Genomic DNA, 144,179 nt, shown 5'->3' on the forward strand with positions numbered 1-144,179 from the left:
ACTTTATCTGAATGTGTGGAGCATCTGTAATAAGATAAATGAACTAATGGCACAAATATAGAAAAATGGTTTAGATCTAATTGCCACTACAGAAGCGTGGGCCAGGAATTGTTGTGAGCAGGATGGAAAATTTGATGGACCAGCCAAAGGTCTGTTGACCTCGGGCTGGAATTTCCACCACAGGACCAGAAAATGCTGGCCATAGTTACAAGGTGACAAAGGTTGGGAAATAAATATTCCAGGGTACAAAATATTTGAACAGGTAGGCAGAGTGAAAAAAAAGATGAGGGGTAGCCCTAATAATAAAGAATGACCTAAGGACAATAGTGAGAAAGGATCTTGGCTCAGAAAATTAGGAAGTAAAATCAGTATGGGTGGAGATTAGAAAAAGCAAGGGTCAGAAAATACTAGTGGGAGTAGTTGATAGGCCCTTAAAAGTAGTTATTACTTTTTGAAAGAGCCTTAAACAAGCAATTATTGGAGCTTGTAACAAAGACAATGCAATAGCTGTAGGGGACTTTAATATTCCTATAGATTGGACAAATCAAATTGGAAAAGGTGTCTGGAAGATGAATTTGTAGAATGCTTCCATGACAGTTTCCTGGAGCAATATGTTGTGGAGCCAACTAGGGGTAAAGCTATTTTACACCTAATATTGTGCAATGAGTGAGTGTTAATTAGTATGTCATACTTAAAGATCCACTGGGAAATAGTGATCATAATATAATTGAATTCCACATTAAGTTTGAAAGTGGCTTACTCCAATTACAATCAAGAGTCTTAAACTTAAGCAAAGCCAATTGTATAGGTATGAGTGGCGAGCTGATGAAGCTTGATTGCATAAATAGATGAAAAGATGGTGGTAAATAAACAGTGGGAAACATTTAAAGAAACAATACAAAATATTCAACAAAAATACATTCCCTTGAAAAACAAAAGCTCAGTGAGAAAGATCCACCGATCTGTGGCTTACTAAGGAAGGTAAAGATTGTATTTGATTAAAAAATGAGGTTTATACTGTTGCAAAGAACAGTAGTAATTCTCAGGATTGGGAATGTTCTAGAAACCGGCAGAGAGCCACTAAAAATTGATAAAAAGGGAAAAAATAGAATATGAGAGTTAGCTAACCAGGAATATAAAAACAGATTGTAAGGGCTTTTACAAGTATCTAAGAAGTAAGAGGATAGCTAAAGTAAACATTGGCCCCTTTAAGAGGCAGAGACAGGAGAAATTATCAATTGAATGAAGAAATGACAGAGACATTGAACAAATATTTTGTGTCTGTCTTCATAGTAGAAGACACAAGTTACATATCAGAATAAAGGGTAACCTAGGAGCTAATAAGAATGAAGAAATTAAGGTAATTAATATCAGCAAACAAAAAGTACTGGAGAAGCTCCGAGGCCTGAAATCCAACAAATCCCGAGAATCTGATGACCTAAAAGGGAGCTGCAGAGATAGTGGATGCGCTGGCTATGATTTTCCAAAAATCCCTGGATTCTAATCCCCAGCAGATTAGAAGTTAGCAAATGTAATACCACTATTCAAGAAAGGAGGGAGAGGGATAACAGGAAACTATAGGCCTGTTAGCCTGATATCAGTCATTGGAAAAGTGCTGGAATCTACTGTTAAGGAAGACTTAACAATGCGCTTAGAAAAACATTGATTAGAACAAGTCAACATGGTTTTACGAAAGGAAAATCCTATTTCACAAATTTATTTGAGATTTTTGTGGATGTAATTTTTAGGGTAGATAAAGGGGAACCAGAAGGTGTAATATCCTGGGTTTCCAAAAGGCATTCAATAAGGTACCACAAGATAATGACTCATGGGGTTAGGAGTGATATATTAGCAGGGATAGAGGACTGGTTAATGGAATGGAAGTGGAAAGTAGGGAAAAAATGGGGCATTTTCAATTGGCAGGCTGGGACTGGTGGAGTGCCAGAAATATCAGTGCTGGGGCCTCAGCTATTTACAATCTATATTAATGACTTAGACAAAGACATAGGGAGTAATGTATCTAAGTTTGCTGATGACACAAAGCTAGGTAGAAATGCAAGCTGAGTTGGAGGACATAGAGAGGCTGCAAAGCGATATAGAGAGGTTAGGTGAATGGGCAACAAGGTGGCAGATGGAATATAATGTGGAGAAATGTGATGTTATTCACTTTGAGCATAAGAATAGAAAAGCAGAATATTTTTTAAGATGAGAAACTTGTAAACGTTGATGTTTAGAGAGACTTGAGTGTGCTCGAACAAGGAACTCAGAAAGTTAGCAGGCAGATAGGGCAAGCAATTGGGAATGCAAGGGGATTGGAGTACACAAGTGAAAAAAATCTTGCTAGAAATTTATGGGGCTTTGGTGAGGATACCTGGAATACTGTGAGCAATTTTGCTCTCCGTAATTAAGGAAGGATATACTTGCATTGGAGGCAATACAGTGAAGTTCACTAGATTGCTCCCCAGAACGAAAGGGTTGTCCTGCGATGAGAGGTTGAAATGACCTAATTTAGGTGTACCTCTGGCCTTGCTTGATTCATATTCCAGGATTGTCCCAGTGGTTAGAATTGGTTGCAGGACCTCCATTTCTAAAATAATGAGGGTGTATGGAAGTGTGTTGGGGGTGGGGAGAAGGGGCTTTATTAAGTGATGTATCACGTGTAACCCTGGTCTGCTGAAGCTTTCTTGATTTTCTTAGGCAGCCGTGGTGAAATTTTCCAGAATTTCAGGAATGCAAATTGTTTGTTACCACAATCATTTTTCCCCTCTTCCTGGGAGTGTGCATTACTAATGATTGAAGAGAGTGGGGCATGCGGCTTGCTTTGTCTAACAGATGTGGTAGTCTGGCAACTTCCTCCGATATGTCCCTTGAGGTTGGGAGGGGAATCATGTGGAAAATAAACCCTCTTCCAGCCACCCCCCTTCCCAGTGGAATTTTCTCACCCTCCCCACCCCCCCAGGCTGCCTCATTAGATAAAGGGTGGGTCACTTTCTGGCAGTTGTGGAGGTGAAACACTCATGCTTTGCATAGGAGGTGGTAGCATAGTGGTATTGTCACTGGACTAGTTAATCCAGAGACCCAGGGTAATGCACTGGGGATCCAGGTTTGAATCCTGCCATAGTAGATGGTGAAATTTGAATTCAATAAAAATCTGGAATTTAAAAAAAAATCTGATGATAACCATAAGATTGCTGATTGTTGTAAGAACCCATCTGATTCACTAATGTCCTCTAGAAAAGGAAATCTGCTGTCCTTACCTGGTTTGACCTACATGTGACTCAAACAGTCATGCAGTCGACTCTTAAAAAATGCCCTCTGAACAAGGGCAATGAGGGATGGGCAATAAATGCTGGCCTAGCTAGTGATGTGCACGTCCTATGAATGAATAATAAAAAAAACTCAGGCCTTAGCTGTTCAGATGCTATTCTTTCACAACGTGACTTGTGGGTTAAAGCACCTTTAATAATTCACATCCTTCAGGCTTTCCCTCATTTCTTCACTTCTTTTTACCTTAGAGGAACAGTACAGAAGTGCTTCTGTTTAAGATTGTCAACATAAGGTTATCCACGGTTCTGGAGCCATGCACTTGTAAAGACTGATTTATACCCTGCTCTGTACTTGCGCTGTTTTTGATGAAAGAACAGCATTGAAGAAGAATCACAACAAATTCAAGGTTGTATATTACCTGGAAATCACTGTAATGAAAAACTAGCCTCGCCATGCCTTCCTGACAAATGAGGAGACTGATGGACCTTATAAATCTAAATCCCATGTTTAGATTTATAAGGCCTGTAATTGTTACTCGCTATTGACGCTCAGTTCCAGATTGGCAGTTAGCCCTTAACCGGAGCTCATCCAAAATAAAACTGCTTGTGCTGCATAGTGATCACCTGCAGCCCTAACTCAGAAAGAGAAGGAAGAGGCAAAGCCCCACTAAGCTGTGCAGCATATACAGTGCATCTATCCCTGGCCTGTGCTGTCAGCTGATTTCAGATGGGGCAGTGGTGGGGAATGCTACCGTTGGTCCTTTGTGTCCCTGGACTTCGGAAAGCAGTAAAAAAGAGTGGCCAGGTTTCCCACGCCTGATAGTCATCCCATGACCCAAGTGTACGAGCAGGATCATCAGATGAGAAAAGCCATTCAATTTTCTCTGGTGTTGAATATCCTTCATAGCCTATTCATGAAGCCTGGCCATGTTCTCCCCTTAGACTCAGACAATTTGACTCCAAAAATCTCTCCTTTGATTAATCTTGGACACATACACATCCAGCTTCCCTTGCCTACTCAGGATATATCTATCACATTAAAAAAATATACATATTCCATCACACAAGCTTGTTGGACAAAAGGCCTAGCCTCACCTCTATGTTCCTATGTACCTTCGTTGCATGGACTGCAGTGGTTGAAGACACTAGCTCACCACCTTCTCAGGAGCAACTAGGGATCAGTATTAAATACTGGCCTTGCCCACATCCAAAGGATAAATAAAGATTAGATTAGATAGATGGGTGAAAGAAAGAGTAGTAAAGGAATATGGGGAAAAAATGTGACCAGGACAATGTGCTTGCATGGAGGATCAGCACCGACATAGAGTTGTTAAGTTGAATGGCCTGTTTCCATGTTCATAGAAAGTTAATGGCACAGAAAAAGGCCACTTGGTCCATCATATCTGCACTGGCCAAAAGAAAACCCCCCCCCCCACCCCCACCCACAACACACAGCCTAATCCCGCTTTCTAGCATTTGGTCCATAGCCCTGCAGATTATGGCACTTGAGGTGCATAACCAGTCACCTGGTAAATGAGTTGAGGGTTTCTGCCTCTACTACCCTTTCAGGCAGTGAGTTCTAGACCCCCATAACCTTCTGGGTGAAACCACTTTTCCTCATCTCTCCTCTAGTCCTTCTACCAATCACTTTAAATCTATGCTCCCTAGTCACTGACATCTCTGTTAAAGTGAATAGGCTCTTCCCATCTATTCTATCCAGGCCCCTCACAATTTTGTGCATCTCAATCAAATTACATCATTACAATTGACCCTGCTTGTCCACTTGGTTCCCGGGGTGATTATCAGGCATGGGAATCCTGGCTGCTTTTTTTTACCCCCTTCCATAGTCCAGGATGCTGTAGTTTCTATGCACATTCTTCAATGAAAACAGCCAAAATAGGAACATAAAAGGTTTTAATATTTGGGAAACTTAGGTATAAAGGTACCTAGGAAGATGATGGAGAACAAGATGAAATGGAAAAAAAGTATTTATGAGAACAGATTTTCAGCTGGACTGAGTTGCTATGGGGGATGTCTCACTGAAGGTCAGCTCTTTAGTTTTTGGCTTTGAAAGATTTTTTAAGTGAAGAAAGCAACTCAGAGTTAGTGGTTTTGTTCCTGGGAAGTCAAGGATTGTGCTTCTGTTTGCAATGAAATTCAATGTCTTGATTTGGGTAATATTTCCTGGACCTTTCAATTATAAATCTATAAGGGCTGTTGCCAAAAAAGTAGTTTCATTGTGTACTTTTGATAAAACATTTTTTTAGCTTATTTTGTACGATCTTTTCTAATCTTGTTTCTTTTACCTTGTGTGTTTAAGTTTTATCTCTTTTTCTAATAAACATTTTAATTCTTCAAATTTTAAAAGTTCTCACTGAAGTCTTATGCTTCTGTATTCAGTAACTATCCCCCCACATTTCTATAATACCAAAAAAACAGAGCACAATCAGCCAAGATGGATTTCAACCTGGGATCTGGCTTGCTCAGCATTAATATCAGCTGCAGTCGTAACATTAGTAACACCATTCAAAGAGATTATAGCTGATCTGTGACCTAATTCCATATACCCACCATTGCCCCATACACTTTAATACATTTGGTTAAGAAAAATCGTATCTATCTCAGATTTAAAATGAACAATTGATTGAGCATTAACTGCTTTTTGGAGAATAGAGTTCCAATCTTCTACCACCCTTAGTGTGTAGAAGTGTTTTTCAATTTCGCAACTAAATGGACTGGTTCTCATTTGACATGATCCTCCTAAGCTCTAGACTCCCCAACAAGCAGAGTAGTTTTTCTCTAGCTACTCCATCTGTTCCTCTAAGACCAAACAACCCTTCTAAATTCTAAAAAATACAACCTGAGTTTCTATAATCCCCCCTTGTAATTTAACCTACAGAATCCAGTTGTCATTGTGGTAAATCTACACCATACTCCCTCCAAACCAATATGTCCTTCCTATGGTGTGATGTCCAGAACCATTTATAGTAACCCAGATGTGCTCTAACCAGGGTTTGTATAGCTGAAGCATGATTTCTTCCACCTTGCATTATAAGTTTCTAGACATAAAGGTCAACATTCCATTAGCCTTTCTGATTATTTTCTGTATCATGACAGCTGAATGATTTATGTACCTGGCCCCTATGTATCTTTAGACTTCCACTGTCTCTCACCTCTTGCCATTTAGAACGTACCCTGTTCTATCCTACTAAGGTCTAAATTGGATGACCTCACAGTTGCCTACATTTGCGCCGGTTTACCCACTTAATCCATCAATTTCTCCTTGAAATTTTACGCATCCACCTAGATTGCTTACAATGGAGGGACTCTTCTTCTCTTTAAAGATTTTCAGGCATCTAGACCACCCTGATCCAACTGCAGTATGCCCTCTGGTGCTATGTGGTAGGCGATTGCCAATTAGGTGGCTGCTTCATAAGAACATAAGAACAAAAGAAATAGGAACAGGAGTGGACCATATGGCCCCTCAAGCCTGCTCTGCCATTCATTAAGATCATGGCTGATTTTCTTTTGTTTTGATTTCCACACTCCCATCTAACACTGACAACCTTTCATTCCCTTACCTAAAAGAATCTATTTACCCCTGCCTTAAAAATATTCAATGACCCCGTCTCCACCACTTTCTAAGGCAGAGAGTTCCAAAGTCGCACAACCCTCTGAGAGAAAGGAATTCTCCTCATCTCTGTCCTAAAAGGACAACCCCTAATTTTAAAACAGTGCCCCCTAGTTCTGGACTCACCCACAAAAGGAAACATCCTTTCGACACCCACCTTGTCAAGGTCGTTCAGGATCTAGAACACTTCAATCAAATCGCCCCTCACTCTTCTAAACTCCAGTCTGTCCAGCCTTTCCTCATAAGACAACCCACTCATTTCAGGTGTCAATCTAGTAAACCTCCTTTGAACCGCCTCCAATGCATTTACATCCTTCCTTAAATAAGGAGACCAAAACTGCACACACTATTCTCACCTATGCCCTGTCCTCATTTGCCATCCAGCTGGTGGGTTCTAGACTCTAAAGGCATCAAAGGGTTTGGACAGAGGGCTGGAACATGGCATTGAGATAGAGGATCAGCCATGATCATATGGAATGGCTGGAGCAGGCTCGAAGGGCCGAATGGTCTATTCCTGCTTCTATTTTCTATGCTTCTATGTAACAGGCAAATCAAACATCCCTGAGCACTGAAATGGCCGTCAGCCCCACTGGGAAAGGTGGGCACTGCTGAGAGCATTAAGATGCCTCAAGATGGAGACACTTTTGGTAGCCTGCTGAAAATTTTAAAAGCTGTTAGGGCCATCAATGTGGCCAAGATTGTGTCCTTTTCATCCATGCAGCTCCGTAATTGGAGGATAGACATGCAACTGTGCTCGTCTCCAACTGCCCACCCCCCAACCCTCCCAGCACACCACGGTCCCCCGGCCTGCTGTGCGATGCTGCCTTTGTGTAGCCGCCACACTCCGAACCCAGTGGCAGGGCCTGTCCAACATCGTAAAAATATTGACGGCTTCTGAAAATGGCACCCAAGTGTGGCCTTAATTGCCCTAATTAACCAAACTGGTTCATTATTGTCCTGTAGGGAAGGAAATCTGCCATCCTTACTCGGTCTGGCCTACGCATGACTCCAATATGGTTGACTCTGAACTGCCCTTTGAAATGGGCAGTCAGTTCAAGGGCAATTAGGGATAGGCAACAAATGTTGGCACCCACATCCACTGAACAAACAAATAAAAAAATTGGCTGCCCATCTCTGTGGGATGGTTTGGCAATTCCCGTGGTAACCCTCCTCTTGGAAACTCGGTTCAGCCTCGGGAAGCTGACCTGACACGCAACTATCTGAAATTCCCCCCTCCATCACCTCCAAAGTTGTCTCCGTGGGACCGATGAGATTCAGCCCAATGCACATTTGGATTTATGGCTCCCTTTGCCATCATCAGAGTCATTAATAAACTATCAGGAATAGTTGAGACCTCAGCACAGATCCTTGCAGGACAGCACTAGTCATATCCTGCCAATTAGAGTAACTGCCCAATTATCCCTACGCTCTTTCTTCTGCCACTCAGCCAATTACCTAGCCAGATCAATAATTTGCCTTCTATCCCGTGGACTTCAAACTATCTTAACAATCTCTTGAAAGGGACTTTATCACATACCTTCTGGAAATCCACATAATTAACATCCACTGACAGTCCCCTGTTCACTTGTCTAGTCAACGCTTCAAAAAAAATTTAACCAGATTCACCAGGCACAGCATACTCTTTACAAGTCCACGTCAAAGGTCAACTGAAAAAATTCAAAGTCAGCCTATCCTTAGTTATAGACTCCAGCAATTTCCCAACTGGTTGAGAATTCCCCGATTTCCCACATTGTATGCATTGTTGCATTGTAACTTTCCACTTCCATCTACACAGCTTATAATACCACCTATCTTTGTGTCATTGACAGATTTGGATATGTGGCTTTCTATCCTATCATCTAAGTTGTTAATAAATACAGTAGCTAACTGCACTCAGAGTTAGGTAGGGAGTTCCAGGATTTTGACCCAGCTACAATGAAAGAACAGCAATCTTAGGTGTGACTTGGGGAGTTTTCAGATTCTTGTTTGCTTGTTCCCTTATCCTTCTAGGTGGACATGGGCATCACTGAGTAGGCCAGCATTTATTGCCCATCCTTAATTGACCTTATTCAGAGTCAACCATGTTGCTGTGGATCCAGAGTCATGTACAGATAGCAGATTTCCTTCCCTGAAGGACATTCATTAACCAGATAGGTTTTTACAACAATGGCTTCATGGTCATCATTAGACTTTTAATTCTTTATTGAATTCAAATTCTACCAATTGTCATGGTGGGATTTGAACCCAGGCCCCCAGAGTATTAGCCTGGGTCCCTGGATTACTAGTCCAGTGACAATACCACTACACCACTGTGTAGATAGGCTTATAAACAGGGGGCCAGAGATTTCAAGGTAAAAGACAGCAGGCTTAGAGGAGATTTGAGGGGAAAGTTTTTCACCAAGAGGGTGGTGGGAATCTGGAACTCACTGCAAGCAGGAAATGTTCCTATGCACTCCTAACCTAAAATATCAAAGACTTTGATACAGGCATGAATATTATGCTCCCCCATCGGTAGGTTTTTAGGAAGGTGGGGGTGTATGAAATTGAAGGGATGGGATTCCCTCCAAGTTCTTGCCAGCCCCGACCTCACAGAGATTTTACACTGGGGCGAGCAAGGCCTCGGATGGGAAACTCATCTTTGCCCCAGTTGAGGCCTTTAAGTGGTCCATTATTTTCCCTCCCAGCCTCAATTTTTAGGCTGGCGGGAGGATTGAAGATGCATGGGCGAAGGCCAGAAATCAACAGAGTTACATCTCGGGCAGGAAGGGGGTGGGCGCCTCCAGCAGAAGCCCCCTTCTCAAGTCCCACACCCCACCTTAAGGTTTTCTGGCCTCCGGCCATCCCTCCCCCACCAGCCTCTCCCCAGGGGATCCTGATCACCCCCTTCATGCCCCCCTCGTAAGCCTTTCCTACCCTCCCAGCCCTCGGACCCCTGGTCCGGTGCCCAGACTTAGGCTCCGACGTCCTCCTGCATTTCTTCTTCTGCTCAAGGCAGTGCTGTCGCTGCAGGGACTGGAGGGCTGTCGGCCAGTCAGATTGGCTGGCAGCTCTCCAAGGCAGACTTCCTCCCAAATGAAGGGTGGAAGTCCCACCTGCAGCCACTTAACACTCATCTGAGCGTGAAATGGCTGTGGGGACCTTGGAGCCTGTGAGGATGTGTTTCCCCCTCCGACTCTTTGATGGCAAGACCCCACCACCTGAAAAATTCAAGCCACGTTCTGCTTAATGCGGCATAAGAATGACCTGACCTTGGACCTTTAATCAGTGTTAATTCTTCAATACAGTAACGTGGAGTAGTGTCAGCTCACCAGGAGACATAAAAGATAAAAACAAAAAAACTGCGGATGCTGGAAATCCAAAACAAAAACAGAATTACCTGGAAAAACTCAGCAGGTCTGGCAGCATCGGCGGAGAAGAAAAGAGTTGACGTTTCGAGTCCTCATGACCCTTCGACAGAACTTGAGTTCGAGTCCAAGAAAGAGTTGAAATATAAGCTGGTATAAGCTGGTTGAAATATAAGCCCCTCCACCTCTCTCTCTCTCTATCTCTCTGACCCCCACACACACACCTTAAACCAGCTTATATTTCAACTCTTTCTTGGACTCGAACTCAAGTTCTGTCGAAGGGTCATGAGGACTCGAAACGTCAACTCTTTTCTTCTCCGCCGATGCTGCCAGACCTGCTGAGTTTTTCCAGGTAATTCTGTTTTTGTTTTGCACCAGGAGACATGATGCTCCACCACCGTGAGCAGCTTCAAATAAAGGATTAGCTTCTGTCTGACAAAACGAATTGTGTTTATAGTTTAGGCAGAGAAGCTGTGATTAAGACTGGCTGGTGTGAAGCCTCAACTGACACAATGTTTGGCAGCCATTACGCTTTCAAAGACCTCCAATTCTCTGTTACTCCGTAAAGTGCTACAGCACTTTATTGGGTTTTCAGTCTGGTGGAACAGGTCAAAGCTGGTGGGAGTCCTGCATGACTTCAATAAGATATATGTGAACCAGAATAGGGCAGGTTCAGTATTAATGAGCTCCAGTCAGTTCTTTTCCATAATATCCTACAGGATGCTGCACTGAAAATTCCTGGAGAGTTTTCTTTTAAAAATTTCATAGTTATTTCCAAAGCAAAATCTGAATATCCTTTAAATCATGGAAACATTAGAATGCTAAAAGATAACCATCCTATGTCATGCTTTGGGAACAGATGCCTTCTTTTTGGTCCATTTTATGCCGAGGGTGAGGGATGTCAGCACACTGGGGACTGGGGTGTTTTTCCATCTCAAGTGCTTAATGGCAAGCATTCCCAGCGCAGCCAGTTGCAGAATAAACCTCTCAACTCTACCCATAATAAGAATTAATTATTCTTAATTCCCACCTGAGAAGTCTAACCCCTATAACCCGAGTGTGTGCCATTTCCACTCTCCTACATTAGCCAGTCTCCTGACCTCACTGACAGATAATGCTGATGATGTGCCCTGTGCTTAGATTGTTTGGACCTGGGTTAAAGTTAAAACCATTTGTGACCCTTCCACCTTCCTAAGGGCAATTATGGATGGGCAATAAATGCTGGCTTGGCTCACAGCCCAAGGATGATTAAAAAACACTCTTACAGCCATCGGTGGGGAGTTTTCATTTGCTTATACTGAACTAGATTTCAGTGCCACTCTCAAGAGTGGAAGGAGAGTGAAGACATCATTCAAATAAAAGGACTGGGATAATTCTTCTGACCCCCTTCCACACGCTCATATGTTGGACATTGTTGCTGTGAATTTCCTCAGGGATTCTTTTGAGTGGCTACCGTAACGTTAGTGGAAGCTTGCAGGACACCTTGCTTAAATGTTCCCCCTTGGGTTTCACTGTTCTTCTGCTGAAGTTACTGTGGCCAAGTGAGGAGGGACCCTCAAGGAACATGGTGGGGGGGGGAGGGGGCGGGCCCGAGCATCGTCAGTGGGGATCGGGAGAACCCTCGAGGAACATGGCGGTGGTGGTGGGGGGTGGGGGGTGGGGGTGCGTGGGTGATCCGACAGACTCTCGAGGAACATGGGGATGATCAGAGCTTAAGCGCAAGGAAAACCCCAGCCTCTATTTTTAAAACATATTCTTCACTCTTGCCAGAATTGGCAACGAGGACACGACACAAATCTATGACAAACAGATTTACAGAACGTACATCTTGTTCCTTCCCGGCCCCCACCTTAAATATCCGTTTCTTTCAGTCCAAAACAGTCAGTAACCTCATATATTTGATAAGCAGTGTGCTCTTTGAACTCCTGGCATACTCCAATGGAGATGGACTCTACTGGGACATTGTCTACCTTGCTGACAGTAGATGTGCAGGGCCTGTGCTGTCCCATCCTGATTTTGTTGGAGAGGTTGTTCATTTTCTCTCTGAGCTGGAAAGGCGATTTGGACAAAGATGGGAAGAGTCTCCAGCCATGAAGGCTGAGTGCCCGATTGGCACTGCCCCCTCCGCTGACGCCTTCGCCGCTGCTGCTGGTGCTCCCTCGGTGCCTGTGGCTCAGGGCGAAGGAGCTGTTTACCGACAATGTCCGATGGCTCACAACAGACCTGCTCAGCACGTCGCCCTCGGAGCCACGTTCCGAGCTGTGGTTGGAGGCCCTCCAATCACGATGATCATACACCCGCCAGGCTGGTCGCCGTCTCCTCCGGCACTGGCACTTGAGCAGCCTGGTGAAGGCCCGCTTGAACTCTTTGCTGGAGCAGGGGTAGATTATTGGATTTATGCAGCTGTTGAAGTAACCCAGCCAGAAGATCACCTTGAAAACCACGTCAGATGGCTTGATAGCAGGAAAGAAAGCACCTAAAATACATGTAAAAAAGATGTGAAACAGTCTGGCATCATTATATAGAATTCACAGCACAGAAATAGGCCATATGGACATCCTGTCATACGGACTCGAAACATCAACTGTATCCCTCTCTGCAGATGCTGTCAGACCTGCTGAGTTTTTCCAGGTATTTTTGTTTTCGTTACAGAAATAGGCCATTTGGCCCATCTGGTCTAGGCTGGCATTTACAATCCTCCCACTCAACTTCACCTATACCTTACAGTGTGTCCTTCTAATATTTTTTCCCTCCTGCTTGTCCAGCTTCCCCTTAAATATGTCCACGGTATTTCATCTCAATTACTCCCTGTGATCTTGGGTTCCACGTTCTCATCGCTCTTTAGATAAAAAAATCCCTTCTGAATTCCCTATTGAATTTGTTGCTGTCTACCTTATATTTATGGCACCTTATTTCAATCTCCCCAACAAGTGTAAACATATTCTCTTTGTCAACACAGATGGATCTACATCTTTTGCCAGAAGTTGATCTTAAAGATGTTGAATTAATCAACTCTGAACGATTGAGCCACAAATTTGAATCCAATTTCTAGGACCTTATTAGTTCAATTCTAAGACAGACATTTATCATGGCGCATCCCACTTAAATAAAATGAGAAAAGAAAGCCTCACATTTACTTGGTGCCCTCAGAGACACTTCAACACGCTTCTCATTTGGTTAATTACCTTCTCCTCAAAGTACATTACTGCAATTAAAATGTTTGCCATAAGATATTAATGAGAAGGAAGCCAGGAGTGTCTGAAAGTTGAACTAAAGGAGGGAGCTGGAAATGTGCGGCTGCTCACTCAGGTGGAGGTTTTAACAGTTCGCTGGGAAGCTAAGGATGTGGAATGGGGAGTTTGTGGGTGACAGGGTAAAAGTCATAGAAATTCCTGCCAGGCAGTTTGTCATGTGAGGTCTGATTGATTTTAACTGCTGGGTCACATTAATATCCAGCTGAGCAGTCAGCCAGAATTGGACTGATAGAGGTGGCTGATTAACTACTAGCAGACTTCGATCTACCACTCGGGTAAGTCACAGGAGAGAGATGCTTAACAACAAAGTGTTCCACGCAGGGCAGCTGAGACCCAAACTCACCTTGTGGGTGCAGTGAGGCACCCTTGCTCTTCCTGTCTGTAGTGTTCATTTGTTCAATTGTTTTGTGTTTGATTATGTGAGTTTAGTAACTGATCTATGCCCACTGCGCTTGATTAGTTAAGCCTGGGTGTGGACAGAATTCTTACATTTATTTTGATGAGGCCCAAGATTCTCAGGCCTCTGGGGCATCAACATATCATCAGAATTCTGTCCACTGTAGGGCATAATGAAAATTTCGACTGCTATTCATATGCTGTTTTAAATTCAAAAGGGAATTTTGAGAAGTGTACAGCACCAACCTGTTTCAATTCTAGCAGAAGGTGGACACACTGTGGGACTAACATTTCTCTAGGGGAGAGTATTCACAATCACCCTTTGTAACTTTGGCAAAAAATAACATTGAATTCCCAGAGAAACAGCATAAAGGGCTTTTACCATAAAGGGTTTTCACAGAAACCCAATCCTATGACTTAAGTGCTTCTAGAAATGATTCCTCTCAAAATTTAATTTTGTGGTCCAAACCTTAAAAGTGACACCTTATCCCCCAACCACCACCGCCCCCAGCTTCCCCAACAACCCCAATCTCCCCACAACCTGCGTTCTTACAACCCACCACCTCCCATCCTTAACCCAAACTCCAACCTCCACCCACACCCTAACCTCCCCCCAAACCTGTGTTCTCACCCCCCCATCCCCCACCTTTCCACCAACCCCTCAATGCCCCAAAACCCCCAAACTCCCTCCAACCTCTAACCTCTAACCTCCCCACAACCCCCCAATGCCCCCAACTCCCAACCTCCCCCAACTTGCTTTCCCACTCCCCACTCCCAACCTCCCCCACCTCTCCCCAATACCCCAACCCCTCCAAACTCCCCTACCCCAAAACTTCCACCACCTCCCACCTGCAAACCTCCCCCCTCTCCTCCACCGCAACCATCCCTAACTCCCCAACCCTCTAAATGCCCTCAACCTCTCCAAACCTCCCAGCAGCACCCCCCAATCTCCTCACCCAAACCAACAACCTCCCCCACACATAATCAATTGGCTCTAAAATAATGAGAGATTTCACTTGCTCTCTTACAACCAAGAACATCCTCAATTGCTGCGCTGCTGCCTCCGACTTTCAGGCAGATTTGTGGTTTCCTGGAAGGCTTTTCAAAAAAAAAAATCAGAATTGCGAAACTGCCGGAAGGTTGGAAGCAGCAGCTCAGCAACTCAGTGCAGCTGACCTGAAAGAGCAGCTTAAAAAAATCAGACAGGTCAGGCCAACAGTTCAATTTTGTCGAAAGCTGGTCTTTCAGGTCAACGAGAAATAACGTTTAAAATGCATAGCCCCAGGCCCCCACCAGCTCTAGGCCCCGGTGTTTGGCACTGTTTGCAGCCACTGCTCTCGGGGCCTAATGCTCACAATTTTTTTAATATGGGATGTGGGCATCGCTGGCTAGTCTAGCATTTATTGACCATTCCTAATTGCACTTGGTGGTGAGCAGCCTTCTTGAACCGCTACTGTGTTGTAGGTACACTCACAGTGCTCTTAGGGAGGGAGTTCCAGGATTTTGACCCAGCGACACTGAGTGAACAGCGATATATTTCCAAGTCAGGATGGCAATGACTTGGAGGGGAACTTCCAGGTGCTGCTTTTCCCATGTGTCTGCTGACCTTGTCCTTCTAGATGGTAGTAGTCGTGGGTTTGGAAGATGCTGCCTAAGGAGTCTTGGTGAGTTCCTGCAGTGCATCTTGTAGACGGTACACACTGCTGCTACTGTGCATCGGTGGTGGACGGAGTGAATGTTTGTGGATGTGGTACCAATCAAGCAGGCTTTGTCCTGGGTGGCGTTAAGCTTCTTGAGTGTTGTTGGAGCTGCACTCATCTAGGCAAGGTGAGAGTATTCCATCACAATCCTGACTTATGCCTTGTAGATGATGGACAGGCTTTGAGGAGTCAGGAGGTGAGTTATTCACTGCAGGATTCCTCGCCTTGACCTGCTCTTGTAGCCATATAATTTATATGCAAGTCCAGCTTCTGTTCAATGGTAACCCCCAGGATGGTGATAGTGTGGGATTCAGTGACATTAATGCCATTGAATGTCAATGGCTGATGGTTGGATTCTCTCTTGTTGGAGATGGCATTGCCTGGCACTTGTGTGGTGCAAATGTTACTTGCCACTTGTCAGCTCATGCCTGGTTTTCCAGGTCTTGCTGCATTTGAACATGGATTGCTTCCGTATCTGAGGAGTCACGAATGGTGCTGAACATTCTGCAATCATCAGTGAGCATTCCCAGTTCTGACCTTATGATGGAAGGAAGGTCATTGATGAAGCAGCTGAAGATGGTTACATTCGAACATACGGACAAGGAGCAGAAGTAGGCCATTCAGCCCCTTGGGTCTGCTCCTTGGGCCTGCTCCACCATTTAATAAGATCATGGATAGTAACCTGAAATCTACATCCCACCTGTCGCCAATAACCTATTGCACTTGCTTACCAAAGTCTATCCACCTCTGCCTCAAAAATATTCAAAGACTCTGCTTCCACCATTTTTTCAGGAAGAGAGTTCCAAAGGCTCATGGCCCTCTGAGTGAAAAAAATTCCACTTCATCTCTGTTTTAAATGGGCGACACCTTATTTTTAAACAGGGACCCCTAGTTCTAGATTCTTCCACTAGAGGAAATATCCTCTCCACATTCACCTTGTCAAGACCTCTCAGGATCTTAAAGGTTTCTATCAAGTCGCCTCTTCTAAATTCCAGCGGATACAAGCCTAGCCTGTCCAACCTTTCCTCATAAGCCAACGCATCTATTCCAGATACTAGTCTGGTAAACCTTCTCTGAATTACTTCCAACAGTTGGGCCTAGGGCACTACCCTGACGAACTTCTGCAGTGATGTCCTGGAGCTGAGATGATTGACCACCAAGAAACACAGCCATCTTTCTTTGTGCTACGTATGACTCCAACCAACAGAGAGCTTTTCCCTTGACTCCAGTTTTGCTAGGGCTCCTTGTTGCCACACTTGGTCAAATGCTGCTTTGACGTCAAGGGCAGTCACTCTCACCTCACCTCGGGAGTTCAGCTCTTTTGTCCATGTTTGAATCGAGGCTGTAATGAGGTCATAAGCTGAGTGATCCTGGTGGAACCCAAAATGAGTATCAGTGAGTTGGTTATATGGAGGTTAGCATATATAAATCAGGTAAATCATATGTCAAAATGGCAATGAGGCAGTACCAGAATGGAAAGAAAAGCTGCTCGATTTTAGCCTGTGCTTGGCTCAATGTCTGTTGAACGAGAGGAGTTAAAATTGCCCTTTCAGAAGGTAGGTAATAGCTGAGGTGTGTTCGTTCATCAAAGGAAATAATGAAATCAATGGATTCTCACAGCTTATGAAAGCTACCAGTGGTAATTTTGATGATAAGATTGGTTGATTATTGCCTACGGTTACAGAATTTCATAATACTTGTATTTATATAGCACCTCGTCACATAGGAGCAACTTAAAGCACCTTACACAATGAACTATTTTCAGACTGCTGTGACAGTTGGGATGTAAGCAATAACCATGCAGCTAACTATAGGTTGAGTTCTAGTGTTAAATGCTGATACTGAGATTTGATATTCACTTTTAAAACTTAAGCTTGGCACTATCTAAACCTAACCTCTTCATTATCTCATCTACACTCCTACTCTTTTAGCTTTATCCAGCACTAGGGCTTTGGCCCTTCACCAACGTTTCTCAATCGAAAGCCTAATTGATGGCCTATCCACAGATTAAGAAGTCTAATTGTGAACACTGTGAGAGGGACAGTTCCTTAGGTTGCAGTAAATTACTGGTATGAGTGCACTCACTTGGGTGATCCATGCAGTGCAATTCTGGCAATAGGAAAACCTCCATCCTACACAATAGAAAGCTCAGTGCACTCAGCGTGTGTGAAGTCTAATAGAGTTAGCAGAAGCCAACAGCAGACTCTCACTGTCTGTGACGCTCTGTAATATAACGTAGAGAAACAGCAAAAACTGAGTGGCATTAGAGTCCCTGGTTTCATTCACCACTTAAATCTAACCAAGTGGAATCATTCACTCCCTTCAACCACTGAACAGAAACCTCTGGCCAGTAGTAGGCTTTGATTTGGAGAAACAGCAAAGGGGAAAGTAAGAATGAAGGCGATCATACACCTATTAGGAATTCAAGTTTAGAGGTCCATGACTCCCAAGGGATCTCCTGTCTGAGCTTAAGTGTTTCTATTTGAATGCCACTACCCTAGGGCCTAAACTTACAACAGACAATTTAACAAATTCACTCTCCTGGTTCACAGCTTCACCTGCCTGACACATGCAAAGGGCATTTGGTCACACAGCTCAGCAGATCCTGCTGGATTTTCAATCTGTGTCTTTTGTGCTTGGTATGTGCTCCCAGAAGGTGCCACACTTGCTGTGAGTATACATTTGTGAAATGTAAAAAGGATTGTGGAAAGTTTTTAAGCAGGATTTTACTCAAACTACGGACTTGAGCATATTGTCTAGAGGGGCTGGTTAGCTCAGCTGGCTAGATAACTAGCCTGTAGCTCAGAATAGTGTTAACATGCAGTGTGGGTTCAATTCCAATGCTAGCTGAGATAGACTTGGAGTATGCATTCTCAGCCTCTGCCTAAGAGTGGGGAAAAAAATGACAAACCACTACTGCTAAAATAAAAGAGGCTCAGGATGAAGCATTTAGCAGGAATTGAACCAAGGTCCTGCCCTTTGGGCAAAGCATGCATGAATGAACTGAATATAGTCTAGGCAGGGACTGGGAGAGGGGGTTTCAGGTGGCACCTAATACTGGGGGCTAGGGAGGACCCAGGCTTAGCATTTTAAACAGAGTTTCTCATTGTCCTACAGATGAGCTTCAGACCTGCTTCAAAACAAAGATCAGAACCGTCAGCCTGACAATTTCATTTTTTTAAAAGCTGGTCGGTCAGGTCAGTTTCACTAGGATGCTGCGCTGCTGCTTCTGACCTTCGGGCAGCTTCATGATTTCGATTTTTTTTTCACAGAGCCTGCCGGAAAACCATGAAGCTGTCTGAAGGTCAGCAGCAAGAGTAACGCAGCAACTGAGAATGTCCTTGGGTTGAAAAATGGTGTGAAATCTCTAATTAATTTAAAGGCAATTTAATGCTGTGTTTGGGTGGGAGGAAAGTTTTTTTGGGGGGTTGTGGGGGAGCTTGAGCCGGTTGAGGGAGGTTGGGGAGGAGGTTTGGAAGTTGGGGTGTTGGGGGTGGAGTGGAGCCAGATTTGGGGGTTTTGGGTTGCGGGATGGGGAGGTTGGGAGGTATGTCACTTTTAAGGATTAATATCACAAAATTAGATACTGCATACTTCTCAAAACTCTTTTGAATTTAAGCCCGCATATAAATAGTCTAAATTTTCATTCTGCCTTCCAGCTGGCACAATGATGACATGCTGTGTTGATGTACCAGGGGCTTGAGAATCTTGGGCCTCATAAAAATAAACGTAAGAAAGTAAAAACTGGGAGTGATGCAAAACAGGATTTTGACTGACTACTGCCCATTTTCTTACTCATGCAAACTCTGGGAATGAAATCCCTATTTGTCACTAAGAGATTGCTTCAGGAAAGGTTGTACAAATCTCTAATATATAATATAATAATGAAAACAGAAAATGCTAGAAAAACACAGCAGGTCTGGCAGCATCTGTGGACGGAGAAACTGAGTTAATGTTTCAAGTCCGTATGACTCTTCTTCAGAGCTAAAGAGAGGTAGAATATGATGGATTTTGTACCGTTTGAGAGGGAATGGAGTAGGCAGAGTAAAATAGAAGGTCAGGGATGGGTGGGGGCTAAGGAGAAGTTGAAAAAGATGTCATGGACTCAAGGCAGAGGGAGTGTTTTGGTAATGTTAAAGACCAAAGAAGGTGCTGATAGTGGCATAAAGGTACGATAGCAGAAAGTGTGAATAGCAGAACAAGGGTCAGCTCTATGTGAAAGCAAAACCTAAGAACAAGTGACAGATGGCCCTGTGGGTGGGGTAGGAAGGGGGAGGGGTTGGGGAAGAAAACTGGACTATAAAAGGGGGCCAAGATGGAGGAGAGGGTTCATGGTCTGAAGTTGTTAAACTGAATGTTAAGTCCAGAAGGCTAAGTGACTAATCGGAAGATGAGGTGGTCTTCCCCTTTTTTCAATCAATTCTTTCCCCCAACACCACCTCCCATTATTAAAATCTAGGAAACCCAAAATAATGGGCAGGATATTATGCTTGGCGTGCAGGTGCGTACTCAATACGCCCAAGCGTAAAATGAAGTACCGTGATGAAGTGCATCCTGACGTCATCGCACAGTCTTGCGATATTTCGCTCGGCAGGCTCACGACGGAGTTGGCTGCGCACCTGCCGATGATTAAAAGGCCTATTAAGGCCATTAGCAATCTAACTAAATTCAAATTTATGCTGCCCTAATGGTTGGCGGGCAGGCGAAAAGGCCAAGCGGCCTTTCCACCAGAGGGATGAGGTTTCCTAAAGCAAATAAACGTTAAATAAAACTTTATTTTTGAATGAAAAACACGAGGGGACATGTTTAATTAAATTTTTATTCTCTTCATTCTTTTTTTACACAATGCTTCAGTCCCCCTGAGGCAGCTCCATGCCTCAGGGAGATTGAAGAGCTCGCTCTCGCGCACGTGCAAACTGCACGCTAGGCCCGGCTCTCCCTCCTCCCCCTGCCCGCACAGACAGCGCTCAGTGCTGCCGCTCGTGACCCACACAGGGTGGGCCTCAATTGGCAGGCCGGCGTGAAATTGCAGTGTGGAGCCGATCGTGGGCGGCAGTCGGCTCCCCACTTGTCCCCGCTCTCGCCAAGGGCGAAATCCTGACCAATGTGTACCTACTAATACTGGCAAAAATTAACTTCTTGGTTCAAAATAGGTTGAAGGATCTTCTTCATGAAAGGTTATATTATTAACATGAATAACCGCTAAAATGACATGCCACAGACCAATAACTGAAACAATTATATTGTGGAAATAAAATTGTTATAAAAGGTTGGAATTCCTCTGTGCACTACCTGAATCTAAAGAAGAATTTGCCTTTAACTTGCATCATTTAGGCCTTCAGGATATCCCATAAGGCTTTACAGCCAGCTAAATAACTTTAACGTGTAGCCAAGGTTGCAACGTAGACAATGTAGCCAACCCGGGGCCGCGATTTACACGCCCCAGTGCAACAACATGCCCCCACTGTGGAAGAACATGCGGATCCAGAATTGGGCTCCTCAGTCATCTTAAGTCTTGCCAAGCTTGACAGACGTCATCCTCGATTCCAAGTTGACGAGACAAAAGGCAGCAAGCATTTGGCAGAGTCTCTTGTGTCTGGTGCCCTTACAGCACATCTGTTTGTTGTTTCAGTGAATTAAAGTTACATCTTCAGTGAAAGCTTCAAATAATCACTGCCAAGGAACTGTCGTCAGATAAAGGTTAGCTGAACACATAGGTTTTGTGAGGGTATTTATATAGGAACATCAAGCTAAATATAATGCCCAAACCTCACGGGTGAGTTCAAAGGTTGGGGGACCGGGGGCTGCCATCAGATGGGAGGGTGCAAGGTGGAGATCCTGCCTCCCTCCAATCAAATCCGGGGTTGGAAGGTTTGTAGGCAGCCTTCAGGCTCGGAGGTCGATTGAGGCCACTTAAGGGCCTCATCCCATCGCTTCAACCCATGGTGGGTGGGTGGATTCGCTAGTCAGGGAGGCCACCTAGCGAACCCTGTTGGGTTTTCCAGAAACCTACTGGTGGCAGGGGGGATGTCCCTCATTCACGGGCAGTTTGTGCCTGATCAAGGGACCCAGCATTGGGGAAGGTGGGAGGGTGGAGGAATGATGGGGGAGGGGGCTGAAATCCACTTCTCTACCCATGCTTCTGACCACTCTACCCTGCCTCATTGGCAAACCCCTCCCACAACCCCATCCCACCCATACTCACCTCTATCTGAGGATCATTGATGATCTTCATGGTAGGCACCAATGTAGATTATTATCTGAATGACGATAAATTGAAAGAGGGGAATATGCAACGAGACCTGGGTGTCCTCGTACACCAGTCACTGAAGGTAAGCATGCAGGTGCAGCTGGCGGTAAAGAAGGCAAAAGGCCTTAATAGCAAGAGGATTTGAGTACAGGAGCAGGGATGTTTTGCTACAATTATACAAGCCTTGGTGAGACCACACCTGGAATATTGTGTGCAGTGTTGGTCTACTTATCTGAGGAAGGATGTTCTTGCTATAGAGGGAGTGCAGCAAAGGTTTACCTGACTGATTCCTGGGATGACGGGACTGACATATGAGGAGAGATTGAGTCGATTAGGATTATATTCACTGGAGTTCAGAAGAATGAGGGGGGATCTCATAGAAACCTATAAAATTCTAACAGGACTAGACAGGGTAGATGCAGGAAGGATGTTCCCAATAGTGGGGGAGTCTAGAACTAGGGGTCACAGTCTGAGGATATGGGGTAGACCATTTAGGACTGAGATGAGGAGAAATTTCTTCACCCAGAGGGTGGTGAGCCTGTGGAATTCACTTTCATAGAAAGTATTTGAGGCCAAAACATTGTACATTTTCAAGAAGGAGTTAGATATAGCTCTTAGGGCAAAAGGGATCAAAGGATATGGGGAGAAAGCGGGAGCAGGCTATTGAGTTGGATGATCAGCCATGATCATAATAAATGGCAGAGCAGGCTCGAAGGGCCGAATGGCCTACTCCTGCTTCTATTTTCTATGTTTCTATGTTTATTGCAAGCACTGGCCACTGCTCCTAGTGGCATTGCTGATACTGGACAACTGTCAACTTCTGATCGGCCAGTAGTTCTCGGGGGTGGTATTTTCACCCTACTGGGGGCTTAATCCAACAGGAGGTCTGAGGTTGTCCAGTGAAGTGACTGATTACCTCAGAATAGCATAGGGCCTCCTGGAGAGAAGCACGCCAGGCCCCCACCAGCTCTTCAACTGATGGTGAGACGTCCATGGCCATATTATAACCCAGCCACTGTGACGAGACCATTCAATTCTTCGAGCCTAATTTAAATAGGTCATGACTGAAATGTACCTCAACTCCATTTACCTATTTCCATTTGATATTCCTGAAATCCTAACCTAATAAAAGTCTATCAATCTCAGTCTTGCCAGTTCAGGCCTGAGCCGAGTTCTGCACTGGAACTGCACCCGTTGAGTGGGTAAGGGGCATATAAAGAGTCTTGCAATGCTCCATTGAGCAAGTGGAAATTTCTGGGGATGAGTCCTGTCTTCTTTGGAAATTGTAGCCACATGCTAGCTGCACTGGAATCCTCTTATCCAGCTCAGCTGGAAAAACTAGAATAGAGAACAGACCTACTAGCACAAAACCACAGGGAGGCTCTTTCACCAGAGATTCATTGCCAACAGCAATAGCTCCCACTGCTAGGATGGGCCTTCAATCTTTGGGACCTTGATGAAAGATTTCCAGAAGATTCAGCAACAACAACAACTTACATTTATATAGCCCTTTCAATGTGGCAAAACATCCCAAGGTGTTGCACAGCCCAAGTTGTTATCAGTCACAAGTTCATATTGAGCCAATGAAGGAGACGCAAAACCAGGCTGCCAATGGTGGGGTGAAAGAAGTAGAAGATATACAAGAGGCCAGAAGTGGAGGAGCACAGAGATCTCAGAGCAGTGTAAGGCTGGGCAACGTTACAGAGACAGGGGGCAGCAAGGCTAGAGAGGGATTTGAAGAATTTGAAAATCAAAGCGTTACTGAACAGGGTGGCACCATAGGTTAGCGAGGACAGGGTTGACAGGTGAATGAGAGCTGGTGGAGGTTAGGATGCAGGCACCAGAGTCTTGGATCAACTCAAGTTTATTGAGGGTGGTAGATGGGAAGCCAACTATGTTGGAGTCTTGAGAGGAATGTCTTTTGAATGCACGCATTTACACAGGGAGCGCTCAGCACCCACGTAAAATGGTGGCATGGCCCCAATCAGGGGCACCGATCAGGTTTGCGCCCTCCCCCACCCTCCCCCGCACAACCCCCTCTATAGAGGGAAATTTCTGCCCCCTGTGTTTACTCTATCAAAACTTTACAATACATTAAATGCCTGAAGCTGGAGGCTCAGACCCACCATTACTGATGTAAGCGAGAAAGACTTGCATTTGTATATTGCCATTCACATCCACAGTAAGTCTCAAAGCACTTTACAGCCTATGAAGCGCTTTTGAACCTTAGTAACTGTTGTAACATGGCAGCAAGTTTTTTTAGCAGTTTGATACAACTACTTCAGAGCTGACCAGGTTGTTGTGGGACTTAGTCACATATATTAATCAGATCAATAGGCTAGACTAGATGAGGATGACATATTTCTTTCCCTAAATGATAGTAGTGAACCTGATGGGGTTTAATGAAATGGTCAGCTTCATGGTCATTTTTACTGAATTCCAATTCTCAGAGCTGCCATGAATGGATTTGACCTCACAGTCTCTGAATTATTGGTCCAGTAACTTCAGCCACTACACAGCTACCTCAGAACAGCAGATTTGTATTTAAACGGCAAAAGTTTCAAAGTCTGAGCCAACAGTATGCCTAACAGGGGTGCAACAAGAGCACTCAGCTAATTAGTTCCTTCCTTTGCGCACATTGCTAATACTCAGCCAGTGTTGAGTTATTAAATGATTGGCAGCTTTAATGATAATGGAGAGGGTATACTGAGCATCAGATGAATGAAATGGTTTTTACTGTAGCTTTGGTTGCCTGCTTCAGAAGCTCTAAGTTGTTTGCCATTTCTTATCTCCCTCAGAGTGTTTTCTAGTATTGCTGAATATGAATTCTCAGGATGTTTTTGATCAGCAGCGTGGACGAGAGATAAAAAGGAAAATCACTTTGTCTTCAAAGTAGGTTAACACAATTTGACCCCTTCATTTGCAATACAATTTGAACATAGTGCCCAGATTGAATGTAAAATGTGTCTTATGTATTAACACTGAAAGAAACGTTTTCAACCAGTCTTAAATAATTAACAAGTATTGCCCAGCAGTGTTGTAATGAAGCTCAAGGGAAGCCTGAGGAACAGCATGTCATAATTTGATTCGGCATTTTAGAGTCTTCCCAATTCAACACAGCGTGAAACAATTTTAGATCAAAAGCACTGTTCCCAAGTGTTCTATTGTTATATTATTCCAATATTGTTTACGGACTATATGTTCATGTGTATACATACGCAAGTATCCAAAATGCCACATCAAACACTACAGTCTGTATTGAACTAACAATGTATCCGTTCACAGCACATGGTGTGGTCTGAGAAGTACATTCACTGAAACTCCCGCATTTCAGTCTAAGAGTGTGATTATTTTGGACCTGTGTGAATCACAAGACATAACATGGTGTCAGCAGGTGTGCGTGAATAAAGCCAAGCATTAAACAAAATACATTTGGAATTAGATTGAGAAAAATCAACCCAAATTAGTGCCAAGGAGAGAGAAAAAGACTGAATCCCATGGAAACAAAATGGTTGCTGCTGTAGTGGCAGAAATTATAGCACAGCATAGGCCCAGGATGAATTGGGAGGCCAATGACGCTGCAGAGGAATTTGAGAAGTTTAAACAAACGTGCAGATTGACATTTCTAAAAGGCATAAGTAAAAACAAAAGGGTCAGCTATGTCCTTTTGTGGGCTGTAGAGCAAGGTTTAGATTTGTTTATTAGCTGGGAGATCAGTGAGGACAACATAAAAAAAAAAACAGACAACATTTTCGAGAAATTCAGCACACATCTCCAGCCAAAGTCAAATCATTCAATCCACCGATATGAATTTCAAAGCCTGTGTCAGAAACCAGGTGAGCCTGTTGACAATTTTTTAACAAGGTTGAAAAAAATGAAGCTAACAAGTGTAACTTGAAAGAAATGGATGAAAGACTAGAAGATTAGCTCATTTGGGGCACTGCTTACCGCGATGTGCAGAAAGCTCTGATTGAAAAGGACAAATTCATAATAATGCACTGTTGACACTGCCAGAGCACATGAAGCCATGATTAGACTGAAGAAGACACTGACTACCCAAGTAGCTAGCTATCAGTTAAGCCAAGTGAAAGGCATTAGGGTTGATGCAGTGAAACAGCAACAAGAGAATGCACACTGGACAGTGAGAAGGACATGTAAGAGCTATGGATGACCACATGAGTTCACAGACAGAATGAAATGTCTCACTAACAGATAATTGCAGAGTTTGCAGAAAGCCCAATCACTGGGAAAAGATATGCAGAACAAAAAAGGAAGACAGTAAAGGAGCTAACAGAGGCAGAGCAACAAGGCAAATGAGAAGGAGAAGAAACCAAAACATCCATACCCTGAAAGAAGATGATATGTTTTGGGGATACAATAGGCATAGGAACCACACAACTGCATGAAATGTCAGTTCCCAGAAATAATAAATTTGCACCACCATTCAGATCAGGAAGAGGGTGAGAAATAAGCCCACAACCGTAAATCTTAAACTGAAATTTGATACCGGAGCACAGAGTAACATCATCCCACTCAGAAGATCTTTCCTGAAAATTTGAAAGAAAACGGGCACCCAAAGAAAAATGCTCTGAAACGAAGCAACTTCATGCATAGGGTGGAACTGAGATTCGACAGCTAGGAACAACCCAAATCAGGGGGTCATACAAAGGAAAAGTTGTTAACCATATGGTCTATGTCACTGAAACAGGTAATACTACTATCTTGGGGTTGAACAATTGTGAAGAGCTGCAGCTGATCTCAGTAAACCATGAGGTGAAGCGGTTGTAACTGATGAGTGAAGGTAGTACATTGTCACGACAGTGGACTACAACTACCAACTACCTACGGGCATATTGAACTTTTTTTAGGGAACACCTGTGTTTTTAAAAGAAATACTAGTAAAGACTGATCAAAAGATGGCTGATAATGTAAAGTTACCACTTTCTGGAAATTTCCTGTGTGGATTATACTGACAGACCTGTCCTGAGAAAACATGGAATGTCACAACAGAAAAGATAGAAAATGCAAAAGGCTGGATTTAATCTCCTGTGTTTGCGGAGATAATGGAGACTGATTCCCACATCTCAGCAGTCATTCAAAAATCACCTGCTGTTGATTTATATCTCAGAATGTGTAAAATGGTCTGAGATGAAAGAAAAACAGACTCCGGGTACAAGGCATGACTATTTCCTCTCCCAGGAATACAGATGAAAAGTGCGTCAAAAATCTGGCTGCAGACCAGTGTGTGAGTGATAGAAACAAGAAGAAACTTCAGTCAGTCACCCCTGCAAAGACAAGCAGGCAATCTCTCTCTCTCTCTCTCTTGCCGGAGGCAAGGTTTTAGCAGAAACCACAAGTAAAAGGAAACAGAACAACCTCTTCAGCTACCCTGAGGAACCAGGATTCCTCTTTCTGGGACAAGCCAACAAGCATCTCCAACAGACTGAGAATCTTCCAAAGTCTCTTCTGAAATTACCCAGCTGAATGGCCACAATGTACCAACATCTACGCTTCATGGACAAGTCAAGGACTGATTTGTATTTTATTTACTTTTATGTGTCTGTGTGTGTTGTGTCATGTTATTTTTCCTCGGGTTTTAGTAACTAATAAAAGTACTCTTTCTTTGACTCAAGAAAGCCTGGTTAAATTGGATCCTTATAAAAAAGTAAATACATTTGGACTGGGAACAGGTATCCAGGAGAAAGGATTTTTAAACTAATCTTATTGCGACCAACCAAGGGGATTGAATAAAGAGGGGAGCCAACTCATTCCTCCTCACTTGGGATCATAACAAAATTGGGGTCCTGTCCCGGTCGTAACAAATTGGGGATCTTGTCCGAGATTTTAACAAATTGGAGATCTCGTCTGGGATTGGTTGTGACAGCACCCATTGAAAAGTGCCCTCTGATCAAAGCAAGGGAGATCTAGTCCAATTGTATCCAAAGTGTTTTGCTGAGACAGTTGAATACTTTGAAGATTTTGAGTATCACATCACTGTTGATCTAGAGAAGAAACCAGTGATTCACACCACCTCCACCCCCCACCCCCCCACCCCGCCTTGCACCCCACCAGCCTCCCACATAAACTACTAATAGAACTGAAAGGAACACTTGAAAGAGAGCTCCAGAGCCGCAGAGCCTCTAGATTGGTTAAAATTCATCATTGTGAGAAAGTAGACAAATAGACGGCTATGGATTTGCCTGGATCCCAAAGATGTTAATCAAGCAATAAAGAGGAATCACTACCCCATTCCAAAACTGGAAGAGGTCATACCAGCACTGGCAATGCCAAAAGTTTCAAGAAAGCTTGATGCCAGAAATGGATACTGGAATGTGAGGTTTAATGAGGAATCTTTGCTGTTGACAAAATACAACACAACCTTTGGATGGTATAGCTTCCTTTTGGCCTAAAGTGAACAGGATGTGTTCCAGGAAAAAATAGATGAGACACCCAAGCATGTAGAGAGCAGTCATTATAGCTGATGATATCCAGATCTATAGTGTAGATGAGAAGGATCATGATTACCATCGACCTGAAGTGATGGGGAGAACCAGGAAAGCTGGGATCAAGCTAAATGCAGACAAGTACATTGTGAAGGTGACAGAATGTCAGTCCTTTGGAATAATTTACACATCTGACAGATTCAAGCCAAGTCCCGTGAAGGTCATTGCTAACTCTGAGGAGTTATCACGTGGGTTCATACTAGCAACTGTTTTTTTCCTCTTCATTATGTCCAGTTTCTTTTTCTGTTCTCTTAATAATGCCTCCTGTTGAATCTCCAGTGTATTACTACCATTTGGAGAGTTTGGGTACACTTGCCTTATTTCAGCGCGTGTTGCTAAATCTCTGTATTTCAGTTCATTGAAGTCTCTAATATTTCTTAAATTAACAGAATCTCTCCCTTTTGATGAAGGTCAGTGTACCAGGGTCTGTATACATCAGATGATCAAGAGGATGTTCATGAAATGCTGAGAGACAAAAAAAGACTCAAACCTTCCCTTCTTAACACTCTGAGCTACACTTCTCAAGGCTGACTTGAAATTCTCTGCAGAGTGCTCAATGGCAGAAAGTATAAGACAAGCAAGATACACTCTTCAATTGACCTGGAGAAAGTAAGACAACTCACTTATGCACAAGCAGAAGGAGGTCAACACTTAACAAACATGCCAAATCCCTGCCTGAGCTGTTGAAAGGCTATACACGGACAGGATCCAATCATGAAAACCAGGAACCCGGCAAAAGTTGTTGGTGAAGCTGAGACTCCAAGGTCATTGAGACCGAAACTGGTAAACAAATAAGAAGGAAGAGTCCATATTCAACCTACATCTGAACTGGAAAAGAAGAAAAGATCATCAACAACATCAGCAACATCACTAGCCAGTGAGACAACATCAGCAGCATCACTCACAAATGGTGCATCATCAACAATGTCACAAGCAAGCGACACAACATTAGCAACATCAAGTACGGCTCCTATCAACACCAAGAACAACATACACAACGTTGCCTGTGCGGGTGCCAACTCATTATTAAGAGTGATGACTATCAAATCCACAAGAGAGAGGCACAACATCGTATCACATAATTGATACCATGAATAATATTATTTGAGAAAAGGGAATAAGCAATAAGAGACTCTTAAGGTGTTCAATTTTGATTATAAAAGTCGATTACTAATCTACTTTGGCTTAGACATAACATAAAAAAGTTAATGATGCATTATATTGATACATAGGGGCATTATATATTTTTTAAAGTAAGAAGGATGTTATATTGTTATATTATTCCAATATCATTTAGGAACCATATTCATGTGCATACGTGCATAAAAAACACCAGTCACTACTGCATTACAATCTGCGTATCAAACTGACAATGTATTATTCTGCAGCAAATGTTGTGATCTAAGAAATAGCATTTGAGTCTAAAAGCATGATTATTTTGAACTTCTGGAAACCACAAGGCATAACACCATTTTTTGGACAGTAGCTGTTGGCCATTTAGACCTCCTCTAGGCACATCTTTTGTTTCTTAACTTGTTACTTTACCATCCCCTTCACCCCGCCCCATCATCCTTTAAATCTCTCCTGCTTTCCACCCTAGCACACATCTTGCTTTTTTACCTTTTTTGCCCCTCCACGCGTTCCTGCTTTTGTATTGGTTATAACCTCTTAATTTTTTACCAGTCCTGCTGAAAGGTCATTGACCTGATCCTTTAACTTTGTTTCTGTCTCCACAAATATTGCATGACCTTCTGGTTATTTCCAGCATTTCCTGTTTTTATTTCAAACAGCATGTTGTTAATTTGGTAGAAGGCTGTGCAAATGAAATAAAAAGCTTCATACCACAGCCCTGCAATCATGGCAAAGCAATCTTTAAAGCATTCCAGATTGGAACTTTTTTAATGTTTGCAGAGAGTTGGCTGTCTAGTTAACTTTTGTTTTAACATGAGATGTAACCTAGGTTCAGATTCCAGAGAGCATTACTCTCTGCACTGCAGCTTGCATTCATACACAGAGCTCCAACTTCCCTGGCCATTTACCAATGTGGAGCTGGCAGTATAACTCAGGTCCATCAGTTCTGTGAGCTGTCACTTCCAAGGAATACCTTTGGTTCGAAGAGGCCCTTAAATCAAAATGGGAAGATGTGAGATCAACCACTTTGGACCTGAGAAAAATAATATATTGCATTTTTGAAATGATGAATAGTTAGAAAAATGGAAGTCCAATGAGGTTTAGGAGTTCAGGTACATAGATTGTTAGAACATCATGAACAGGAATAGAAAATAATCAAAACGGCTAATGGAATATTGACCTTTATATGTTTTAAATCGATTAATTATGCAGGAATCTACCAAAGCTCCTCAGACAGTACCTTCCAAAACCATGGCTACTACCATCTAAAAGGACCAAGGCTGCAGATAGATGGGAACACCACCACCTGGAAGTTCCCCTCCAAGTCACTCACCATCCTGACTTGGAAATATATCACCGTTCCTTCACTGTCACTGTGTCAAAATCCTGGAACTCCCTTCCTAACAGCACTGTGGGTGTATCTACACCACATGAACTGCAGCAGTTCAAGAAGGCAGATCACCACCACCTTCTCAAGGGCAACTAGGTGTGGGCAATGAATGCTGGCCTAGCCAGTGATGCCCACATCCCCTGAATTAATAAATAAATACTCATAAAGGGGTCATATTTCAGCTATACAAAATTCTGGTTAGACCACACAGGGAGTATGGTGGGCAGTTCTGGGCACCACAACAGTAGAAGGATATATTAGCCTTGGAGGGAGTGCAGCATAGATTTACCAGAATGGTATCTAGACTCCAATGTTTAAAATATGAGAGGTGATTACACAAACTAATGTACTCCCTGGAATTTAGAAGGTTAAGGGCTTATTTGATCATAGTTTTCAAGATATTAAGAGGGTGTCCAACCAGGGCTTTGTATATCTGAAGCATAACTTCAAGGGAGGTGGTGGCATAGTGGTATTATCACTGGGCTTAGTGATCCAGGAACCTCAGAAAATACTCTGGGGACATGGGTTTAAATCCCACCATAGCAGATGGTGAAATTTGAATTCAATAACAATCTGGAGTTAACAGTCTGATGATGACTACAATTGTCATAAAAAAAACCATCTGGTTCATTAATGTCCTTTAGGGAAGGAAATCTGCTATCCTTACCCAGTCTGGCATACATGTGACTCCAGACCCACAGCAATGTGACTGACTCTTAAATGCCCTCTGGACAAGGCAATAAATGCTGGCCTAGGCCAGTGATGCCTACTTCCCATAAAAAAAATCTTTGTTTTCTTGTCCTCTAGATATAATGGCCAGTATTACACTGCCCTTTTTGATTATTTTATGTTCATGACATTTTAATGATCTCTGTGCCTGAACCCTAGGTTTGTAGACTTGGTCTAAAGATGAATTATACAGCATGCAAGATTCCCCACCCAATCCTCCCTGGCTAAAGACCAAGGGGAATCTGATAAAAGCATCAGCCTCACATCTGTTTAATGGCCAGTTGGCTGTTAGTAGACTGGAAGTGGGACTTTTGTCCTTTTGGATCAAGGAGTCTCACCTCAGAAGCCAATCAGAGGCCAGCAGCTCTCTTCAAAAAAAATCACAATAACCATCATTGCCCCTTCAACCTTCAACTTAACAAGCAGGTGGTGTTGTATTGTCTAGCACTTTGAGGTGGCAATGCATCAGGACTTCAGGATGTGTTTGGGGGTCTGAGTGTTTGAGAGGCATGGGAGTGGGACTAGCACCCCCTGCCCACCACTAGCATGAGCAGGGAAACCTGCCCGGCTGGGCACTTGGCATGAGCCTCTCTCGCTGTTGGTTAAATCCCAGCATGGCAGAATGAGGCCATTAATTGCCTCAATTGCCCACTTAAGGGCCTCAATTGGCTTACTAACAGGTGGGCCACCTGATGCCAGGCTGCCACTGATATATTTGCTCCTGGGGTCAGGAGCGGGTGCATAGGTGACAGGCAAACCGCCCATTGGATTTAACGAGCCTCTGCCACCTTCAAACCTATCAGCGGGCGAGTGTTAAATCTAATACCACATGTTTCTGGAGTGAAATTAGGAAACATTCCAACAGGCAAAGGGTAGTGGAAACTTGTAATTCCCTTCCACAAACAGCAATTGATGCTAGATCAATTATTAATTGTAAATCTGAGATTGATCACTTTATATTAAGCAAAGGCATTAATGATTTGGTGGGTATATGAGTTAGGTCACAGATCAACCATGATCTCATTAAATGGCAGAATAGACTTTAGGGGCTAAAAGACCTATTCTTGTCCTTATGTTCCTGTGATCCTCAATGAATTGTCAGAATCATGCTTCTTGTAAAAGTTTGAGTTCGTCAAACTTTATGCATAGATTAAAACAAGGAAAGCACTTGCCTTATGTTCGTAGTGCCTGACCTGTAGTCAGACTTTCCAAAGCCCTGACACAAACATCCTTTACTTAAAAAGACGCACTCGTACACAATACCTTTACAGCCTCAGAATGTCCCAAAGAGTTTTGCCACCAATGAAATACTTTTGAAGTGTAGTCACTGATGCAATGTAGTGAACAATTACACAGCAATTAAACCATAAATGATCTCAATCCATTGCTTTTTGCAATAGAATGAAAATGGAAGGCCAGGTTCACTAAAGCTCACTCTACTGGCTGAATAGCTTTCAACTCTCCCTCCTGTTGTTATGAAGCAGTGTATTTCCAAAGCAACATCATTGGAGATCTGGTAGCAATTGTAGTGAAGGGGGAACCCTCCAACATGATGATAGTAAAATGTTTTGGTCTCATTGGATTAAGGAGACTGATGATTGAGCCAATAAACTACTGAAATGTTGATCTGGTCAGAATCCATTGTGTGAATGCAGAGGCAGATAGGAATTCAAAAACTCACTGCACCCAATCCGTAGGTTATCAGATAAAGAGGTGATAACACTCCAATTTGTCCTTCCTTGTTTCATGTTGTTCTTTCTGGCTTCACTCAGCCAGCAGATTAACATTTCAGATGGAATTGCTTCCTGCGCAGGAAGTTCCTTTATTCCCACTGCAGGCCCACTTGGCACAGTTAAAACCCCATGTCCCTAATTACCAGTGACCTTATAGACAACCAGGGCTTGAGATTGGTCAGATGAGAACAATCTCAGACTTAAGGCATTGCTAGCTGCAGCATCATGAGCAGCTAGCTTGGCTTTAATAGCCAAGTGGTTATGGTACTGGGTTTATAACCCCCAGATCAAGAGTTCAAATCTCACAATGGCAAACTATGAAACAATGTAACTTCATCTGAAACAGATGGAAACAGGTTTACTCAAAAGAGTATCATGAGCAGCTAATTGGATGCCCTACATTGCAACAGTGAATACACTTCAGAAGTACTTCATTGGCTGTAAAGTGCATTAGGACAGTCTGTGGTTGCACAAACATCTGAATTAGGAGCAGGAGTAGGCTACTCAGCCCCTTGAGCCTTGCTCCGCCATTCAATAAGATCATGGCTGATCATGTAACCTCAACCCCGCATTCCTGTCTACCGCTGATAACCCTTCACCCCCTTGTTAATCAAGAATCTATTTAGCTCTGCCTTAAAAATATTCAAAGACTCTGCTTCCACTGCCTTTTGAGGAAGAGAGTTCCAAAGACTCACAGCCCTCAAAGAGAAAAAAATTCTCCTAATTTCTGTCTTAATTGAGTGGCCCCTTATTTTTAAACATGAAAGGTGCTATTTAAATACAAGTCTTCCCTTTTTTCTTTCCTTCTTCTGGAGCTAGCTAACCACTTATTGGCTCCTGCAAACTCCACACTCAGAGCAATGTGAAAAGGTGAACACAGACCATTCACCAGGTGTGATATGAAACCTGCTTATGTCTGTAAGCTATGTGCCCATCACGCTGCAGGTGAAGTTATGGTACCAGAGCAGGAGCAACTCTGAGGAAGTTCCCAGCCATACCTCTGCTTCAATCGCTAACTGTGGTAGTGCATCCCACTGTGTAACATCTCTCAGTGCAGAAACAAACTACTCAGTCCCTTAAAGCTCTTACATTTCATTTTGTCCCTCTTATATTTCATTTTGTCTCTAGAATGAGGAATCATTCTAGATTCCACAGTCACCAGAAGCAGTCCATTGTTATCAACTTTGGGCCATTCCTTCATAATTTTAAACACCTCTATCAAATCATTCTATAACCTCAACTGTTCTAATGAAAACACATTTTCAAATCTTCTTTTGATCTTTAATATTGGGCTGGGAATCCTTCACATCACCTAGATCAGAATCTCAATTTGACTTTAAATTCACAACCTCCTCTACCATGATTATGTAGTGAACAGAATGCACTTGGGTGGATTGTACGTGGACCAAGCTAGAAGTGTGTTAGATGGACGGAATGCTTTTTTCTCATCCTATGCTTTCTTATCTCCTTGTTCTTTTGTGTTCTCGGCCTATTGTAGGACCCTTTAACTTCTAAAGCAAAGAACTGCCCAAAAATGCAATTCAGCAAAATATCACTATTTGATTTTAGCTTTCACAAGAAGAGTCATGTTTGACTTAAAACGTTAACTCTGTTTCTCTCTCCACAGATATCATGAATCCGTCCCATTGTTCCTTTTCTTTGTTTCATTTTATCTCTGGTCATGCTTCAGGCTGTATGACACCTATTATTGACCACAAGTCATGAGGGCTAATTTTACAAATGCATATTCAGTGGGAAATGGATGGAAAATCATGGGATGTGCAGAAGAGATTTTCTGATTTCTTTGCCTGAGGCACACATTTAGTAAAATAGGCCGCACACTCTGCTCTGAAAAAGAGTCATATGGACTCGAAACGCTAACTCTGTCTTTCGCTCCACAGATGCTGTCAGACCTGCTGAGTTTTTCCAGCATTTTATGTTTTTGTTTCAGATTTCCAGCACCCGCAGTGTTTTACCTTTAGTATATTTTGGTAAAATAGGCCGTTGGGTTCCTATCTGCTCTCCTGAACAATTTTCTTCTGTAAAATTATCCAATTGCAGTTTACTTTCACGCCTTCTGGTTAACTCATCCATCTAAAATTCCATTGTGTTTTATTTAGGGCAGTTGTTAACATATAGTTATACAATAATAGGAAATTATTGGGCTGGATTAGATCAGCTGGTTTATCAAGTCTGTCACAGTCACCATGGTGTTGAAAGCTTCATGACTAAACCCACCTTTCCTCCCCTTCACCCTCTTCTGCTCCCCGCATCCACAGACCCTCTTCCCCAGCCATGTAATTTCCAAGGATATGAGAAAGAAAAACAGAGAGACAAATACTTAATAGCATAAGTCAATGGCTGATTCAAACTTGTAGCGTAAAGAATTAATAATAAATATGTAAATACATATGGCGGAATTTTCTGTGCCTGCTGGCATTGGGCATGCTCGGTAGTATGAGCAGACAATATGGCAAGAAGGCCAAAAATCAGTTTCACGACGATGTGAAACCAGTTTGTGATTCTCCGCCCAGCCCGTCGATGGTGAGCTGCGTTCCCCACCATCAGACATTGGGAACCTCATTATAATACATCAGCGCATCTTGTAAGGCCAGCTCACGTGTTTCACAGCAGCATGTAAAATGCGGGTACCTGGCAGGCTGCACTTTGAGGGGAACTCGGAGGTGAGTGCACAGTAACGTTGCGGAGTGCTCGCAAGGAATGCCTGTTGGACTTTAAGGTTGAGGCGTGTTGTGGGGGTGGGGATGGGGGGTGCGGGGGGGGCGCGGGGGTGGGCAAATGCTTCCCTGCAGTTGAAGTAACTTTGAGGGGGGCGGGGGAAGGCTGCCCTGCAGTTGAGGTGACTTTTTGTTGGGGGTGGGGTTATTGTGCAAAGGCTGCCCTGTGGTGGGGGGTTGTAGTGAAGGGAAGCGGCCATGCATTAGGGTCACCTTTTATAAAGTGACCATTCCTCTGCAGCTGAGACAGTTTGGGCACAGCCACATTGACATGCTTGGAGATGGGCCACTAGCTTATCTGCCCATTCAGGCAATGCAGGGGCATCGGAGTGCCACCAAGTGCTCCAGAGCTTTTCACCCCTCGGGCACAGATTGCAAACTAATGAGCATTTTAGTGGATGACAGAACAATTGGATGACTGGGTACTTTGTACAATCTCCTTGCTAAAGCTGGCAATGGAGCAGTCACTGGGGGAGGTGCTCACAGCCCCTTGCTGAAGGGGAAATCATGCCTGACATATTTGTTAGAAAACTTTGAGGAGGTAACAAGCAGGATAGATAAAGAGGAACCAGTAGACATAATATATTTGGATTTCCAAAAGGCATTCAATAACGTACCACACATAAGGCTACTTAGTAAGATAACAGTCCATGGTGTTGGGGGTAGTATATCAGCATGGATAACTGGCTAACTAACAGATGACAGAGAGTTGGGATACGGGAGGCATTTTCAGGATGGCAACCTGTAACTAGTGGATTGCCACATGGATCAGTGCTGGGGCCACAATTATTTACAATATATATAAATGACTTGGATCAAGAAAGCGAATGTACTATCACCACGTTTGCAGATGCCACAAAAATAGCCGGGAAGGCAAGTGGTAAGGATAACACAAAGAGTCTACAGAGGGATGTAGACAGGTTAAGTGGGTGGGCAAAAATGTGGCAGATGGAATATAATGTGGGAAAGTATGAGGTTATGCACTTTGGTAGGAAGAATAGAGGAGCTGAATATTATTTAAATGGAGAAAGACTGAAGAAAGCTGCAGCACAGAGGGACTTGTGGGCTCTTGGGCATGAATCACAAAAAACTAGCATACAAATTAAGAATGTAATAGGGAAGGCAAATGGAATATTGGCCTTTATTTCAAAAGGAATGGAATATAAAAATAGGAAAGTCTTGCTAAAACAATACAAGGCACTAGTTAGACCACACCTAGAAAACTGTGAACAGTTTTGGTCCCCTTATCTAAGGAAAGATATGCTGGTGTTAGAGGCAGTCAAGAGAAGCTTCACTATGCAATTCCTGGGGATGGAGAGATTTTCTTAGGTTGGGCCTGTACTCATCGGAGTTTAGAAGAATGAGAGATGACCTTACTGAAACATATAAGATTTTTAGGGGGCTTGACAGGGTAGATACTGAGAGGTCATTTCCCCTTGTGGGAGAGTCTAGGACCAGAAGGCATAATCTAAGAGTAAGGGGCCGCCCATTTAAAACAGAGATGAGGGGGAATTTCTTCTCTCAGAGGGTAGTCAATCTGTGGAATTCTTTCTGTAGAGGGCTGTAGAGGCTGGGCATTAAATATATTCAAGGCTGAGATAGATAGATTTTTAATCAGTAAAGGAATCAAGGGTTATGGGGAAAAGGCAGGAAAGTGGAGTTGAGGATTACCAGATCAGCCATGATCTCATTGAATGGCGGAGCAGGCTTGATGTGCCGAATGGCCTATTCCTGCTCCTACATCCTATGGTCTTATGGTCTCAATGGCACCGTCCTGGTTTGGACCAGTCTACCCCATGGTTTGAGCTAACAGTGCAGCCTGGCAGCGCAGGTTAGGAGAATGCCTGCACCTGAGCTGAGAACACAGCATGCAGTCCAACGGGCAGAGCTGCCGCCAAATAGTCAGCGGAGTGGGGCAGAGGACGATGGGGTCTCGGGCAACCATGCAGCACACTACACCCTGGCCAGCCAAGTGGTGGCCAGCACTCTCCGGGATGAGTTAAGGGGCCTTCAGACTTAACCAAGAGAGGTTCTTAGTACACTCATGCTAACACATGCGTCTCTCTCTTTCATCCTGCAGGAGTACATCAGGAGCATTGAGCCTGGTAAACTAGCTGTACGCCTTGTGGTGTACAGAGATCAAAGATGACCAAGAAGAGAGTGACTGAGGTGCCTGGCTGCACAGAGGGAGGAGCAGTAACCCCAGGAAGAAGGGGTGTCTGGGGCTTCTGCACACGCCACTGAAGAGCCACAGTGAGCCGGCGCTGGTCCCAGGGTCTACAGATGCTGCCTTTCATTCCTGCAGATGACTGAAAACTAGTGTTGGCGAAGACTGTGCATGTTTAGGGAACTGGTCAGTCACATGCACCAACTACTGCAGGATTTGGTGCCACGGGGCCATGGAGGGTATCCACCGCCAATGGCGATGATAGTGACTTTGACCTTCAATTTCTATGCCAGTGGCTCCTTTCAGGGCTCCACAGGTGACCTCTGTGGGATATCACAAGCTTCCACCCACAAATGGATCCACGAGGTCACAGATGCCATCTTTGCAAGGGCACACAACTTTGTGCATTTCACCCAGGACCAGGACAGCCAGGGTGCAAGAGTGATTTATCCAGATCTCAGGTTTCCCATAGGTGCAAGGTGCGATCAACTGCACTCACGTGACACTCAGATCTCCATCACAACATGCAGTCAACTATGTCAACTGCATCATTCGTTGAATGTGCAACTGGTGTGTGACCACCAAAAATGCGTCCTGCAGATGGTTTCCAGGGAGTGTGCACAACTCCTACATTCTCAGTCAGTCACAGATCCCTGATGTCTTCCAGGTCCACAGAGGCTGCAGAGATGGCTCCTTGGAGACAAGGGCTACCCACAGAGACCGTGGCTGATGACACCCATGCAGCGGTCTCAGACTGCAACAGAGAGAAGGTATAATGAGACTCTTGCTGCAACTTGCACCTTGGCCAAGCAGAGCATCGGGATGAGGTTCTGGTGCCTGGACCGGTCTGGCGGAGCCCTGAAATATAGTCTGCATCATTGTTGCTTGCTGTGCCCTTTACAATCTGGCACTGCAATGGGAAGAGGAGCTGGCTGAGGAGAAGGTGCAGGAGCTGGATCTCTCCTCTGATGAGGAGGACCTCAATTGGGATGAGGGTGAGGAGGTCCTTGAAGGTGGTGATGATGGCAATGAGGCCATCACACTGGCCAGATGAGGCAGGCGTGCTCAGGAGACCCTCATAGCTGCTAGATTTGTGCAGGACAGTGACAACACGCTGCGAGGAGAGCCCATAGATCCTCACATTGCATCTATAAATGTTTGACTCCTGTCTGGCTTATGGCAGCGCACACATCCTCTGTGATAATGTTCCTGTCAATGAGACGCAGTAGATACCCTAATAGTCACTCGTTTGCAAGAGGATGATGACGGCATGCATAAGGAAACTCCATAGATCTTCACACAGCCTCTGAGAATGTCTGACTCCTGTCTGGCTGAGGGCAGCTCACTTGCCCTCTATGATCAGGGTCATATCGTAGAGACATAGCCGTGAAACTTTAAAAGCATCTGATCTTTTGTCCGCCTTCAGCACCTGAGCCCTTCAAGAGCACAGCCTCACTGGTCACAGATGATAAAGTGATGAGGAGCCAGCCCCACCTCAAAGGTGCTGAGAGCACATAGAGAATGAACAAACTCTGTGACGCCTGCTCACTACATTCTGGCAGCAATGACAAGCACCGTCCAGGTGCAGGCATCAGTAATGTGTCCAGGGAGTGTGAAGCTGGAACATCACTTTAGTCCAGAGGTTGCACAAAGCACAGGGAAGAGGCCCTGGACTGAGACACCTGTCTTTATCATATGCAGAAAGGTTTCACATCTGAGTGACACGAGCACCACTCATCAGAACAAGGAACCATAGGCCGGGAGATATTCTTGGGAGTTTATTGACAATAGTGAACATTATTTACTTGTGATTAACAATTGTGCCCAGGCTGTGCAACTACATCTTCTTAACCTTCCTAACCCTGCTGCTACATCTTGGTGCTCCCCGGACATCCACAGCGGAGGTGGAGGCAGCCTGCTGACCGCTACACCCTGTCCGTGATGACCTTGGTGGGTGTCTTCTGGGGGGCTGAGACCTGGGAGCCCCCGGCCTGCTTTCGGGGTCCTGCTGTGCAGTGGCAGCCTCCTTGGCCTGTGGAGCTGGAGCTGCTGGGGTCAGAGGAAGAGGGGGTTCAGATGGGCCGGACACTACCGGAGTCCCTGGATGGATGGCCCCGCAGGGGGGCACCTGCTGATTCTCTTCCCTATTGTTGCCCAAGGGCCCCTAGCTGACTGCTTTAGGAGAAGGGATAGCTGGAGTGAGATTGGGCTGCCTCGCACCCCTCTCGAGTTGACATTGTTGGAGGCCAATTATGGCATCAGCGATGGAGTTCAGCCCAGGCAGCAGTGCAGGAGCGACGTCCTGGACCAAGGTCTCCATGGTGACTACATCCTACCAGTGTTGACCTCTGTGCATTGGCATGCTGGCACTATCACCTCAGCCTGAAGGCGGATGGACCCCTCCATCGTGCCTTACAATCTGATGAGTGCAGGAGACATCCCTTCCTGATGGTCCAGAGCTTTCCTTTGCAGCTCCAGCAACTGTGACATGACTGAGTCCAGAGGCTCGTCATCTGACTCAGACTCAACAAACTGCTAGCCTTCAGCAGCCCTCCGAGTGCCGGAGACCTGGGAAGTCCCTGTCTCCATCTGCTGTGGATCAGACAGTGTGATGTGCTTACCAGATTGTGCCTACCATGCCAGATGATGAGTATACCTGGCATGTGTGGGTGGTGAGTGGTCCCATGAATGGGATGAGGACAATGAGGGCATGTGTGAGAAAGTGAATGGTGGTGTCCCTTGAACTGGCAGCGAGTGAGGGCCCTGTGTGATGGGTCTGCTGAGTGTGTCTGAGAGTGACTTACCTTGGTGGAATGGAGGAGCTCATTTGTCTCACAGCACTGGGTGGCTGTCCTCTTTTGAAGGGTGTTGGCACTGACCACTGCTGCCACCACCTCCCAAGCCTGGTTAGTGAGGTTGCTGCCAATCCTGCGGCCAGGAGGTAGAGGACATCACGGCGATCCTCCACTGAGCCCAAAAGGTACTCGAGGGACGTACCCCTGAACCTGGGGGCTGCAGTCTTTTTGCCTTTCAGGGCCATGTCTTCTTTGAAGCAGTTGTGGGCTGGAAGCACTGAGAGGTGCACGTGGCTGCATTTTAAATATGGCGCCCAGCGTGAGGAAGCAGTGGGATGATGGTGTGGTGGGCGAATGAGAGCCTCCTCACCATGGAAACAGCGTGATTCCCAGGAATGCATAATTAATGTGGGGGATTTGGGACTATACGTTGTGAGAAGTTGCCATTGCATCTGCTGGGTAAGACGTTGTTTTACCCAACTGCTACCACACATAGTGCAAATCTGGGACGATTCCACCCGTGGTCTACATCATCAGTGATGTAAGATCGCATGACAACAGAGCATGTGCTGAGAGAGCTTCATGCTGAGCCCGTATTGTACATAGTTAGTATAATGTTCAATAAAAGGTAGAGTTTAAGAAGAGCCTTGCCTCCAACATTATCTGTAAGTCCCAGATCATGAATAATCCCATCCAAGATCCACAACAGATGATGACTGCGGAAAACATGACAAAAGGAGCAACAAGAGCCCAGGGACTGGAAGAAGCAGCAAGAAAAATTACTGCAGGACAAGGGCAGTGCAGGAAAACCTTCAATGGAACTCCAGAAAAGGCTACAGCGAAAGGAAGCCATGAGGAAGATCCTACCTTTACCAGAGTGTTTCGACCTGTGGATGGCCCAGATCAAGCTGAGAAGTGCATAACTCGCATTGCAGGTTTACCAGGTACAGGACAGCTTTGGGACTAGCAGAGGAGACTAGCAAGAAGCAAGGTTAGTACCTTACTCTATGCCATAGGCAGTAGTGCAGACAACGTAATGGTCAGGCAGGGCATAAACAAAGATGCAGCAACATATTAAAAAGTTATCGAAGCCATTGATACTTAATTTAGTCTTTGAAAGAACACTGCTATAGGTAGGGCAAAATTCAAAAGGCACACCCGAAGACCAGGAGAGAGCATAGATTCTTTCATTAATGGCTTATACTGATCAGCGGAGAATTGCGAATATGGAGTTTTGACGATGAATTAATTTGGGATCACATTGTTATAGGAGTCTTAGAAGAGGCTTTATCGCATTTTCCGCATTTGAGGGAAGATTTGACCCTATCGAAGGCTATGCAGTTAACAAGGCAGGCGGAAGTGAGAAAGCAGACCCAAAGAACGCCCACCAAAAATGCAGAGCCATTCCTGCAAGACTTTAAATCAGTATGCTGCAGCAAAAAGCTCCTGACACAAAAAATTAAAGGAGAAACAAATAACATCATGGACCATGCATGAAATTGAAGAACAAAGATGTAATGAAGTGCCATTCTTGGGAGAAATTACAGGATCAGATGGAAACTACTGGAGCGCAGATATTATGGTCAATGAACACAAAACAAACTTCAAATTAAGCACTGGAGCAGGGGTTTCAATTCAGAAGGCTAAGAGGAGACTTGACAGAAGTTTTCAAAGTCATGAGGGGTCTGGACAGAGTAGAGAAGGAGAAACTGTTCCCGCTCGTAAATGGATCGAGAACCAGAGAGCACAGCTTTAAAGGGTTTTGCAAAAGAAGCAAATTTTTAGAGGTGAGAAATATTTTTTTCAGTGAGTAGTTAGGGTTCAGAATGCACTGCCTGGAAGTGGGGTGGAGGCAGATTCATTTGAGGCATCCAAGATGCCATTGCATGTTTATTTAAATAGAAACAATGTGCAGGCTTATGGGGAAAAGGTAGGAGATTGGCACTCAGTTAAAATGCTCAGAGAGCCAGTGCAGACACGATGGGCTGAATGGCCTCCTCCTACACTGTAACAATTCCGTGATTCTGTAATTCTTTCAGACACAGAACAGTGGCTAAAACCAGACTTCCTCCAGCCATTGACCATAGAACCCCACTGTCCAGGAAGCAGTCAACTGAAGGTCAAGGGCTAGTTGACTGCTAAAGTCCAGTACAAAGGAAGAGAAATCACAGAAACTTGGCATGTGATCCACAAACAAGAATGTTCACTGTTAAGTCAAAAAGCTTGAACAAATCTACAGCTCATTTTTTAAGATGATGAATTGGAAAACCTTGAGGAAACCAGGCAAGAGATTTATGACCAGGGCAAACAACAAAAAACAGCATTTGCATTGTCAGGCATTCCCATTGAGAAGCCTGAACAGGGCACCATAAATTTCAGAGGATACAGAGTCAAATACCTAATTGACTGCAAAATTCCTACCAGCAACAGCACACAGCGTGAATGAAATCTGACAGGCATAAAAAAAAGATGAAGAGTGAGCTAAGATTAGAGAATACTGTAAAAATGGATGGCCAGAATATTTTCTTTTATTTGTTCATGGCACATGGGTATCGCTGGCTAGGCCAGCATTTATTGCCCATCCCTAAATGCCCTTGTTCAGAGGGCATTTTAGAGTCAACCACATTGCCATGTGTCTGGAGTCACATGTAGGCCAGACCAGGTAAGGATGTTAGTGATAAAAGCAAAATACTGCGGATGCTGGAAATCTGAAACAAAAACAGAAAATGCTGGAAAAACCCAGCAGGTCTGACAGCATCTGTGGAAAGAGCATCTGTTCTGTTAGTGAACCAAATGTTCCAAACAATCTCATCCTGAAGCAATACTTCGAGCGAGGCAGGCATCTCAGTGTCATGGATGACTTGCTAATTTATAATGAGAGTTTGGTCATACCAAGAGCCCTCAGACACGAGATCCTTCAGAGAATATACCAGGGACATCTAGGCATTACAAAGTTTCATGCTAGAGTGCAAAATTCAGTCTGGTGGCCAGGAATCTCAAAATCACTTGAGAAAATGATTTTGAGCTGCATCACCTAGCAATCCATTCCCAAGAGCAAAAAAGAGTCATTGGTGCTATCCTCATTTCCATGAATACACCTCAGAATGGATCTTTTCAAGCTCAAGCAGAAGACATTCCTCAAAGTCGTTGACTATTATTCCAGATGAATCGAGGTTAAACATCTTCATGGTACAAACTTGGAAGCAGTCACTGAAAGAAATTTATGCCACTCCTGACATCCCAGATGTTATCATTTCAATAGCCCATGGTTTGCGAATGAATGATTCAAGAAATTTACAGAAGACTACAGATTTTTCTGCACAACTAGTCAACCCAGGGACCCACAAACAAATGGATAGGCCAAAAGAGGAGTAAGAATGGTAAAAGCTTTGTTGAAAGAGAATGATAGCTTCAATTTTGCACTCTTGACCTACTATTGCACACTACCTCAGAATGGTTTGGCTCCACCAGAACTTCTGATGGGAAAAAGACTATGGACTCAACTTCAGTTCTTCCACATATGCTCATGCCATGTCTAAAAGCAACTGATATAGTAAGGATAATGGATAAAAAGAATGAGTAAGATGCAAATCAGACCAGAAACTACAATCAATGCTACAGATTGCAGGATTTACTAGAACTCCAACTGGGTAAATCAGTCTGGATTAGAGACCAGAGTCAGGAAAGCCAAGTACTGAAAAAGAAACAAAATCCGAGATCTTACCTTGTAGAGACAGAAAATGCCATAGTGAGAAGAAATAGAAGCGTACTTATATCTACAAGACTATCAATGGATGGACTAACTACCCATATGATCAGGAAGACAACATTAACAGAGAACCAATAGTCTCTGATGATTCACCTGCTTATCTACAGATTTTTGAGAGAGAACATGGAGAACTTGAACTCCATGCAATCTCTGAGAGAGATGAGAACAAAGTCGGGGAGATTGGTGAAACCACCCACAATGCTTACCTCTATGAACTAGGGATGAAGGCAGAGACTTCAGGGTTTGTTGTAGGATAATGTAAATAATGTCTTTATTGAAGTCAAAAACTTGGGGGGAAGATGTAGTATAAAGGGTGATTGTTAAATATGTAAATATATAGTCCACATCATCAGTTATATAAGATCACATGACAACAGAATATGGAGAGAGATAGCTCTATGTAGATTTGTGCTGAGCCTGTATTGTACATAGTTACTATAATGTTCAATAAGAGGTAGAGTTTACCAACAGCCTTGCCTCCAACAGTATCTGTAAGTCCAGATCTTGAACAACCCCTTCTAAGATCCACAATGATGATCACAGAAAACTCGCCAACAAAGAAGTCTTATATGAATGCGTTTGCTAATATGCTGTCAGAAGAAATTAAACTCCCTGTGGCCACACTGCAAGTTATGCATAAATCACACACACTCAGGTAATTAGTATGAGTTGCAGTTGAATGCTTTTTAATTTGAACTTGTTTGTTTATTGCAACAAATGATATCCACCATTGTGACCAAAAATGGCAGCAGAGGGTGATGCACAAGAATTCAGAATTTGCAGTCTGACTCAAGTTATTCTGGATCAGTTGCCTCTCAATAAATTGTCTAAAATTAGTGCCTTTTTGAGAAACTGACAAGAAAAATGTTAAAGACATGTCAGAAATTATAAACGAATACTAGTGTTGACATCGTCATTTCACATGTAGCATCTATAATTAAGTCAATGAGAAAAGAATCTTTTACTGCTCAGTCATTTTGACAAATGACACACAACTGTCCAGGTTGGAGGGGACAGTCATGCAACTTCCTGTTCTTATCCATGGACGGGAAGTTATATCAATACTGGTACGAGGTTTTAAACTGGTGTAACATCTACCAATAATCAGAATCACACTCCTCACAGCTAATAAAAATGACGACATATCAAAAGTATTTCATTGGCTGTGAAGCACTTTGGGTCATCCTGAAATTGTGGAAGGCACTTCATAAAAAAAAGTTATTGTTTTATTATGTAAAACATGGCATATACATTTTTATATACATATGTCACAAAAACAACTCCTTTTCACATAATGCTAAATTCAGAAGGCTGTAAGGTGCTTGGATGAAAGGTGAGCTTCCATTGAGCATCATTAGGACAGTGTACAGTAAATCCTCATGAAAAGTTGTAGTTGGGTTCCTTAGAATCACAAATTTAAGTGAAACAATTTTAGGTGAATCATAGGTTCCCATAGGAATCAATGTTAAAACTGGAGTTAGGTTCTTTCAGACATTTCTTGACCCAAAAAACCAATGTATAAGTTGAAATACTGTATCATACATATGCAGTGCTGTGCATTCCAAGCTGACAATAACATGCAGAATAAAATAAATCACTAAATATAAAATAAATACCATAGTTGGTTCAGGGCCTTTCTCATCAGAAAATAATACTATGGCCTGAATTTTACCCTTGGGGTGCACCTGAAGCTGGTGTAGTCGGAACCGGAGGTAAAACCCACTCCCGGGCGAGTTTGCGCTGTATGGCCAATTAGGGCCCACCCAGCGTGAAATGTGACTGCCAGATGTGTTTTCCGCATGAGGGGGTGGGAACGCATCCAATGGGGACCCGGCGGGGTGTTCGAAAAATGGAAGAGGCAGCTCCCTGAAGGCTGCCAAGAGTTGTGGGGTTGGCTGAGGGAGCGGCCTGGAAGCAATCCAACAAATGTCCTGGTGTACAGACACGGCCTCAGCCGCATGGAGGTCATGGGAGACTGGAGGGCAAGTCAGGTGGGCACTCTGCCCCCCCCATTTCTCAGGGGAATGCCTGGAAGTGCTGGTCGAGGAAGTCAGTGCCAGGCGGCATATCCTAATTCCCAGGGACAGCAAGAGGCCACCCCAACTGACCAAGAAGGCCTGGACAGATGTCACCGCCCAGATCAGTGGGCATGACATGGTGTGCCACACGTGAACTGCAAAAGGTTCAATGACCTGCTGCCGTCAGCAACGGTAAGTGCAGAAATGGCATGGACCTGTGCGGAGAACTTTAGTCAGGTTCCCGTTTCTCGGAATGTTCAGGGGTCTAACAGTGTGTTTGCCAACTGGCATTTAAGTCTGCCCTGCCAAGGCTGGGATGTCACCACAATTGGCCTCAGTGCATTGCAGAGTGAGATGTGCCACAGTGACACAGCCCACCTAACGCCCAGGTAGAAGGTCGGGTGGGAACCGGGAAAAGAACTTCAGGGAAACGGAGCAGTAATAAGGCTATTTTTCCCTGTCAGGAGAAGAGCAGTCAGAACGTTGTGGAGTGCTGCAGAACGGGTGGAGGTGTGCCAAATCTGTGCATCCTCACGAAGCACGAGAGCGATGCACCGGAGCTGGAATGCCACTGACCAGTTCGCTCCTCTGGTTGTGGTGAGACGAGGTTCTCGGGTGAAGGTAAGAGTGCAGGTGACAGATGCATGTGTGGTGGGTACTGGAAACATAATGGGCTTCTCTCATCAGAAACTGAACTGTTGTAGCCAGGGAGCCCACTGAAGCTCCAATGCAGATGGCTCCATGCAGCAGGTCTCCACTGTCTCCTCAGCCCGCCGAGCATGCATAGTGACTTTGATGATTGAATGTACTGATCTTTTGCTTTCCTCCCACAGATGTGCCATCCGCAGGAGCCGCTGGTGACCTGAGGACTCCCAATGAGCTCAAGGAAGACATCACACCTGCACCAGCATCACACTGTGTCTCTGAACTGCAGATACTCACACATTGCTGGGCATTAGTTATTCGGTTCCGTGGGTAATGCATAGCAGTGAGGCCACATCATACTCACTTGAGGAGCTGGCAGAGGCAGAGAGATCCCAGGGAACTGACAGCAGGAGCACAGCTGGAGACCAGGACCATGCTGCATCCGAGGCAGAAGACGAGCCTCTGGAATCATCCATCAGGTGGCAGGTGCTGATGTCCAGCAGGATGTATGGGAAGAACTGGTAGAGATCCATGTGGGTCTATGCACCATGCTCTCCATCATGGAGGAGTCCATACGGAGCATGAGTTCTGCATTGCCCTTTAACACTGAGCACACAGCCTCCTCCATTGAGAGAGTGGTGAGTCACGGAGAGGCAGCTTCAGGAGTAGATTCAGGGGCTCCTGGGTTTACACTCGGATTTGTAAGCCCTCAAATAGACACAGACCTCAGGAGGTCACTGCCAGTGTGAGAGATGGATGAGGCACCTAGTCTCCCTGCCCAGCCTCGTCCATCATTGGCGAGCTGCCTGTCGTCTCTATGGGCTTCTCTCAGGGTTCTATGGACGAGGGCACCAGCTCCTCCACCCCTCTGCCAGTGGCCGCTGCATCTGATAATGTCACAACAACTGAGCGGTGCCCAGCTCTGGCAGCCAGAGGACGACCGCCAAGGTCATCAGAGCCACCAGGACAGCAGAGTCAGCAGGCTGTCTCCAACACCACTGTCAGCGAGGGGGGTGGGGAGAGGGCACCAAGACACAGCACCCACAGATGTAAGTTGAAGACACCTTGAGTACAGCAGGGGCATGTCACAGGTGACATTTTTTGCATGAATTATTTTGAATTTGTGTGTGAAGTAACATAAACATTTATTTGAATTAAATTGGCTGAGTTGGCTGGATGGTATGAATAGGTGCAGATGCAGCACAGGCTTATAAAAGTGTGGCATTGTGTGGTGCTGGTGTACAATTTATTAATTGTTAACAAAGGAGACAGGGTCATTGGCTCGATGAGGCATCGATGCCTTGGATGTCTAACAGAAGGTTCACTGGATCAAAGCATCCCTGGTGTCCCCGCCTCCATGAGGCTTCCTGTCCTCTGCCTCGAGGTCCTCACCCTGCACCTTCCCAGCCCCTTCCTCTGAGCCATCGCTTGAGTCATCCTCTGTGGCCTGTGGAGCAGCCTCGCTTTCCTTAGGCTCCAGTGGCCCCTTCCTACAGCCAGGCTGCGTAGTGTGCAGCATGGGACGACTATGAGGGAGACACACTCTGGAGGATACTGCAATGCTCTCCCTGACCAGTCCAGGCTTCTGAAGGGTATCTTCAGCAGCCTGATGGTTCTCTCCAGAAACGCCCTTGTGGAGGCATGACCCCTCGGCCTCAGTTCTTGGGTAATGGTGTGAGGTCATCAGCCACCTCTTCAAGGGCTAGCCCTTGTCACCCAGGAGTCATCCATCCACTCGTACAGGAGTCATGAACAGCCTTGTTACCTGTGAGTGCTGCATCATGTGAGCTCCCAGGGTAACGGGCACAAACTTGGACAATCTGTGTCCTGTGGTCATAGACGATCTGAACATTCATTGAGTGGGACCCCTTTCTGTTTACAAAAACTCCAGCCTCACCTGCTGGCTCCTTCATGGCCACATGGGGGATCCCAGCCATCACAGCAAAGCCTCGTGCTCCCTCCTCTTGGCTCACCACGTCTGTCTGGAAGTGGATCAATGTGTGGATGTGTCTAAAGATAGCATCGGTCACAAGCTTGACACAACTGTGTACAGCTGATTGAGAAACGCTGCACAGATCCCCCACTGAGCCCTGGAAAGAATCAGAGGCATAGACTTTGAGGGCCACTGTGACCTTGAAAGCAACCGGCATTTGCCAACTACACTGTTGGAGAAAATTTCCAGACCTATCATGTGACATATTGCTGTCACTGTCCCTGAGTGTTGAAATCTCCTGCGGCACTGGACCTCAGACATCTGGAGGTAGTTGAGTGCTGCCTGAACACTCTAGCCACTGGGTGGTGGCATCTTCAATGTGACCTCCTGCCTTGGCCTCCCTGCTGGCCCTGCACCAACTGAGCCCGTGCCTCTCCTCATTAAAGGTCTGTCCCTGAGTCATTGCCTGCACCAACCTGGCCTACTCTCCCTCCTGCCTCTCTCTTCCTCTTCAGAAGAGGTTCCACCAGTGGAACACACTATCCCCATTAGATGGGATGCAGAGGACCTGTGCCTTGAAAGTGAAGGAGTACTGTGCTGCAGTACACAGAGGAACCTTCCAGGGAAGATGAGGACCTGAGAAGCTGAAGGGCAGGCTGGACAATCAAACGAGATGTTAAGAAACTCCAGGACAACTCTGTACTCGCACAGCAAAGGACTGGCAATGACAAAGTGCTGCTGCTCCCGGGGCCTTTAATCCCACTCGTGGATGAGGAAATGATAAAAACGTGAATTCTGCCTACCAGTTTTGCATATACAATGGGCTAAAACTCTCAGGTGTATCAGTGAGCGCTCCCTGTGCGGGCGACGGGGGGGGGGGGTGGGGTTCCCTCAGCTGGGAGTGCGCACTCACATGCATGTGCGCTAAAGAGCGCACAGATCTCCCTGAGGTAAAGTACTGCCTCAAGGAGATTGGCTCCGATGTAAAACTCTCAATAAAGGTGATTTAAAAATTTCCTTGCCATGTCCCCTCATGTGACACTGTCACATGAATTGGGACATGTTCATAACTTTTATTTAAACATTTAATAAAAGTTTAAATATCCTCATGAAACCTCATCCCACCTGTGGATGAGGTTTCATGCCTTACTCACGCGTCATTTTACACGTCGGCGAGCAGGCCCCGCCCCCACTCCCACTCGCTGACAGGAAGATTTTTGCCTACATGTAAAAGTGTTTCCTGATTTCACTCCTGAAAGGTCTGCTTCTAATTGTTAGACACTGAGGCCTAGTCCTAGACTCTCTTACCAGTGGAAATAGTTTCTATCTACTTTATTTTTATCCCCATACTAGCTTAAAAACTTCAATCAAGTCATCTCGTAATTAACCTTCTAAATTCCAGGGAATACAACCCTAGTTGGTGTAAATCCTGCAACTTTACCCTTGAAGTCCAGGAGCAAAATATTGCCATTGGTGTACAGGAGCGGGACCGACACGTCGGCGCGAGATGATGTAGGGTGTATGTCCCGACGTCATCGTGCGTCAATTTGATATTTCATTTGGCGGACGGTTGTCAGAGTCGGCCACGTGCCCACTGAACTGTCAATGGCCTATTAAGGCCAAAAAAAAAGTAATTTACCTTATTAACAACACTGCCCGTCCAACCTTAAGGTTGGCGGGCAGGCTAAGAGCCTGAGCAGCCTTCGCTTTTTTCAGGAAACCTCATCCACGAGCAGGATGAGGTTTACTGAAGGTTTTATAAAATAATTCAATAAATTTTGCTGAGTTCACAAACATGCCCTAGCTCATGTGACACTGTCACATGAGGGGACATGTTTAAATCATTTTTGACTTTATAAAAAAATTTTATTATCAACTTAATCTCCCTGAGGCAGCTCCGTGCCTCAGGGAGATTGCTGTGCTCTTTCACACGCATGCGTGAAAGAGTGCAAGCCCCGGCTCTCCCTCCTCCCCCCTCCTGCACAGGTAGCGCGCGCTACCAGCCGCACGTTACACTGAGCGGCCTTAATTGGCCCGCCCGCGTGAAATGGCTGCGCGTAGCCGATCGTGGGCAGCGATTGGCTTTATGCCCGCTGCCGAACAGCTTACCCGCCAGAGGAAAAATTCACTTCCAGGTATCATTCTGTTAAAGCTACACTGCACTCCCTCTAAGGCCAATATATCCTTCCTAAGGTGTGGTAACTGGAACTACTCAAAGTATTACAGGTGTTGTCTAACTAGGACTTGGTACAGCTGAAGTATTACTCTTACCCCCTTGTATTCTATTACTCTAGATATAAAGGACAGAATTAGTTTGCCTTTTTGATTATCTTCTATACCTGTTCATGCTGTTTTAATGATCTGCGTGCCTGGAACCACGTTTCTTTGGACTGCCACTGTTTCCAGCGTTTCACACTTTAGAAAGCACTCTATTCTTAAGTTTTTAGGTTGAAGAGGACAATCTCACATTTGGCTGTATTGAAATCCATTTGCCACAGCTTTGACCATTTAATTTGACTATCACTATCTCATTGTAATGTTGCATTTCCATCTACAATGCTTACAATGCTGCCTATCTTTGTGTCACCAGCATATTTGGATATGTGACTTTGTATCCCATTAACTAAATCATTACTAGGCAGCCAGAAACTCAGATTCATGCTTGTGGACTGAACAGAGGTGTTCAGCAAAGTGATCGCTCAATCTGCATCTAATCTCCCCAGTGTAGAGCAGACCACATCGTGAGTAGAGAATACAGTATATTGAAATGAAAGAAGTACAAATCAGTCGCTGCGTCACCTGTATGGGGTGTTTGGAGCCCTGGAGGGTGAAAAGGGAGCAGGTGAAAGGGCAGCTGTTGTACCTCCAATGCCTGTATGGGAAGGTGCTATGAAATAGATAGGGGGTGTTGGGGATGATTGAGGAGTAGAACAGGGTGTCACAGAGGGAATTGTCCAGACTCAACATTGAGTTCAACAATTTCAGGTGATAAACTTTTCCCCAATTTTTCTGACAGCAGCTGTTGGCTAATGATTCTGCTATTGCCATTTACACTTTCTCAAGATTCGTCTTTTGCCTTGTGCCATCTCCCTTTTCTTCATATGATCACTTCTACCTTATCACAGACTTTCCTTTTTGTTCTTTCCTCCCCTCCCTTCTTTCCTACCTCTGTACTTGCTTCAAACCTCTTACATCACTAACTTTTTCCCAGTTCTGATGCAAGGTCATTGAATTGAAATGTTCATACAAAAGCAACGTACCGCAGATGCTGGAAATCTGAAATAAAAACAGAAAATGCTTTAAACAGCCAGCAAGTCTGGCAGCATCTGTGGAAAGAGAAACAGAGCCAACAGAATCAAAAGAGAAGGCAGTGATGTAGTAGTATTGTCACTGGACTAGTAATCTAGAGACCCAGGGTAATTCTCTGGGGACCTGGGTTCGAACCCCACCACAGCAGATGGTGGAATATGAATCCAATAAAAATCTGGAATGAAAAGTCTAATGATGACCAAGAAACCATTGCTGATTGTTGTAAAAGTCCATCTGATTTACCAATGCTCTTTAGGGGAGGAAGTCATCTGGCCTATATATAACTCCAGACCCACAGCAATGTGGTTGATCCTTAAATGCCTTCTGCAGTCAGCTTCTCAAGGGCAATAAATGCTGGCCTAGCCAGTGATGCCCACATTCCATGAAGGTTTCCTCTTGTGGAAAAATCTAGAACTGCTTAAAAATAAGGGGTTGCCCATTTAAAATGGAGATGAGGTGAAATTTTTTTCACTCAGAGGGGCATGAGTCTTTGGAAGTCTCTTCCTGAAAAGGTGGTGAATATTTTTAAGGCAGAGGTGGATAGATTCTTGGTAAGCAAGGGGGTGATAGATTATTGGCGGTGGGTGGGATGCAGATTTCAGGTTACCATCAGATCAGTCATGATCTTGTTAAATGGCGGAGCAGGTTCGAGAGGCTGAATGGCCTACTCCTGCTCCTTGTTCGTATGTTTGTGTGAATGAAATTAAAAAAGTTTCAGGTCAGTTCTGATGAAAGGTCACAGACTTGAAACATTGAGTGGAATGGTCCCAGTTTTGCACTAGTGGGCATGAGAAAAGATGTTTTTGCCAGCCGCAGTGGCAGGTTTTCACACTGCCTCATAAATTATGTAGTCACGGGAAACACGCTGGGTCGCTGGCAGGTGGCCTCCGATTGGCTCACCATGCCATCACCTCACCACTTCCTCATGCCGGGCACCATTTTAAACCGCAGCCCCACACACACTTCTCAATGCTTGCAGCCCAGGACTGCTCCGCTGAAGACATACCCCAAAAGCCAGGAAGATTGCAGACCCCCTCCGATTCAGTCATGCATCCCTGGGATGCCTTCTGGACGCCATGGAGGCCCACCATGATGTCCTCTACCCCCACCCTGGCTGCAGGAGGCCCATCAGTCTCACCACTCCGGTTTGGGAGGTGGTGGCAAAGGTGGTCAGTGCCAACACCGCACACAAGAAGTCGGCCATCCAGTGCAGAAAACGGATGAATGATCTGCTCCGTGCTGCCAGGGTAAGTCAATCTCAATCTCAACTCCCCCACTCACAAGCCCATCACACATTCACTGGCAACTCACTCACTGCCAGTTCAAAGGTCGTCACCACTCACTCTCTCACACACACCCTCACATCTCCATCTGGCCTCATCTCCTCTGGAGACTGCCTCCTCATCCTGTCCATGGCTCCTCTCATCACACATGCACACCTGGCAGCCTTCTCATTTTGCCTGGCATGTGCCTTGCTCACACTCTTTCCATCTGTCTTTATACAGGGCAAAGTCACACACAATCGCCGGGAGAGGTCCCAGACCGGGGATGGAATGCCGGGCAATCAAGGTCCTCACTCTGTTCCAGAGTCGCACGTTGGAACTGGCCGGAGAGGACATTGACCATTCCTGTGGCGATGGTGAGGTCAGTGGTGAGCATCCACATGAGGATCCTGCACCATATCATCCCTCTCTCAGTTCTACTCTGAGTCCACTGTTCTGTGCTCAACATGGCTGCCAAGTACTAATCTCACCACCCCCCCCCCGCCTTGTAAGCCCCCATCTTGCCCACATTCACCTCTGCCAGAGATCCAAAGGCTGATTCCTCCTGCAGGGCCGTGAGTTGTATGGCCACCACTCACGCTGACACTGCCAGTACTGGAGAGCTGCTCACCTCTGATTGGCCAGGGCTTAATTGAGTAGGAGGCCCGGCAATGGCCAGTTGTGTCAGGCCTCCCCGAATGAAGTGATATGGGTCTCCCACTAGTTCTCCAACTGGTGGATGAGACCATCGTCGCAGTCATTAAAAATTCATCTACCGATGCAAAATTTCATAAAATCTGTTGGGTTTTTTTTTAGACTTCATTTCTTGCCTTCTGAGGGAAAGTGCCCCATCATAAATTGGATTGATTGCCATAAATATGGCAGAATATGGATGGTTGGAGACACAAGCAGGATTTCGACTGACCTTCTCCCAAGGTTATGGCAGCCAATCGGTGTAGAAAGAGATAATCAGTCTCATGATGTAACCAAATTCCATTCCATGCTGTGGGACAAGGAGGTGCCACTATGGAATGCCACAGTGCATAATGTAAGCTGTCCTGTTAGCATGAAATACTGGTGTCTCTGAGGTTAGGAAGAAATTTCACTAAGAGCTCTCTTCTGCTACCCATCGTTATTCATCATCCTCAAAAGATTAAAGGGATCAAAGAAGTTGGATAGAGTCCATGACATTGAACATTTCCACATCAGCTGGGAAAGAAATGGGCTCAATGAGCCAATTGAATATTCCTCATTTCATATTTTATACTGCCAGACAGATGGTGAAAAGTTCTTTAACATTGTGTGTGTTAGTGCCCTGTCTGCTTAAACTCAAACCTACAAACAAATCCGCACCAAGTGGGTTGGATAACCTTTCATCATTCCCCACATCAGAGTTAAACATTCAGCTCAGTCCCAGTTCAAAGTGTCAACATTAAAACTGAGAAAGAAATAATAATTCTCAAAAATATCACTTCCGGCACACAAATGACTTTTTTGTTTTCAAACTAATGCATCAGACACAAGCAGTGGACAGCAATGCATTTGAACAGAATAATAAGGGACAGTGCCAATATGTGTACACACAGCAAAAGGAATTATCGTGAGATTAGGACTGTAGTGTTTTGTCATTGGTCACCTGTCATAAGTGCTTAGGTGAAAGTAACTCAATTCTGGTGAGAAAACAAGCTGTTAATTTTACTTCAATCTTCAGCTATAGCTTGACCTCAATTTAAAGTAACCTTGTTCTATAAATTATACTGATGAGCAACAACAGCCTGTATTATATAGTGCCTTTAATGTAGAAAATATTGCTTCACAAGAGCCTTATCAAAGAAAATCTGACATTGAGCCACATAATGGGATACTAGGATAGGTGACCAGAATCTTGGCCAAATAGAGATTTTTTAAGCAGCATCTTAAAGGAAGACAGAGAGGTAGTGAGGCAGCGAGGTTTAAGGAGGGAATGCCAGAGCTTAGGGCCAAGCCAGCTGAAGGCATGGCTGCCAATGATGGAGAAATTGAAATTGGGAATGCAAGGGAGGCCAGAAGAGGAGGAATGCAGAGAAGCGGAGGATTGGAGAGCTAGAGTAGGGTACAGATATAGGAAGGGATCGAAAACAAGAATGAGATTGTTAATACCTGAGGGTTGCTACAGCAACATGCTCCTCATGTTTGGAGGACTATCTCTAGTACTCATAGAAACGTATACTCTACTGCTGGTTATCACTTGTTTTCCATGTTACATTTCACACATAATCTGGGTAATTACTACTGAAGAAACAGCAATGACTCCGTTGATAGTAACTTATTGTATAAGGGCTAATGCCCTTTAGGGAAGGAAATCTGCCATCCTTACCTGGTCTGGCCTATGTGTGATTCCAGACCCACAGCAATGTGGTTAACTCTTAACTGCCGTCTAAAATGGCCTAGCAAACCATTTGGTTCAGGGGCAATTAAGGATGGGCAACAAATACTGGTCTTGCCTCCGATGCCCACATCCCATCAAAGAATAAATAAACAAAAAGGGCTATTACGTTTGAATTTCCAGATGACAATCTCTAGTTTACCATGCAACCTGAACCCCTGTCCATGCCCCTGCCTTGTAATCACTCCCTTGGAAATAGAGTCTTTAAATAATGTTTTAATTAGATTTCATTGGTTGAGTTATCTTTTGTTATGCCAAGCCTTCGCTGAGGAGGCCAGTAATGTTTTTATCTGATTCAAGGAACTGATTTAAAATCCACGTATGAGACATTTGAAAGTAGTAGTTCAGTGATTTGTGATATATATTTCAATGCAAAGATTATAGTGAATAAGACAGAGTGAAAATAAGAGTCAGGGCACAGATATACACTTGGAAGTTGGATATACTGAAACATAGTTTAAAGAAAGGCAGAAATGGTTGCTCAACCTTGCCAGATACAAGCAAAAGAGTGGGGGCAGGTGTGGTGGGGGAATAAAACAGAAGGAAGGTCATAGAATTGGCTAAATAAACAATCGCAGCTATGAGGAAGAATGAGATGCTAGAGGATCATCAAATGAGAGCCCCATGAGAGGGTTGAACTGTGGAACAAAAACAGGACAATCACACTACTGGGAGTATATTATAGATTCCCAAACCGTCAGAGGAAAATCGAAGAGCAAATATATAGGCAAAGTGTTGAGAAGTGCAGTAACACTAAGGCAGGAATAGCAGGAGAATTCAATTATCCTGATATTAACTGGGATAAATTCAATGCGACAATGTATAAAGAGTGCAGAATTTTAAAAATAATTTCAGGAGACTTTTTTTTAGCCAGTACGTAGCAAGCTCAACAAGAGAAGGCACGGTTCTGGACTTGGCTTTAGGAAATGAAGTGGGCAGGTGGAAAGGGTATCTATGGGACAGCATTTTGGTTGTACTGATCATAATTAAATTAGAGTTAGTGTAACTTGGCAAAGGACAAAGATAGACCAAGAGTAAAAGTTTTAAATTGGAGAAAAGACAACTTTACTAAGCTGCGATATGGTTTGGCAAAAGTGGACTGGATTAAAGCTACTTGAAAGTTAATCAATGCCAGACCAGTGGGAGGTATCCAAGAAAGAGATAGAGAACGTTCAGAGCAAATATGTTCTGACCAAGGAAAATGGTGGAAACCCCATATCTAGACACCCCCACCCCACCCCCAAACCCCATCTCCGAGATGTCAAAGAACATAGTAGATAAGGCAGAAAAGCATAACAAAATCACCCCGTAATCTTCTATACTCAAGGAAATGCAAATATATATAAAACACACTGCATGAATGTTGTACCAAAGTGCAGTATCTGATTCTGTTTTTCAGACATTGCTTTTTTTGTACCTATGTCAATGCCCGAAACGCAATGTAAACAATCTTGTAAACTGCAGTTTAATAACTGTCAGCACAACGGAAACACTGATGTGCTGAACTGGAATCTTTGCCAATTTTTGGCAAGCAGCCAGTTAGCTACACATGTTATTTATATTATCTTATTACATGGTTGCATAAAATAACAATAATTGAATAAGACAAACTCGCATAGTGGGGCATGTCAAGAATTTTGACCTTGCAATCATCAAGTAGCATCTGACGAATTAATACCCAGATTCGTACACTTATTCTCATGGGAAGGGGCCACGTTTAATGAACTTGAAAAATAATGTGCGAGGCAGTTTGAGATGGTTCACATGATAAAGATGTTTTATATATATATGTGACTGTTATTCATAATTGTTCTTTTTTGACTTTTATTTGATGTTCATTCTGGAGATACTGGCATCCTTGGTAAGGCCAACATATAATACACATCCCTGGTTGCTCTTGAGAAGGAGATTTCAGGTCCTTTTCATGAGCCACTGCAGAATGTGTGGTTAAAGTTTTTCCATTGTGCCAATCTCTCGGGAGTTCCAGGATTTTGACCCAACAGTTATAAACGGATGGTGGTGAATTTCCAAGGGAATGGTATCACAGTGGTAATGTTACTGGACTAGTAACCCAGAGGCCCGAGCAAATGCTCTGGAGGCGGGAGTTCAAATGCTACCATGGCAACTCAGGAATTTTAAATATTTGTAATTTTAAGTATTTGTCAATAAATCCGGGATGAAATGTTAGTCTCATTAATAATGTGACTGATGTCTTTCAGTGGAGGAAATCAGTCATCCTTACCTTATCTGGCCTACAGGTGACTCCAGACCCACAGCAATATCGTTGCCTTCTGAAAAAGTCCGAGCAAGCCACTCAGTTGCAATCAGCTCACTACCATCTGCTCATGGACAATAACTGTTGACTTGCCAGTGACACTCACATTCCAAGAACAACTTAAAAAATGTGTGTGGTGTTTACTTTGGAGGTGTTGCATAGTATTCCCATGTGTCTGCTACCGTTGTCCTTCTGGGTCCATTAACAACATAAGCATATCCGAAAGTACAGCCAATTAAATACTTTTGAAATGCAGTCACTGTTGTAATGCAGCAGCCAATTTGCACAGCAAGCTCCCAAAACCGCATTGTAAAAAATTCTGTTTCTGTGATGTTGTTGTGGAATAAATATTGTCGCGGACACCGACCATAGATCAGAGGTTTGGGAGGTGGTCTCAAAGACTTACAGCTTTCAGATTAAATTCTTTTTTTCCATAGTTTTTTTCTCTTGTTCTGTCTCCTTGTTAAATGAGTGGCCAGGTGACCCATCTATTTCTCACTCTGCCTTTTTTCTTACTGTCACTCTAACCATGCTGAGGTCAGGGAGAGTGAGCGAGATGATTCACTCCAGCTTTTTCCCTCCTGCCACTCTGTGGTTATAGTGAGACTGGCATTTCGTTCATGTCATGACCAATATTGAGAACATGAACATATACACATCCCAATACTCTTTGATACACACTATTAAGTACTAACTAGCACTGTGCCCTCCTAAAAGCTTTTTTCTGTTATCACTGGCAGACTTTTGTGGTAGCCAATTTCAATGCAAGGCTGCAGTGAGATCCTGAAGGCCAAACTATTTACTAACCCATTACTTTATCAGTAATGACTAAATCACAATGTGTGTGTAAAGTACAATCAGATATAAACTAAAAATGCTGACAATCTAAACCAACAAAAAGTTGGGAATATGCACATATTTCATACGACTAAAATGCATGCAGAGGAAGTTAGCACAGGCACTTAAGTTATATGTGTTGTTTGTCAAGGACAATAATTTCATCCATACATTTGTATAGTATATACCCACTACGTCTGTTCACATAAAGGTTGTAGCTTGGAGTGCTTTGATAAAGGGATTGATTGAGGAAGAGGCCTCTGTACCTTTGAATGCAAATGTTGTTAACTATTTGAAGCAGTGGAAGATACAGACTATAAGGAGAGCAGGACATTGAGATTAGTTGTGGATTGTTCTGACAAAGAGATGTGATGGGCCAAGTGGCCTACTACTGTGCTACAAGGTAATACGTATCAATGAGAAGAAATCTCCTTCCACGTCTTTAATATCCAACAATGCTCGCCAAGGTAGATGGCAATGTCCTGTATTCCGCTTTGCAAGTACTCTACTTTATGCCAGCTGTGGATCAGTTAGTGGAACACTCCATCAGAGGTTGTGGGTTTAAGTCCCCCTGCAGGACTGCAACATAAAAATTAAGACTGACACTCCAGCATTAGTACTGAGGGAGAGCTGCACTGTCAGAGGTGCTGTATTTTGGTAAGACTTTAAACTAAGGTCCTGTTTGCCCTCTCAAGTGGATGTAAAAGATCCCATGGTATTATTTCAAAGGAGAGCTATGGTCAGTGTCTGCGACAATACTTATTCCACAACCAACATCACAGAAACAGAATACCTGGTCATTATTACAATGCTGTTTTGGGAGCTTGCTGTGCAAATTGGCTGCTGCATTACAAAAGTGACTGCATTTCAAAAGTATTTAATTGGCTGTACCTTCAGATATGCTTATGTTGTGAATGGCGTTATATAAATGTAAGTCTTTCTTTCTCTGCTATTTATACTTGGAGCTTTGTTGACCATTATGCAAAATGTAAATATCTTCTTAACTATCGCAGCTTACTTATTTGACCTGGGAAAGTCTGATAGTCTAGGATTTGACTTCTCAACAAATGCCATAAAGGTTGAACCCCTGGGAGATGACGTTGGGCGAGTGTCCCAGCGTCATCCCGTGCTCATGCAATATTTCATTCGGCAGGCGCGCGCAAAAGTCAGAAGCGCCCCCGCCGACAACTAAGAGGCCAATTAAGGTCATTAACAGCGCAATTGTCTTTAACTTTACATTGCCCGTCCAACCTTATGGTTGGCAGATGGGCGAAGCAGCCAGACGGCCTTTCATGAAACCTCATCCAAGGGCGGGATGAGGTTCCCGTGATGAAATAAGGTATAAATAAAAATCAGTGGACAGCATTTTTATCATGTATATTTTCAGGTGCCTGATTGGGATGATTGGACATTTTTTTTCTGCTTTTCAACTCTTTATCTGAGTACTTTTGGGTCTGCAGCTCCCTGAGGCAGATCTTTGCTTTCAGGGAGCTTTCTCTCAGCGCTGGCTCGTGCCCACGTTAAGGTCAATGCAAGCCCTCTTCCCGCTCCCACCCGAGCAGCGCTGAGCTTCTCAGTGCACATTTCATGCTGGCTGGCTGTTAATTGGCCAGCCAGCATGAAACCACAGTCAGGGGTCGATCGTGCTCAATGGTCCATTCACCAGCTGATCCCAAGCCCATTGATCGTGCCCACCTGCCAACCTAAAAATTCTGCCCATTGATCATCATTGGCAAGAAGGAGTGCCCTGTTGTAATGCAAATCTTCATCTAGTGCACCATTGAGGGATTGCTGCATCAACAGTGATCTTGTCTTTCGCGTAGAAATGGAAGATTTCATGAAACTATTTGAAGAAGAGTCCTTGCCAATCTTTATCTAAAGGGTGGTCAAAGTTTGAAGCTCTCTTTGGCAAATGGCAGCTGATGCTCGATTAATATAAGGTCTTGAAGGAACTTGACAAGGTGGATGCTGAAAGGATGCTTCTCCTTGTGGGAGAGACTGGATCTAGGGGACACGGTTTAAAAATAAGGGGTGTCCCATTTAGGATGGGGATGAGGAGAATTTTTTTTCTCTCAGAGTGTTGTGAGACTTTGGAACTCACTTCTCCAGAGGGCAGTGCAGGCAGGGTCATTGAATATTTTTAAGGCAGACGTATTTAGATCCTTGACTCACAAGGGAGTCAAAGGGTATTGAGGGTAGGAGGGAATGTGGATTTGAGGCCATGATCAGCCATGATCTTCTCAAATGGCGGAGCAGGCTCAAGGGGCTGAATGGCCTACTCCTGTTCCTAATTCATATGTTTGTATGTTCATAATTGTTAATTTGATACCTGAAATTGAGAAAGTTCCGTTGGCTAAAGGTATTGAGGGATATGGAGTGAAGGTGGGCATATAGAGTTAGGTCACTGATCAGACAGGATCTCATTGAATGGTGGGGGGCCGAAATGGCCTACTCCTGTCCCTATGATCCTACCCTCAAAATGCAAGCGTCATATTGGCTGGTCACCTGTGTCATTTTAATTTTTAGGACTTTGCTTTGTGCAAATTAGCTGCAGCATTTGCCTATACAATGACAGGGACAACACTCCAAACACAATTCATTGCTTGTGAGGATTCCCTGGGATGTCCTGAGAATGGTACAAGCACTGTGTTAAGGGAAGTTTTTGCTTCTTTCTCTTAGTCATCTGAGGGATGAAACATTTTTTCTGGGCATCATTCATAACAAAGTAATAGATAAAAACAAAAAAACTGCGGATGCTGGAAATCCAAAACAAAAACAGAATTACCTGGAAAAACTCAGCAGGTCTGGCAGCATCGGCGGAGAAGAAAAGAGTTGACGTTTCGAGTCCTCATGACGCTTCGACAGGGTCATGAGGACTCGAAACGTCAACTCTTTTCTTCTCCGCCGATGCTGCCAGACCTGCTGAGTTTTTCCAGGTAATTCTGTTTTTGTTTTGACAAAGTAATAGATCTGTTTATAAAGAATAACTTTGTGGGTTTTGTTAACCAAAGCAAATCAAGGGGTAGTTTCTTCCATGAGAGTTTGGGTGATGTTAATTGCTAACATTGTAGGTTTGCATGAAAGAGGGTCCTCAAACTTATCTTATACTTACCTACTGCCATTAACTGTGACATCTGCTAGAACCCAATCTCAACAAACCAGTTACATAGTAAAGATGCCTGCTCCTTTTCATTCAGTTCTCTGCAGATTTAATTTACATGGCATACTATGGCTTGGGTTTGCTAGAGTTCAAAATGCATTTTTTTTAAATGTATTTGTTAATTGCTGATTTTTTGTTGAAAACACAGTGTTTATAATTCTCTCAATGCAATTTAACTTGCAAGATAGCCAACAATAACAGCTACAGCAGCTTACATTATAGTGCCTTTGACAGAGTAAAACGTTCCAAAGTGTTTCCCAGGAACATTACCAAACAAAATCTGAACTGAGTCACTTAAGGAGGGCAGATAATGCCAAGAGGTTGATTTAAGGACTGTCCAGACCAAACCTTTGTTCTTTCACAACATCAAACTTCAAAACAACTCAGCAATAACATTTTCTATTTGCCTTAGTTGCCCAATGTCGATATCTCCTACAGATCATAGAAAGAGTTAAACTTCCTCAGATTTGTTTTAAGAAGGAGGAGGTATGAAAAGGTTATTTTTTTCCCTATGCTGTGAGTTGTTATGATCTGGAATGTACTGCCTGAAAGAGTGGTGGAAATAAATTCAGTAGTAACTTTTAAAAGACAATTGGGTGAATACTTGAAAAGGGGAAAAATATATGCAGGAAAGAGCTGGAGGAGTTTGACTAATTGGATATTTCTTTCAAAGAGCTGGCACAGGCACAATAAGCTGAATGGCCTCCTTCTCTGCTATGTGATTCTATGAAACTTTGAAGAGTTCCATTATAGCATCAATATGACTTCTCCATCTTTCTCACCAGTTATAATTTTGAATTCTCTAAGATTGCGAACTTTGTGCTGTGTCTAGGAACTTTCATGCTATGAGACTACATAGATTAGATACCAGTCTCATGCCATCCAAATTTGTTTTATATATGATCCTTACATGCAGCAGAGGTAGGACACTATAATCCTATTATTTTTATTGGTCTCACCTGAATTGGAATCCAAGTAATGAAATGTTAACTAACCCCAAAATGTACTGATGACTTCATACCAAGATGAATTAGATTCAAATTCAGATTCATCAAATAACAAGTAATTTTGGTTTGGTTCTAAATCATCTATTTTTTTTAGCTGTCTTTAATTCAATATTTACTCATTGTTGCCATTAAAAATTATAACTGAAATTTAATTTTGAAGTTGAGTCTAGATTACAAAAATATGAATGTTACTTTTAACCGCATGTCATTCTCACCACTGCACCATTTGGTTTCTGTTGTATTTCAAATAGTCTAATATGATACCAGCAATGCACAAAATATATATTAAAAGGGCCCAAAATGAATATTTAAAGAAAAAAAAGATTTGCACTTTTATAGCACCTTTTAAGATCACATGATATCTCAAAGTTCTTTACAGTCAATGACTTACCTTTGAAGTACAGTCTCTTCGTAAGGTCGGAAATGAAAATTTGTTAACGAAAGACAGCTAAAGTTTTGTGTCAACCTGCATGAATTTGTTCAGAAAGAAATTAGAATCTTTACTAAAAGGTGAAATGGAAAAACATCTAGAAACCAAAAATATAGTAGAGTAGGCAAGATGGGGGAGGTCCTCTTAATCAACTTTATTGAATTCTTCAAAAAGTAACACAAATGTTAAGCATAGGTAATGTAGTTCATGTAATATATTTGGATTTTCAAGAAATGCGCGATAAGGTACAACATAGTAGACTAAGGTCAGGACATGTTGAGTCACGGGACTAAATAGGTAGCAAGTTGGTTACAAAACAGATCACAGAGAAGGGAATAAGGATAGTTGCTCAGACAGGCAAAAGATGTGGGATCACTGCTGGAACCAGTGTTGCATTTGACGTTACTTAAAGTGACGGGTATTGGAAGAACAATTTCTAAATTTGGAATGTCACCAAATTGGGAGGTATAGTAAATACAAAGGACAAAGGTGATCAAATACATGAATCATGGAAGACATTAATAAACTTACTGAAAGGGCACATATTGCAAAATTAGTTTTGATATAGATACATATGAGGTGGTCCAGCTAGGTGGGAAGAGGGCACATACCCCCTGGATAATAAGATAAGATTCTGAATGGAGTAGAGGAAACCAGGCGCTCAGGTTCATAGATCACTAAAAGTTAAACAAACTTACAAAAACTGCTGAAACTACTAAAAGTAGTGATGCTAGTTAATGAGGCAAACCAAGCACTGAGATTCATTTGTAGAGAGACAGAACTGAAAAAAAACATTGACATTACTTTAATCTTGTCTCAAAGTTTGATGAGACAACACAAGTCCACAGTTCTGGCCTCCGTATCATAAAAAGACGCGAGAGACATTGGAGAAGGTACAAAAGAGATTCTCGACAAGAGAGGATCTATTGTCTAAAAAAAAGGAAAACTGAGGAATAATCTTCTGGAAGTTTTTAAGATAATGAAATGGTTTAATGTAGAGAAAATGTTTCCAATTGTGCGGGAGACCGAAGGTAAAGGTTATAAATGTGAAAGGGTCACTAATGAATCCGGTAGGGAATTCCGGAGAAAGTTATTGTAAGAATTGTAAGAATGTTGAATGCGCCATCACATACAATAGTTGAAGCAGATCGCAGAGCTACATTTAAGGGGAAGTAAGTTAAGCCCGTGAGGGTGCTTATAGGGTGAGAGGAGGCTCCTGTGAAGCTTAAACACCAGAATAGCCCAACTGGACTGATTGGTTTCTGTGCCGTAGACACAATATAGGCGCCATTAGACACTGAAAATAGCACAGTACAATATAATTATACAAAGACATAGCGAACATGCTAGATCAGGGGAAAAAAACGCTCACTATTGTGGCTTTATTTGAAATAAATAGGTAAATTCCTCTGTGAAAATAACATGGAATGTGTTAGCGAGGCAAAGATATTAAGAGTTACCGAACAAAGTTGGGAAGATGAAGTGAAGGTTCAGATGAGCCATGAGCTAAAGGCAGAAGAAGCTCAAGGGGCCGAACGGCATTGTCTCGTTCCTCTGTTCCTTCCTCCCTGTGTGCTAAGCCTTCATTCGGTGGTATACCCCGGTGTAAATCCCCACCCTTAGGTAACCACGAGGAGCAAGTGCTTCCCCTTAGAGCTGGAATGTAACTCGTCGATGAGATTGTTGATCCAGGATCTCATTCTAATGGATTCTGAATTGTTAATTTGCGGCACTGTGTACTCTGCGCTTATTTCAGGGAGTGGGGAATGGACTGGAACTGACAGCGGGCCATGTGCCGTCAGTACCAATCGCGCGAACCAGCATTTTTAATATAAAAAAAGCCGTTCGGATTCTTGCTTAAAGATGAGCGGATTGTATCCCTGCACTGATACTTGTCCCGTCCTTCTCCGGGTGCCGACCAGCAGTTACAACCCAACTGGACATTATGTGGGGGGGTGGGTGGGAGGGAATCCACAATGACTGAACGGTCTCCTGAAAAATGAGCCGCAACCCAACCGACCCTGACACTACTGCGAGAAGATGGCAGAGCGCCCAATGCAATTAGTCAGATAAAGTGACAGGATGTGAGGGAAAGTAGTAAGGCTTCCAAATGAGTTTTGGCATCAAAGTGAGCATTGGAACTTTGGAAGGGTGATATGCATCATTGGTCCTGTGTTTGGTACTAAGCTTTTGCTTGTGGCCCGGGTATCAGAAACAAATATCTTTCACTCAGTCAGGTAACTTAGAAGGAGCAGGTGGAGGCGGATTAGTTGATGATTTCTCTGTTGTGTCTGCTGCTGGACACTTGAATATTTAACTGCAAAAGCCAACAGTAGTGCAGAATTCAAAGTTATGGAATCAGAGACTGTTACACTAAAGAGATTCGCATCCAGCTGCCACCGGCAGAAGCAGTTGCTTTGGTGCATTGTGATCGCTAAAGGTGAATTGAATTTGAGGCTATCTCCATGTTTCTCCCTCTAATAAACCCAATTTAACATTAAGGAGAAAGCAAACCCGGATTTGTCTGTAAGAAGATTAAAACCCTGTTACAAACGCCGCACAACATCTTAGCAACGCTTCTAATGAATTGTTGGACCATTTCGCTCTACCTACCAAGCGGTAAGATGGTGAAAAAGGGAAGCCAGCAGAGAATGAAGACGCCCACCACGATGCCCAGAGTTTTCGCCGCTTTCTTCTCCCGGGAGAACTTGAGGAGCCTCATGGAGAGGGAGCTGCGGAACTGCCCTTTGCTCTTGAAGGTGGACTCCTCCATCACGCTCTTACAGTGGATCCTGAGGACAACTTCCATGGTCTTGCTCCGCTCCTTCTTCACCCCAGCCTCCAGGCTCTTGGTTGTCCTCCTGGCCACTATGTAGATCCTGAAATACATGACCAGTATGACCATGAGAGGGAGGTAGAAGGAGAAGAGCGAGGAGAACAAGGCGTAGCCCGGTTCTTCGGTGATGCTGCAAACTGTCTCATCTTCAGGAGCTGCCTCCTTCCAGCCCAGCAGAGGACCAACAGAGATGACAATGGAGGACACCCAGAGGATTATCAGGATCCACACCGCCTTCCTCTCAGTCATGATGGTCGGGTAGCGTAAAGAGTAGCGCACGCCAATGTATCGATCTATAGATATAACGCAGAGGCTCATTATTGAGGCGGTGCAGCACAGCACATCCACGGCAGCCCAGACATCACAGAAAATTCTCCCAAACGCCCAGTAGCCGAACACCTCCAGGCTGGCTGAGAAGGGCAGAATGATAGTACTCAACAGGAGGTCGGCGATGGCCAGGTTGATGATGAAGTAGTTGGTCACCGTTTGTAAATGCCGGTTACAAGCCACGGACAGGATGACCATGATGTTTCCCACGATGGCGAAGAGGATGAAGGCGCCCAGGACAACACCCACAGCCACGGCTGGGTTGGCATCTCGCTCCTCAGGCTCGCTCGACCTGTTCTGGCCATAATGCGGGACAAGGCTGGAGTTCAGCGCCGACGCGTTGCCCGTGTCATTCGAATAGTTTCCACTGAGGCTCTGGTTAGTGAACTCAGAAAAAGTCATCTTAGAAAAGCTGCCGTCTCCATGTGAGGGAGTTTAGCAACTTCAGGGCGATGAAGCTGCACTCACTGCATGTCACCCTGTGAAAAGCACCTCCAAGCAGTGCCCAGCTCGGAGAGATTCACGCAAAACCCCAGCATTGTCTGGTATCATACTTGTCCAACTTCACTTCTCCCTCTCATTTTGAGCTGCACTGAACCCCGTTAGACCTTAGCTCCGGATCCCGTGTTACATTCTCTTCCTTCATTCCATCTTGCATTCAATTTCGGCTTCAACTTTTCTCTGCCGGTCACAAATGCTCCCAGCATCTGCACAATCCCAGGTTAATAAAGCGGCACAACACACACGCATCACAGACACATCACAGAGACACACAAATCCACACACACACACATCCACACACAGGCACAGACCCGTAAGAAATATCGCTGGGGCTGACCACTAATGAAAATCTGTCCAAACAGTTGGATGCTGAAGCTTCAATATCACTTTTCAATCACTTTAAACCTCGCCTCCTCGGGACGGTCGTGACGGATTCTGGGCGACTGGAGGGAGCACTGGTAGGGGGCAGCAGAGCTCCGACTGTGGAGACAAGGTCTAGAGAATGAGCAAGTCAACAGGTTTCCAAATGACCAAATATGAAAGGTTTTTTTTAAATTATTATTTATATTCTCAACTGCCCTGTCTCATGTGAAGTATTTAACGAAACTGTCTCCAAGTTAAAAATGACCACCATGGAAATCTCGACATCTGAGCTTGGAATTTCTCCTTTGCTCTCGTTAGAGCAGCTTTTACCGCACAACCCCATCTCCTTCAGATTTTTATTGTTTAATTGAGGTTTCAAGCATTCGCCCTTTTCTTTTACTTATAATGGTTTCAGACTTTCAATAATCCTGTAATAGGATTCACGTCCCTGCTTCTCGCCGCCGAACAAGTGCAAATTCGCATCCACTCTCCGGATGTCAAATTAACTTTTCCCTGAAGTTAAACGAGCTCTTGCTCTCGGGCAAGCTTTCTATTTTAATAATACTTTAACATCTTGCTTAATAATAATATTACTATCCACTACTGTGATGACTACGAGCGCATTGCTTAAAAGCCTGGCTCCAACTGTGTTCTCCGGGCACAATGAGATTTTCAATTCAGAAGGAAATGTCTAATTCTCAATGTTCCCTGTTTTAATAGTCTGAATCCGACTGAAACCGGGAGCTTTTTTTTCATTTGGAGAAATGACACCTAAATATCGCAGGTGCGATGTCACCCATTACTAATAAATAAAACCATTAACGCAAGTTTTGAGGGCCGAATGGTTTCCACAGTGACAGACATTAATGTGAAATAATCCAGCCATGGCATTAAGCAGAGACAGGATCTCAATCAGACTATTAACACTGTGACTTGGCAGCACCACACAGAATCCTGTAGGTACCCACACCCTAGGCGGCCTCGAGTGTCTTCCACAAACTGAAAAAAACACGCTCACTCTTCTTGTTGAAACTAGGACCCTTTTTGGGAAGTTTTATTCATGTATTTTGGATTACAGTATCAATTTATAACACGTGACAAATTCTTAATGGGGGAAACAGAACTTGCGATGATGTTCTGCTCTCTCCTCTGCTTTGATCTTTTCTCTGTTTTCATCCCCTCTCGATTTCTATCTCTCTCTTTCCCCGTTTCTGTCATCTCCCTACTCTAGTCCTCTTTGTTGTTTCCCTTCTCTGGGTTATTTTGTGCCCAAACCTCTTTCTGCCTCTTTCTACACAATCCCCTTTTTCTATCAACAGCCCTGTTTCTATTTCTCACTTCTTTGTTTTAATTCTCTGTTTCTATCTCCGTTTCTAGCTCTCATTCTGTTCCTATTTCTCTCTGTGTACTGGACCCATTTCAGTTTCCAACCCACAGGCTCTTCCTAACCTTCCTCTCTCTATCTCTCTCTCTCACTCCATGTTTCAATCCCCGGCTCCCCTCTCGTATGTTCTCTCTGTTCCTTGCTCGCTATCCCATTTCTAACCCTCTCAAACTTTGACTCCGTGCCGTTCTCTCAGTTTCTCTCGCTGTCAGTTGCTTCTATCCTTCTCTGCGTTTATAACTCCCAACCCCGCCTCTTAGCTCCTAACTTTATTACTGCATCGTCCGTGAGGGCAGCGGCTGGGAGCGGAGGACATAAACCGCGGGAGGTCTGTGTCATCTTTGTGCCTCGGTATCCATCCCACCTATCTGTTATTCCTACCAGCCCCCGCCTCCCCCTCACCCCCCAATATACACTCGCGCACACCTTTCTCCTGGTAATATACCACTGTCCAGACGGCCCCTGGGGATGGGCTATGCCAGACTCCAGTCCAATATCTCTAATTTACGAGGACCATTACAAGGACATGTTAATAAATAAGGAAGCGGGGGGGGGGGGGGGGGGGGGGGGGATTAAACCGCGCTTTTCTGGCAGGTCAGGGTTATATTTTACATTATGAATGATTAACACCAAAGACTATGCTAGTCACCAAGCGCTGCACTGATATCATAACAGGTGCGTGCTCTCGTCAGACAGGAATGCAGCAAGCAGTTAATGCGCGCTGCATTTAGACAAACTCCGGGAGAGGAAATTGAAATAGAGAATCGATTACCACGGAGTAAGTGAAACTTTCCCTCCACAGGTGCTGCCAGATCTGCTGAGTATTTCCAACATTTTCTAAAGACTAGGCTTGCGCTGTTAACTTTATTTTTAAGGAGTTCAATTATTGGAATTTTAAATGAGATTGAATTGAATGAACAGAATTATCTGACCGCGTGATGACAAACTCTCATTTACTGAGAGGGGGACCCATTGCCGCTTGACCCAGAATGGGGAAAAGGTCTCGCTTCAGTCACTCAGCAGGACATAGGGAGACAAGCCCTGGGGTCACCCGGAGATCGATGAACTCAGACTCTGAGTAGGTTACTCCATTCATCCCCAAATCATCAATCCTGGTCGCTGCTCTGCTCACCGCTCGTAAATAAAAACATATTTATTTATTGTTTACCATGAAAAAAAAGCATCTTCCCTTCCCTTCGTTCTCTCTGTTGCAAATTGTTCCGGCCGAACACAATCTAGTCAACCTCATGAACTGGAAATCGGCCATTAATGCTCGGATTTCACACACACACACACACACACACAGAAATACCAAAAAATAGCCCTGTTGCTCACTCACTGTCCCGTCCCGGGGTCTAACTACACAACACAGCGGAGAAAGGGGCCGAGACCCCCCTGAACACTGAACTTAACTGGAAAGTACGAATTGGACAGAGGCTGTAAACTCCCTCAGTTATTTCCCCCTGAGATTGATGTGTGCTGCAAAGGTGAGCGTTCTTCCGAAAAAAGGAGTAAGTCCTCCAGCCGTCAAAGCAAATATAGTGCTTAATATCTCCAGCTGTGCTTTCCTATGGGGCGGGCGTTTAGGATCGATGAAAAAGTCAGACCATTTTAACAGAATGAATCCAAACACGACTGATTACATAAAATAACACATGACCTGGACCATTCGATCCAACTAGGCTGCACTATATTCCGCACAAACTACCGCCCATTTCGTCTATCTCATTTCAACCTTTCATTATTTCCTCATTTCCCATGGTCCTTATCTCGTTTCCTTCTGAACGCATCTAAGCAATTTCGCTCGGCTCCACATGCGAACCACAGTCTGAGTAAAGACAAATCTCTGTATTCTCCAATTCTTGTCTTTATGGCCCTAGTTTGGAATTCCCCATTGAGAAGAAACATTCTCTGCCCTGCCCACCCGATTGAGAGTTTAAAAGACCTCCAACAGGTCAACTCGAAGTGCTCTCTTTCCTAAAGAAAATATCCCAGCTTGTTCTACCCTTTACGGTAGCTGCAATGTCTCTGTCTTGGTACCATACCCTTAAATTCTTTTCTCATGCTATCATCCCCAATACTTTTATGCATTTGTTATAGTATGGAGACCAGGGGCTTTAAGAGCAGCAGACCTCGCTGTACATAAATTTAACATAAGTTCACTCATTTTGAATTCTATACTTGAAGTAAACTCCAGTGGCTGTTAGCATTCTTACTTCCTTCGTTGACCTGTGATGCTGCTTTTAATGATTTGTTCACCTGTATCCCAGGTGCCTTTCCTATTCTGCCACACTTGGCTTCTTATTTCCTAAGATCTAAGTGATGTTTCTGTTTTTCTACCAAAGTGCATCCCTCAATGATATGTTAAAGTTCATTCGTTACATAACTTCCTAGTCTGGAAATCTTCTAATATCTTCTAATCTTCTGCATTCTCCCTCAGTGTTAGCTACCTATATCCCCCAGTTTGCTATCATCTGCAAATTTTGATATTGACTTATTTGTTCCTAAGTCCAAATTATAAATAACAGTGGTCCCAGCACTGATCCCCGTGGAACACTGCTTTCTACCTTCTTGCAATCCGTTACCTTTGTTCTGAACCTATCATGTGATACCTTATCAAAGACATTTAAAAAATATAAGTATGTAGCAGTTACTACATTACCCATGTCTACTCATTGAATCCCCTCTTCAAAGAACGCTCTCAGGTTAGTTAAGCATGACTTATCCTTTCAAAATCCATACTGACTATTGCTTATTGTTTTCCATCTACAAATGCTCTTCTATCACTTATTTTCGTGTGGATTCCAATAATTTTTTCTATCACAGATGTTAAACTGACTGAGCTTTAGGTCCCAGGTTTAGTTCCATCTTTCCTTTTGCAGATTGGAAAACAACATTTGTTACCTGCCAGTCCTCTGGCACTATCCCTGCTGTTAAGGAGATAGTATTTAAATAAACTAGCGACTCTGCTATCCCTTCCCTAATTCCCCTGAGTGTGTGTGGGTGCATACCATCCAAGGGTTTTATCCTCTTTCAGTTTTGCTAGGTTGTCAAATATTTCTTTCTTTCTAGCCCAATTGTATTAATATCCTTTTCAAGCTCATCTGCTTGTGAAGATTCAAAGCTCCTTTAGTAAAAACTTAAGTAAAAATTCAATGCTTCAGACATTTCATTTCATTATCTGAGATTATTTTGCTCAGCCTTTATTCTTGATTTCCTTGGTTATTTATGTATTCATGAAAATGGTCCCAGGCAGGAGGAACTTCAGTTATGTATATAGATTGGAGAAGCTGGGATTGTTTTCCTTGGAGAAGAGAAGGTTGAGAGGAGATTTGATGGAGGTGTTCAAAATCGTAAGGGGTCTGGACACAGTTAAGGGGGAACTGTTTCCATTGGTGGAGGGATCAAGAATGAGAGGTTTAAGGTAATTGTTGAAAGCAGCAATGGCAACATGAAGAAAAACTTTTCCATGCAATGAGTGATTATGCATTGCCTGAGAGTGCGGTGGAGGCAGATTCAATCAAGCTGTTCAAGATGGAATTGGATTTTTAAGAATTCTTTCATGCTGGGCCAATATATTGCCCACCCCTAATTGCCCTTGAGAAGGTGGTGGTGAGCTGCCTTCTTGAGCCACTGCAGTCCATGTGTTGTCAGGGAGGGAGTTCCAGGATTTTGACCCAGCAATAGTGAAGGAACGGCGATATATTTCCCAGTCAGGATGATGTGTAGCTTGGAGGGGAACTTGCAGGCAGTTGTGTTCCCATGTGTCTGCTGCCCTTGTCCTTATAGATGGTGGTGGGTTTGGAAAGTACTGATATAGTTATGAGAATAGGAAGAATGTGCAGGACTATGAAGAGAAGGTGGGCGAGTGGCACTAGGTGAATTGCTCCTGTGGAAAGCTGGCACAGACACAACAGGCCAAATGGCCTCCTGTGCTGTAACAACTCTGTGGTTCTGTGGTGATCTATAGAATACCGTTATTTCTTTTCATTTTATTTTTTAATAACTTGACGTCACAATTTCTTTTTGCTTTCCTGATAGTTTTTTTTTAAATTTTCTTTCTGATGTTCCTCATAATCCCTTTTGTACTCCTCTCCTTCAGTATCTAAGTACTTTTTAAATGCCTTTTGTTTAGATTCAATTTTCCCTTCAGTTCTTTATTAATCCACAGTGCCCTATAATTAGCTTGCTTATTTTTGGCTTTTAGTAGAATGTGTTTCTCATGAACTCTATTGATTACACTTCTAAAGATTTCCAACTGCTTTCCTGTCTTGGTGTTTCCAGGTTTTCTCCCAGCTTACCTTCTTTAGTTCTATTCTCATTTCTTCATATTTTTCCCTTTCCTAATCTATTAACTTAGTCCCTGCCCTCTTGATCCAGCCTTAAATCTTCCTATGTTGTGATCACTATTAGTGGGATGGTCTACACTTATTGACTTATCTGTTCTGATTCATTGTCTATTACAAGGTCCAGCAGTGAATAGTTACTTGAAAAAACTCAGCAGGTCTGGCAGCATCGGCGGAGAAGAAAAGAGTCGATGTTTCGAGTCCTCATGACCCTTCGAGGACTTGAAATGTCAACTCTTTTCTTCTCCGCCAATGCTGCCAGACCTGCTGAGTTTTTCCAGGTAATTCTGTTTTTGTTTTTGTTTTGGATTTCCAGCATCCGCAGTTTTTTTGTTTTTATCTCTGTGAATAGTTACTTGTTGGACTTCTTACATCCTGAGTGAGAAAATAGTCCCACATGCAGGGAAAATCTCAATTCCCTTTTCTCCCTGTGCTACTTTGACCTGCCAGTTTATTTGGGGATAGTTGAAATCTCCCACGAAAATTCTGCTGTGCCTACCACTCACTTTGTACATTGCCTCAGTATTTCTTCCTCCAATTTGCTTCCACTATTTGGTAGTCTATAGCATTCAAGATTTGAGATGAGAGTAACTGCCTTTGATATCAAGGCTGCATTTGCCCAAGCATGGCATCAAGGAGCCCTAGCAAAACTGGAGTCAGTGGGAATCAGGGGGAAAACTCTCTGCTGGTTGGAGTCATACCTAGCACAAAGGAAGATGGGTGTGGTTGTTGGCCCAACCATCTTCAGCTGCTTCATCAATGACCTTCCTTCCATCATAAGTTCAGAAGTGGGGATGCTTGCTGATACTTGCACAATGTTCAGCACCATTTGCAACTCCTCAGATACTGAAGCAATCCATGTCCAAATGCAACAAGATATGGACAATATCCAGACTTGAGCTGACAAGTGGCAAGTAACATTCACGCCACACAAGTGTCAGGCAATGATCATCTCCAACAAGAAAGAGTCTAACCATCTGCTTGATGTTCAACAGTACAATTGTGGAGTCCTTTACCATAAACATCCTGGGGGTTACCATTGACCAGAAACTGAACTGGACTAGCCATATAAAAACTGTGGCTATAATAGCAGGTCAGAGATTGAAAATTCTACAGCGAGTAACTCACCTCCTGACTCCCCAAAACCTGTCCACCATCTACAAAGCACAAATCAGGAGTGTGACAGAATACTCCCCACTTGCCTGGATGATTTCAGCTCAAACAACACTCAAGAATCTGGAAATGTCCAGGACAAAGCAGCCCGTTTGATCGGCACCCCATCCACCACCTTAATCATTCACTTCCTCCACCACTGACGCACAGTAGCAGCAGTGTGTACCATCTACAAGGTGCACTGCAGGAATTCACCAAGGCTCCTTTGACAGCACCTTCCAGACCCACGGCCGCTACCACCTAGGAGGACAAGGGCAGCAGATGCATGAAAGACATTTTTAAAAAATATACCCTTAGTAATTCAAGCAAATGGATTCTTTATCTATCTTATTTCGAGTTGCTTCTTTTTCTTCTACTGCCATGATGTTACTTTTAACTGGTACAGTTACTCCGCCTCCCCTCCTTCCTTCGCTTTCTGGCTTAAATATTTTGTACACTACAATATTTATTGCCAACACTTCACTATGTAGCCACGTTTGACTCACCACCTATTACATCTGTATCCTCGCTACACATTGTGTTTTGAATACTACATACATTGTTGTACCAACAGTTTAAACTCTTGTTTATTAGTCCACTATCTCTGTTTTTACTTATCTTACCCGATTAGCCCAACAAAATAAACTACAGAAACCACCAGACTCACTTACGCCGCCAAGACTAACAAGCGAAAGCTCCTATAGTAGGCTGCTGATTATAGTTTAATTATCTATTATCCGTTTTATATTTTGTTTCGAATTTTGTTGAACTTATTTCCACCAATCATTTCGCCTATCGATCAGCAAAGTCCTGAAACGCCGCAGAACAAGCTAAGCTATGGGGAAATTATCTCGACCCTGGAGCAGTTGTCAGTGCTCGTCGAAGAGCCAGGGGGTGGATTCTGAAAACCCACACCAGCGAAAAAGACGAGGAGATGTAGGAGGGGAGGAGGTAACGGGGTGGTTAGGAGGGAAAGAGAAATGAGTGCAGGGTAGGTAGGGGAAAGACTAGCTAAGTTCAAACCAAACCCTGTTAAGATTTTTCATAGTAAAGTTTATTGAGCAGCAACAACCTGTTGAACATAAGATTGAACAGGAAGCATCGTCTCCAGTTAGAAGACTATCTGGAACATGTTGTTGCTGATACTTGTTGTTGAACTTTTCCAACACCTAAAAAAAAGGCTACCTTCGATGCGAGTTTATCGAACGAGTGGGAGATTGGTGGTCTGTAACTCCCACTGACGTTAGATCTCAGGCTATGAAACAGTCTGTTTAAAGTGAGTGACGGCCGAAATGCCCACTCCAATCTTCAGAGGGAGCTGGGGAATGTTCCACTCGGCGAGGGTGGGGGTTGGTTGGAATGAGAAAACGCCCTTTCTATTTCGGCAAGCTGTTTGTTAAAACATGCACATTTAATCTCACAATGAAGGCAGGCTCTCAAAATTTGTTGACTTCACCTCGGTTGGAACACTGACCACAAATCTCGTCAACAAAACGCAGGCAGAATATCCTGGCATGAAAGAAGGTGCATGCAGAGGGCAACCTAATTAATACCATCCATTAGATGCATGGGCTACCCAAGGAAGCCACTGAAACTGGGAACGTTTACAGTAGATCAAAGGAGAAATAGCTTGCATCTATATAGCGCCTTTCTCAACCTCCGGATGCCCCAAAAGCACTTTATAACGAATTAAGCACTTCTGAATTGTAGCTACTGCTGTAATGTCAGAAACTATGTCAGTTGGTTTGTGTTTAGCAAGCTCTCACAAACAGTAAGATGATAATGACCAGATAATCTGTTCGTTGTTTTAGTGATGTTGGTTCAGTGATAAATATTGGCCAGGGCACAGCGGAAAAACCTCTTGCTTTTCTCTGAATTAACGCCATGGGATTTTTTTTTTTTGCCATCCATCTGAGAGAGAAGAGGTGTTCATAGTGTAGTGTCTGAGCCAATAAAAAGCCTGCATCGCCACTGGAGCAGCATTCTCCCAGTATTGAACTGGAGTGTACTCTAGCTTATCCCTAGCGTGAATCCTGAACCCACAGTCTTCAAACTGAGAGGGGAGAGTGCTGCCATGGAGGGGAGGTCTTGACCTTGGTGAGGTATTGAACACTCTTAAGGGTACAGATAAAGTAATTCCTAATATGCTACAAATCCTGCAGTGAGGCGAGGGTTGTAAATAATGTAAAAACAGGAATGATGAACAGTTTAGATGAAGCACAAAAACTGGTAGATGTTTCACATGCTCAGGAATGCTAGAGGTTGGTTATTATCTTGACCACCTGGGCAATGACTTTTCAGGCAGATGTCCGATCGATAGCAAACCTGCCCGACTTTCATTCCATCCCTTTCAGTGGGGAAGTAAGTCAGACGGGATCTGTAAATGGCACCCGTTCAGCTGCATGAACACGTAGGAGCTGAAGTCCAAAACCTACCGTGCAACAGAAGCAAACAGGATCAGCAAATTCAAAAGGGATCAGGGTAGGTATTTGGCAGAGGAGGAGGTCAAAGAGGATATAGTGGAATAGTGGAAGGAATTTTCAGAACTTTACAATGAGCCAGAATTCCCATATAGTTTGTTGTCTGAACTGCTGATATTGATTACGCGGCTTGGCTATTTTACAATGAACTTCCATTGCCTATAACTCAGTTTTACTGCAAAGGAGAATTGCTGAATGATAAAATAAGAAAAGGCCTATAATTTACAGCAATGAATGTGCTGCTTTCTCTACTTCTTCACAACTTACTGTAGATTACACATAAAGGGATTGTCATCCAGTAGCTGAACTCAGAAGTCCACTTTTAAAGAGCTAGTGGAATCATTTCCAAGTTGCTTTCATTCTTATAAACAACATCTGTATTTCTACTAATTACTGTTGAAATGTTGCAACCGTATTTTAATTTACAATTTGACCTGTTCAATTCTTGTCTCTGGGTCAAAAATAGAAATTTTATGTAAATATAAATGCAATAGACTGGAAAAACAGGAAACTAGGAAAATGGAGCAATTTTTTTATGTTTTTGAAAAGATGTTTGTAAGACATTGGGTGGAATTGTCCCAGATTTGCACTAAGTGCAGGAGAGAACAGGTAAAATGATGTTTTACCCACTGTCTGCAATGGCGGCTTTTCACACCGCATTGTCCCAACCCCACCATATTAATTATGCATTTCCAGGAAACACACTGTTTCCATGGTGGGTAGGCTCTCATTCACTTGCCACGCCATCACCTCGCCGCTTCATCACGCTGGGCACCACATTTACAGTCCAGCCACGCCTGCACCTTTCAGTGCTTCCAGCCCATGACTGCTGCATGGAAAACACAGCCCTGAAAGGCAAAAAGGCTGCAGCCCCAGGTTTGTGACGCGGCCCTCGAGCGCCTTTTGGGCACCTTGAAGGACCACCATAATGTCCTCTGCCCCCACTCTGGCTGCAAGTGGGTCAGCAGCACAATTAATCTAGCATGGGAGGTGGTAGCAGTGGTGGTCAATGCCAATGCCCTGCAAAAGAGGACCCAGTGCTGCTACAGGATGAATGGTCTCATCCGTTCCACCAGAGTAACTCACTCTACTCATCACTCTCAACTCACACACTCACCACACATCCACAGGGACCTCACACCTCAAGGGACAACACCACTAACTCTCATACACACCCTCACATCTCCATCAGGCTCATATCCTCTCGAGCTCGTGTCCTCACTCTGTCCATGGCTCCGCTCACTACACAAACAATTCATACAGTGCCATGTGTCCTGCCCACACTCTCTCCATCTGTTTTCATGCTGGAGAAGTCTGCTCACATCAGCAGGAAGAGGCCTCCCAACTCACTTCGAGGAGTTTGCCATCATCCTGACTGGTAAGGACATGGACCCTGACTGTGGCAAATTTAAGGTTGGCAGTGAACACCCTCATGATGACCCTGCACCACATCATCCCTCCCTCAACACAACTGTGAGTGCTCTCTCTCCTGCTTTTGACTCTGCTGCCATGCACTAATCACAGGGAGCTCTGCTAAGTGACCAACACCCTCAGACTGTCAGTCCCTCAGCTCCATCCATGTTCTCACTTCCAGCCAAGAGGACACCTTCTCCATTGAAGAGCTGGAAATAAGCAGCCTGGAAGACCCATCACAGCACTTACCCACACCCTCCACCAGCACAGAGACACATACCTCGGTGGGACCTAGATCTAGAGCAGGCTCAGGTTCACAATCTGGTCCCCTCAAGAACACGTGTCCACAGCAGGAGGAGGCAGGTTCAGCTGAGCTCTCTGGCACTCAGTGGACTGCTGGGGAAGAGGCACCTGTGAGGTCCGAGTCAGATGACAAACTTCCGGACTTGGCCTTCCAACCCATCCTGGAGAGTCAGCAGAAGGCAGGGAACATCACACAGAGCTGTTGGAGGCCCTCAACAGAGTGGCAGGTGAGTTGGAGAAGTGTGTCTGCCTGCTCTCTGATGAAGTGGTGCCCACATATGTTCTTAAGGAGGTCTCCATGGGGAGGATGGTGAACGCCATGGAGACCCTGGTCCAGCAGAACATGGAGATGTGCGCAGACTTGCACTCCATCGCGGGAGCCATGCGTGAGTTACTGCAGTGGCAACAAGAGAGGGAAACAGGCCACCTTGACATCCCCCCAGGTGCTTCTTCCCCCCAAAGAGTCAGGCCAGGGCCTTTGGGCTTCCAAAGGGAGGAGGAGCAGCAACTGGACACCCCTGGGTCATCCACTCAGGAATCTCAGAGGCTGTCCACTCCCTCCAAGTCTTTTTTGCCTGTGAACTCCTCAACCCCATCTTCTATCACCACAGAGGGAGCAGCTGGCCCACAAGTGACCTTGGAGGGAGAAGTATGTGTGGCAGGGCCTTTTCGAGACTGTTGCAAGCACTCTCCCACACACGTGGATCCTTCACATATTATACTCATCTCAATGCCCCGAGCATTTTCAATGCTGCCTGCTGGGGTTCGCTTTCAGTTGTCCATCTGAGCTGACCTGCATCTCCACTGATCACACTCCCATGCAGCACCTGATCTCACCCACCATGGCTCTCGTTTCACTTTCAATTTGGACAGCATGGTGCTAATTCGGTTTTACTTCCATTCCACCATCCTTTTCCTTCCCCCAGTCACCCATTTCCCTTCCCCCATCACAGTTGACCCCCTAGGCGTCACCTTCCACTTCCCCTCCGTTACCTACCAGCCACAACCCTTTTCCTTCAGGGGTGTCCTGGTGAATGTGCACCTTCCCTTCCTTCCCGAAAATCCCACCCCCATCCACATTAACATCCCTGACTTTCTCCCTCCCACCCCCAGGGTCTGTGGCTGCCTCCAAGTCTCACCAAGCACCCTCGCCGTCCCTTCTACTGATACCATCAAACACTCACCCTCCCACCCTACCGCCTCACTCTGCCCTCAGTCATTCTCATCATTCCCTCATACCACACCCACCCTCAGTTCGCTCCCCAGGAGGCAGTCATTGACCCACCAGACCCCTCCTTTGCACATTCACCTGGGCATCTGACCATCTGGACCCCTCCCCCCTGGAACCCCTTCCCCCTGAATCCCCTTCCCCACCACTTAGTCCTCCCACCGCCCCCCAGACTCCCTCCCGCTTAGTGCCTCCCCTTTCCTGACTCCTTCACACATCCTTTCTTCTTCTGCCATCCTTAGTCCTTCTCCTCTCCTGACTCCATCCTCCAGCTTTACTCCTTCCCCCTTCCCAACTCCTTCCTCCAACCTTACTTCTTCCTTGACCCTCTCTGCACTCCTTCCTCCCCCGGAGTCTTTCCCTCCTCTGCACTCCTTTCCCCCTCCTTCCCTTACACCTTCTCCCCTGCCTTATGCCTACCTCCCCATTGTCATGTTCTCCCTGTTATCTCTTCCTCCCCTTCTATTCTTTTCCCCCCAAACCTCCCCCGCAACAGCTTCATTCCCCTCTCCCAAACCCTCCGACACCTTCATTTCTCCCCAACCTCATACCCCCGACACCTCTTTCTCTCCCAGTCAATCTAGATGTTCCCCTCCCATCCCTTTGATCACCATCTGTAGTGAGCATAAACAGTGACTTTCCAACTTCTGTGAGCTGCTTCTAGCAGAGCCATGTCCATGAGAATCCACCCTGCACGCCACGGATATTCCTCCAGAGTGCTGCTGTTGGCGAGCTTCAGCATCTTTTGCTCCTCGGACTTCCGCGATGTGATCAAGGCCCTGGTGGTAAGTCCCGACTTCTGCACATCACACTTGTCAAGGCGTGCTCTGCACCAGCATGCAATCATGCTGACTTGGGTGGACGATCCAGCAGGGGGGAGTCCAATTCAGTGGGCTGGCTTTATAATGATATGCTGACTGTTGTAGGGTGGTTGAGTTGTATTAATGATAGAGTTGATCTGCAGACAACTTTCTAAGTGGAACCATTAAGCTTATTTAAAACATACTCAGCAGCAACTACGTGTGTGCTTTCAACTCCAACTCTATCTCTACACTGACTACTGAGGTAGTCTGCACTAACTATCCCGCTGGTTACCACAGATCATATGCACTTTTATAACAAGTATTATTCTTAAAGGTACATTACACACTAAATAAAACCATAATTACTACACTCCTCCCCCTTTAACTCTGCTATCCATATATTTACAAGTACATATTTTTCAAGACAACATAATATTTACACTGGGTAAGGAATTTACAAGTTCAGTCTTTCAGGTAGTTTCCTGGTACGTGTGGAACATCGCAGCTCCACAACTTCAGATTCTTTGTTAGGAACCTCCTTTTCCGGAGTTGCCTGAACATCAGGTGCTTCGGTGGGCACTTGCAGTTCCGTATCCTCAACCCTTACAGGAACATCAGACATTTCAGTCCTGGGTTGAGTATCTTCAACAGGGAACGTAATTCTGGTCATGGTCATGGGTGGAACAAAATCTTGATGATTTGTCTCTCTCTTCCTTAAATAGTCCACATGTTTCCAGATAATTTGGCCTTACACCTCTATGTGGTAAGATGGAGGTCCAGTCACTGCACTTACCTCACCCGGTAACCACTTTGGTCCTTCCCTGAAGCTTTTCACATAAACTGTCTCTCCCATGGTAAGTTTCCTCTCACAACGATGCCAGTCATGTCTAGTTTTCTGGCTTCCCTGACTCCTTTCCACCTTCTCCTTTAAATTCAGCATTACTAAGCTCAATCTCGTCCTGAGATGGCATTTCAACAATAACTCTGCAGGTGTGACACCTATTGTTGTGTGACGGGCGGTCTTGTAATGAAAAAGAAAGCGTGCTAGCTTGGTTGCCATGGGATCACCAGTTAGCTTTCTCATGCCTGCCTTGAACATTGAACCGCCCTTTCGGACTGTCCATTTGAGGAAGGGTGGTACGGTGAAGTTTTTGCATCAGTGATACTGTTGAGTCTGATAAACCGTTGAAACTCAGCGCTTATAAATGCCGTTATCGGAAATGTCTACTCCTGGTAGTCCGTGAATGGCAAAACTCTGACATAGTTCCTCAATTGTAGTGGCCGACATTGGTGGCTTCACCTCATATTCGTCCAGTATATTTTGAATGGGCATCGACAATGATCAAAAACATTGTTCCCAGGAAAGGTCCAACGTAGTCAATGTGTAACTGCACCCAGGGTCTACCTGGCCATTCCCATGGGTGTAATGGAGCTGTCGCTGGCAACTTTTGCAGTTGCTGACATTGCCCACAATGCTTTAACCATACTCTCTATTTTGCCATCCATCCCAGGCCACCATAGGTAGCTGCGGGCTATGGTCTTCATTGGGGAAATTCCTGGATGGGCACTGTGTAGTTCAAATAAAAAAGCTCCCTTCCCTTTTGAGTAACTATCACTGATGTTTCCCACAATAAGATGTTATCCTGGCTGGGTTATTTCATGTCTTCTGTTGAAGTACGGTTTCATTTCATCATCAGAAGCCAACATCAGATACGGGCTCCCTTGGCCAACCATGTAGTACTTGTTCTCATACCTGAGGTAGGACTTGGTCCTGACTTGTCCAGTCTCTGATCTGTTGAGCATATACTGGTGAGGAATTTAAGAAATTTAACAATAAAATAAGTTCCTGTGGAACTGGGACATGTTCATTATTTTCTTGTAAAGACAAATGACTAAGGGCGTCGGTGTTTGTGATTTGATTGCCAGGCCAATGTGCGTAAGTGTATTTGTATGCTGCCAGAATTAAGGCCCATCATTGTATTCTTGCTGAGGCTTTTAGCATGGTATAGACTTTTCCTCACCAAACAAACTAACAGTGGTTTGTGGGCTGAAACAATTGTAAAATGACAGCTGTGTACATACTGGTGAAATTTCTTGACAACATAGGCCTACTTTTTCAATCTGCGAGTATCCCTTTACCACCATGGTCAGCATCCTTGATACGTAACCTATTGGTCATTCTGTGCCGTCATCCATCCAATGAGAGAGCACTGCTCCCACTCCATAGGGAGATGTGTCACATGTCAGCACCAATTCTTTCGTCTGGTCACAACCCACTAATAGATTGGATGAGTGCAACAATTGTTTCACCTTTGTGAAAGCTTCTTTCTGGGGCCCCTTCCAAAGCCAATGTTGTTTTTTTTTTGAGTAGAGAATGCAGGGGAGGCCAGCAGTGTAGACAAATTGGGTAAGAGCTGCCCATTATAGTTGATCATTCCTAGGAATGATTTGAGCTCTGAGGCGTTCTTTGGCGCAAATGCCTCTCTTAAGGCTCTCACTTTCTCTTCAACTGGGTAGAGGCGCTGTGAATCTACCCAGTAACCCAAATAGATTACCTCCCTCGCTTGGAATGTGCACTTTTGTTTTTTGTAGACGCATGCCATCTTTCAAGGAATGTTTTAAGATTTCTTCCAAGTTTGCCAAATGCTCTTTTTCAGTGAATCCTGTCACCAATACATCTTCTAAATAGACTACAACCCGGGGAAATCTCTGCAGTCAGCTTTCCATTGTTCTCTGAAAGATGTCACATGCCGAGGAGATACTGAAAGGCAATATTGGTACAACCCTTTGTGGGCATTAATTGTGACAAATTCCCAGGAGGCATTATCCAATTCTAGTTGTTGATAAGCTTGACATGAGTCATGCTTATCAGCAACTAGAATTGGATAATGCCTCCCAGGAATTTGTCACAATGTATGTTGTTCCTTCTGCCAGCTTGGCATATAAGCCTTCAAGTTTTTGAATTGGGTGCCTATCCAGCTTGGCCATTTTATTAACCCTCGGTTTGTATTCCCTGCTTTGGTTGGGTTTAAGGACGGGGACTATGGGCGCTGCCCATTCTGAGAACTGAACAGGTTGTATAATGCCCAGTTTCTCCAGTCTGTTTAGCTCAATGTCAACTTCCTCTCACAGGGCATGTGGCACCGGCCCCACCTTCATGAAGCGAGGGGTTGCTTCCCGATCCACATGAATATTGGCCTGCAGGCCCTGGATTTTTCCCAGTTCGTCCTGTAAGGTGGTGACATACTTTCTAAGTTGCTCTCGTAGCTCACTTGTTCTCAACTGGAAATTTCAAACCATTCTAACTTAATCGCTTTTAATTAATTTCACCCCCAGGAGGCTTGGCCCTTCACCTGCTACCACAATCATGGGTAGCTGTGCCAAATAGCTTCCATAATGTACAGTTACTCTGCTTATGCCTTTTACTTGAATGTCTTCACCCATATATGTTTTTAGCTTGGAAGCTGTTTGTTCTAAACCTAATTGACGTTCACCATTATTCAACTATCTGTAAGTATGTTCCCCAGTTACAATAGTGGAAGAACCCTTGTCTACTTCCATTTTAATAGGTTTGCCATTTACTTTCACTGTGACAAATATTGGCTTTGTCTTTCTAACTTTCCGATTAAAGAATGAGTAAATGTCTGAATTTGTTGTTCCAGGCTCTTCTACATTGTCAATTTCATTGGGCTGCTTCTTTTGTTTACAAGCCTGCTTGAATCTTTCCTTGCACTGCATCATCATATGTCCGTTTCTGTGACAATAGTAGTTTTTTTAAACTGCCAATCGCAAAAAGACTGATTGTTTCTACCGCTATTAAAATTATTCTCCGATTTTGCTGCTAAATTATTTTTCTCTATTCTTTGGCAGCCGGGGCTGTTTCCCACTTCTTGCCAGAGTCTTGCTTTTTCAGGTCACTTTCACTTGAGGTTTCCCACCCAATGTGGAAGACGTCGCCATTTTGCACACCCTTGCTTGTGAATCCCTTACTGCGCTTTGCGTGGCCAGTGCTGTCTCTGGTTCCTTCTTGAAATCCAGATTCACTTCGGACAATAGTTTTTTTGAATAATGTCCTCTTTCACACCATACACTAAACAATCTTTGATCATGTCATTCAGAGTTGTACCAAACTCACAGTGTTCCATTAACTGCTTCAAATTTACCACGTAACATGTAATTGTCTCACCTGGGGCTCTATTTCGTGAATTAAACCTGAACTTCTTCATCATGACTGAGGGCTTGCGTTGAAAGTGACCCTTCGTGAGGTCCACCAGTTCATTGAAATCTTTGAATCTGGGGCACTGGGTGCTGTCAATCTTTGAAACAAACCATAGGTTTTACTCCCACAAGTACTCAAGAGGATCACTCGCCTCTTCTCTTCCCCTGTAAACATGTTCACTTGAAAAAGAACATGAGGCGTTCTATGCCTCAAGAATAATCACCTATGGCTGGTTCAAAAGGATCAATTCTCCCAAATTGTGGCATTTTTAGAGGGGATAACTTCTTTGATTCTAACGGAGTTTGCTACTTACAATCACTGGGTGAGGTATAGTGCTGATTTCTTTTTAACTTTGATTTCTTCTGTTCAGTCCTGTTTTAGCCTCTTTGCCAGTTTGTTGTAGCATGGCTGAGTTGTATTGTTAGTGATAGAGTTGATCAGCAGACACTTCTTGGGTGGAAACATTGGGCAGAATATTGCCCTTGGTGGGCGTGCGGGCCCCACCGGCTCGGTGGCGGGCGGACAGCTGACCCCCACCGCTGAAACGGGGCCCGCCACCATTTTGAGTGGGCGGGCCAATTAAGGCCCACCCAGCGGCCTGCCCGACAGGAAGCGTTATGAGCTTCCTGTGCAGGGGGGAAGGGAATCCCCAGCTGTCAAAGAAAGAGCACACTGCTCCCTGAGACTAAGTGCTGTCTCAGGGAGATTAGTGAGATTAGCACAAAAGTTAAAAAATAGAAAAATAAAAATATTCTTAACATGTCCCCCTCATGTGGCAAGGTCACACGAGATGGGAAATGTTAATAAAAATGACATAAACTTTATTAAACTTTTAAAAAATGGACATGAAACCCCATCCCGCCAGTGGATGAGGTTTCATGTATTATCAGAAGCTCGCTGGGGCTCCTGGCCTGCCCACCAGCCTTAAGGTTGGCCGGGCAGGGTCTTTAATGATCTTAATTAGCCTGTCAATGGCCTTAATTGGTCATTGACAGGTCGGTGGGCGGACAGCTGATTTCGCTGTCCACCCGCCTTCCTAAAAATTTAAAGGGACCGCGATGATGTCGAGGATTCCTCCCGATATCATTCCGTGTCATTTTCCCATTGGCGAGCGGGCCCCGCCCCCAAATCACCGACGGGAAAATTCTGGACATTATGTTTATTTACAATATACTCAGCAGCAACTACATGTGTGCTTTCAATGCCAACCCTATCTCTACAGGTAGCCTGCACTACTCTCCTATTGGTTGCTACAGATAATATGATTTTTCCTAACAAGTATTATTCTTAAAGGTACATTACACACTAAATAAAACCATAATTGCTACACTGACGTATTACAATGAGGTTCCCGATGTCTGATGGCAGGGAATGTGGCCTGTCATCGATGGACTGAGAGAATGATCACAACTTGGTTTCACGATGTCATGAAACTGATTTTTGGCCTTCTCACCATATTGCCCGCTTATGCCACTGAACACGCCCAACACCAGCGGGCATGGAAAATTCTGCCAATTGACAGAGGAACTCTGCAGAGACAAATCACTTGAATAGAGTCACTCCTTTGAATTTGTCCCAGGGATGCATTCTACTACTCCGTATAACTAAACAATAGAAGATTAGCATTAGGTTTTCAATATGAGAAAGTAGTTATTTTATCATAATCCTTAAAACTCACTTATGGGTGGACACGTGCAATTTAATGCACAGAAGTGTGAAGTGATACCTTTTGGTAGGAAGGTCGAGGAGAGTCAACATAAAATAAGGGCTACAATTCTAAACAGGGTGCAGGAACAGAGAGACCTGTGGGTGTATGTGCACAAATCATTGAAGGTGGCAGGACAGGCTGAGAAAGGAGTTACTTAGGCAGATTTGATCCTGGGCTTTATAGATAGAGGCATAGAACACAAAAGCAAGGAAATGATGATGGACCTTTATAAAACACTGGTTTGGCCTCAGCTAGAGCATTGTATCCAATTCTGGGCACCAGAATGTAGGAACAATGTGAAGGCTTTAGAGAAGGTGCAGAAAAGATTTACCAAAATGGTTTCAGGCATGAGGGACATCAGTTGCATTGACAGATTGGAGAGGCTAGGGTTATTAGAGCAGGGGAGGTTGAGAGGAGGTTAGAAAGCAGTATTCAAAATCATGAGGGGTCTAGACAGAGTAGATAAAGAAAAAATATTCCCAGTTTTGGAAGGGTCAAATGACCACTGATTGGCAAAGTAACTAAGGGCAACATGAGGCAAACATTTTTTTACGCAGTGAGTGGTTAGGATCAGGAATGCACTGTCTGAAAGGGTGGCAGAGGCAGATTCAATCGTGGCTTTCAAAAGGGAATTGGATAAGCACCTAAAGAGAGAAAAATTACAGAGCTCTGGGGAAAGGTTGGGGAGTGTGACTAACTGGATTGATTTAGCAGAGAGTTGGCACAGGCTTGATGGGTGGAATGACTTCCTTCTATACATAACCATTCCATGAGCAGAAATTGGCAATCCTCTGGCCAATTTACAGATGGGGAGGGGACGTGTAAAATTCCCCAGGAGTCCTTCCCGCTGACCCCACCCCCCCCCCCCACCCGACCTGACCTGCCTACAATTTTACGTGAAGCAGGCAAGGCCGAGGGCAGCCCACCCACCCTCGCCCCAATTGAGGCCCCACTATTGGCCACTAAAGGGCCGTTTCCTACTTGGTCTCAATTTTGAGACTGTTGGGAGGAGTTTGGGGATGGGGGAAGCCCAGCAGGTCACCCAGCTTAGGCCTCAGGGAGGAAATGAGAGTGCTGGCGCCTCCCTTATGGGTCCACATTCTACATCAGGCCTCCCAGAAGGTGCTCTCTCCCCTCTGACCTTTCCACCAAGGCTCCCACCTCACTCTCCCCACCTCCTCTAGGCTTTACTTCCCCTCCCCGCTGTGAAAGCCCCTCGCACTTTTCCTATGCCTTTCATTTCATCCTGGACTCCAGGACTTAGAATCTGAGGACTGTCATCAGGACTCCAGTCCTGGCCACTGTTGCCACTGTAGTTGTTGAGACTACAGAGCCCATTAGATTGGCCGGCAGCTCTCTGAGACATGCCATCCACCTGAGTGAGGGGTGAGTTCCTGTCTCTAGACTATTGAGACTCCTTAGAGGTTTAAATGGCTATGGGAATGCTGTGATCAGGATTGGGTGGTGTGGTGGAGGTTGTGTTCCCTGTTAACTATTCAGGTGGTGAAACGGGAGACCCTGCCATCTGAAAAATCCTGCCCTGTGATCCTATCAGAGCAGGACAAGGGGACACGGACTCAAAGATAACATTAGAAAATGATATCAGGAAGCTTTTCTTCAGGTAAGGGCAGAATCTTATGCTCCCCCAGGGGCAGGTTGACAGGCTGAAGTGGGGGTGGGGGGAATACATAAAATTTGGCATGATGCCATGGATGCCTTCCCTGGTTCTTAGCCACCCATTCCCCCAACCCCAGTATGATTTTTCCACCTGCCCTTAGGTCAATTGAGACCTTTTAGTGGCCAGAGGAGGGATCCATGTTTGAAGCAGGCAAGTTCATTCATTGGGCTACTGGCAGGAACGTAGGGGGTGGTGGTCCTTTTTTACACCCTCCCGAGCACATTGGAGCCACTCCCCAAAATCTGTCCCCCACCCCGGTTTCCCTTCCCTCCTGACCCCAGTCCCCCATCCCCTCATCCCCCTGACTGGATCTCCCCAGAGTGGCAGTGCTGAGACCCCAACCCCACCCCACCAACCCCGCCAACTTGCCTCTTCATCCAGCTCCAGTGATCTTTGCTGAGAGTTGGATGCAGTCCCAGCAGTGGCCACCACTCCTGGTGGTGCTGCTGGGACCAGAGGGCGGCTGACCATTTAACTCTTGGAGATGGTACTTCCTTCCCAGATGGGGATGGATGTCTCTCCCTGAGACGCTCAATACCCCTCTGATTGTTAAATCTCCATAAGGAAGCCTGCTAGAGTGGGGGTGACAGATTCACTGGGAGCTGGGAGCTGGGAGCTGGGAACTCTTGCGATACGTAAAATCCTTCCCATAGATGAATAACTCCTGAAATGGACTCAGATAGCAGTAGAGACAAAAACCCTTAAACTATATAAGAAACCATTAGTTTCCAGAATGGAGAGGACTGTGAGTCATTCTAAATAGATCAATTAAGGTGTGTAAATAGCTTGTGATCTTCTGATCATTGTGAGAGTGTCGTGCTAGTTGGTTTTGTTGTGACCAAGATCACTTTTCAGGAATTTAAGTACACTGGGAAATATTGAATAAAACCCACGCACAAGCTGGTGTGACTAGATTTATCTAACTCATCATTTTAGTAACTAAACATTTAAAATGATCTTTCTGAGTAATATGCCCGATGCAAATTTACAAGCTGATCAAAGCTAGTCTTCAAACCTCATTAACACTGAAAAGCATAAAAATGAACCCTAGTTCGGAGGAGGAAAAGGTGTGATGGAAGCCAGGGCCAGGTGTGGCTTTAAGTAGCAACAATGCAGTGTTTCCTATCAGTACATTCAAAATTATAGACTTAAAAATATGTTCACTTGGAGAAAAACTTATCTATAATCAAGACCTTTAGTGAGTTTAGTTTGGCATCGAATTTTTCCAAGTGCTGGAACACTGGGAAATTATGCATAAAACAGGGGAAGAGATGTTTTATTCTTGCATCTAAGCACTGCACAAAGAAGGGTGCAAACAAATGTGCATCTATTATTCTTTGTTTCTGTCCAGCAAATATATATACTTTGTGCATGGAACAAAATCATCCTTGAAGCAGGAGCCAATGTCAACCTAAATTATTGCCTCAATGCAACTTCAATAACAAAGTGAAATTTTCAGAAGGCACTGTAATTTCGATATATTTCCTAAAATGTGAAATATCATTATATTTGTCAACAAATATTATTTGTCATATTTGGCTTTCCAACACAACCTTTTTTTTAGTCTTCGGGGCGTATTCAGCCTTGGCCAATCTTCTCCTGGCACCAAAAATAATCAACCTGAAAATGAATGTATTAGTGCTACATTCAGTGGTGGTTAATTGTTGCTGGAAGAATGTTCTAACTTCTCTATCATTCTTCAAACTACATAAAGGAAATAGAGCTTAAGCCTTGAGGATACAAGTACAACAGCTGAAGTGAGTCATAGAGTCACAGAGTCATTGCGACACAGAAGGTCGTCTTCTTTCTGGGTCTGTAGAAAAGTCATCTGGCGAGGTTGTAAAAATGGATTAGTAAACTTTAGATAAATATTGTAGAGTTTTCTTTCATTATTGTGACTCCTCAGAATATTTATGCAAAATGTTGATTAAATAGCTGAAGCAGAATTTGCATATTAATTGCCTCACAAATTGTATCTGGGAAAAGCAAGCCTGATGGGTTCAATGGCCTTTTCTCAATCTACAGCAGAGGTAGTTCAGATATGTTGGTGAACCACCCACCCTACATAAACCACCCACCCGCTATTAGGATCTATTAAATTCGACTCCACTAGGTGTGCCAATGCTGATGCTGGAGCAAGATGACTGAAGTCATTGGCTTATAATGGTAGTGCTGCCTATTGGACATAGCTCTGCACTCCTGGTGGGACCCCATATTTATTTGGGGCTCCCATATGTCCATATGTTAATGTGCCCCTGATCCACACATTCATATTTGTGAAGGATACATAGGCCAGGATTTTCCCCTCGGCGATTTGGGGGCAGGGTCCGCTCGCCAAGGGGAAAATGATGTGGGATGACGTCGGGAGGAATCTCTGGTGTCATCCCGGTCCCTTTAAATCTTTAGGAAGGCGGGCGGACAGCGAAAGCAGCTGTCCGCCCACCGACCTGTCAATGGCCAATTGAGGCCGTTGACAGGCTAGTTAAGATAATTAAAGGCCCTGCCCATCCAAGCTTAAGGCTGGCGGGCAGGCCAGAAGCCCCAGCAGGCTCCAGATTATTCATGAAACTTCATCCACTGGCGGGATGAAGTTTCATGTCTGTTTTTTAAAAATTTAATAAAGTTTATGTGTTTATTATTAACATGTCCCATCTCATGTGACATTGTCACATGAGGGGGACATGTTAATAATTTTAATATTTATCTATTTTTAAACTTTACTTACCTCTCATGAATCTTCCTGAGCCAGGACTTTGCGCACTTTGACAGATGGGGAATCCCTCCCTGTCCTGTACAGGACGTGCATAGCGTTTCCTGTCGGGAAGGCCGCTGGGCGGGCCTTCATTGGCCTGCCCACTCAAAATGGCGGCGGGCCCTGTTTCCGTGGCGGGGGATTGGCTGTCTACCCACTGCTGAGCCAGTGGGGCCCACACGCCACCCAAGGGCTAAATTCTGCCCATAAGCAATGAAGGACACTGCGTCACTATAAAAGGCAGAGCAGGGAGAAAATAAAATGGACTGTTTTGTCTGGAAAGGATTAAACTGAGAGGAGACTTGATAGAGATCTTTAAAATTATGATAAGTGTTGTTAGGGTGGATGGGGAGAGACTGTGCCAATTTGTACTTGAGTCTCAGGGGGAGGTGGTGGTGTCGTGGTAATGTCACCAGACCAGTAATCCAGAGGTCTAGACTATGGATCTGGGGTCAAGGGTTTGAACTCCTAATGACAGCTGATGGAATTTAAATTCAGTTAATAAATCTGGCTTATAAAGCTAATCTCGATAATGGTGACTGTGAAACCACCGTTGATTGTCGGAAAAACCCATCTGATTCATTAATATCCTTTAGGGAAGGAAATCTGTTGATCTTACCTGGCCAGGTCTACATGTGATTCCAGACCCACAGCAATGTGGCTGAATCTTAACCGCCCTCTGAAATGGCCCAGCAAGCCACTCAGGTGTATCAAACTGCTATGAAGCCTAAAAGGGACAATGAAATGGCACGGATTACCCAACATCTACCGAGGCACCAGAAATGACATCAGGGAAACCCTTGTGTCAAAATTGGGAGAGCTGTCCCATAGACTAGTCAAGCAACAGCCTGACATAGTTCATAATCATGGAATCACACCTTACAGACAATGTACGAGACACCACCACTACCACCAGGACAGACCCAGCAGAGGTGGTGGCACAGTGGCATATAGTTGGAAGGGAGTTGCCCTGTGAGTCCTCAACATCAATTCTGGGCCCCATGAAGTCTCATGGCATCAGGTCAAACATGGGCAAGGAAACCGCTTGCTGATTACCACCTATCATTCTCCGTCAGATGATGAATCAATATTCCTCCATGCTGAGCACCATTTTGAGGAAGCACAGAGGGTGACAATGGGATAGATTTCGAACAAATCTAGCAACTCAAGGCTGTGCATCCATGAGGCACTGTGGGCCATCAGCAGCAGCAGAATTGTACTCAAACATAGTCTGTAACCTCATGGCCTGGCATATCCCCCACTCTACCATTAACATCAAGCCATTTATTAACTGAATTTAAATTCCATCAGCTGTCGTTAGGAGTTCAAACCCTTGTCCCCAGATCCATAGTCTGGATTACTGGTCCGGTGACATTACCATGACACCACCATCTTCCCCCGAGACTCAAGTATAAGTTGGCACAGTTTCTCCCCATCCATCCTAACAACACTTGTACATAGCATATTAGAATATTAAAGCATAAAAGGAAGCCATTTGACCCATCATGCCTGGCCAGCTCTTGGAACTCTGGTCTTTCGCCATAGCCCTGCAATTTTCTCCCCTTTAATTATTATCCAATCCCTTTTGGCAGTTAATTTTGAATCAGCTTCTTACAGGGGAAATGGTGCTGTAGTGGTAATGTCACTGAACTAATCCTCCACAGGATTAGGCTAATGTTCTAAGGACATAGGTTCAAGTCCCACCCCAGCAGCTGGAGGAATTTAATTTCAATTAATAAATCTGAAATATAAAGCTAGTTTCAGTAATGGTGACCATTGTTATCATAAAAACCCTTCTGGTTGACTAATGCCCTTTAGGAGCAAATAAATCTGCCATCCTTACCAATCTAGTCTATATGTGACTCCAGCATATGGGTGGACTCTTAACTGCCCTCTAGCAAGCCACTCAGTTCAGGGCCAATGAAGGATGGGCAATAAATGCTGGCCTTGCCAGCGATACCCACATCCTATTAAAAAATAAAAAGAGCTTTCCATGTTATAAAGTGCTTCCTCTATGTCTAGAGCGTTGGGTTTGCAGATTTGTCTTACTGTTAATGAAGTAGAGTATGGCTGTTCCAACCACTTCTGTATAAATGTTATAGTTTCAACTTAAAAATTACTGCCAGCAAATCTTAACAGTAAATTTAATTGTGAATGGAAATCTTATTTTTTGTTCAGTTAGTGAAACTTTTGGTTCAATCTTTGACTAAACGAGAACCAATCCTCATTGTAGCAGTTACAAGAGCACAGGCCTGAGTATGAAACAAGATGAGCTTGTAACTCTTTCAAGTACAAACATTTCCATCTGTTCCTATTCAGATGAAGTTACATTGTTTCCCATTGTGAGATTTGAACTCTTGATCTTGGGGTTACAAACCCAGTACCATAACCACTTGGCTATTTAGGCCAAGCCAAGATGAGCTTGTAGAGTTTGTTGAAGACCGTGTAACATAATTGCCTATCAAATAACACCTTTCTACATCAAAGGTCAATTGGATAGGTATCACTTTATTGTATTGTGTTCCACAACTGTCTACACATCAAATCATTACATTCTCAAAACATTTTGCTGCTACACCTGTATTTTCAACATGTTACATCCAGAGTAATAGATATCTGGCAGTGAACGTAAAACTGAAATTTAAAGACATTCAGACTCTGCAAATACTGAAGCAGTCCGTGTCCACATGTAGAAATACCTGGACAACTTCAGGCTTTGGCTGATAGGCAGCAAGTAACATTCACACCGCACATGTGCTCAGCAATGACTATCTCCAACAAGAGAGAATCCAACCATCTCCCCTTAACATTCAATGGCATTATAATCACTGAATCCCCAACTGAATCCCAATTGACCAGAAAGTGAAATGGACCAGCCACATAAATACTGTGGCTACAAGAGCAGGTCAGAAGTGAGGAATTCTGCAGTGAGTAACTCACTTCCTGATTGCCCAAACCCTGTCATCATCTACAAGGCACAAGTCAGGAGAGTATTGGAACACTCCCCACTTGCCTGGATGTGTGCAGCTCCATCAAAACTCAAGAAACTTGACACAACCCAGGACAAAGCAGCCCGCTTGATAGACACCCTATCCACAAACATTCACTCCCTCTACCACTGACGCAGCAGCGTGTACCATCTGCAAGATGCACTGCAGGAGTTCACCAAGGCTCCTTCGACAGCACCTTCCAAAGCCACGACCACTACCATCTAGAAGGACAAGGGCAGCAGATAGATGGGAACACCAACACCTGGAAATTCCCCTCCAAGCCACTCACCATCCTGACTTGGAAATATATAGCCATTCCTCAGTGTTGCTGGGTCAAAATCCTGGTACTCCCTCCCTAACAGCACTGTGGGTGTACCTACACCACATGGACTGTAGCTGTTAAAGAAGGCAGCTCACCACCACCTTCTCAAGGGCAATTTGGGACAGGCAATACATGCTGGTCCAACCAGCAAAGCCCACATCCCATAAAAGAATAAAGTAAAAGCCCAGGCCAAGGGGGCGGAAATATAAGATTAACAGATAAAGTCAAGAGATGAACGGAGATAATGAAGAATTTAAGAGGAATTTCTTTATATACAGAGGGTGGTGAAAATGTACAGTGGTCTGTTGCATGGAGTGTTTGAAGCCCATTAGAGTGGGGAGAAGCTCATTTGGACTGAAAGGATTGTTTCCGTGCTGTAGCTTCTCAGGGTTGTTGACCTACCTTACTTACAATCAAGTGGCAGCTGTGACAAAGACCAAAACCAAAATGAAAATCAAGAAGAAGGTGGCGATCAGGAACAAACGCAATATAGAAGGTGAATGGATGAATTGATTGAGGTTTTTAGAATTTTAGGAGAAATTGATACACTAGGATAGAGAAAAATGTTTCCAGCTAATGGGGATAAGGATAGAGGAACATAGGAACTGGAGTAGCCATTCAATGTTCAACCATTCAATGAAATCATGGCTGATTTATGACCCAACTCCATTTACCCAGCCTCATTCCATACCCTTTAATACCTTGAAATGATACCTGGGCATTCAGGAGAAAAGTTAGGAAACACTTCTTCATGCAAAGGACGGCAGAAGTTTTGAACTTTCTCTCACAAAAGCAATAGTTGCTAGCTCAATTAATAATGTTAAATCTGAGATTGATAGATTTTTGCTAGCCAAGGGTATAGATAAAGGGAAATGGAAGCAAGATAGGTGGACAGAGTTAAAAAGGAAATCAGCCATGCTGTCAGCGAATGACCGATCAGGTTCAAGCAACTGAATGGCCAATCCCTGTTCCTATGTTCCTAAGATCGTGATCAAGGCCAGAGCTAACCTCAGCAAATCATGAGTGTGTTCTGCAAAAGTCATACGAATGATTTGTCTTCTATGTTTCGCTATGCCATTGGTGCAGGCTGGGAATCCTGTGGTGAGTAACCCAACTCCTGACTCTCTAAAGCCTGTCCACCATCTGCAAGGCACAAGTCAGGAGTGTGATGGAATACTCCCCACTTGCCTGGATGTGTGCAGCTCCCACAACACTCAAAAAACTTGATACCATCCAGGAGAAAGCAGCCCGCTTGACTGGCACCCCTTCCACAAACATTCACTCCCTCCACCACCAACGAACAGTGGCAGCAGTGTGTACCATCTACATGATGCACTACAGGAATTCACCAAGCCTCCTTAGACAGCACCTTCCAAACCCATGACCGCTACCATCTAGAAGGACAAGGGCAGCAGACACATGGGGCAGAATTTTACGGCCCTGTTTCGGTGGGGACGGCACCGTAAAATGCGGCGAGCCATTATAAATTCCATTGACGACAGAGGGAATGTAAAATCCCGCTGCTGTAAAATTCTGCCCATGGGAACACCACCAGCTGGAAGCTCCCTTACAAAGCCACTCATCATCTTGAATTGGAAACATATTGCCATTTGTTCACTGTCACTGGGTCAAAATCCTGGAACTCCCTTCCTAACAGCACTGTGGGTCTACCTACACCACATGGACTGCAGCGGTTCAAGAAGGCAGCTCACCACCACCTTCTGAAGGGCAACTAGGAATGGGCAATAAATGCTGGCCCAGCCAGCGACACCCACATCCTGTGAATGAATTTTTAAAAATCAGCTACTTTTCTGTGGCTTTTACAGATCCTTAAGATTACTAATCCAGGTTCAGCCTAGTTCACCAGCTAAATCTGAGTACTAAAGTTCAGTGATTTCCTTTAGTTAAATGCAAGACTTCAGTAAGCTGTGCCTGTGGGAGGTCTGTGTGAGATCCCATTGCCAAATTTGGTGAGCAGTGCCCAATTCAAGTAATTGACTACCTGCAATCAAATCTATTTATAATGTTCAATAGGAAACATCTGTTCTAACTGGGTTTTACTTACTATTTCAATGCATATCAGATTACACACAATAGTGAACCTGCTGAGGAATCATTATGGGCTGAAACTCTGATTGCGGAAATCAATGCAGGAAATGAGAGTTTCCGAATGTTAACACTTCACCCGACAAAGTGGAAGATCTGTGGAACTCTGGGTTGGTTTATTTATTTGAAAGGAAATGGCTGTAACTTTACTGCTATACCACAACATAAATCAGGCTCTTGTCAAATTTAGGTCTGGCAGAGATGCACACACTCTGTAGATGAACAGGAATACAAGCTACCCACATAAATTTCATCTTGAAAGCTCATGGACAGCCACATTTGCCTGTTTTATCCTAAAGTGTTGTTGCTTTCTGTATTTTGTTGGCTGATTCTATCTTCATTTTTTCAGTATTATGTTGTTGTTTCTTAGCCGTATCTTCATTCTCAACTCCATGGCTTCACCCTACCCTATCACTGTACCTTCCTCTAGCCCTACAACCCTCCTAGTACTCTATGGTCCTTCCAATTCTGGTCTGTTGCTCATCCCCAATTTTAATCACTCCACTATTGGTGGCTGAGCCTTCAGCTGCCTCAGGTCTCATCTCTGGAATTCTCTCCCTCTAACTCTCTGCCTCTCTTTTCTCCATTTAGATGCCCCATAAAACCAGGTTTTTGGCTATCTGTTCTCATATCCTCTTGGGCTGGATTATACAGGAAGCTGTGTTCCCTGACCGCCTGGCTAAAAGAACCAGAAACAAAACAAAGAAACACTTTTTCTGCAGCAAGTGGTTAGGATCTGGAATGTGTAGTATAAGGGTCTGATATATATAGGGTTAACCTGGGACTGAGTACAGTACTGCCTACACAGCAATGTAAGAAGGCACATGAACTAGACCTAGGGTTAGTGTGGTGTTGGCCAGAGACATATTAAGACCTAGTCATGGAGATAGGTTTACCTGAATCCTTTACTGTACATATGTATATAGTTACATGTAGTTAATAAAGACTTGTTGTTATATTGAAGATGACAAAGTCTTCTTTAACAGACACATTCTGCAGCCAACACCATCCCAACATGGTGGCAGCTTGGGATCAAAAAAACTTTCAACCCACAAGAATGATGAAAAGCTAAAAAGAAGAAAATCTTCAACGGATTTCAAGTGTGTCCAAATGCAACTTCTAGCTAACCGGTTTCAGAGCTGGAGCTGTGGGTGGACTCATTGTGGAGCATCTGTGATGCTGAGCAAGTTGTGGATAGCACGTTTAGCAAGGTGGTCACACCGCAGCTGAAGATTACATAGGCAGAAAGTGAATGGGTGACCATCAGGAACATAAAAGATTCAAGAAGGTACCGCAGGAGTCAACTGTGGTCATCTCCCTCTCTAACAGATATACCACTTTGGATACTGTTGGGGGGGATGGCCTCTCAGGGGAAAGCAGCAACAGCCAAGTTCATAGCACCGTGACTGCTGCTCAGAAGGGCGGGAGGAAAACAAGTGGCAGGACTATAGTGATAGGGGATTCAATAGTTAGGGACACAGACAGACACTTCTGTGGCCGCAAAAGTGAATCAAAGATGGTATGTTGCCTCCCTGGTGCCAGGGTCCGGGATGTCATGGAGCGGCTGCAGGACATTCTGGGGAGGGAAGGTAAACAGCCAGTGGTTGTGGTATACATTGGTACCAACGACATTGGTAAACTAAGGGATGAGGACCTGCAAGCTCAGTACAGGAAGTTAGGAGATAAATTAAAATGCAGGGCTTCAAATGTAGTAATCTCAGGATTACTCCCAGTTCCACATGCTAGCGAGAGCAGGAATAAGAGGATAGACCAAATGAACACGTGGCTGGAGAGATGGTGTAGCCGGGAGGGATTCAGATTCTTGAGGCACTGGGACCGGTTCTGGGAAGGTGGGGCCTGTACAAACCGGATGGGCTGTACCAGGCAGAGCTGGGGCCAGTGTCCTTGCGGGGGCTTTTGCTAGTTCTGTTGGGGAGTATTTAAACTAGTGTGGCAGGGGAATGGGATCCCAGGAGTAGGATCAGATAGGTCAGATTCAGATCAGAAAAATGGAGGTAGAACATTAGCTAGGAACATTGTGATAGACATGGAGTTACAGGAGAAGCAAAGCTTAAAAAGTGTCCAGCAAGGGAAATTGATGAGGTTAAACTGTTTATACTTCAATGTAAGGAGTATTACAAGCAAGGTGGATGAGTTAAGTGCACAGGTAGATACATGGCAGCAGGATGTCATTGCTATAATGGAGACCTGGCTAAAGGAGGGACAAAACTGGCAGCTTTATATCCCTGGTTATAGAGTCTTCAGACACGATAGAGTAAGGGATAAAAAAGGAGGGGGGGTAATACTAATGGTTAAAGAATCAATTCCAGTTGTGCGAAGGGAAGATATACTAACTGGGTCAACAAACGAGGCTTTATGGGTTGAGCATAGAAATAAAAAAGGGGCAGTCACACTACTTGGAGTATACTACAGACCCCAAAATAGTGGAAGGGAGATGGAAGAACAAATATGTAAACAAATTTCTGCTTGTAAGAACAAGAGGGCAAAAAGAGTAGGAGACTTCAACTACCCTAATATCAACTGGGATTCAAACATTATAAGGGGCACTGCAGTGCGACTGGGAAAATTTTTTCAACCAATTAGTGACAAATCCAACGAGAGGAGATGCAATTCTAGATCTAGTATTGGGGAACGAAGAAGAGCAAGTGGGTGAAGTGACAGTTGGCGACCACATTGGGGACAGTGATCACAATTCAGTTAGATTTAGCATTACCATGGAAAAGGACAGAGATAAGGCAGGAGTAAAAGTCTTGAACTGGGGGAAGGCAAATTTTGCAGAAATGAGAAGGGATTTGGCTGAGGTGGACTGGACAGCACTGCTGGAGGATAAAACAGTGGAAAACCAGTGGGAAGCACTAAAAAGCAAGATCCTAATTGTACAAAGTAGACATGTCTCTGACAAAAATAAAAGTGGTACTGCCAAATCTAGACCTCCCTGGTTGTCTAGAGGAATACAGGGGAAGATCAAACAAAAAAAGAAAGCGTACGATAGGCACAAAGAACTAAGCACTGCAGATAGCCTAGACAAATGTAGGAAGTGCAGGGACAAAGTAAAAAAGGAAATAAGTAAATCAAAGAGAGGGCATGAGAAAAGATTAGCAAGTAAAGTTAAAGATAACCCAAAGATGTTTTACCAATACATTAATGCTAAAAGGTTAGTTAAGGAAAAAGTGGGACCTATCAGAGGTGAAGATGGAAACTTGTGTGTAGATGCAGAGGCTGTGGAAAGGGTTTTGAATGAATGTTTTGTCTCTGTGTTTACAAAGGAAAGGGAGGATGTAGATATAGTAGTCCAGGGGGAACACTGTGAGACATTGGATGGGATAGTCATAAAGAGAGAGGAAGTACTCCAAGGGTTGAAATCCTTGAAAGTTGGTAAGTCGCCAGGGCCAGATGGATTGTTTCTGAGGCTGTTGAAGGAAGTCAGGGAGGAGATAGCAGATGCTCTGAGGATGATTTTCCAATCTTCACTAGATACAGGGGAGATAATGGAGGACTGGAGAAATACAAACGTAGTTCCATTGATTAAAAAGTGATCAAAGGAAATGCCAAACAATTATAGGCCAGTTAGTCTTACATCGGTGGTGAGCAAATTAGTAGAATCAATCCTGAGAGATAGGATTAACTGTCATGTGGAAAGGCACGGACTAGTCAGGGATGGTCAGCATGGATTTGTTAAAGGAAGGTCTTGCCTCTCAAATTTGATTGAATTCTTTGAGGGAGTGACAAGAAGGGTTGATGTAGGTAGTGCAGTGGATGTTGTGTACATGGATTTTAGCAAGGCATTTGACAAGGTCCCACATGGCAGATTGGTTAGGAAAGTAAAAGCCCATGCGATTCATGGTAATGTGGCAAACTGGATAAAAGGTTGGCTTTGTAACAGGAAACACAGGGTAGTAGCCAATGGATGCCCTTGCGAAAGGAAAGTTATCTCAAGTGGTGTTCCACAGGGCTCGGTGTTGAGACCCTTGCTGTTTGTGTTATATATTAACGATTTGGGTGTGAACGTGGGGGGCACGATCGGGAAATTTGCAGATGACACAAAGATTGGTCGAGTAGTGGATAGTGTAGAGGATAGCCATAATCTCCAAAGCGACATAGGTGGGTTGGTGGAATGGGCGGTAAAGTGGCAGATGAGTTTTAACATAGAGAAGTGTGAGGTCATACATTTAAAGAGGTCAGACAGTTACAGGGATTACACAGTAAATGGGAATATACTAAGAGGGGTAGATGAAGTGAGAGATCTTGGTGTATAAGTACACAGGTCTCTGAAGGCAGCAGTTTAAGTAGACAAGGTTGTAAAGAAGGCATATGGAATGCTCTCCTTCATTGGCAGAGGTATAGAATATAAAAGTAAGGATATAATGTTGGAACTGTATAAAACACTGGTGAGGCCACAACTGGAGTATTGCGTACAGTTCTGGTCACCACATTACAGGAAGGACTTAATAGCTCTGGAGAGAGTACAGAGGAGGTTTACAAGAATGTTGCCAGGGTTTGAAAAGTGTAGCTACGAGGAGAGATTGGATAGGTTGGGGTTATTTCCCTAAGAACAAAGAAGGCTGAGAGGTGACTTGACTGAGGTGTACAAAATTATGAGGGGAATAGATAGAGTGGACAGGATAAAATTGTTTCCCTTGGTGGAGAACTCTAGAGCCAGGGGACATAGATTCAAGATAAGTGGCAGAAGGTGTAGGGGGGACATGAGGAAGAATGTTTTTACGCAGAGGGTAGAGGGTCTCTGGAATTCACTGCCCAAGTTGGTGGTAGAGGCAGAAACTCTAAACTCTTTTAAAAAGTACCTGGATTTGCACTTTAAGTGCTGTAAGCTGCAGGGCTGTGGGCCAGGTGCAGGAAGGTGGGATTAGAAAGGGCACCTGGGCGTTCTTGGGCTAGCATGGACAAGATGGGCCGAATGGCCTCCTTCTGTGCTGTAACTTTTCTATGGTTCTATGGTTCTATGGATTCTGAACTGAAAAAATCTCCCAACTGAAGCTACAGATGCTGAGAAAATTCACCAGAAAAATCCCCGGACAGGAGAACTTGCAGGCTCAAGGCAGAAGTTTTACTGCAGCAGAAGACTCCATTGAATCTTCCTTGGACACCTAGCTTCAGCAGGCAGAGTCCACAGCCTGCAAGGGTGAGCTAAATCTTTTTAATTTCCAGGCTGCAGCCAGTCCTGAGAAGCCCCTTTTACTAATTCAGTCAGAAGTGCTTTTTAAACAAAACCCATTTCAAATCCCGATTCCCAACTCCAAGCCTCAGCACTTAGCCTCTGAGTTGAAAAGAAAAAGAAAATTAACTTATTCAACTCTGGGGAACCTCGCGACCATCGTCATCCTTAAACAGCAAGCCTGCGGTTAATTTAAATGCCTCGATACTCGCAACGCTATATCACCAAATAAACTAATTTGGCAGGTAGCTGACCCACACAGCGATTGTTAAAAATTCTCCTTCCAGGAATGCATTACCACCATTTTGCAAAGCCCCCAAAACCTGCAAGCGTGGGAAATCTGTTGTTCTGCAGTGAACGGCGACGCCACCTTGGAAGCCTGTAAGCTCTTTAGGCTGCAGCCACACATTAAAAATCTTCATCATGGATCACAATTCCACACTTCAAACTTCACTGGGACTCACCCAAGGCCCAGGCCAGATACAAAGTTGGAGTCTTGGGAGGGAAAGATTTTTATGGAACAGCATTTCTCCAGACTTCAGCAAAAAGTCTGCAAGCCTGCAAGCTAAAGGTTATCTTAGTAAAGTGGCGGATGGGTTTTAACCTAGACAAGGCAATCCAAGTCACTAAAGAGTATTCAAATTTGGATTTCACCTAGTTAGACTGTCTGAGTTATGTGAGCAGCACAGGAGACTCTTATGGGGAGAGAACATGACACAGGGCAGAAGCCAATCCTCAGTCCAGCTTATCAGGTCACAAGGGTGCAGGGGCATTCCAAATCAGGGAAAGCAATCCCTCAATTGCCCAGCAGAGCAGCATTGCTGTTGCTGTAGTGTGAAGTGCCCTCAAAGGTGAGAGCAGTGTGCTGCGAGGACAGCTCAGTGCTTCCACTGCCACAGAACGGGTCACTGTGGCAAGCTGTCCAAGTCTAAATCCCAGCACCATACAGATAGCTCAAAGGTTGAGGTCAAGTCCAAAAACCCAGAAGACACACAGCCATGCTTCTTGGGCGAGGTCAAAGATTGCAGTCCTTCATTTTGAAATATTGACATCCTAGTGAATGGCCATCTAACACATTTTAAATTAGAGAGAGGTGCCAACGTGACAGTCCTGTCAGACAAAGAACCAGAGCTCAAAGGCATCTAGCTTCGTACAATGGACGCTCCACTTTACAGGGCAAGGAGAGTCTGGTGGCTCCTAGTCATTGGCATGATACATGGAACCACTGAGGTATGGCAGCAAGTAAATCTTTGAGCTGATGTACGTCATCCGTAACCAGCCTTTCTCTCTCCTAAGTAGGGTTGCCTTCATCAGCCTGGATCTTCTCCAGGCCGCCACTATCACTAGCCAGCCAGAACAGCGTGGCTCTGAGTCCTCAAACACTAAAGAGTATTCAAATTTGGATTTCACCTTCGATCTCTCTTCTCTCTTCGCACAGCAGCTTTGTACATTATCATTGCAGGTTCTGAAAAGCTCACAATGGTCAGACCAACCTAGCACCCACAAAATTACCATCACACCTGGGGTGGAAGTAGTACCAGAGAATGACCGGCAGTCTAAGAAACCTCTACCTCTAACCATGATGATGGTATGGCTGGTTGACATGGCATCATGGTACACATACTGTGACCTCCAACGGGCATGCCACAACCACAGGAGATACTGGAACCTGGTAGCAGTCTCGCAACATTGACAACAAAAAGCAGAGGTGGGCGTACCACTAAGCCCTTCTTCTTGCCACAGGAACACTCTTCCGCAGTCTCACAGGGCTTTCAGATGGCCCACACAGAGAAAGAAAAAGAAAAAGCAAAGGAGACGATTACTATCTTGGTCCACCGCGCAAGAAATGACCAAGAGTAACAGCCACTAAGGACCAACATAACAGCCCAGCCGATCAGGCTTGGTTCAACATGAAACAATGGAAGAAAAGAATGAAAGGATACCCGAATGCCAGTCCAACTTCCAAGCCAACATCAAGAACCAGAATCAACAGAGCCTGCCACTCTTCCAACAGAACAGTAAACGAGATGTGGAAGGGTTATAAGGCCTCCAGGCTTCATGAATCTCTAACTTCATGGACTTGAAGAGGGAAGATGAGGTTGGGAGAATGTAGCTAATGCTAATGCTATAATAGCAAGAATGTTGGATTAGCAGTAAAGTTGTAACAGTAAGGCAAATGCAAAAGACTAGTAGCAATCTAGAACTTGTAGTAAACTAATGTAACTCCAAGCCCATGGGATAATGATTTGGGCGGAGGTGGAGTATAAGAGGCTGGTATACACAGGATTAATGTGGGACTGAGTACATTACCGCCCACACAATGATGTAAGAAGGCCCAGACCTAGCGCTAGTGTGGTGCTGGCCAGGCGTGTTGAGAACTAGTCATGGAGATAGCTCCTTACTTTACCCTTTACTGTACAGACGTATATAATTACAAGTAGTTTTTAAAAAATTTGTTCCTAGGGATGCGGGCATTGCTGGCTGGGCCAGCATTTATTGCCTATCCCTAATTGCCCCTGCGAAGGTGGTGGTGGTGAGCTGCCTTCTTGAACTGCTGCAGTCCATGTAGTGTAGGTACACCCACAGTGCTGTTAGGGAGGCAGTTCCAGGATTCTGACCCAGTGACAGTGAAGGAACGGCGATATATTTCCAAATCAGGATGGTGAGTGGCTTGGTGGGGGTTGGGGGGGTGGGGGGGTGGGGGGGTGGGTGGAACTTGCAGGTTGTGGTATTCCCATCTGTCAAGCTAATAAAGATTTGCTGTTATAATGCTGAAGACTACGAAGTTTTCTTTAACAGCCACGTTCTGCAACCAGCACCGTCCTAACAGAACGGACTGCCTCAGGGTGTGCTGGAGATAGATTCAGCCCCAGCTTTCAAAATAGATTTGGATAATTTCCAGGAGAGAAATAAAAAAATTATAGGGCGACTGGGAAAAGACAGGGCAACGGGACCAACTCAGTAGCTTTTACCGGCGAGCAAACGTGGACACAATGGGCCAAATGGCCTCCTTTTGCCTTGTAACCATTCTATGATTTTTCTTATCTACCCTTTTTTGTCAGTTTCCTCATTTCTTGCCCTCCTTTGTTTTCTCTTTTCCTTTGGCTTATTCTTTGAAAACAATTATTATTAATGTTTTCAATTTGCCTTCCTTTTCCTGATAATAACTCCAGTATAGCGACTTGGATAAACCAGCTCCCAGCTCCAGTCAGGAGTGGGGAGGATGCAAGGATTTTGTTCTGGACCTGGCTCGCTGTCAGTTTATGACTTCCTTCAAAGTAAATCCAAGATTTAAGACTCTGGCAGCAAAAACAAATGAATTGTACGCTAATGCTGCCAAAGCATGCCTGGAGAATTCGAATGCTGATTAGGAACGCCGTTTCACATCCATGACAGGATGATACTCTCAAATTGCCCAGATTGAAACAATGTAGGAATTTACCTTCTCTGTTACACTACATAAGCTATTTTCACTGAGCTATAACTCCTTGCACATACAGTACTAACAGACTGGTCTAATCCTGTACATTCTCTGCATGCCAGGAACTGATATGTTGACGCCTGAGTACACATGTTTTGAACTTATTAAGACTTCAGCCAAAAAATGCAATTTTTTTTTTGCAGAAAAATATCTTCTTTGATAGACTTAGGTCTGGCAAGCCTGCCAAAATCTGCTTCCCTTATTTTCAAATGCATTTGAAAGGACTTTTTGAATATATTCTACTTCCCTGCATGCAACCCACCGCAACCCACTGATTTATATTGCTAAATAAAGGTGAAATTATTGACGTGTTTGTGTTTTTGCGGGTATACCATACAACTTAATACTGTTCTGAGAGCAAACCAGAGGGCGACAAGAAATTAAAATTTGTTTTACCTGTAGGAATGTGACAATCATTCTAAGTTGCGTAACAATCAAGCTATAGTTCAGCATTCTACATTGAGATTACTTTTTTTGGAGGGGTGACAAAAAGCTTGACCAAGGAGGTGGGCTTCTGCCAAAATGCTCTTTGGTAATTATAAAGCAAACAGTAAAGTGATCATCTTAGGTTTGAGGATTAAGAAGCCAGTGAGGTTAGTGGTACCCCAATGTGGAATGCTCAACAGAAGCTTGGTTGTTTAATGATTTAGAAAACAGGATGATAGCCATATTACCACGGGTTTGAATGGATTGTGTGGGTGTTGATCTGATTTTGCCTCTTTGGGATGCTTTTCTACATTAAAGCATGGCATGTTGCTAGTGCAGTATTTTCATTTCTAAATATGCCCATTGATATTGGCTCCCAGCAACATGAGCTCCTCATTTCCTTTTGACTTAAGTAATATTAAAGAATCATAGAGTTATTTACAGCACAGATGGAGGCTTTTCGAACCATCAATTTTGTCCCAGCTCTCTAAGAAGCAATCCAGTCAGTTCCACTCCACCTCTTGATCCCTGTGGCTCTGCAGGTTTATTTCCTTCACATGCCCATCCAGTTTTCCTTTGGAAATCATTGATTGCTTCTGCTACTACTGCCCTCATGGATTGTGAGTTCCAGCTTGTAATAAACTTGGTGCACCAGACTAGTTTCTTATTAGAAATGGTTAACTTTATTTATAGAGCTCTTGAAGCAGCTACGTGCTTGAACTAGGTCCATGGCTAGAAAGCTCTACCCTTAAGATTACCCGTGCTTAGGACTGATTCATCAGTACAATCACATGATGACTAAGACAATACGAAAGGTTTTACTTACAATCACTACATTCCTCCCCCTTAAATTTTTTTACATCTCTTATTTACAAGAATATCTTAATCCATATCATATCCAAATATACACAGTTCATGCGATTATAGATTAAGTTCCCAAGGTGGCTTTCTAATTTGGTTAGAGTGACGTAGCTCTACAACTTGAGATTTTACCGTTGGATTGACTTGATCAAGAACTGCAGCTTCAGGGACATCCTTAGACAAAAGCAGCTCAGAATTATTTACAGAAACATCAGGTATATCTATTCGAGGTCGATCTAGCACCTCAGGGATTAAAGGCCCAACATCAATTTCGGTGGAGTAACTGGTTGTTGGAGTGTCTCTCTACTCCTTAGATGACCCACATGTTTTTGAACAATCTGGTCTTCCACTTCCACTTGGTATGACAAAGGTACTGTTTGAGAAACAATTATACCAGGAACTCATCTAGGTCCATTTCCAAAATTTTGCACAAAAACTGTCTCTCCCACAGTACATTTTCCAGCTTTACTGTTTCCTGGCTACTCTGGTTCTTCCCGACCTTCCCCTCCAAGTTAGGAAACATCAGACTCAACCTTGTACAAAGGTGACGTTTCATTAGTAATTTAGATGGCGTTGAACCTGTAATTGCATGGGGAGCCGTGTGATAGTTGGGAAGAAATTGTGAAATTCGTGTTTCTAACATTCCTTCGGATAGCTTCTTCTTTCCTGTTTTAAAGGTTTGTGCTGCTCTTCCTGCAAACCCATTGGATGAGGGATGATATGGTGCTGTTTTAATATGTTTAATTCCATTCATGAATCTCTGGGATTCCATACTAATGAAGGTAGGACCATGATCCGAAATAATAGACTTCTGGTAGGCCATCTATGGTAACACATTGGGACAGCTTTTCAATAGCTACACACGATGTCAGTGATCTAACGTCATACACATCCATCCACTTAGAATGTGCGCTGATGATCACTAAAAACATGGTCCTTAAAAAATGGACCTACATTGTCTATATGTGGTCTAACCCAGGTCAGCCAGGCATCTTCATTTTCGAAAGGCCTGGATGCACACTGTGAAGGTCTGTGAATAATGGCTCTCTTCCTTGTGAAGGGAAGGCTCCCCACATCAACATCCCATCTTGCTCCCCGCAACAACATCCCATCCTGACAACTTAATTCAGTCTTATGGGCATAGAATGGTTTATCCCTTCAGGGACTGGTGCATTCGACCATCCTTGCAATACCTGTTCTTGGACCTTTGATAAAATTGGATCATGGTTTGTCCAATTCTTCATCTGCTTCACACTGACCAGTGAGGAGTGCAGGAAATTCAACATAAGTACAACTTCTACTGGCACTGGAGCATGTATCTGTCAAAGGGAGATGACTGAGGGCATCTGCATTTGCTATATGCACACCTGGACAGTGCATAAAGGTGCACTCATATGTTGACAAAATGAAAGTCCATCATTGAATTCTGGAGGGGGCCATTGGTGGAATTGATTTATCTTCACTAAATAAACCCATTAGGGCTTGTGATTTGACATTATGGTAAAATGTTGACCATGCAAATATTGATGGAATTTCTTTACCCCAAATATTATGGATTAAAACCTTTCTCAAATTGTGAATAACCCTTCTCAGCTACAGAGAGGATTCTGAAGACATATCCGATTGTCTTTCGGAACCATCTTCCAACAAGTGTGACAATATCGCTCCCACGCGGCAAGGAGATGCGTCACAGGTTAATATTAATTCTTTTGATGGGTCATAATTTATTAGTAGACATGATGAGCATAATAGCATCTTGACTCTTATAAAGGCGTCTTCTCATTGTGCTGTCCATGAGCACCGATGGTTCTTTTTCAATAATAAGTGTAAAGGGGCTAATGCTGTTGACAAATTTGGCAAGAAGCAACTGCAACAATTTATCATGCCCAAAAAAGACTTGAGTTAAGTGACATTGGTAGGAGAGGGCGCCTCTTTAAATGCCCTAACTTTCTCCTCTACTGGAAGCAACCCCTGGGCATCCACTTGATGACCCAAATAAGTGATTTCAGTTGCTTAGAAAGTACACTTCTCTTTCTTCAATCGTACACCAACTTCCAAAAATCTCCTTAAAACCTCTTCTAGGTTGGCCAGATGTTTGGCTTCCATTGACCCTGTGTTCAGGACATCATCCAGGTACACTGCAACTCGCAGAAGGCCTTGCAATAGGCATTCCATGGCCCTTTGGAAAATCACACATGCAGATGATACACCAAAGGGTAGACGTGTATATTGATACAGGTCCTTGTGCGTGTGTGTGTTGATGGTTACATACCCTCTAGGTGTGCTGTCCAGGTCCAGCTGTTTGTATGCATGGCTCATGTCCAGTGTGATGTAGGATTTTCCTCCAGCTATCTTGGCGTGCAGAGCTTAATCCCTGGATAGGGTATTTGTCTAATTCAGCAGCCTTTAAGAGCTTGAGAACATAAGAAATAGGAGCAGGAGTAGGCCAATCGGCCCCTCAAGCCCGTCATTCAATAAGGTCATGGCTGATCTGTCCCATACCTCAACTCTCTCTTTCATGCCAGCTCATAGCCCTCACCTCCCCGATATTTCAAACATCTCTCTACCTCCTCTTTAAATACTTTCAGAGATCTAGCCTCCGCAACTCTCTGGGGTAGAGAATTCCAGACATTCAGTACCCTCCAGGAGAAGAAATTCCTTCGCCTCTCAGTTTTAAATGGGTGTCCCCTTATTCTGTAACTGTGGTCACAATTTTCACCTCGGCGGGCGCATACCCGACCCACTCGAGCGTGAAATGACGCCCATTGACGTTGGGCGAACGTCCCGATGTTAACACGCGCTCGCGCGATGTTTCGTTCGGCGGGTGCATGCGGGAGTCGGCAGCGAGCCCACCAGCAACGAAAAGGCCTGTTAAGGCCATTAGAAAGATAATTGAATGAAATTTTTTGCTGCCCATCCAGCCTTACGGTTGGCAGATAGGAGAAAAGACCAAGTGACCTTTGCCACGGGTGGGATGAGGTTTCCTAAAGCAAATAAAAATAAAATACAAAATGCAAAATTTAATTAATAACAAGTCCCTGCTCATGTGAGGGGACATATTGGATTACATTTTTCATATCTTTATTACTTTTTAAAGAAATTCTTCATCTCCCTGAGGCAGTTCTGTGCCTCAGGGAGATTATGAAGCGCTCACTCATGCACATGCGCCAAGTTTGCACTGGCCCTCTGCCCACCCTCCTACCCCAGCTCACACTGGCAGCACTGAGTGCTGCCGCTTGTGTTTCAAGCTGGGCGGGCCTATTAAGGCCCTCCAGTGCGAAATCACAGTTTGGCCCTGATCGTGGGCGGTGGTCGGCTTGCCACCTGCCCCCGCCCGCTCCCTCGAGCCCGCCTGACAAGGGCTAAATTCTGCCCTATGTTCCCTAGTTCGAGACTCCCCCACTAGTGGAAACATCCTCTCAACATCTACCCTGTCAAGCCCCCTCAGAATCTTGAGGGTTTCAATAAGATCACCCCTCAGTCTTCTAAACCCTGATGAACAAAGGCCTAACCTGTTTAGCCGTCGTTGATAAGTCAACCCCTTCATCCCAGGAATCAGCTTGGTGAATCTCTTTTGAACTGCCTCCAATGCCAGTAAATCCTTTCTTAAAACGTGGGGACCAAAGCTGTACACAGTGCTCCAGGTGGGGCCTCACCAACACCCTGCACAGTTGTAACCAGACTTCCCTATTTTTAAACTCCAACCCCTGAGCAATACAGGCCAAAATTCCATTTGCCTTCTTAGTTACTTGCTGCACCTTCATGCTAACTTTTTGTGTTTCATGCACAAGAACACCCAGATCCCTCTGTGCTGTACTTTTTCAGATTCCCTCTCCATTTAAATAATATCTGCTTTTTGATTCTTCCTACCAAAGTGCACAACATTCCACTTTCCCTCATTAAACCCCATCTGCCAAGTTTTTGCCCACTCACTCAACCTATTCCCTTGCAGATTTCTTATGTCCTCATCACAACATACCCACCAACCTATTTTTGTATCGTCGGCAAATTTGGATATATTACACTCTTTCCCCTCCTCCAAGTCATTGATATAGATAGTAAATAATTGAGGCCCGAGGACTGATCCTTGTCGAACGCTTCCTTAAAATCCATATTGACAACATCCACCCCATTTCCTTCATCAAAAAAATCCAGTTAGATTAGACAAGCTTGATCTGCCTTTTACAAATCCGTGCTGGCTCTCCTTAATTAACTCAAACATCTCCTAGTGCCTGCTGACATTTTTTTCTCTGATTATTGTTTTTTAAAACTTTACCTACATGTGTCAATCCTCCTGTCTATATGCTGAGATGCAAGAGAGTTTGGACACCTTGGAAGGGACAGGATTTTCTTTCCGGGGTGGGAAACGGATGCTGGGACTCTTCCCAGATTGCTCCTAGTGGGAAAAAGTGACAGCCCCCCAATTCCCACAGGAGTGGAATGTTAATTGGCTGCAGGGTGAGCTGGTGCCAATTAGAGTGTGGGAATGGAGGCGGGACAGAATGCAAGCAGACCCGATTCAAACACATCATAGCAGTCATTTATGTGGCTGTTGTTTTAGAGATTAACCTGCTGGGTTAAGCCATGGAGCAGGGAAGGTAGTGGACGAGGCTGCCCCTCACTTTGCACACTGGCCTGGAGGCAGTGAAGGAGAGGAGGGAGATCCTTTCCAATCGTGGCAGGAGAAGGCCGCCTTCAAAGAGCGAGCAGGGCTGGATTGAAGTGGCAGAGACAGTGAGCAGATGGAGGAACTGGTTCCAGTGCCGGAGGAGGTTCAATGACATTCTTTGCTCAGGCAAGACGAGTGCGAGGATAGCCCCTCACGACAGGCCGCTGTCAGACATAGCAGCCGAGAAGATCGAAGGCACAAGCTGTTCCTGAGCATGGGAGGCGTGTGAGCCCAGGGCACTTACTGATGCCTCAGCAAGGTCTACAACCCGAGTGCAGCTTGTAATGAATAGGAGCAGTTGGCAATGGCTATAGAGGGCAGCTGTGCCTTATCCCTCTCTCTTTTTCTTATGTCCTCCCAGGAGAAACGGGTTCACAATGGCTGTAAAAGAGCCCAGATAGGGGGAGGGGCTCCTCTCTTACACATTGTCGCCAGCTTGGAAGGAGGGGCCATGGAGATCACCAGGGTGGCTGACCATGCACAAGCCGGAGAAGGTGAGCCGGGCATCCCTGGTAGAGAGGATGAATAGAAACTGGAACGCTTGTTCATGGGGTGCATTGCACTCTATCTGACAGTATGCCAAAGACTCAGTGACATTGGGAAATCCGAGCACTGCAGAGTCTACTGCTCTCCATGGCCGATTCTCATGATCTCTTCTTGTGTCTTCCACAGGTTCTGACATCAAGGTGCAAAGACCAATTTCTGCACCATCATCAGACCAAGTGCTGCCAGGGTGGACCCCACATCACACCGTACAAGAGCACCCACCACCTGCTCCTTTACACTCACCTCTGCACGTGCATAGGCAAGGTGGCACTGGGTGATGAGCATGTCATGAGTGAGCAGGAGGAGGTGAGAGAGGCAGAGGCAGCGTTGGGCAGTCCCTCTGAAGGGATGAAGGACAGGCAGAGTTATGCTGAGCTAGGCACACATGCAGGGCCTCAGGAAAGAAGGTGCTACTTAGACCAGCAGCAATGGCTGTGTACCCACATGTTGTAGTTCCCTGAAACAGTGCGCGGTCATGGACTGAGAATGGAGGAGTCCATTCAGCTCACGTGTACCATCATGGCTCAGGGCTTTGAGCGAATGTGCTTCTCCATAGAGAGAGTGGTGAATCTCATGGAGAGTGAAATGTGGCTATACTCGCAGTGCATGTTGGAACACCACTCTTAAGTTCACATAATGTATTGCAAACTATGTAGCCATGATAGTCAGTGGTGTTGGTGGCTCAGGAATGTTTGGAGGGCATGCCAGTCACATCCAGCCCCAACTGGTACTCCCCTGCAGCCATCCAGAGCACCAGTCAAGGGCTGAGGCAGTCACTGAGAAAGATGAGGATGCTACCCCTCATGGGAGCACTACCATCATCAGCAGCCTCAGTGGTCCCTGTGACTAAAGGGCCATCTGTGCAGCAGGGCCCAGTGACAGAGGCTGAGTCTGCAATGACACTGATGCAACAGCCTCTGGAGGAGCCCCTACTGACTCCTCCATGATGGGAATAATCACTATGTGTATCACAGCTGCAAGCAAAGGCAAGTGAGCAGGCTGCCTCCAACTCATCTGAGGCCATAAGGGGAGCATCGCATAGAAGCTGCAGGGAGTGGGCAGAGCACTGAGTGGGTCACTGAGGTTTGTTTCATGCGCGTTTCCTGTTTTTCCACATAATAACGCATATCGCCAGACTTGTGAGTTTCCATTTTGTAATAGCCGAACAAGAAAAGAGTGATGTTGTGATGAAGAAAAGAAAGGGTACTTGGGTGGGCACAGTGAAACCTCTGGGCAGATGTGCATCCTCCATTGGCAGGAAGAGTGGATCTATTGCAGACAGTATCTTCAATGGAAGTGCTTACATAAGCAGCTTAGAGGGAGCTGTAGACCATGCTGTACACCTGGATCAAAGGAGTTCAGCTGGAACATGCCTGAATCATGTGATTCCTGACATAGGTGGCATCCTGACGAGATCCTCAAGTGCCTTGCTGGCCTGGGCACCTCCACATGAAGCTGGAGTACCTCTGTGTTCAGCATCTTTCTCCTTCTGTTCCCCCCCTTCCTTTTATGAGCTGCCTCCTTCCAGGACCTCATCGTCCTCAAGAGCCACACCTCTCTGGTGGGCCATGTTATAGTGAGCGTAGAAGACCACCACAATGATAAGTGTATAAGTGTAAGTGTACTGCAGGGCACGACTGACTGGTCCAGGCACTGGAAACGCATCTCCAGAAGCCAGATGGCCTGCTCAATGGTCGCCTAATTGAGCAGATCATTGTGATTGTCGTGCCTCTGTGAGTCTGTCTGGGGGTCTTGTAAAGGGGTGAGTAGTCTTGTCTTCAAGGGGTATGTATACCTTGTCCCCTAGAATCCCATCATGGAGTTTGAAGAATGAAGGGTTGTGACACACTGGACTGATAGAAGATGAAGGAGTCATGGCAACTGCCAGGATAGCAAGTACATCCATGCAGTAAGCTCTTGTTGTGGTTGCCGAGCAGCTGAACATTGAAGGAGTGGAAACACTTCCTGTTGATGAATTTCACTGGCCAGTCACTGGTTGCCTTGATGACTACATGAGTGCAATTGATTGTGCCCTGTGTTGTAAGATGTTGGTTACAGTTTGATAGGTCTGAAGAAATCTTTGTAGTCCTATGTAGGTTAACTGTAAGTCTTTATTGACTCTTAGAACTATTTACAAATATACAGTAAAGGATACAAGCTAGGAGCTGTCTCCATGGTTTCTGGTATACTTGGTTTTGTCCAACACTAGACTGACCCTGGGTGTGGGCTATGTGCTCTCTCACATCGCTGTGTGAGTGGTACTGTACTCAGTCCCACATTAACCCTACATGTGCCAGACCCTTATACTACACCCTGCGCCTGGGGGAATCCAGCAGTAGAGGTGAAACCCACTGCCCTCTGTGCCTGCAAGGTGCCATCTGTGTGGAATTGAACGTACTATCCAGGTCTGCTAAATCGGGCATCAGTGACCTGTAAAATGCAACAGTGTGCTTCCATTTGTGAGTCGCAGTTGATCCTTGGAAGGAGCCAGCAGCCAAAAGTTCATTGTTATTGGCAAGGCCAGTGCTGCAAGGTGATGAAGGCACAAATCTCAGTGATCTGCCTGGATAGGTGCATTCTCCTGTGGCACAGCTTCCCCAACTAGTCCAAGTCATTTCATCTTTGACAGTAGATCCTAGCCTTCCTTATCCTTCTTGCCTCGCCCCTCTCCTCTGCCCTCCTCATGCCCAGGGCTCCACCCTTGCAGCAGAGGATGTTGCTCCTCATCACCACTGGACCTGAAATCTGAGAGTTGTGCCCCAATGCCAGCTGCTGCTTTCCTTGTGGGAGCTGGCCTCCTGATTGCACCCGTACCGTGCCCCTTCCTCTTATGCCCCTGCAATACCTGAAAGATGAAGACGCCCTGCACTGTCTGTGTGCCCAGGAAACACTCTCCTCACAATTTGCGCTCACGCAATGGCACCCTTTTGCCAATGGCTGAGTGCCCCTTTGCACTATTGCCCCTTTTATGGGCCCATCTAATTCACTATGGAGGTCATGACTGGCTCCGGCACTGTATTTCTGCCTCTACATTTTTGGTTTGACCTTGACCACTGGGTCAAAATCTGAACGTGCTCCTCAATGAGCTCTTTAATGACTTGAATTGCACTTATTAATGGATTGGGTAGGTTCTTGGGGCTGCCTTCACCTCCCTTGACAAAACTCCCCAGTGGCAGAAACAGTGATGGAAATAGCAAGCCGGCCAGCGCCGGTATTTTCATCAACCATCTACCTTCATTCCTCCCATCCCACCCTTGCAGGACCTAACAATTAGGCCCACTGAGTCGTCGTGGGAGGTCAATTCTTAGTAGAATGAGTGGGAATGAGGGCCTTTTCTCATCTTGAGCATTTTAAAATTATCCTTTGAGAATACTTGGAATAATAGTAAAAAAAAATTAAAGGATTCTTACCTGCGTGCACGAATCATCTGCAATAAGATAAATGAACATGGCACAAATAAAGGTCAATGGTTCAGATATAAGCACCGTCACAGAGACATGGTTACATACTGACCAAGGTTGGGAAATTAATATCTCAGGGTACATAATATTTCAAAAAGGCAGAAAATAGGAAGGAAGTAGCCCTGATAGTAAAGTTTGATAGAAAGACATTAGTCAGGAAACATCTTGACTCAGAAGATTATTAAGTAGAATCTGTATGGATAGAGATTAGGTATAGCAAAGGTCAGAAAACACTGGTGGGAATAGTTCATAGGCCCTCTAATAGTAGTTATAATGTTGGACAGAGCATTAAGCAAAACATTATTGGAGCATGTAACAAAGGCAATGCAATAGTTGTGAGGGACTTTAATTTTCATATAGTTGGAATAATCAAATTGGCAAGGGTGGTTTAGTAGCTGAGTTTGTAAAATGCTTTTCTGACAGTTTCCTGGAGCAATTCATCGTGGAACTAACTAGAGATAATATATTAGCATGGATAGAAGATTAGTTAATGGACAGGAAGCTGAAAGAGAGTGGGCATAAATAAAGCATTCTCAAGCTGCCAGGCTGTGGCTAGTGGAGTGCTGCAAGGAACAGTGGTGGGACGTTAGCTATTTACAATCTATATTAATCACTTAGGCAAAGAGATAGAGTATCTAAGTTTTCTAACAATGCAAAGCTAGGTGGGAATGCAAGCTATGAGGAGGGCTCAGAGAGGCTGCAAAGAGACAAAGACATGTTAAGTGAGTGGGCAATACGATGGCAGATGGAGTATAACGTGGAGAAGTGTGGCATTATTCACTTTGGTCATAATAATAGAAAAGCAGAATATTTTTTAAAAGGCATGAAACTTATTAATTTGGATGTTCAGAGAGACTTGGGTGTAAGGAGCTCAGAGGGTTAGCATTCAGGTTCAGCAAGTGATTATGAAGGCAAATGGTATGTTGGTCTTTTGTGTAAGGAGATTGGAGTACAAGAATAAAGAAATGTTGCTACAGTTGTATGGGGCTTTGGTAAGACTACATCTATAATACCGTGTGCAATTTTAGTCTCCATATTTAAGGAAGGTTGTACTTGCATTTGAGGCAGTACAGCAAAGATTCACATGTTTGGTGCCCTAAGATGAGAGGATTGTCCTAAGATGAGAGGCTGAGCAAAATAGGCCTATACTCTCTGGAATTTAGAAGAGTGAGAGGTAATCTCATTAAGCACAGGAACGTAGGACTTAGAAGCCATTCAGCCCTTTGAGCTTGCTCCATCATTGAATAAGATTATGGCTGATCTGGTTGTGATCTCAACTCTACTTGGCCATCTGACTCCCATAACCCTTGACTTCCTCATCTATCAATAGTCTGTCTAACTCTGCATTGAATAAATTCAATGACCCAACCTCCACTGCTTTCTTGGGAAGGGAATTCCACATACGACCCTTTCAGAGGAAAATTTCTCCTTATCTTCAGTCTTGAACGGTAGACTTCTTATTCTTGAACTGTGCTCCGTGGTTCTAGTCTTTCCCACATGTGGAAACATCCTTGTGGTATCTACCCTATCAAGTGCCCTCAGGATCTTATATGTTTTAATAAGATCACCTCTCATTCTTCTAAACTCCAATGGGTATAGGCACAACCTGATCAACCTTTCTACATAAGATTAGCCCTTCATCCCACGAATGAGTCACGTGAACCTTCTCTGTACTGTATCTAACACAACTTTATCTTTTTTTCAAATAAAGAGACCAAAACTGTACATGGTATTCCAGATGTGGTCTCACCAAGGCCCTGTACAGCTGCAATAAAACTTCCTTCCTTTTATATTCCATTCCCCTTGCAATAGGTGCCAACTACATCTGGAATACTGTGTGCAATTTCCCTTCATAATCACTTGCTTTACCTGCATTCTGTGATTCATGTACCAGGACACCCAGATCCCTCTGTACCACCGAGTTCTGCAATCTCGCTCCATTTAAATGGTATACTACTTTTCCATTCTTCCTGCCAAAGTGGACAAGTTCACATTTTCCCACATTTTTTTAATATTAATTCAAAGGGTGTGAGCTTCACTGGCTGGGCCAGCATTTATTGCCCATTCATAGTTGCCCTTGAGAAATTGCTGATGAGGTGCCTTCTTGAACCATTGCAGTCCATGTGGTGTAGGTACACCCAGTGCTCCACATCAAACTCCATCTGCCAATTTTTTGGCCACTCACCTAACCTGTCTATATCCCTTTGCAGACTCTTTACCTCCACTTGACAACTTACTTTCCTATCTTGGTGTCACCAGCAAATTTAGCCACCATATATTCTGTTCCTTCATCCAAATGATTGATGACCGATGTTAGGCAAACTAGTAATTCAATGTTTGGAAAGGGCTTTTAACATCCAATATTTTGAAGGGACTTGATAGGATAGGTTGTTTCTCCTGGCTGGGAAACAAGGACAAGAGGGCACAATTTCAGAATAAGGCGCCGATCATTTAGGACTAAAAGGAATAGAAATTTTTTCATTCACAGTGTTGGAACACTTCGGAAACCTCTACCCCAGAGGATTGAGGATGCTCCAGAGTTGACTATATTTAGGGCTGAGATAGACAAATCTTTGATCTCTCAAGGAATTAAGGGACATGAGGAGTGGGCAGGAAAATGTAGGTAAAGCCCAAGATCAGCCATGCTCATACTGAATGGCAGAACAGACTTGATGGGCCATATGGCCTGCTTTTGCTCCTCTCTCTTCTGTTCTTGTATTCTAAAACATGCTGTTCTTTGAAGGCTGCCTGGAACCTCCAAGGGGCTTCTCCAGTAGAATTTTGTTGAACCCCTAGACAAATAAAACAAAAGTAAGAAAGACTTACATTTATTTTGTGTCTTTCAGGACCTGAGAATACCCCAAAAAACTTGACAGCAATTAAATGTTTTTGAAGTGCAGTCAGTGTTGTAATGTAGGAAATACAACAATTTGCACACAGCCAAGGTCTCGCAAGCAGCAATCTGATAATGATCAGATCAGCTCTTTTTAGTGATGTTGACTGTGGGATGAATCCCACAATCAACATCCTGAACAGTGGGGAGAACTCACCCGCTGTTCTTTGAAATAGTGTCATGGGATCTTTTATGCCATCTCAGCACGAGGCCATGGTTTAACTACTCATCCAAACGACGGCAGAGCTGCTGTGTCACCTTAGATTCTGTGTTTAATTCACTGACAATATGAGCTAAAAAAGCTCATTCACACCTTTCATCCCTGGGATTGGCGAACCACCCACCATTGGGAGAACTGCCACATAATTAAGACCTAGAGTAATTCAGATCACACCAGGCTAATAATGTGCTATTATATTAGTGATATTGTCTGAGCCCAACTATTGTGTAGAATCAAATTAACACAGCATTCTGGGTCCAGATCAAATTACAGCAACAGTATAATTAGGAGAATTGGCAAACTCTTAAGAATTGTGGCCTTTTAGAGTCAGCTCCTTAAACTGTAAAGTGTAGATTAGAGTTTATGAGATGTTATAATTAACATTTTGCCTTCCAGTCAAACTGCAAAAAGTGTTGAGTGTTATCTATCAGGCACACGCAACTGTGGAAATAAGATAGTTTTGATATTTTGGAAGTGCTGATTGTGTTTTGGACATGTATTAGAACTGCAATATTATTGCTAGCAATAAGATTTAATCATTATTTCACTGAGTATTCATAGCTCTCATAGGATATTCAATTGGCTTGCATTGAAGAAGTTTTCCTCATAACTCATCATTGACACTGATTTCATCTTTAAATCTTCAGCGGTTTGCATGGCTTTACCTTCAACATTTACCACAGCATTTCTTCATGTGCCGCTTGGAAGAATTCCTATGATGCAAACTCTTGCATCTCTTTACGGGAAAATAATTTTGATGCTTCACTGTATAAAAAAACCAACAGCTACATGAACATAGACCATGAGGTCAGCCAAAGCCCACTATGCCTGTTGGATGGTGTGGTCTCATACATCACTCTCTGTTTAACATTACTAATGCTAAACCTTGAGGGGGTGAGTGGGGTGCAAAGAGAAAAAATATATGTGGCCAATTTCAATAACAACCCTGGGAGATTCCAACCTAATTTCCTAAGATAATAAAGGAAGATTCAGGAAACCATGGTCACCATAACCTTTCAACAGATGCACTTAGCTTCCCCCACTCATTCCCGACATATATTGAGGTCCTTAGGAACACAGGACTGTACAGGGTGAGAGAAGACAGTTTCTTTCCATTGGGAAGGTCTGAAAATGGGATAAGATTGGATTTCATGCCCCACCTTATCTCTCACTCATACCTGTCTGCTAAATGTTTATTGGTCACCATCTTAATGTTTAGAATATCCACCACATGCACTGTTCCCTCTCAAGGCTACTTCACTATTGTGACCAAGTCTGGAGTGGTGAACAAATTCCTCTCTTTTCCACTTTTTTTTTTATTCATCCATGCGATGTGGGTGTCACTAGCCAGGCCAGCGTTTATTACCCACCCCTGGTTCAGGGGGCATTTACGAATCAACCACATTGCTGTCGGTCTGGAGCCACATGTAGACCAGACCAGGTAAGGATGGCAGATTCCCTCTACACCTCCATCCCCCACCGGGATAGTTGATGGCTCTCCTCTTCTTCCTTGAACAGAGGCCTGAACAATCCCCATCCACCACTACTCTACTCTGTCTGGCTGAACTTGTTCTCTCACTAAACAATTTCTCCTTAAACTCCTCTCACTTCCTCCAAATAAAAGATGTGGCTATGGGTACCCGCATGGGTCCCAGCTATGCCTGTCTCTTTATGGGGTATATGGAACATTCCTTGTTCTAGTCCTACTCCGGCCCCCTCCCACAACTCTTTCTCCGGTACATCAATGATTGGTTCGGTGCTGCTTCATGCTCTCATCTGGACCTGGAAAAATGTATTAATTTTGCTTCCAATTTCCACCCCTCTACCATTTTCACATGGTCCACCTCTGACACTTCCCTTCCCTTCCTTGATCTCTTTGTCTCAATTTCTGGTGATAGACTGTCCACCAATATTCATTACAAGCCTACCAACTCCCACAGCTACCTCGATTACAGCTCCTCACACCCTATTTACTGTAAAGACTCCATCCCATTCTTTCAGTTCCTTTGCCTCCATCGCATCTGTTCTGATGATGCCACTTGCCAAAACAGTTCCTCTGACATGTCTTCCTTCTTCCTTAACCAAGGTTTTCCACCCACGGTGGTTGACAGGGCCCTCTACCGTGTCTGGCCCATCTCCTGCACATCCGCCCTCACACCTTCCTCTCCCTCCCAGAAACATGATAGGGTCCCCCTTGTCCTCACCTTTCACCCCACCAGCCTCCACATTCAAAGAATCATCACCTGCCCCTTTACTTCCCATCTCCTCACCGTCCAAGGGCCCAAACACTCCTTTCAAGTGAAGCAGCATTTCACTTGCACTTCCCTCAATTTAATCTATTGCATTCGCTGCTCCCAATGTGGTTTCCTCTACACTGGAGAGACCAAAAGCAGACTGGGTGACTGCTTTGTGGAACACCTTCGGTCTGACCGCAAGCATGACCCAGACCTCCCTGTCGCTTGCCATTTTAACACTCCACCCTGCTCTCATGCCCACATGTCCATCCTTGGCCTGCTGCATTGTTCCAGTGAAGCTCAACACAAACTGGAGAAACAGCACCTCATCTTCCGACTAGGCACTTTACAGCCTTCCGGACTGAATATTGAGTTCAACAATTTTAGATCATGAACTCTCTCCTCCGTCCCCACCCCCTTTCTGATCCCCCTTTTTTCCAAAATTTATAAAGATTTTTCTTTTCCATCCATTGTTTTATCTCTACCTTTTAGCCTATTTCGATCCCTTCCCTCCACCCCACCCCCACTAAGGCTATCTGTCCCTTGCTCATCCTGCTTTCCATCCTTAATGTCACCTATTATCACACTCTTCAGATAATATCACCACCTTCAACACCTCTTTGTCCATGACATCTTTTGGTTATCTCCCTCTATCCAGCTCTACCTATCCCACCCTGCCTTAAACCAGCTTATACTTCACCTCTTTTCTATTTTTCCTTAGTTCTGTTGAAGAGTCATATGGACTCGAAATGTTATCTGTGTTCCTCTCCACAGATGCTGTCAGACCTGCTGAGTTGTTCCCCAGGTATTTTTGTTTTTGTTAAAGATGGAAGATTTCCTTCCCCAAAGGGCATTAATGAACCATGTTGTTTTTACAACAATCATTTCATGGTCATCATTCAACTTTTAATTCCAGATTTTTATGGAATTCAAATTCTACCATCTGCTATGGTTGGATTTGAACCCAGGTCTCCAGATCATTACCCAGGGTCTCTGGATTACTAGCCCAGTGACAATACCACTACACCATTGCCTCCCCTGGAAGCTTGAATTTTTTTCAGAAGTTTTTTCAATTCAGCATGTACTTAACTATATGAAAGGCTATGTGAAGAAATAAGTCACCCAGGTCTCTTGAGTTAACAAGTTTAGGAGTTAATTTTTATTGTTAAAACTCATTCAGGTAAAAATACAAGACTTATGAAAAAGGTGGAAACACAGCCTGAATCCCATAACATAGATGTACACACACTAGCATGCAAAACAGAATAAGTTACAGGGTGGAGAAGGTGGAATTGATAAGACTTAAAGTCCATAAGGAAAAAGGAAATATACATTCTGGCATTCCTTTGGTAGTCTTGAAATTCCAGTGGTGTTGCGGCTGATATAAGTGGATGCTATGACACTTGAACTCCCTTTTGATGAAAATTCTCTACCTCTGTGATGTATTCCAAAATGTAGCTTAGATAGGGCCTAAACCTTAAAATGGCAGTGTCATACCCATAAGACATGAGCAAGATCATAAACTCCATAAATCAAAGCTTACTTTCTGGTTATTTAAAAATGGACTTTGCTGGACCAAAAACATGGCTGCTACAGGTCACATGCCTTGCAAGTTGGCTACAATTTTGGAAACGTCCAATAGTAATTACAGAATGAGGCTCAACCCTCATCCTTGTGAAATCTAACACCTATTATTGTGTCGACCCATTACAATCGATGAAACGAGGGCGCAGCAGTCAGTCTGTCTCCCCGGTGTGAGGGCCTTACACTCTATATTTTTGTAAAATATATATAGATATCCTCATGGCTATTTCTAAAATTGTAAAAACTGAACAAGGGTCCTTAAAATAGTTGAAACTGTGACTGTGATCTCAGAACAAAATAAGCCACTTTGCAGTTTCAGAAATCTCACGCCTCATTATCTCCAAGGAGTTACTAATGATCACCTAGGGACTGCACAGCCCAACTACAAAGGGAGATACATGAAGGCCATCTGCTAGCCATCTGAAGGCCACCCAGGCTGACCAGAAGGAGATGGATTGTCTGCTCAGATAAAGGCCGCACAACCTTCTTTTCAATTCCTAATGGCTAAAACTCTTTGGACTCCAAATATTGGATAAACATCCTTTTCCAAAGATGGTGAAGAGGTGGCAGTCATGTGACATGCGCCTCTGGCTTGTGGAACAAGTGATATTGCCTTTCTGAACTGAAAAGCTCAGTCTGCTATTTAACACCTGACGAGCAGGCCATGTCAAAGGAGCTCTGGCCCATGTTGGATATTTGGTCCCATCTACCCTCCTTGTGCTGGAAGTTTGGACCATTTCGTACAAGACTGTTTCATCCCGACATGCCTCTCTTATCATGTAAAGTCAATACCACCAGAAAAGTGAATTATCTAACATCAGTTTTCAATCCACTGACCTCCATGTACAAATAAACTAACCCTCTGAGTTCATCTTATCTCAAATTTGCTGTGGGGTTATTAGGTGAAACTTGGATTGCCCCCAAACCAAGGAATTCAGAAATACGCTAGTGCTTATAAAGCGAAAATCAAGTCAAAATACCTTTTCTGCTTATGGAGGGGTGGTGAAAGGAAAAATTAGTGCTGTTTAAATTAATTCCTCTCCTCTCCATAATGCCAGCCTGGATGCATAACAAAGAGAGAACCATCAAACAGAAACAAAAACAGATGGAAAAACTCAGCAGGTCTGACAGCGGATGACACAAAGATTGGCCAGGTGGTTAACAGTGAGGTTGAGTGTCTTGGGCTACAGCAAGATATAGACGGGTTAGTCAAATGGGCAGATAAGTGGCAGATGGAATTTAACCCTGAAAAGTGTGAGGTGATACACTTTGGAAGGAGTAATTTGACAAGGAAGTATGGAATGAACGGCATGGAACTAGGAAGTTCTGAGGAACAAAGGGACCTTGGTGTGTGTGTCCATAGAACACTGAAGGCAGAGGGGTATGTTAGTGGGGTGGTGAAAAAGGCATATGGGACACTTGCCTTTATCAATTGAGGCATAGATTTCAAAAGTAGGGAGGTCATGTTGGAGATGTATAGTGAGGCCACAGCTGGAGTACTGTGTGCACTTCTGGTAGCCACATTATAGGAAGGATGTGATTGTACTGGAGGGGTTGCAGAGGAGATTAACCAGGATGTTGCCTGGGATGAAATATTTAAGTTATGAAGAGAGGTTGGATAGACTTGGGTTGTTTTCGTTGGAGCAGAGAAGACTGAGGGGCGACCTGATCGAGGTGTACAAGATTATGAGGGGCATGGACAGGGTGGATAGTGAGCAGCTGTTCCCCTTAGTTGAAGGGTCAGTCACAAGGGGGCATAAATTCAAGGTGAGGGGCAGGAAGTTTAGGGGGGATGTGAGGAAAATCTTTTTTACCCAGAGGGTGGTGACGGTCTGGAATGCACTGCCTGGGAGGGTGGTGGAGGCGGGTTGCCTCACATCCTTTAAAAAGTACCTGGATGAGCACTTGGCATGTCATAACATTCAAGGCAATGGGCCAAGAGCTGGTAAATGGGATTAGGTAGGTAGGTCAGGTGTTTTTCACATGTCGGTACAGACTCGATATGCCAAAGGGCCTCTTCTGTGATTCTTTGGTTTTGTGATCTGCAGAGAGGAACACAGTGAATTTTGACTAGAGACAATGAATTTTGACCAGAGGCATAGAAACTGATTGTTACCATGAAATTGACTCATCAATGGGCAACACACATGATATAAGCTTCTTTGGCTTTTGGAAAATTTTAATGTTACATTCTTGGATTCCCAGGGCAGCTTGCTGCTAAACATCCAGCCTGTCAACACCAAAGCTGGACTCCAGTCAGACAACAAAGCCTGCCTCAAGTCCAAACCTCCTCAAAGATTCCTACCATTGTCTGTAGAGCAGACCAAGTTTTTGTATACCAACCTCATCTTGCTGTGTCATCACCAGCTTTGAAGAAATTTGGCAACTCCTACTTTTAGCTAGATGAACTCACCTGAACCTTAGCTCCTATGTGATAGAACCATCACCAGACTCTGACATTCACATGAATTGATATCTATACCTTTGATTCTTTTAAAGTTATACTTAGTTATAAAACTTTTCTTTGATATTTTCTTATGTGTTTATGTTTGTACATGCAGTTGCGATGACCATCCTCCAGGTTTGAATGTATGAATAAACAATATGTATGATGCTGCAAGTCCCTTTAAACTTGACTTCACAAACAAAATGTTTGGGGAAAATATACTGCAGGCTATTTCAAAACTGAAAACACCTCTGCTTATGGACAGACAGCAAGAAAAATAAAGAAGTTCAGTTTGTCTCTCTCCCTAGTCCATAATAGATAGACAGAGAGAGAGACCTTATGTTACATTATGTAGCCTTCCTCTTGATGTTACTGGTGCATTCTGCAGACCCTTCTTGGTGTAACAAACAGACAAGCTTACAACTATAGCTTTTCATATGTGAGGTTCTGATCCTGTGACAGTTGGCTATTGGCATACAATGGAGGGCTATCCATATTAACAAAGGGGCTTCAATCTCCCGTTGTTAAAGCTATCAAGCTGCCATCAAAACAGATAGAGGATCCTTAGTGCCCTCCTTGCATAATGAGTTTTGTTAGTCCTTCTTTGTTTCTGGCAACTTCTGGAGTCAGGAAATATGGTGACCTATTGTCCTTATGTTTTCCAGAAAGGTCAGACAATGGCAGGTGTAAAGTCCATCTGGGAAACTGCCTAGTTATGCCCTCTAGTAATCCACTTCCAGAGGCTGCTCGAACTTGGCCAGTTTATAGGTCAGGTGACTTCTGCAGCCATTTTAAAGCACACTGTTTTTGCAGTTCAAGCTGTTTATTTTCCTTTTTAAAAATAATCCAAGGCATTACACCTGCCGAAGAAACCAATGAGTAATATTCCACAATGCAAATATTCATCACGTTCTACTTGAAGTTTTTTCTAAACTGTCTATTCACCATTACTCACCTAAGGCTAGAATTCACGGCCTAGAAATTGGATTGTTTCCAAATTGGTCATTAGCCTCATTAGGATACTATGGCCTAGCTGCGGGAAACAATTGTGGCTCCAGGTGGCAGCTAGTTGGCTGTGGGAAAGAGGTCCTGAGTTGAACCTATGGGTAGTGGGTGGTGAGGGTTGGGGAAATTGGGAGTCAGGGGATGAGGTTTGAGAGCGAGCACTGCTGCTCCTCCTGTCTCCACAGCCAAGTAAGTAAAATAAACTTTTAACCTAGCTTTTGGCTTTCAGTCTCCATGATCCCTTTAAAGATCAATATTTTGGCTGCTGCACCCCTCAGAAAACTGACCACAGCATGAATGGTAAAAAAGACAATTTTACGAAGGGACTGGAAACAAGAGTTATTGTATTCAATTTCCATAACCGATGGGGGTCCTAACAACAGATTCTGACTTGAAGACTTCCATGGGTGTCAGGGGCACAACCCTGTTCCTCCAAGCATGGCTAGATGGGGTGGACGTGTAAGAGGTGGGGTGTTAATGGATCAGGTGGATATGTAAGGTGCGACATGGGTTTGGCAGTGTTTATAAAAAGGGAGTGAGTGGACCAACGGATGTGTGCTTCGGGTGGGTGTGTAACGGGGATTAATGGATCGAATGGGTATGTAATGGGGGTTAGTGGATCAGGTGGGTGTGTAATGAGCATCGTGGATCCGGGTGTATGTATATAGGGAGGGTGTAGATCAGCTGAGTGTGTACTGGAGTCAGTGGATTAGGGAGGGTATGGATTGGGTTGCCTGTGTAATGGGGGTAGTAGATTTAGGAGGATGTGTGGATTCAGGTGGGTGTGTAATAGGTGTAATGGATTCAGGAGGGTGTGTAATTAGGGTAGGGGAATCTTTGAGGGTGTGGATCGGGGGGGTGTGGATCAGGTAGGTGTGTAATGAGGGAAGTAGATTCGGGAGAGCGTGAATCAGGTGAGTGTGTAATGGAGGTAGTGGATTTGGAAGGGTGTGAATCGGGTGAGTGTGTAATGAGGGTAGTGGATTTGGGAGCATATGAATCCGGTGGGTGTGTATTGGGTTAATGGATTTGGGAGGGTGTGAATTGGGTGGGTGTGTATTGGGGTAATGGATTTGGGAGAGTGAGGAATGGTAGATTCAGGTGGGTGTGGATCAGGTAGGTGTGTAATGGTGATAGTGGATTTGGGAAGGTGTGGATTAGGTGGGTATGTAATGGGGGTCGTGGATTTCGGAGGGTAAGGGTCAGGTGTTTAATGGGGGCAGTGTATTTGGGAAGGTGTGGATCGAGTGGGCGGTGGATTTGGGAAGGTGTAATGGTGGATTCAGGAGGGTGTACAATTGGGTGGGTGTGTAATGTGGCAGTGGATTTGGGAAGGTGTTCTTTTTAATTATCCATGGGATGTGAGCATCGCTGACCAGGCCAGCGTTTATTGTCCATCCCTAATTGCCCTTGTTCAGAGGACATTTAAGAGTCAAAAAACATTGCTATGGGCCTGGAGTCACATGTGGGCCAGACCAGGTAAGGGCAGCAGATTAAATCCCTAATGGACATTAGTGAACCAGATGGGTTTTTAACGACAATCGGCAATGGTTTCATGCACATCATCAGACTTTTAATTCCAGATTTTTATTGTTCAGTGACAATACCACTATGCCACCACCTCCCCCTAATGTGGATTGGGCAGGTGTGTAATTAGGGTTAGTGGATCAGGTCGGTGCGTAATGGGAATTAATAGTTCACATGGGTGTATATAATGGGCAGTAGGGTATTAGATGGCCTGATTGACAGTCCGTCCATCTGGTACTGCTCATGCTACCTCCTGCTCGACACAATGCTGATTGTTTTGCATTCCCGTCAAAGTTGAAATTTCAGTGTGAATGTAATGTTGATCAGTGTCCAAATATGTAACTGTGAAGCAAGAAGGAATGAAACAATCTAAATATCTGAAGCACTTATCATAGTTTTACTTACATATCATTGTCAAAATAAAGATATCAGGATTTTTTTCCTGATTATGTTTCAAAGAAGTATTTTTTTGTTTCATTTGCTGGTCTCAGCTGTCAGATTAGCTCAATATGATTGAAATCTTGAAGACAACAACAAAAATGAACAGTTGTTGCTCAATATTGTGTGTCTGTGTATGTGCGTGTGTGTGTGCGTGTGTGTATGTGTTTCTTCCAGTTATGTAGACCCTCCATATTCTTGATGGAAATATGAAGACATCTAGCCTCACTCCCCTTTCAACTGAAAAAGGCTCAGCAAGTCTCTAAACAACCCTTAAATGGACCTTGGAGCTGGATGGCCTATCATGGATAAAATGCAATATCTCTTTTATAGAGACTTCATGAAACATTTGTTCAAAAGCATCATGAAAAACGATGTGACTGATGTAATTTGGGCTTCTGCTGAGCCTTATGATGTTTCACAATTTTGAATAAAATCAACTGGAGTCCAAAGAAGCATGTTCAGAGCCACACAATTCAGTGAGATGCTTCATGAGTCTTCAGCCTCACAAGGATCCCTTTCTCCGGGCTCAAACAGAATCCCAACTCCCAGCTTTGGCGAGCAACTTAAACCAATTGCCCTCTCCTGTGTCCAGAGTGTCTCTTAGGAAGTCATGGTGATGGTGGCATTGTGCATTATCACTGGGCCCACGTTTGAATCCCAGCACGGCAAACGGTGAAATTTGAATTCAATAAAAATCTGGAATTAAAAATCCGATGATGACCATGAAACCATTGTCGACTGTTGTAAAAGCCCACTTGGTTCACTAAAGCCCTTGAGAGTCTTACGTGGTCTGGCCAACATGTGGTTCTAGACCCACACTGACTCTTTGAAAAAAAATGCCCTCTGAACAAGGGCAATTAGGGGTGGACAATAAAGGCTTGCCCAGCCAAAATGACCAGACTCAAATGGGCAAAGCAGATAGGCTGCTGACACTCACTCCCTAGCTTCACACACAAAGCGTGGCAAGTCAGACGTGGCAAGGTTTGCTGCCGTCCATTCAGCTAACTGGAATTATAGCCTTCAAGTCTCAGAGGAAATTGGACCAAGAAAAAGGATTTTTAGATGCTCAGGGTTACACACAAAAGTTTCACTCTGCAGAAACTCTTCTGGGAAATTTCAGTTTGACTGACTCAAATTTTCCTTGGTGTTTTGCTAGGTTGAAGTAGTATCTGCTGGAAGAAACCTAATGAAGCAGTGAGGCAGCAAGTCACAACGTTCTGAATGAATCTGCATATAGAATTGAGCCTATAGGTTTACTGTCAGGGTATTAAACCCTACAATCAGCATTTCAATCACTGTAAAAGCTCGTTAGCATATTTTAAGGAAGTCAACTTCTTTTGCAATGAGACTGGATTGTGCGGGTGTCAGACAATCAGATCAATTGGAAGGTGAGACTGCAGCTTGTCAGTAAAAAATGAGATTCGTTGGGAAGTGGGACTTAAGGCAGGTGGAATTAATCAAATAAACATTCCTCACTTCTACTGCTGGCTGAATTGAAAGCTAAAACTGGAAAGTTTTCAGCTGAGCTGATAGTGTTTGAATCACAGTTACAGTTGTGCTCTTTACAAAGCAAAAACTCCTATAATGCAGGCATAAATGCATAAATACTCAACCGGTCTGGCTGGCAATGGGAGAAAAGCAGAGTTAACATTTCAGATCTGTGGCCTTTTGTAACGAAAGGTCATCGAACTGAAATGTTAACCCTGCTTCTTCGTCCAGAGGTGTGGCCGGACCTGCTGAGTGCCTTCAGAACTTTTTTATGGAGATTTCAGGTTTCCAGCCTTCATGATATTTTGCTCCTAAAATGCAATTTTTTTTTAAAAAAAAGAAAATTATAATTTTCCTCCTGGGAAATTATTGCAGCCAAAATTGCTGTCTTATATAAAAAAACTTTGTTTCTCAAGAAGTTACAGCTGTTTTTCGAGATAAGACAAATGTCACTAGTTGTGAATGCATTAATTGCTTTTATTTAAGCATTTGGACTGCACTTTGGCAGAGGAATGGATATGAAGTAACATGGGGGCCTGGAATGGCAATCAGTATCATTAAATTTAAAGATGCTATAGTGTTTGATGCAGTCCTTTGGTCTGTTTCTGAAGGTGCTCTGCATGTTCCACACCGTCATAAACTGTTTTTAATTTGCACTTATGATCATGCTGCTTCATTATTGTACATTAATCCAGTAGAAAAAAGCCCACATCATCTATATTAGAGCAGTCAACTACCCTGGGAGAATGCAATGAGTGTCATGAATACTTATTAAGAGCATAATAGATTGCAAACTCTAGATGGAGGCAGTTAGTCAGATCCACCCCAGGCTGAAACTGCAGATCCCTCTGTGTGTCTCTGCAAATCATATTTTCATGTCCTTCTGCATATTTTAGTGATTGTGTCTTGAATCAATTTTATTCACAGTACAAGTAAATAAACTTCTGACATGTTCAAGAATGTTAATGACTATTTACCATTAATGATAGTAACAAATGAATGCCTTTTTTGCACTTAGATATTTTAATGGGGGCACTAATCTATTTATCTTAAAGTCTTAAATTTGTATTTGAGTCAATGCAATAGCAATTTAGTTTTATATTTGAAATGCCTGTAAGCCTTCAACTAAAATAATGTTTGGATTGAAAGGCAGAATTGAGGATCCAAAGTATCAGAAAGCAGACCGTGTGGATAATGATTTTTTCTTGTCTTGAAGTTTAACTTTACCCTTTTAGCAATAAGTTAGTCCTGAATCCACCACTGCTACAAGCTGCACTTTAATTTACTCTCGGGTTTCCCCCTCAGCAGAATGTTGGGGATGCCTGCAACTTGAAGTGATGACAAACTGGTGTCTAGAAACTGGGTCACATCTACAGTGAGAGGGGACACTAGCTAGTTTATGTGGTCACCAGGAAACCTGTAACGTTAGTGCTAGGACCTCACTGAACAGATCTGTTGATCTTGCTGCAGGAATTTAGTGGAGAATAATAAATTGGGCATAGAAAATTTCCTTGCTAAACTCACCTCTCTTCCTCTCCTTTAAGGCTTTCTTTAAAACCTACCTCTTTGGTCAATCATGTATCAATCTGTCTTAATATCTCTTTATGTAGGTCAATGTCAAATTAAGTTTGATTATGCTCTTGTGAAGTGCCTGGGGCATTTTACTACTGCTATATAAGGGTGTATTATTTCTGCTGCTTTGGTTGACATTTGCCTCTATGTATACCTGACCACTGGTGTAAGGATAGGTTCTAATTCATCTCCTAAGGTGAAAGCGTATCTGTCAAGCAAATATTGTTCAGTAGTCTTCAGCTTGCAACCTGTGGATTGGATTTGCTGAGGGCACCAAGACCCTGATGTCATGACGATATGTGGGCCCTGAGCCCGTGTATGGCCTCACTCCGCCCGCAGGGACCTTTACATGAGGCGGCCATCTCTGCATTCACCATCGGATCGAGGATGACAGGTAGGATTGCAATGTGGGAGGCCCAATTAGAGAGCCCAGAGCACTGAACAGCTAGCAACCGCATTGGAGGGGGTGGGCATTGCTGAGGGAAGTAGAAGAGCATGAGGGCACCTCAAATGGAGGTACTCTTGGATGTCTGCGTAACCTATTTGAGATAAAGGCCCACCAGTGTGGAGGCTGAAGGACTGCGATTGTTTCAGTGTTGTGACCCTGTCATTGAATATTTGAGGGGAGACTTAAATAGCTCTCTGAGCTGCCACCTCCATGCAGCTGCCAGGTTCTGGAATCAGTGGTGGGGGAGGCGGGGGCAATGGCATGGGACAATGGCCTCTGATTGGGGCCTTAATTGCAGCTCTTGGGTGCCGGCTTCCACGGAGCAGCATGTTCGTCCCTGGGAAAGTTGTCTGAGGCTGGGGAGCTGCTCCCATGGAGTTTACTGCTACTTTCCCAGACTGCCCAGACTGGGTCGGGCAAATTCAGCTCAGCTACATTCCTCTGTGGGGGAAACCGACGTGAGTAACATCTTTAACATCTCTTTCCTTTCTGTAAAAACCACCTCAGAAAGATTTCAGTCAAACATCTACAGTCAAAACAAGATTGACAGAAGGCTTTGAAACTTTAGTTGCAAAGGCTCAATAGGATAGAAAAGTCTTGCCAAGAAACACCTGTTCTATCTGCATGCTGAGTGTCTCCGAGAACTCCTCAGCCGCAAATTAACAGACCTTTCATTAATAAAGGATTTGCAGTTTTATAGCACTGTTTACCACCCCAGGATATCCTAAAGTGCTTTTTCCAGTCAATCGAGCACTGCTGAAGTGTCAGTAACATGGCAGCACAAGGTACGCACAGCAAGCTCCCACAATCAGGGATGAGTTAAACGATGGACAATCTGTTTTTTAGTGAGGTTGGTTGAGGGATTGACATTGGTCAGAACGCTGGGGTGCCCCCCCCGCCTCACCGGCATCCCCCCACCCCCCCACTGCACTTCTTCAAACTCATGGGGATGTTTTACATTCATCTGAGAGGGAAGATGGGGGTCTAAGAATGTCTCATCTGAATGACAGCACCTCTGACAGTCCACCTCTTCCTCAGTAATGTAATGAGCTGTCTGCTTGGCTTATGCATTGAGACTTGGGGTCTTTGGAGCACAGTTGGCATGAGGGCCACACATACCATAGGGGAAATATTGAAATGCTATTCCACAGTGGTACTGCCTTACAACTTTCAGCAGGGGCTTAATGCATGGCAGGACTATGTGGGACATAAGATTGTTGGCTCCACAATGAATTGTTTCGAAGTGCGTTTATAGTTGTGAAACCTTATTTTACGAGTAATGAGTACCTCAGACAATGCGGTACTCCCTCAGTACTGCGCCGGAATGTCAACCTTGTTTTATGTGCTCAAGCCCTGAAATGGTTCTTGAACCCAGAACCTTTTGACTCAGAAGTAAGAGTGCTACCAACTGAGACACGCTGACATGAGTCAGGGGATCTCATTCAGAGCTGGATTTGGGGCACTGCAGTTGGCCTCAGCACCACTAGGTCAGGCAGGCAAGAAACTGGCTAGGGTCCTGATTGTTATCCAGTCGATCATGCTGAACATACGTGTCTGTGGTTGTGAGATGAGAACAGATATGAGTTCAGTTTTGATGTTTTCCTGCAGCCAAATAGCCAGTTGTCACTGTTTGAATAACAGGGGTTACAGAGGGTTAGATAAATGTACCTTAGCATGGAGGTGATTTCTCTAGAAAAGAGGAGGGAAGAAAACTCACAAGCTAAGTAGCCACACAGCCCATACAGTTTGGAAGGTGCCTGTACTGGCTTTGAAACTGTTACCCAATTAAGTCCTTGCTTGTGTGTGCTGAGTATTACAGAGCAAGAAGATCTCAGGATTACTCTGTTCTCTGTATCGAGTTAACCTTAACTGGGGTGTAGAATCACAAGAGGCTAAAGTTCCACATTCCCAGCTATCCACCATAACCATGATGAGAGATCCACGGAGAGCCCAGAACGCTTCGTTTATGTCAAATTTCCCGTCAAAATTACGATTGGGAAAATACCCCATGGAATTTCAACACCCCACATCACACCTCCGCCCCCCACCCCCCCCACACCAACCCCCTGCCCTCCGCCAAGATTTCCAGCCCAGAAAGTTGTCCTGCTATCTCAGCTCTACTCTCAATCTATGCTGAGTTTGATCTTAGCCAGAGCTGGGGTAAGGGCATCTCAGTGCTCTACCCTCGGGAAGAGGAGCAAAATCAGTCACGATTCCTATTTCTGATCTAACTGCTAACCCCGACCACATTTCCCTGCCTCTGTTCTGGAGGGCAAAGGCTGGGATGATGCAATTCAACTTTCTGCCCAGGCAAGGATCAACAACAACAATAATAGCAGCAGCAGCAACACAGCAACAGCAGAAAGAGCTTGCATTTATATAGCACCGATAATGTAGAAAAGGGCACCAAAATATTTCATAGATGCATGGTCAGGCAAGAATGGATTACCAGACAAAGAAGAATTTAGGAGGGGTGACCAGAAGGTTGGTCATAGAAATTCATTTTAAGGGTGGCCTTAAATGGGGCAAAGCAGAGGTGTTAAGGAAGGGAATTCCAGAGCATGCTGCCTAAATGGTTGAAACCTCGGTTGCCAATAGTAAGATTAGAATCAGTGAAACAGAGGGTTTGGGGTGTTGCAGGTTTGGATGAAGGTAGGGAGGGCTGAGGCTATGGAAGGATTTAAACACAAGGATGAGAATTTTAATCTTGAGCTGTTGTGAGAGTAAGCACATGAGAGCACTGTTGGCAACTGTTTCCATCACTTTGTTGATGTGGATTGGGTGTGGATTGATGGTTGTCTTTTTTTAAGGTTGTTACACGGCACCTTATTAAATTCATTTTAAAATTCATATAAGCCATCATCATTACATATCCTTTACTCATCCTCTCTGTTGTGTAGAAAAGTAGAAAACTTTGAATGGTTTTAGTGATTATTTCAATAGAATTTGAATCAGAAGGTTAAACACAGGGGTAAGGGGCATTAATAGAATAAATGAGGTAGTGAATTTGGCAAAGGAATTTCAATGCAGGAAAGCGTGCTTGTGTTCCCTGGAATGTAGACTAAGGGGTGACTTAAATTAAGTTTTTTAAGATCTTGGACCAAAAAAAAATGTGCCTGAGTATTACTTAAATCAAGAAAAGCTGCAGGGAGTGTGTCCAAAGAGATTTAGGGATCCATGCATACAGTTCACAGTCATGCAGTAGTCAGGTACAAAAAATAATCAAAAAGACTTAGTGGAATACTAATCTTTATAAATAAAGGGCCAGAATATAAATAGGAGGAGGTCTTGACGCAGCTGGTTAGGCCACATCTGGAGTATTGCACATAGTTCTGTGCACCACACCACACCTTGGAAGGAGTGCACAGCAGATTCACAAGAATGTTACCACAGTTCCAAGGTTTATATTATGAGGAGATATGACATAAACTAAGCTTGCATTCCCTGGAATATAGATTAAGGGGTGGTTTGACTGAAGGCTTTTTGGATTTTGGAAGGAATTGATAGGCTAGACAGGGAGAAATCTTCTCCACTAGTGGGGAGTCTCAGACAGGAGGACACACCAGAGTCATAACTTTCAGAAGTCCGGAAATGCTTCTTAATACAAACGGTGATGGAAATGGGAGCTCTCTCCCACCAAAAGCAATAAATGCTAGCTCAATTAATCATTTCAAATCCAAGATCGATAGATATTTGCTGGAAAATTGAGCCAATGATGGTAGAGAGTTAAGATACAGTTACGTTATGGTCTCATTGAATGGTGGACAGTTTTGACTGGTGAACTGCTGTTCCTAAGTACTTATGTTCCTAACAGTGGGGGAAAGAATATCTTTGCTTTGAATTTGTAAATACATTACATTGGCCCAGATCTTCCAGTCTCTGGATCATTGGAGACCAGACATATTCCACCAAGATCCACTTCGGAATCCTGTGGAAGTCCCGATGTAATGATTATATGGGAATTGCTTGGGAAGTTTGAACTTCTGATTGGCAATTTCCCTGCTCCCAGAACCCCTCGAAAATATCTCCAACTCTGAGTTAGAGTCAGAGACTTCGGACAGTTCTGACTTACCTGAATAGTTGCCCAGGAAATGTTAAATAGAAAAATCCTAGTCTAACTGACCACCCCAATCACTTACACTGACCCCTGACTACCCCCCTGACTGCCCGACACCCCCCCAAACCTGACTTGACTAGCCCCTGACCTGACAACCCCTTCTGAACTGACACGACTACCTCCCGACCCATTTACCCACTCACCCAATCTATGCACCTACCACTCTACCCACTCACCCACCCTACACATCTCAGCTAACTGCCATTCTGCTCACTTGCTACCCTACCCAGCTGCCACTCTACCCGCCTACTACCCTATCTAGCTGCCACCATACCTACCTACTACCTATCCACCTGGCATCCTGCCACCCTACCTACCACCTTATCTACATGCCACCCTATCACCTCACCCACCTACCACCATATCCAACACCATCCTGCCTACCTGCCACCCTACCACCTCACCCACCTACCACCATATCCAACACCATTCTGCCCACCTGCCACCCTACCACATCACCCACCTGCCGCTTTACCAACTCACCCACCTAGCATCCTATGCACCTAGCACCCTACGCACCTGCCACCGTGCCCATCCTACCACCCTACCCAGCTGCCACCATACCCACTTACTTCACCCACCCTATCCCACTTATACACCTTCACATTCACCCATTCACTCACCCAATCACTCGTCCACAAACACACCACAAAGCAGCTTAAATGTCCCAAAGCAGTGAACACCTACCAGAATACGACAGCTAGTGCCATTAAAAGAGGGAGTGGCTTGTCTTCACCCAGGGTCCCAGTTTTACGAGGAAGCAGTTCGATAGAAGACCACTGTGCATTTCTGAAGAAGCTGCGTTTGGAAGAGCCAGCCAGGAATGCGGAGCTCCGTCCTGCCCAGAAAATCGGGAGCAGAACGGCAATCCGATGGTGATCCAGGCCAGTTCACAAACTTACTTCAAATATCGGCCAAAGGAAAATGTTCCCCTTTGGATAATAAAGAAAAATTGAAACAGCGATGGGGGCGAGGTGGAAATGGTGTTTTTTTTCTCTCCAATATTATCTCCAGGTATTGCTATTTTTAGTGAAGAGGTTGTCAGAAGCATGAAGTGTTTTTATTTGTTTCTTAAATCGTGCCCCTCCTCTCCTGAAGCTTCAATTCTGGAGTTTGATTCCATAGACACAAGGCAGCTTCAAATATGGCCCAGGTAGTGACGCCAACAGCCAAACACAATTTGCCCCAATTTGTCCAAAGACAGTCACTTTCTGATGGTTGCTAATGGATTATGAGCAGGAACAGAAGTTCACCATGCCTTTTTCCTTTATAAATTCAGGGATATTGAGACTCTCAGCCTCCTTTCTGGCAGTTTATCTAATTCTGCAAAAAAAAAAGACTACCAATCAGTTTAAGGCCTTCTCGTCCATTTGCCTCAGATGATGCTTGCTCAAGCCTAAGGGAAATTATAGGTTGGCTGTACCCTGGTTTAACAATGCAACCCAAGTCAATGAATGTCACTCATTGAATACATTCTCTCAGAATGCTGCTCCTTCTGGCCTGTTGCCAAGCAACTGTGTGTTTGTATGAAACTGTTGTGTTTTCCCTTAGACTTTTGGGTTGAGATGTTGCGCTTGGAAAATGTAAACGCCAAAGGCCCATCACGTTTCCTGCCCTGAAGCCAGTGAGGGGCAGTGAATCATCCGAAAGGTTAAAAAAAAACCCCTATCATGGGAACCTTTGTGCCTTTGAAGACAGCAGAACAAGCGGCCACATTGAAAGTCAATCTTGTCAGTGAGTTGTTATGATCTGGAATGCATGCCTGAAAGGGTAGTGGAAGCAAGTTCAATAACTTTTATAAGAGAATTAAGTATATACTTGAAGGGGAAAATTAGCAGTGCTTTAGGAAAAGAGCAGGGGCGTGATACGTAAGAACATAAGAAATAGGAACAGGAGTAGACCATTCGACCCCTTGAGCCTGCTCTGCCTTTCAATAAGACCATGACTGATCTTGTGTTTTGATTTCCACATTCCCATTTTACCCCGATAACCTTTGATTCCCTTGCCTAACAAGAATCTATCTACCTCTGTCTTAAAAATATTCAATGGCCCCACTTCCTCCACCTTTTGAGGCAGAGAATTCCAAAGTCACACAACCCTCTGAGAGAAAAAATTCCTCCTCAACTCTGTCCTAAAAGGGCGACCCCTAATTTTAAAACACTGCCCCCTAGTTCTGGACTCACAAGAGGAAACATCCTTTTGATGTCCACTTTGTTCAGGATCTTTTATATTTCAATAAAATCACCCCTCACTCTTCTAAACTCCAGTGGAAACAAGCTCAGTCGTCCAACCTTTCCTTATAAGACAAACCACTCATTCCAGGTATCAATCTATTAAACCTCCTTTGAACCGCCTCCAATGCATTCACATCTTTCATTAAATAAGGAGACCAAAACTGCACACAGTATTCAAGGTGCAGTCTCACCAATGTCCTTTATGACTGAAGCATAACATCCTATCTTTTATATTCAGTCCTTCTCATTATAAAGGATAACATTCCATTAACCTTCTTAATTACTTGCTGTACCTGCATTCTAACTTTTTGTGACTTATACTAGAACACCTAGATCCCTCTGCACCTCAGAATTATGCAGCCCTCCTCCATTTAATTAATATCCTGCTTTTTCATTCTTCCTACAACAACTTCACATTTTCCCACATTAAATTCCATTTGCCAGATCTTTGCCCACTCACTCAATCAATCTATATCTATCTGCAACCTCCTCATGTCCTTTTCACAACATACTTTCCTACCTACCTTTGTGTTATCTGCAAATTTAGCTACCATGTCTTCACTCCCCTCATCTAAGTCATTGGTGTAAGTCGTAAAAAGTTGAGGCCCCAGTACAGACCCGTCTGGGACTCCACTTGTCACACCCTGCCAACCCATTTATGCAGACTCTCTGCTTTCTGCCAGCCAGCCAATCTTCTATCCATGCTAATACGTTATCCCCTACACCATGCACTTTTACTTTCCATAATAACCTTTGACCTTATCAAATGCCTCCAGGAAACCCAAATACAATACGTCTGCAGGCTACCCTTTACCCATTGCGCATGTTACTCCTTTGGAAAAACTCCAATAAATTGGTTAAATATGATTTTCCTTTCACAAAACCATGCTGATTCTTCTCAATTGTCTTGAGCACTTCTAAGCGCCCAGCTATAACCTCCTTAATGATCAATTCTAATAACTTCACCATGATAGACGTCAAGCTAACTGGCCTATAGTTTCCTGCCTTCTCCCCTTTTTGAATAGAGGGGTTATATTTACCACCTTCCAATCTGATGCAATCTTTCCAAAATCTGGCGAATTTTGGAAAATTAACACCAGCGCATCAACTACCTCATTAGCCACCTCTTTTAAGATCCTAGGGTGTAGTCCATCAGGACCCAGAGACTTGCCAGCCCGCAGCTCCATCAATTTGCTCAGTACTGTTTCCCTAGTGATTTCAATTTCACCAAGTTCCTTTCACCCGTTCACCTCCTGATTTGCAGCTATTAATGGAATGTTTTTTGTATCCTCTATAGTGAACACAGAAGCTAAATATTTGTTAATTTCTTCTGCCATTTCCTTATTATCTACAATTAACTCCCTACTATCACTCTCTGGAGGACCAGCACTCACTTTACTCACTCTTTTCCTTTTTAAGTGTCAATAGAAACTCTTGCTATCCATTTTTCAATTTCTAGCTAGCTTCTTCTCATACTCTAATTTCTTTCTCCTGATTAACCTTTTAATCATTCTCTGCCGTTCTTTATATTCAGTCCAATTATTTGTCCTGTCACTCATCTTTGCTGAGTTGTAGGCTTTATCCTTAACATTGATGCTTTCCTTAACTTCTTAATTAACCACGGATGGTGGGTCCTCCCCTTAGGATTTTTCTTTCTAATAGAAATGTACTTATTCTGAAAAGCCAGAAATATCCCCGAAACGGTAGTCATTGGTTAGCTCAATTCAAAGGTGCTGTCAATCACTCTTGATCAAAGACAATTGAGCCTGCATTTTTGCTGAGTCTTGGGAGCACTTTAAAAATGGCAGGTGGGACCCGATTCCAGGATTACTGCCCCTATTCCCTTTTCCAGTAGTAGGATAAGGAAGCGCAGCCCTCCTGCATGCAGCACTCCATACCAGCTGCATTGTGGGTTTGGGATGTCCTGTGGGGAAGGCCAGCATTTATTGTCCATCCCTAGTTGCCTTTGAGAAGGTGGCGGTGAGCTGCCTTCTTGAACCGCTGCAGTCCATGTGGTGTAGGTACACCCACAGTGCTGTTAGGGAATGAGTTCCAGGATTTTGACCCAGTGACAGTGAAGGAACGGTGATACATTTCCAAGCCAGGAAGGTGAGTGGCTTCGAGGGGAACTTCCAGGTGGTGGTGCTCCCATCTATCTGCTGCCCTTGTCCTCCTAGGTGCTGTTGAACATGTGTTGCTGTAGTGCACCTTGTAGATGGCACACACTGCTGTCACTGTGCATAGGTGGTGGCGGGTGTGAACATACCATACCTTAGTGAGCCTTAGTTGCACACACGCCCCCTTCCCCCCTCCAAGGTTGGTATATCCTTCCTTAGGTATGGAGATCAAAACCATACAAGTGTGGTCTTTTTTTATTTGGTCAAGGGACTTGGGCATTGCTGGCAAGGCCAGCATTTACTGTCCACCCTTACTTGCCCTTGAGAAGCCTTACATAACGGCAGCAAGACTCCCTGCTTGCTTTACCTGCATCGTTGATTCATGTACAAAGATGCCCAAATTCCTCTGAGTAGCAACGTTTACTGGTGTCTCCTTTTAAAAACAATCTGCTTTTCCATTATTCCTACTAAAGTGGATAATTTCCTACATTATGCTATAACTGCCAGCTTCTTGCCCATTTAACCAGTTTGTATCTCAAGTACTTAGAGGCTTTTGGAAGCACATACTTGTATTTGTATCCAGAACAATCAACTTTATCTCAACCAAACATAATCAACACGGCTGAATTTACAGATGCTGTGTCCTCTGTTTGTTTCCTTCAAACTGAGCAAAGAGAGAGAACTGACTCTATTTTCATGAGGACTCGAAATGTCAACTCTTTTCTTCTCCGCCGATGCTACCAGACCTGCTGAGTTTTTCCAGGTAATTCTGTTTTTGTTTTCTATTTTCAACATTGCTGCTTCAAAATGACTCATTAATAAAGCTAAAAAAAATCCCTTAAATGTCACAGTGGCTTCACTAAACAAGGGAGAGTTGAATAGCACCTTTGATTGTTAGGTTCTTCACTCCGTGTTTACCATTGACATCATGATGAATAATGGCTTTGAAAGCATGTAACCTACGACTCTTTAGTGTATCAATAGTTACATACACAGTTTTTTTGACTAATTTAGATGAAAATGTTCATAAACTCAATCACATTTGTTTTTAAGAGTAAGTGTCCAGCATCCAATATTCGATGGCCAAAAATTTTGCCCAATTAAATACTAGGAAGACCAAAATAAAATCATTGGTCCCCACCTGTTCACTAGCCACCAACTCCATCCCTCTTTCTTGCAAAAGTCTGAGACTAACCCAGGCCGTTTGCAAATCAGGTTTCATATTTGAAATTTTTGAAATCTGAAATAGGTTTCTGATCACAAAACTCTGCCACCACTAGGACCTCCTAAGGAGCATCACTTGACCCCACCCTGCTTTAATTAACTCATCTGCTGCTGAAACCCTCATCCTTGACCTTGTTAACTCTAGACTTGACAATTCCAGTGCCCTGCCGGTCACCCTCCCACATTCTACCCTCAATAAGCTTGAGGTCATCCAAAATTCCGCAGTCTGTCTCCTAACTTGTACCAAGTTCCGTTCACCCATTACTTTTCTGCTCGCTGACCTATGTTGGCTCCCAGTTAAGCAATGCCTCAATTTTAAGATTCTCATCCTTGTTCTTAAATGCCCACAGTGTCACCCATCCCTATCTCTGTAATCACCTCCAGGATATCTGTGCCCCTCCAACTCTGATCTTTTGAGAATTTCTGATTTTAATTGCCAATCATTGGAGGCCCTTAGCTCTGGAATTATCCTTCTAAATCTCTTCACCTTTCTTCCACGCTTTACTCCTTTTAAGATCTACCACATTGACTAAGCTTTAGGGCATCTGCCCTAATATCTGCTTAGGTGGCTCATCGTCATATCTTGTTTCATAATGCCCTGTGAACTGCTTTAAGATGTTTTATTACATTAAAGTCATTATATAAATACAGATTGTTGTTGCTGAAGTGCTATCATATGCTTCAGAAGTGATGAAATGAAGGACTCGAACATTTTCTTCAGAAAAGTGGTCAAAGTAAAAATGGTCTCTTTTTTCATCTGACTGCCAAAGGACATTTACTTTCCACAAGCTCCTTGGATTAAATTAGCTCCATTAGGTGAGAAAAATAAAGAAAACTGTGACAGCTTAACTAAAGGAAGGAGAAATTGAATAATTTATAACAATTTCACAAATGAAAGAAAAAATAGAACTTTTGTTAATATAATGGCTGACCTGTAGGTTTAATAATGGACTGGTATTGAGGACGTGATAATGTGAGGCCAGCACAGTGCCCAGTATAATGAGATTTTCGAACAATTTAAAGAGTGCACTTGAGACAAAATTACTTGGTGCACAGTCAGATTATTAACTGAGATGTAGCTGAAGGGACGCACAGAAGTGAGTCATTGGGCAAACCTGCTGCCCACAAAGTTAATAATGTGTGAATGGCAGGTCTTGCTCAATGGATGCATTCAGAGCAGTCATGTGTGAATTCGTAGCAATGAGTTCTGCAGAATTTTATCGATGTCTTCTCCTGGCAGGTTTCTTTTGGTGGTTGGATGATGAAATGTCTGAGGTCGCTGATATTGCTTTATCATTTATCGACTAAAATGAGAGCCCTGTTGCCTCCTAAGGTCACCCAATCAGCTTCCTTATGTGCGAAGTGAAATTTGTCATTGAGGTTTGCGAAAGCTATTCAACCCTGGAAGTGCATCAATCGTTTCAAAGAAATATAGCATACTGTTTGCTGTAGGCAGAGGTACAGAAACTAACCCAGCCTTACCAGCATGCATTGTGAAGGTCAAAAGGCTTTTCGAACTGAAGTAACCGGTTAACAGCTGCAGGCTGTTTTTCATTACGGATAAACAGAATCGCTGGCCTGTGATAGAAAATAACATTTTAAGGGTGTCAAATGTTTTAGCAGGAGGTCCAAAAGTCTGAAAATTGGTTTGAATCCAATAAACAGACACACTTCTAAACTACGTTTCACTTTGATGCGAAGTTAGAACTTTGGTGAAACTTCAGGTGCGCAAATAACATGGAGTCAAAGGCCTAGATTTTCACTACCAAGGCGGGCTCAAGTGAGGAAATTTCCTGGCTCGCTGCACCCACCTCGGAAAAAAGACACAATCTCTGGGGTGAGGGTGTTTGGTGGATGTGGGATGAAGTCAGGCCCCTGCCCCAATAAGCAGAGTGTAGGTGGCCACAGGGGCAGCCAAGTGCTGAGGTACGCTAGTTAGAAGACCCACCTCAGCTCTCAGGAACTTTGTATCGGCCATGTTATAAGATTTTAGGCTCCCTGGCCCTCATCCCTCACATGTCCTCAGCCCCATCCATTCCCATGTCCCTTTATACCTCCAAGTCAACTCATACCAACTCATGCCTCCAGCAACACCTCCCATAGCCCCTTATTCCCACATGCCAACTCACCCAGTATCTAGCATGGGCAGACCTCAAGAACCATGTGGAGAAAATAATATTCCAAAAATCTAATACAGATTTTTCCATACAGACTCGATAATGAAAAAAGCTCCCACTCATGAAAGCGCATTCAAAGCTTATTTTTAAATCTCAAGTAGTTAATCTCCTACAGTAACAAACACACTCTTATACATACCCCACATCAAAGACAGCTAATCCGTCAATAGTATCCTCTTTAAGCTATCAATTTAACTGAGAAGTCAAAAACCCTTGCTGTGATAACTAGCTGTGAGGAATCAGTCAAGCATTCATGAAAAGCCCTTAGTGAAATGCCAACAAACAGCTATTGAAATTGATAGTGCAGAGCTTTGTTTAACTCTCACAGCCACCTGCAGCCTGTTTTTTAAGGGCTGAGGATTTAAATAACTTCACATAACGATGGTTATATAGACCTTATTTGCCTACAGGAGCATTTATGTTGACTCCATAAATTTGTGACTCCCACACTGCAGGTTAAGACCCTTGCAGCAGCCAAAATGGTGTCTGTTTGAATTCATCACTGAGTTCAAATGGTCCTACTGAGTTTGGGTCATGTGTGAATCACGTCCTGCCCCTTTCCCTACTGGCAAAATTGGATCTGTCACTAATGGGGGCAGGACTTCAGGATACAGGTTCCATCCACCATTTTGGGAGCTCCACAGAGTCTCCCCAACCCTGAGAAAAACTGGGCCAAAATGCTTTTTTAACCAACTTATGTGTTTTTATAGCTGCAAAAACTGATGCAACTTTCATGGACTGATGATGTCAGAGTTTGTCTTCTTTTGAAATGCCGAGAAACTCACTCCACCAGAAGCCATTTTTTT

At 44.1% G+C, this 144,179-nt stretch overlaps 1 protein-coding gene across 1 annotated transcript; it reads right to left on the reverse strand.

Annotated features, from left to right (window-relative positions):
• Positions 1-12,091: 12,091 nt before the first annotated feature.
• Positions 12,092-67,742, reverse strand: adra1d (adrenoceptor alpha 1D). The gene is made up of 2 exons (XM_041192822.1): positions 66,711-67,742; positions 12,092-12,717 (listed from the first exon to the last, which is right to left on the reverse strand). Exons 1-2 carry the CDS (start codon positions 67,660-67,662, stop codon positions 12,092-12,094), a joined length of 1,578 nt encoding a protein of 525 aa, XP_041048756.1. The 5' UTR covers positions 67,663-67,742.
• Positions 67,743-144,179: the final 76,437 nt, after the last annotated feature.

This window comes from Carcharodon carcharias, chromosome 1 (assembly GCF_017639515.1).
Source record: "Carcharodon carcharias isolate sCarCar2 chromosome 1, sCarCar2.pri, whole genome shotgun sequence".
Taxonomy (NCBI): domain Eukaryota; kingdom Metazoa; phylum Chordata; class Chondrichthyes; order Lamniformes; family Lamnidae; genus Carcharodon; species Carcharodon carcharias.

Bases quoted from the DNA above. Each gene is read 5' to 3' on its own strand.
- adra1d (XM_041192822.1), bottom strand. From the start codon at position 67,662: ATGACTTTTTCTGAGTTCACTAACCAGAGCCTCAGTGGAAACTATTCG. The intron at 12,718-66,710 runs GTAGGTAGAGCG...CATGTATTTTAG, and splicing joins TTTCACCATCTTACCGCTTG to GTGCTTTCTTTCCTGCTATC.